This window comes from Mesoplodon densirostris, unplaced genomic scaffold (genome assembly GCF_025265405.1).
Source record: "Mesoplodon densirostris isolate mMesDen1 unplaced genomic scaffold, mMesDen1 primary haplotype scaffold_41, whole genome shotgun sequence".
NCBI lineage: Eukaryota > Metazoa > Chordata > Mammalia > Artiodactyla > Ziphiidae > Mesoplodon > Mesoplodon densirostris.
Genome location: NW_026778197.1, coordinates 5,482,917 through 5,627,095, shown reverse-complemented (window position 1 = coordinate 5,627,095; position 144,179 = coordinate 5,482,917).

The following is a 144,179-nucleotide window of genomic DNA, read 5'->3' as shown; positions in this document are numbered from 1 at the left end:
TCACAATGCTCGATGCCCTTCTCATCAGAATGCTCCATGCCCTTGTCATTACAATCCTCCATGACCCATGTATCACAGTGTACCGTGCCCTTGACATCACAAAGCGCCACGCCGACTCTCATCACAATATTCCATGAAACATTTCCCACCAATGCTCCATGTCCTTCTCATCACAATGCTGCATTACCTCTGTCATAACAATGCTCCATAACCCCTGCCATCACAATGATCCATGGCCTTGTCATCACAAGGTCCCATGACCCTTGTCATCACAATGATCCAAGACCCATGTAATCACAATGGTCCATGCACTTGTCATTACAAAGCTCCATGACGCATGTCATCAGAATGTTCCATGGGCTTCTCCTCAAAAAGCTCCATGCCCTTGTCATCACAATGTTGCAAGACACCCGTAATCACAATGCTCCATGCACATTTTCATCAGAATGCTCCATTAGACTTGTCATCACAAGTCTCCATGGTCATCTCATCACAATGCTTCAAGACCTTGTCATCACCATGCTCCATTCCCTTGTCATCACAAGGCTCCATTACCTCAGTCATCACAATACTCCATGAACATTTTAGCCCAATGCTCCATGACCTTCTCATCACAATGGTCAATGACCAATATCATCACAATGCTCCATGACCCTTCTCATCACAATGCTCCAAGAACACTGTAATCACAATGCTCTATGCCCCTTTTCATCTCAATGATCCATGAACCCTGTCATCACAATGCACTATGCCCATCATCATAATTCTTCATGCTATTCTCATCACAACGAAATCAAATTGTTCCATGACCTCTGCCATAACAATGCTCCAAACCCTTGTGATCACAATATTTCATAACACTTGTCATCACAATGCCCCAGGATGCTCGTCATCACAATTATCCATGGTCTTCTCATGACAATGCTCCATGACTTCGTCATCACAATGCTCAATACACTTGTCATCAACATGCTCCCTGACACTTGTTGTCTGTATGCTCCTTGAACCCTGTCATGACAAGGCTCCATGCCTTTTTCATCACAATGATCCATGCCTTTTTCATCACAATGCTCCAAGTCCCATCTAATCACAATGGTCCATGCCATTGTCATCACAAAGTGCAATGACGCACGCCATCAGAATGCTCCTTGGCCTTCTCCTCACAGTGCTCCATGCCCTTGTCTTCACAATGTTCCAAGACCCCTGTAATCACAATGCTCCATTCCCCTTTTAATCAGTATGCTCCATGAGACTTGTCATCACAAGGCTCCATGGTTTTGTCATCACAACGCTCCAGGACCTTGTCATCACAATGCTTCACGACCTTGTCATCAAAATTTTCAATGGCCCTTGTCATCATAATGCTCCAAACCCTAATCATCACAATGCTCCATTATATTTGTCATCACAATCCTCCATTACATTTGGTATCAAAAAGCTCCATGCCATTGTCATCGCCATGGACCATGACATATGTCATCACAATGCTCCCTGACACCTGTTTTCACAATACTCCATGACCTTATCATCACAATGCACCATGCCCACTCTCATCACAATAATCAATGAATCTTGTCAGACCAATGCTCCATGCCTCTGTCATCTCAATGCTCCATGCCCTTGTCATCACAATGCTCCATGACCCCTGTCATCACAATGCTCCGTTACTCCAGTCATCACAGTGCTTCATAACGTTTGTCATCACAGTGGTCCATGCCCGCGTCATCACAAGGCTCTGTGACCGTTGTAACCACAATGCTCCATGGACATTACATCACAGTTCTCTGAGAAAATTGTCATCACAATGCTCCATGTATTTGTCAGAACAATGCTCCATGACCATTGTTATCACAATGTTCCACGCGCATTTCATCACAATGTTCCAAACCTTGTCATTACAATGCTCCATAAACCTTGAAATCACGGTGGTTCATGCATTTCTCATCAAAATGCTCTCTCACCAGAGATATCACAATGTTCCATCACTAGTCATCACAATACACCCTCGTCCTTGTAATCACATTGTTCCATGACACTGTCATCACAATGATACATCCCCTTATCATCACAATGTTCCATGTCCCTTGCCATCGCAATGTTCCATAAGCCCTGTCATCCAAATGCTCCATGACCCTTTCCATCCCAAAGCTCCAAGACCCCTGACATCACAATGTTCTATAACCCCTGCGATCAAAATGTTCTATTACACTTTTTATCAAATTGCTGCATGACACGTTCATTAAATGCTCACTGCCCTTCTCATCAAAATGCTCCATGACTTGTCATCACAAAGCTCCAAGACCCTTGGCATCACAATGCTCCATGTCATTGTCATCACAATGCTCCATGAACCCTCTCATCACATTGCTCCATGCCCTTGTCATCACACAGCTCCATGACACTTGTCATCACAGTGCTCGATGCCCTTCTCATCACAATACTCCATGCCCTTGTCATTACATTCCTGCATGACCCATGTATCACAGTGTTCCGTGCCCTTGTCTTCAAAATGCTCCATGCCCACTCTCATCACAATAATCCATGAAACATTTCAGACCAAAGTTCCATACCCTTCTCATCACAATGCTCCATTACCCCTGTCATAAAAATGCACCATGACACCTGCCAGCACAATGATCCACGACATAGTCATCACAAGGTTCCATGATAATTCTCATCACAATGTTCAAGACCCCTGATATCACAATGCTCCATGCCCTTGTCATCACAAAGCTCCATGACGCATGTCAACAGAATGTTCCATGGCCTTCTCAGCACAATGCTCCAAGACCCTTGTAATCACAATGCTCCATGCCCCTTTTCATCTCAATGCTCCACGACCCTTTTCACCACAATGCTCCATGCGCTTGTCAGCACAATGCCCCATGACACATGTCATCACAATGCACCATGCGCTTGTCATCACAGTGCTCCACAACATTGTCATCACAATGCTCCATAAAATTTGTCATCACTATGCTCCATTCACTTCTCATCAAAATGCTCTCTCACCACTGATATCACAATGCTACATCACTATTTGTCACAATACTCCCTCACCCCTGTCATCACAATGTTCCATGACTCCTGTCATCACAATGCTACATGCACTTATCATCACAATGTTCGATGACCCCTTACATCACAATGTTCCATAACACCTGTCATCATAATGTTCCATGACACTTTTCATCAAATTGCTCCATGCCCTTGCCATCACAATGCTGCATTACCCCTGTCATAACAATGCTCCATAACCCCTGCCATCAAAATGTTCTATGGCCTTGTCATCACAAGGCTCCATGACCCTTCTCATCACAATGCTCCAAGAACACTGTAATCACAATGCTCTATGCCCCTTTTCATCTCAATGATCCATGAACCCTGTCATCACAATGCACCATGCCCATCATCATAATGATTCATGCTATTGTCATCACAAAGAAATAAAAATGCTCCATGACCTCTGTCATAAAAATGCTCCAAACCCTTGTGATCACAATATTCCATAACACTTGTCATCACAAAGCCCCATGACGCTCTTCATCACAATTATTCATGGTCTTCTCACCACAATGCTCCATGACCTTCGTCATCACAATGCTCAATACACTTGTCATCAAAATGCTCCCTGACACTTGTTGTCTGTATGCTCCTTGAACTCTGTCATGACAAGGCTCCATGCCTTTTTCATCACAATGATCCATGCACTTTTCATCACAGTGCTCCAAGACCAATGTTATCACAATGCTCCATGCCCTTGTCATCACAAAGCTCAATGACGCATGCCATCAGAATGCTCCTTGGTCTTCTCCTCACCATGCTCCTTGCCCTTGTCATCAAAATGTTCCAATACCCCTGTAATCACAATGCTCCATGCCCCTTTTCATCAGTATGCTCCATGAGACTTGTCATCAAAAGGCTCCATGGTTTTGTCATCACAATGCTCCAGGAACTTGTCCTCACAATGCTTCATGACCTTGTCATGAAAATTTTCAATGGCCCTTGTCATCATAATGCTCCAAGCCCTAATCATCACAATGCTCCATTATATTTGTCATCACAAACCTCCATTATCTTTGGCATCACAATGCTCCATGCCATTGTCATCGCAATGTGCCATGACATATATCATCAAAATGCTCCCTGACACCTGTCTTCACAATACTCCATGACCTTATCATCACAATGCTCCATGCCCTTGTCATCACAATGCACCATGCCCACTCTCATCACAATAATCTATGAAACTTGTCAGACCAATGCACCATGCCCCTGTCATCACAATGCACCATGCCCTTGTCATCACAGTGCTCCATGACCCCTGTCATCACAATGCTCTGTGCCTCCAGTCATCACAATGCTTCATAAAGATTGTCATCACAATGGTCCATGCCCGCGTCATCACAAGGCTCTGTGACCTTTGTATCCACAATGCTCCATGAATTTTTCATCACAATTCTCTGTGACCCTTGTCATCACAATGCTCCCTGTCTTTGTCTGAACAATGCTCCATGACCATTGTCATCACAGTGTGCCACGTGCATTTCATCACAACTGTCCACAACCTTGTCATTGCAATGCTCCATAATCCTTGTAATCACAATGGTCCATGCACTTCTCATCAAAATGCTCTCTCACCAGAGATATCACAATGTTCCATCACTAGTCATCACAATACTCCCTCACCCCTGGAATCACAGTGATCCATGACCCTGTCATCACAATGCTACATCCACTTGTCATCACAATGTTCCATGACCCCTTCCATCACAATGTTCCATAAGCCCTGTCTTCAAAATGCTCCATGACCCTTTCCATCCCAAAGATCCAAGTCAACTGCCATCACAATGTTCTATAACACCTGCCATCTAAATGTTCCATTACACTTTTTATCAAATTGCTGCAGGACCCGGTTATCAAAATGCTCCCTGCCCTTCTCATCAAAATGCTCCATGACTTGTCATCACAAAGCCCGAAGACCCTTGGCATCACAATGCTCCATGTCATTGTCATCACAATGCTCCATGTACCCTCTCATCACATTGCTCCATGCCCTTGTCATCACACAGCTCCATGACATTTGTCATCACAATGCTCAATAGACTTGTCATCACAATGCTCCCTGACCCTTGTCATCAGTATGCTCCTTGAACACTGTCATAACAAGTTTCCATGCATTTTTCATCACAATGATCCATGACCATTTCATCACAATGCTCCAAGACCCCTGTAATCACAATGCTCCATGCCCCTATTCATCAGAATGCTCCATGAGACTTGCCAACACAAGTCTCCATGGTCTTCTAATCACAATGTTCCAGGACCTTGACATCACCATGATCCATTCCCTTGTCATCACAATGCTCCATGACCCCTGTCATCACAATAATCCATGAACATTTTCAGCCCAATGCTCCACGACCTTCTCATCACAATGCTCCATTGCCAATATCATCACAATGCTCCATGACCACTGTCATCACAACACTGCATGACACCTGACCACACAATGATCCAGGACTCTGGTCATCACAATGCTCCATTCCCTTGTCGTCACATTGCTACATGACACCTGTCATCACAACTCTCCATGAACATTTTCAGCCCAGTGCTCCATGACCCTTGTCATCAAAGTGATCCATGCCCTTGTCATCCCAATGCTCCATGACCCCTGTATTCACAATGCTCCTTGACGCTTGTCATCACAGTGCTCCATGACACATGTCATCACAATGCTCCATGCCTTTGTCAGCAAAATGCTACATGACCTTTTCATTACAATGCTCTATGCACTTGTCATCACAATGCTCCATTTCCATTGTCATCACAATCCTCCATGAACTTTGGGATCACATTGCTTCATGTCCTGGTCATCACAATGCTCCATGCTCCTTGAAATCAAAATGATCCATGACCTCTGTCATCAAAATGCTCCAAACCCTTGTGATCACAATGTTCCATAACACTTGTCATCACAACGCTCCATGATGCATGTCATCACAATACTCCATGCACTTTTCATCAAAATGCTCCATGACCTTTGTCACCACAATTCTCAATACACTTGTCATCACAATGCTCCCTGACACTTGTCATCAGAATGCTCCTTGAACCCTGTCATGAAAAGGCTCCATGCCTTTTTCATCACAATGCCCCATGCCATTTTCATCACAATGCTCCATGCCATTGTCATCAAAATACTCCACAAGCTTGTCATCAGAATGCTCCATGACCCTTGTCATCACAATTCTCCATGCACTTGTCAGCACAATGCTCCCTGACCCTTGTCATCACAATGCTCCAAGCCATTGTCATCACAATGCTCCATTACCTTTGTCATCAGAATCCTCCCTGACACTTGGCGTCACAATGCTCCATGCCATCCTCATCACAATGGGCCATTACATATGTGATCACAATGCTCCCTGACACCTGTCTTCACAATACGGCATGACATGGTCATCACAATGCTCCATGCCCTTGTCATCACAGTGTGCCATTCCAACTCTCATCGCAATACTCCATGAAAGTTATTAGACCAATGTTCCATGCCCTTGTCATCACAACGCTCCATGTCCTTGTTATCACAATGCTCCATGACCCCTGTCATCACAATGCTCCGTGACTCCAGTCATCACAATTCCTCATGACCTTTGTCATCACAATGGTCCATGCCCTCGTCATCAACAGTCTCTGTGACCTTTTTAACCACAATGCTCCATGAACTTTTCATCACAATGCTCTTTGACCCTTGTTATCACAATGCTCTATGCCTTTCTCAGCACAATGCTCCATGACCCTTGTCATCACAATGCTCCATGCGCTTGTCAGCACAATGCTCCATGACACATGTCATCACAATGCACCATGCGCTTGTCATCACAGTGCTCCACAACATTGTCATCACAATGCTCCATAAAATTTGTCATCACAGTGCTCCATGCACTTCTCATCAAAATGCTCTCTCACCACTGATATCACAGTGCTACATCACTATTTGTCACAATACTCCCTCACCCCTGTCATCACAATGTTCCATGACTCCTGTCATCACAATGCTACATGCACTTATCATCACAATGTTCGATGATCCCTGAAATCACAATGTTCCATAACAAATGTCATCAAAATGTTCCATGACACTTTTCATCAAATTGCTCCATGACCCTGTCATCAGAATGCTCCCTGCCCTTCTCATCACAATGCACAACGCACTTGTCATCAAAATGCTCCATGACCTTTGTCATCACAAAGATCCATGACCCTTGGCATCACAATGCTCCATGTCATGGTCATCACAGTGCTCCAAGAACGCTCTCATCACATTGCTCCATGCCCTTGTCTTCACATAGCTCCATGACACATGTCATCAGAATGCTCAATGGTCTTCTCATCACAATGCTCCAAGCCCTTGCCATCACTATGCTCCATTACCACTCTAATAACAATGCTCCATGACACCTGCCATCACGATGTTCCATGGCCTTGTCATCACAATGCTCCATGACCCCTGTCATCACAATGCTCCGTGACTCCAGTCATCACAGTGCTTCATAACATTTGTCATCACAATGGTCCATGCCCGCGTCATCACAAGGCTCTGTGACCGTTGTAACCACAATGCTCCATGAACTTTTCATCACAATTCTCTGAGAAAATTGTCATCACAATGCTCCATGTATTTGTCAGAACAATGCTCCATGACCATTGTCATCACAATGTGCCACGCGCATTTCATCACAACGTTCCAAACCTTGTCATTGCAATGCTCCATAAACCTTGTAATCACAGTGGTCCATGCACTTCTCATCAAAATGCTCTCTCACCAGAGATATCACAATGTTCCATCACTAGTCATCACAATACACCCTCATCCTTGTAATCACATTGTTCCATGACACTGTCATCACAATGCTACATCCCCTTATCATCACAATGTTCCATGACACTTGCCATCACAATGTTCCATAAGCCCTGTCATCAAAATGCTCCATGACCCTTTCCATCCCAAAGCTCCAAGACCCCTGACATCACAAAGTTCTATAACCCCTTTCATCAAAATGTTCCATTACACTTTTTATCAAATTGCTGCATGACCCGGTCATCAAAATGCTCACTGCCCTTCTCATCAAAATGCTCCATGACTTGTCATCACAAAGCTCCAAGACCCTTGGCATCACAATGCTCCATGTCATTGTCATCACAATGCTCCATGAACCCTCTCATCACATTGCTCCATGCCCTTGTCATCACAAAGCTCCATGACACTTGTCTTCACAATGCTCGATGCCCTTCTCATCACAATGCTCCATGCCCTTGTCATTACATTCCTGCATGACCCATGTATCACAGTGTTCCGTGCCCTTGTCTTCAAAATGCTCCATGCCCACTCTCATCACAATAATCCATGAAACATTTCAGACCAATGTTCCATACCCTTCTCATCACAATGCTCCATTACCCCTGTCATAACAATGCACCAGGACACCTGCCATCACAATGATCCACGGCCTAGTCATCACAAGGTTCCATGATAATTCTCATCACAATGCTCATGACCCCTGATATCACAATGCTCCATGCCCTTGTCATCACAAAGCTCCATGACGCATGTCATCAGAATGTTCCATGGTCTTCTCATCACAATGCTCCATGCACTTGTCATCACAATGCTCCAAGACCCTTGTCATCACAATGCTCCATGCCCATTTTCATCTCAATGCTCCAGGAACCCTGTCATCACAGTGCACCATGCCCATCATCATAATGCTTCAGGCTATTGTCATCACAATGAAATCAATATTCTGCATGAACTCTGTCATCATAATGCTCCAAACCCTTGTGATCACAATGTTGCATAACACGTATCATCACAACACCCCATGACGCTCATCATCACAATTATCCATCGTCTTCTCATCACAATGCTCCATGATCTTTGTCATCACAATGCTCAATACACTTGTCATCACAATGCTCCCTGACCCTTGTCGTTAGTATGCTCCTTGAACCCTGTCATGACATGTTTCCATGCATTTTTCATCACAATGATCCATGACCATTTCATCACAATGCTCCAAGGTCCCTGTAATCACAATGCTCCATGCCCTTGTCATCACAAAACTCCATGACGCATGTCATCAGAATGCTCCATGGCCTTCTCATCACAATGCTCTATGCCCTAGTCATAACAATGCTCCAAGACCCCTGTAATCACAATGCTCCATGCCCCTTTTCATCAGAATGCTCCATGAGACTTGCCATCACATGTCTCCATGGTCTTCTCATCACAATGTTCCAGGACCTTGACATCACCATGATCCATTCCCTTGTCATCACAATGCTCCATGACCCCTGTCATCACAAAAATCCATGAACATTTTCAGCCCAATGCTCCACGACCTTCTCATCACAATGCTCCATTGCCAATATCATCACAATGCTCCATGACCACTGTCATCACAACACTCCATGACACCTGACAACACAAGGATCCAGGACTCTTGTCATCTCAATGCTCCATTCCCTTGTCTTCACAATGCTACATGACACCTGTCATCACAACTCTCCATGAATATTTTCAGCCCAGTGCTCCATGACCCTTGTCATCACAATGATCCATGCCCTTGTCATCCCAATGCTCCATGACCCCTGTATTCACAATGCTCCTTGACGCTTGTCATCACAGTGCTCCAAGACACATGTCATCACAATGCTCCATGCCTTTGTCAGCAAAATGCTACATGACCTTGTCATTACAATGCTCTATGCACTTGTCATCACAATACTCCATTTCCATTGTCATCACAATCCTCCATGAACTTTGGGATCACATTGCTTCATGCCCTTGTCATCACAATGCTCCATGCTCCTTGAAATCAAAATGATCCATCACCTCTGTCATCACAATGCTCCAAACCCCTGTGATCACAATGTTCTATAACACTTGTCATCACAACGCTCCATGATGCCTGTCATCACAATACTCCATGCACTTTTCATCACAATGCTCCATGACCTTTGTCACCACAATTCTCAATACACTTGTCATCACAATGCTCCCTGACACTTGTCATCAGAATGCTCCTTGAAACCTGTCACGAAAAGGCTCCATGCCTTTTTCATCACAATGCCCCATGCCATTTTCTTCACAATGCTCCATGCCATTGTCATCAAAATACTCCACAAGCTTGTCATCAGAATGCTCCATGACCCTTGTCATCACAATTCTCCATGCACTTGTCAGCACAATGCTCCCTGACCCTTGTCATCACAATGCTCCAAGCCATTGTCATCACAATGTTCCATTACCTTTGTCATCAGAATCCTCCCTGACACTTGGCATCACAATGCTCCATGCCATCCTCATCACAATGGGCCATTACATATGTGATTACAATGCTCCCTGACACCTGTCTTCACAATACGGCATGACCTGGTCATCACAATGCTCCATGCCCTTGTCATCACAATGTGCCATTCCAACTGTCATTGCAGTACGCCATGAAACTTATTAGACCAATGTTCCATGCCCTTGTCATCACAATGCTCCATGCCCCTTTTCATCAGAATGCTCCATGAGACTTGTCATCACAAGTCTCCATGGTCATCTCATCACAATGCTCCAAGACCTTGTCATCACCATGCTCCATTCCCTGGTCATCACAATGCTCCATGACCCTTGTCATCACAAGGCTCAATGACCCTTCTCATCACAATGCTCCAAACCCCTGTAATCACAATGCTCCATGCCCCTTTTCATCACAATGCTCCATGAACCCTGTCATCACAATGAACCATGCCCATCATCATAATGCTTCAGGCTATTGTCATCACAATGAAATCAAAATGCTCCATGACCTCTGTCATCACAATGCTCCAAACCCTGGTGATCACAATGTTGCATAACACTTATCATCACAAAACCCCATGACGCTAATCATCACTATTATCCATGGTCTTCTCATCACAAGGCTCCATGACCTTTGTCATCACAATTCTCAATACTCTTTTCATCACAATGCTCCCTGACACTTGTCGTCAGTATGCTCCATGAACTCTGTCATGACAAGGCTCCATGCCTTTTTCATCACAATGATCCATGCCCTTTTCATCACAGTGCTCCAAGACCACTGTAATCATAATGCTCCTTGCCCTTGTCATCACAAAGCTCCATGATGCATATCATCAGAATGTTCCATGCACTTCTCATCACAATGCTCCATGCCCTTGTCATCACAATGCTCCAAGACCCCTGTAATCACAATGCTCCATGCCCCTTTTCATCTCAATGCTCCATGAACACTGTCATAACAATGCACCATGCCCATCATCATAATGCTTCAGGCTATTGTCATCACAGTGAAATCAAAATGCTCCATGACATCTGTCATCACAATGCTCCAAACCCTGGTGATCACAATGTTGCAAAACACTTATCATCACAACACCCCATGACGCTCATCATCACAATTATCCATGGTCTTCTCATCACAATGCTCCATGACCTTTGTCATCACAATTCTCAATACACTTGTCATCACAATGCTCCCTGACACTTGTCGTCAGAATGCACCTTGAACCCTGTGACGAAAAGGCTCCATGCCTTTTTCATCACAAAGCCCCATGCTGTTTTCATCCCAAAGATCCTTGCCATTGTCATCAAAATACTACACAAGCTTGTCATCAGAATGCTCCATGACCCTTGTCATCACAATTCTCCATGCACTTGTCAGCACAAAGCTCCCTGACCCTTGTCATCACAATGCTCCAAGCCATTGTCATCACAATGCTCCATTACCATTGTCATCAGAATCCTCCATGACACTTGGCATCACAATGCTCCATGCCATTGTCATCACAATGCTCCATGTCTTTGTCAGCAAAATGCTAAATGACCTTGTCATTACAATCCTCTATGCGCTTGTCATCACAATACTCCATTTCCATTGTCATCACAATCCTCCATCAACCTTGGATCACATTCCTTCATGCCCTTGTCATCACAATGCTCCATGCTCCTTGAAATCAAAATGATCCATGACCTCTGTCATCACAATGCTCCAATCCCTTGTGATCACATTGTTCCATAACACTAGTCATCACAATGCTCCATGATGCCTGTCATCACAATACTCCATGCCCTTTTCATCACAATGCTCCATGACCTTTCTCATCACAATTCTCAATACACTTGTGATCACAATGCTCCCTGACACTTGTCATCAGAATGCTCCTTGAAACCCATCACGAAAAGGCTCCATGCTTTTTTCATCACAATGCCCCATGCCATTTTCATCACAATGTTCCATACCATTGTCATCAAAATACTCCACAAGCTTGTCATCAGAATGCTCCGGGACCCTTGTCATCACAATGCTCCATTACCTTTCTCATCAGAATCCTCCATGACACTTGGCATCACAGTGCTACATGCCATCCTCATCACAATGGGCCATTACATATGTGATTACAATGCTCCCTGACACCTGTCTTCACAATACGGCATGACCTGGTCATCACAATGCTCCATGCCCTTGTCATCACAGTGTGCCATTCCAACTCTCATCGCAATACTCCATGAAAGTTATTAGACCAATGTTCCATGCCCTTGCCATCACAATGCTCCATGCCCTTGTTATCACAATGCTCCATGACCCTGTCATCACAATGCTCCGTGACTCCAGTGATCACAATGCTTCATGACCTTTGTCATCCCAATGGTCCATGCCCTTGTCATCAACAGTCTCTGTGACCTTTTTAACCACAATGCTCCAAGAACTTTTCATCACAATGCTCTTTGATCCTTGTCATCACAATGCTCTATGCCTTACTCAGCACAGTGCTCCATGACGCTTGTCACCACAATGCTCCTTGCGCTTGTCAGCCCAATGCTCCATGACACATGTCATCACAATGCACCATGCGCTTGTCATCACAGTGCTCCACAACATTGTCATCACAATGCTCCATAAAATTTGTCATCACAGTGCTCCATGCACTTCTCATCAAAATGCTCTCTCACCACTGATATCACAATGCTACATCACTATTTGTCACAATACTCCCTCACCCCTGTCATCACAATGTTCCATGACTCCTGTCATCACAATGCTACATGCACTTATCATCACAATGTTCGATGACCCCTGACATCACAATGTTCCTTAACACCTGTCATCAAAATATTCCATGACACTTTTCATCAAATTGCTCCATGACCCTGTCATCAGAATGCTCCCTGCCCTACTCATCACAATGCACAACGCCCTTGCCATCAAAATGCTCCATGACCTTTGTCATCACAAAGATCCATGACACTTGGCATCACAATGCTCCATGTCATTGTCATCACAATGCTCCATGAACGCTCTCATCACATTGCTCCATGCCCTTGTCTTCACATAGCTCCATGACACATGTCATCAGAATGCTCCATGGCCTTCTCATCACAATGCTCCATGCGCTTGCCATCACAATGATCCATTACCCCTGTCATAACAATGCACCATACCATTGTCATAACAATGCACCATGACCCCTGCCATCACGATGTTCCATGGCCTTGTCATCACAAGGCTCTATGACCCTTCTTATCACAATGCTCCAGTAACACTGTAATCACAATGCTCTATGCCCCTTTTCCTCTCAATGATCCATGAACCCTGTCATCAAAATGCACCATGCCCATCATCATAATGCTTCATGCTATTGTTATAACAACGAAATCAAATTGTTCCATGACCTCTGTCATAACAATGCTTCAAACCCTTGTGATCACAATATTCCATAACACTTGTCATCACAATGCCCCATGAGGCTCGTCATCACAATTATCTATGGTCTTCTCATCACAATGCTCCATGACCTTCGTCATCCCAATGCTCAATACACATATCTTCAACATGCTCCCTGACACTTGTTGTCTGTAAGCTCTTTGAACCCTGTCATGACAAGGCTGCATGCCTTTTTCATCACAGTGATCCATGCCCTTTTCATCACAGTGCTCCAAGTCCCATGTAATCACAGTGGTCCATGACATTGTCATCACAAAGCTCAATGACGCATGCCATCAGAATGCTACTTCGTCTTCTCCTGACAATGCTCCATGCCCTTGTCTTCACAATGTTCCAAGACCCCAGTAATCACAATGCTCCATTCCCATTTTAATCAGTATGCTCCATGAGACTTGTCATCTCAAGGCTCCATGGTTTTGTCATCACAATGCTCCAGGACCTTGTCATCACAATGCTTCACGACATTGTCATCAAAATTTTCAATGGCCCTTGTCATCATAATGCTCCAAACCTTAATCATCACAATGCTCCATTATATTTGTCATCACAATCCTCCATTACATTTGGTATCACAAAGATCCATGCCATTGTCATCGCCATGGATCATGACATAAATCATCACAATGCTCCCTGAAACCTGTCTTCACAATACTCCATGACCTTATCATCACAATGCTCCATGCCCTTGTCATCACAATGCACCATGCCCACTCTCATCACAATAATCTATGAAACTTGTCAGACCAATGCTCCATGCCACTGTCATCACAATGCTCCATGCCCTTGTCATCACAATGCTCCATGACCCCTGTCATCACAATGCTCCGTGACTCCAGTCATCACAATGCTTCATAACGTTTGTCATCACAATGGTCCATGCCCGCGTCATCACAAGGCTCTGTGACCTTTGTAACCACAATGCTCCATGAACTTTTCATCACAATTCTCTCAGAAACTTGTCATCACAATGCTCCATGTCTTTGTCAGAACAATGTTCCATGACCATTGTCATCACAATGTGCCATGCACATTTCATCACAACCTTCCAAACCTTGTCATTGCAATGCTCCATAAACCTTGTAATCACAATGGTCCATGCACTTCTCATCAAAATGCTCTCTCACCAGAGATGTCACAATGTTCCATCACTAGTCATCACAATACACCCTCATCCTTGTAATCACGATGTTCCATGACCCTGTCATCACAATGCTACATCCCCTTATCATCACAATGTTCCATGACCCCTGCCAGCACAATGTTCCATATGCCCTGTCATCAAAATGCTCCATGACCCTTTCCATCCCAAAGCTCCAAGACCCCTGAAATCACGATGTTCTATAACCCCTGCCATCAAAATGTTCCATTACACTTTTTATCAAATTGCTGCATGACCCGGTCATCAAAATGCCCCCTGCCCTTCTCATCAAAATGCTGCAGGACTTGTCATCACAAAGCTCCAAGACCCTTGGCACCACAATGCTCCATGTCATTGTCATCACAATGCTCCATGAACCCTCTCATCACATTGCTCCATGCCCTCGTCATCACACAGCTCCATGACACTTGTCATCACAATGCTCGATGCTCTTCTCATCACAATGCTCCATGCCCTTGTCATTACAGTCCTGCATGACACATGTATCACAGTGTTCCGTGCCCTTGTCATCACAATGCTCCATGCCCACTCTCATCACAATAATCCATGAAACATTTCAGACCAAAGTTCCATACCCTTCTCATCACAATGCTCCATTACCCCTGTCATAACAATGCACCATGACACCTGCTATCACAATGATCCACGGCCTAGTCATCACAAGGTTCCATGATAATTCTCATCACAATGCTCAAGACCCCTGATATCACAATGCTCCATGCCCTTGTCATCACAAAGCTCCATGACGCATGTCATCAGAATGTTCCATGGCCTTCTCATCACAATGCTCCATGCCCTTGTCATCACAATGCTCCAACACCCTTGTCATCACAATGCTCCATGCCCCTTTTCATCTCAATGCTCCATGAACCCTGTCATCACAATGCACCATGCCCATCATCATAATGCTTCAGGCTATTGTCATCACAATGAAATCAATATTCTGCATGACCTCTGTCATCATAATGCTCCAAAACCTTGTGATCACAATGCTGCATAACACTTATCATCACAACACCCCATGACGCTCATCATCACAATTATCCATCGTCTTCTCATCACAATGCTCCATGATCTTTGTCATCATAATGCTCAATACACTTGCCATCACAATGCTCCCTGACCCTTGTCGTCAGTATGCTCCTTGAACCCTGTCATGACAAGTTTCCATGCATTTTTCATCACAATGATCCATGACCATTTCATCACAATGCTCCAAGGTCCCTGTAATCACAATGCTGCATGCCCTTTTCATCACAAAACTCCATGACGCATGTCATCAGAATGCTCCATGGCCTTCTCATCACAATGCTCTATGCCCTAGTCATAACAATGCTCCAAGACCCCTGTAATCACAATGCTCCATGCCCCTTTTCATCAGAATGCTCCATGAGACTTGCCATCACAAGTCTCCATGGTCTTCTCATCACAATGTTCCAGGACCTTGACATCACCATGATCCATTCCCTTGTCATCACAATGCTCCATGACCCCTGTCATCACAATAATCCATGAACATTTTCAACCCAATGCTCCACGACCTTCTCATCACAATGCTCCATTGCCAATATCATCACAATGCTCCATGACCACTGTCATCACAACAATCCATGACACCTGACCACACAATGATCCAGGACTCTTGTCATCACAATGCTCCATTAACTTGTCGTCACAATGCTACATGACACCTGTCATCACAACTCTCCATGAACATTTTCAGCCCAGTGCTCCATGACCCTTGTCATCACAATGATCAATGCCCTTGTCATCCCAATGCTCCATGACCCCTGTATTCACAATGCTCCTTGACGCTAGTCATCATATTGCTCCATGACACATGTCATCACAATGCTCCATGCCTTTGTCAGCAAAATGCTACATGACATTGTCATTACAATGCTCTATGCACTTGTCATCACAATACTCCATTTCCATTGTCATCACAATCCTCCATGAACTATGGGATCACATTGCTTCATGCCCTTTTGATCACAATGCTCCATTCTCCTTGAAATCCAAATGATCCATGACCTCTGTCATTACAATGCTCCAAACCATTGTGATCACAATGTTCCATAACACTTGTCATCACAACGCTCCATGATGCCTGTCATCACAATACTCCATGCCTTTTTCATCACAATGCTCCATGACCTTTGTCACCACAATTCTCAATACACTTGTCATCACAATGCTCCCTGACACTTGTCATCAGAATGCTCCTTGAACCCTGTCACGAAAAGGCTCCATGCCTTTTTCATCACAATGCCCCATGCCATTTTCATCACAATGCTCCATGCCATTGTCATCAAAATACTCCACAAGCTTGTCATCAGAATGCTCCATGACCCTTGTCATCATAATTCTCCATGCACTTGTCAGCACAATGCTCCCTGACCTTTGTCATCATAATGCTGCAAGCCATTGTCATCACAATGCTCCAATACCTTTGTCATCAGAATCCTCCCTGACACTTGGCATCACAATGCTCCATGCCATCCTCATCACAATGGGCCTTTACATATGTGATCACAATGCTCCCTGACACCTGTCTTCACAATACAGCATGACCTGGTCATCACAATGCTCCATGCCCTTGTCATCACAGTGTGCCATGCCAACTCTCATCGCAATACTCCATGAAAGTTATTAGACCAATGTTCCATGCACTTGTCATCACAATGCTCCATGCCCTTCTTATCACAATGCTCCATGACCCCTATCATCACAATGATCCGTGACTCCAGTCATCACAATGCTTCATGACCTTTGTCATCACAATGGTCCATGCCCTCATCATCAACAGTCTCTGTGACCTTTTTAACCACAATGCTCCATGAACTTTTCATCACAATGCTCTTTGACCCTTGTCATCACAATTCTCTATGCCTTTCTCAGCACAATGCTCCATGACCCTTGTCATCACAATGCTCCATGCGCTTGTCAGCACAATGCTCCATGACACATGTCATCACAATGCACCATGCGCTTGTCATCACAGTGCTCCACAACATTGTCATCACAATGCTCCATAAAATTTGTCATCACAGTGCTCCATGCACTTCTCATCAAAATGCTCTCTCACCACTGATATCACAATGCTACATCACTATTTGTCACAATACTCCCTCACCCCTGTCATCACAATGTTCCATGACTCCTGTCATCACAATGCTACATGCACTTATCATCACAATGTTCGATGACCCCTGACATCACAATGTTCCATAACACCTGTCATCAAAATATTCCATGACACTTTTCATCAAATTGCTCCATGACCCTGTCATCAGAATGCTCCCTGCCCTACTCATCACAATGCACAACGCCCTTGCCATCAAAATGCTCCATGACCTTTGTCATCACAAAGATCCATGACCCTTGGCATCACAATGCTCCATGTCATTGTCATCATAATGCTCCATGAACGCTCTCATCACATTGCTCCATGCCCTTGTCTTCACATAGCTCCATGACACATGTCATCAGAATGCTCCATGGCCTTCTCATCACAATGCTCCATGCGCTTGCCATCACAATGATCCATTACCCCTGTCATAACAATGCACCATACCATTGTCATAACAATGCACCATGACCCCTGCCATCACGATGTTCCATGGCCTTGTCATCACAAGGCTCTATGACCCTTCTTATCACAATGCTCCAGTAACACTGTAATCACAATGCTCTATGCCCCTTTTCCTCTCAATGATCCATGAACCCTGTCATCAAAATGCACCATGCCCATCATCATAATGCTTCATGCTATTGTTATAACAACGAAATCAAATTGTTCCATGACCTCTGTCATAACAATGCTTCAAACCCTTGTGATCACAATATTCCATAACACTTGTCATCACAATGCCCCATGAGGCTCGTCATCACAATTATCTATGGTCTTCTCATCACAATGCTCCATGACCTTCGTCATCCCAATGCTCAATACACATATCTTCAACATGCTCCCTGACACTTGTTGTCTGTAAGCTCTTTGAACCCTGTCATGACAAGGCTGCATGCCTTTTTCATCACAGTGATCCATGCCCTTTTCATCACAGTGCTCCAAGTCCCATGTAATCACAGTGGTCCATGCCATTGTCATCACAAAGCTCAATGACGCATGCCATCAGAATGCTACTTGGTCTTCTCCTCACAATGCTCCATGCCCTTGTCTTCACAATGTTCCAAGACCCCAGTAATCACAATGCTCCATTCCCCTTTTAATCAGTATGCTCCATGAGACTTGTCATCTCAAGGCTCCATGGTTTTGTCATCACAATGCTCCAGGACCTTGTCATCACAATGCTTCACGACATTGTCATCAAAATTTTCAATGGCCCTTGTCATCATAATGCTCCAAACCTTAATCATCACAATGCTCCATTATATTTGTCATCACAATCCTCCATTACATTTGGTATCACAAAGATCCATGCCATTGTCATCGCCATGGATCATGACATAAATCATCACAATGCTCCCTGAAACCTGTCTTCACAATACTCCATGACCTTATCATCACAATGCTCCATGCCCTTGTCATCACAATGCACCATGCCCACTCTCATCACAATAATCTATGAAACTTGTCAGACCAATGCTCCATGCCACTGTCATCACAATGCTCCATGCCCTTGTCATCACAATGCTCCATGACCCCTGTCATCACAATGCTCCGTGACTCCAGTCATCACAATGCTTCATAACGTTTGTCATCACAATGGTCCATGCCCGCGTCATCACAAGGCTCTGTGACCTTTGTAACCACAATGCTCCATGAACTTTTCATCACAATTCTCTCAGAAACTTGTCATCACAATGCTCCATGTCTTTGTCAGAACAATGTTCCATGACCATTGTCATCACAATGTGCCATGCACATTTCATCACAACCTTCCAAACCTTGTCATTGCAATGCTCCATAAACCTTGTAATCACAATGGTCCATGCACTTCTCATCAAAATGCTCTCTCACCAGAGATGTCACAATGTTCCATCACTAGTCATCACAATACACCCTCATCCTTGTAATCACGATGTTCCATGACCCTGTCATCACAATGCTACATCCCCTTATCATCACAATGTTCCATGACCCCTGCCAGCACAATGTTCCATATGCCCTGTCATCAAAATGCTCCATGACCCTTTCCATCCCAAAGCTCCAAGACCCCTGAAATCACGATGTTCTATAACCCCTGCCATCAAAATGTTCCATTACACTTTTTATCAAATTGCTGCATGACCCGGTCATCAAAATGCCCCCTGCCCTTCTCATCAAAATGCTGCAGGACTTGTCATCACAAAGCTCCAAGACCCTTGGCACCACAATGCTCCATGTCATTGTCATCACAATGCTCCATGAACCCTCTCATCACATTGCTCCATGCCCTTGTCATCACACAGCTCCATGACACTTGTCATCACAATGCTCGATGCTCTTCTCATCACAATGCTCCATGCCCTTGTCATTACAGTCCTGCATGACACATGTATCACAGTGTTCCGTGCCCTTGTCATCACAATGCTCCATGCCCACTCTCATCACAATAATCCATGAAACATTTCAGACCAAAGTTCCATACCCTTCTCATCACAATGCTCCATTACCCCTGTCATAACAATGCACCATGACACCTGCTATCACAATGATCCACGGCCTAGTCATCACAAGGTTCCATGATAATTCTCATCACAATGCTCAAGACCCCTGATATCACAATGCTCCATGCCCTTGTCATCACAAAGCTCCATGACGCATGTCATCAGAATGTTCCATGGCCTTCTCATCACAATGCTCCATGCCCTTGTCATCACAATGCTCCAACACCCTTGTCATCACAATGCTCCATGCCCCTTTTCATCTCAATGCTCCAGGAACCCTGTCATCACAATGCACCATGCCCATCATCATAATGCTTCAGGCTATTGTCATCACAATGAAATCAATATTCTGCATGACCTCTGTCATCATAATGCTCCAAACCCTTGTGATCACAATGCTGCATAACACTTATCATCACAACACCCCATGACGCTCATCATCACAATTATCCATCGTCTTCTCATCACAATGCTCCATGATCTTTGTCATCATAATGCTCAATACACTTGCCATCACAATGCTCCCTGACCCTTGTCGTCAGTATGCTCCTTGAACCCTGTCATGACAAGTTTCCATGCATTTTTCATCACAATGATCCATGACCATTTCATCACAATGCTCCAAGGTCCCTGTAATCACAATGCTGCATGCCCTTTTCATCACAAAACTCCATGACGCATGTCATCAGAATGCTCCATGGCCTTCTCATCACAATGCTCTATGCCCTAGTCATAACAATGCTCCAAGACCCCTGTAATCACAATGCTCCATGCCCCTTTTCATCAGAATGCTCCATGAGACTTGCCATCACAAGTCTCCATGGTCTTCTCATCACAATGTTCCAGGACCTTGACATCACCATGATCCATTCCCTTGTCATCACAATGCTCCATGACCCCTGTCATCACAATAATCCATGAACATTTTCAACCCAATGCTCCACGACCTTCTCATCACAATGCTCCATTGCCAATATCATCACAATGCTCCATGACCACTGTCATCACAACAATCCATGACACCTGACCACACAATGATCCAGGACTCTTGTCATCACAATGCTCCATTAACTTGTCGTCACAATGCTACATGACACCTGTCATCACAACTCTCCATGAACATTTTCAGCCCAGTGCTCCATGACCCTTGTCATCACAATGATCAATGCCCTTGTCATCCCAATGCTCCATGACCCCTGTATTCACAATGCTCCTTGACGCTAGTCATCATATTGCTCCATGACACATGTCATCACAATGCTCCATGCCTTTGTCAGCAAAATGCTACATGACATTGTCATTACAATGCTCTATGCACTTGTCATCACAATACTCCATTTCCATTGTCATCACAATCCTCCATGAACTATGGGATCACATTGCTTCATGCCCTTTTGATCACAATGCTCCATTCTCCTTGAAATCCAAATGATCCATGACCTCTGTCATTACAATGCTCCAAACCATTGTGATCACAATGTTCCATAACACTTGTCATCACAACGCTCCATGATGCCTGTCATCACAATACTCCATGCCTTTTTCATCACAATGCTCCATGACCTTTGTCACCACAATTCTCAATACACTTGTCATCACAATGCTCCCTGACACTTGTCATCAGAATGCTCCTTGAACCCTGTCACGAAAAGGCTCCATGCCTTTTTCATCACAATGCCCCATGCCATTTTCATCACAATGCTCCATGCCATTGTCATCAAAATACTCCACAAGCTTGTCATCAGAATGCTCCATGACCCTTGTCATCATAATTCTCCATGCACTTGTCAGCACAATGCTCCCTGACCTTTGTCATCATAATGCTGCAAGCCATTGTCATCACAATGCTCCAATACCTTTGTCATCAGAATCCTCCCTGACACTTGGCATCACAATGCTCCATGCCATCCTCATCACAATGGGCCTTTACATATGTGATCACAATGCTCCCTGACACCTGTCTTCACAATACAGCATGACCTGGTCATCACAATGCTCCATGCCCTTGTCATCACAGTGTGCCATGCCAACTCTCATCGCAATACTCCATGAAAGTTATTAGACCAATGTTCCATGCACTTGTCATCACAATGCTCCATGCCCTTCTAATCACAATGCTCCATGACACCTATCAACACAATGATCCGTGACTCCAGTCATCACAATGCTTCATGACCTTTGTCATCACAATGGTCCATGCCCTCGTCATCAACAGTCTCTGTGACCTTTTTAACCACAATGCTCCATGAACTTTTCATCACAATGCTCTTTGACCCTTGTCATCACAATTCTCTATGCCTTTCTCAGCACAATGCTCCATGACCCTTGTCATCACAATGCTCCATGCGCTTGTCAGCACAATGCTCCATGACACATGTCATCACAATGCACCATGCGCTTGTCATCACAGTGCTCCACAACATTGTCATCACAATGCTCCATAAAATTTGTCATCACAGTGCTCCATGCACTTCTCAACAAAATGCTCTCTCACCACTGATATCACAATGCTACATCACTATTTGTCACAATACTCCCTCACACCTGTCATCACAATGTTCCATGACTCCTGTCATCACAATGCTACATGCACTTATCATCACAATGTTCGATGATCCCTGAAATCACAATGTTCCATAACACCTGTCATCAAAATGTTCCATGACACTTTTCATCAAATTGCTCCATGACCCTGTCATCAGAATGCTCCCTGCCCTTCTCATCACAATGCACAAAGCCCTTGCCATCACAATGCTCCATGACCTTTGTCATCACAAAGATCCATGACCCTTGGCATCACAATGCTCCATGTCATTGTCATCACAATGCTCCTTGAACGCTCTCATCACATTGCTCCATGCCCTTGTCTTCACATAGCTCCATGACACGTGTCATCAGAATGCTCCATGGCCTTCTCATCACAATGCTCCAAGAACACTGTAATCACAATGCTCTATGCCCCTTTTCATCTCAATGATCCATGAACCCTGTCATAACTATGCACTATGCCCATCATCATTAATGCTTCATGCTATTGTCATAACAACGAAATCAAAATGTTCCATGACCTCTGTCATAACAATGCTCCAAACCCTTGTGATCACAATATTCCATAACACTTGTCAGCACAATGCCCCAGGATGCTCGTCATCACAATTATCCATGGTCTTCTCATCACAATGCTCCATGACCTTCGTCATCACAATGCTCAATACACTTGTCATCAACATGCTCCCTGACACTTGTTTTCTGTATGCTCCTTGAACCCTGTCATGACAAGGCTCCATGCCTTTTTCATCACAATAATCCATGCCCTTTTCATCACAATTATCAAAGTCCCATGTAATCACAATGGTCCATGCCATTGTCATCACAAAGCTCAATGACGCATGCCATCAGAATGCTCCTTGGTCTTCTCCTCACAATGCTCCCGGCCCTTGTCTTCACAATGTTCCAAGACCCCTGTAATCACAATGCTCCATTCCCCTTTTAATCAGTATGCTCCATGAGACTTGTCATCACAAGGCTCCATGGTTTTGTCATCACAATGCTCCAGGACCTTGTCATCACAATGCTTCACGACCTTGTCATCAAAATTTTCAATGGCCCTTGTCATCATAATGCTCCAAACCCTAATCATCACAATGCTCCATTATATTTGTCATCACAATCCTCCATTACATTTGGTATCACAAAGCTCCATGCCATTGTCATCGCCATGGACCATGACATAAGTCATCACAATGCTCCCTGACACCTGTCTTCACAATACTCCATGACCTTATCATCACAATGCTCCATGCCCTTGTCATCACAATGCACCATGCCCACTCTCATCACAATAATCTATGAAATTGTCAGACCAATGCTCCATGCCACTGTCATCACAATGCTCCATGCCCTTGTCATCACAATGCTCCATGACCCCTGTCATCACAATGCTCCGTGACTCCAGTCATCACAATGCTTCATAACGTTTGTCATCACAATGGTCCATGCCCGCATCATCACAAGGCTCTGTGACCTTTGTAACCACAATGCTCCGTGAACTTATCATCACAATTCTCTGAGAAACTTGTCATCACAATGCTCCATGTCTTTGTCAGAACAATGCTCCATGACCATTGTCATCACAATGTGCCATGCACATTTCATCACAACGTTCCGAACCTTGTCATTGCAATGCTCCATAAACCTTGTAATCACAATGGTCCATGCACTTCTCATCAAAATGCTCTCTCACCAGAGATGTCACAATGTTCCATCACTAGTCATCACAATACACCCTCATCCTTGTAATCACAATGTTCCATGACCCTGTCATCACAATACTACATCCCCTTATCATCACAATGTTCCATGACCCCTGCCAGCACAATGTTCCATAAGCCCTGTCATCAAAATGCTCCATGACCCTTTCCATCCCAAAGCTCCAAGACCCCTGACATCACAATGTTCTATAACCCCTGCCATCAAAATGTTCCATTACACTTTTTATCAAATTGCTGCATGACCCGGTCATCAAAATGCTCCCTGCCCTTCTCATCAAAATGCTGCATGACTTGTCATCACAAAGCTCCAAGACCCTTGGCACCACAATGCTCCATGTCATTGTCATCACAATGCTCCATGAACCCTCTCATCACATTGCTCCATGCCCTTGTCATCACAGAGCTCCATGACACTTGTCAACACAATGCTCGATGCCCTTCTCATCACAATGCTCCATGCCTTTGTCATTACAGTCCTGCATGACACATGTATCACAGTGTTCCGTGCCCTTGTCATCACAATGCTCCATGCCCACTCTCATCACAATAATCCATGAAACATTTCAGACCAAAGTTCCATACCCTTCTCATCACAATGCTCCATTACCCCTGTCATAACAATGCACCATGACACCTGCTATCACAATGATCCACGGCCTAGTCATTACAAGGTTCCATGATAATTCTAATCACAATGCTCATGACCCCTGATATCACAATGCTCCATGCCCTTGTCATCACAAAGCTCCATGACGCATGTCATCAGAATGTTCCATGGCCTTCTCATCACAATGCTCCATGCCCTTGTCATCACAATGCTCCAACACCCTTGTCATCACAATGCTCCATGCCCCTTTTCATCTCAATGCTCCATGAACCCTGTCATCACAATGCACCATGCCCATCATCATAATGCTTCAGGCTATTGTCATCACAATGAAATCAATATTCTGCATGACCTCTGTCATCATAATGCTCCAAACCCTTGTGATCACAATGCTGCATAACACGTATCATCACAACACCCCATGACGCTCATCATCACAATTATCCATCGTCTTCTCATCACAATGCTCCATGATCTTTGTCATCATAATGCTCAATACACTTGCCATCACAATGCTCCCTGACCCTTGTCGTCAGTATGCTCCTTGAACCCTGTCATGACAAGTTTCCATGCATTTTTCATCACAATGATCCATGACCATTTCATCACAATGCTCCAAGGTCCCTGTAATCACAATGCTGCATGCCCTTTTCATCACAAAACTCCATGACGCATGTCATCAGAATGCTCCATGGCCTTCTCATCACAATGCTCTATGCCCTAGTCATAACAATGCTCCAAGACCCCTGTAATCACAATGCTCCATGCCCCTTTTCATCAGAATGCTCCATGAGACTTGCCATCACAAGTCTCCATGGTCTTCTCATCACAATGTTCCAGGACCTTGACATCACCATGATCCATTCCCTTGTCATCACAATGCTCCATGACCCCTGTCATCACAATAATCCATGAACATTTTCAACCCAATGCTCCACGACCTTCTCATCACAATGCTCCATTGCCAATATCATCACAATGCTCCATGACCACTGTCATCACAACAATCCATGACACCTGACCACACAATGATCCAGGACTCTTGTCATCACAATGCTCCATTAACTTGTCGTCACAATGCTACATGACACCTGTCATCACAACTCTCCATGAACATTTTCAGCCCAGTGCTCCATGACCCTTGTCATCACAATGATCAATGCCCTTGTCATCCCAATGCTCCATGACCCCTGTATTCACAATGCTCCTTGACGCTTGTCATCACAGTGCTCCATGACACATGTCATCACAATGCTCCATGCCTTTGTCAGCAAAATGCTACATGACCTTGTCATTATAATGCTCTATGCACTTGTCATCACAATACTCCATTTCCATTGTCATCACAATCCTCCATGAACTTTGGGATCACATTGCTTCATGCCCTTGTCATCACAATGCTCCATTCTCCTTGAAATCCAAATGATCCATGACCTCTGTCATCACAATGCTCCAAACCCTTGTGATCACAATGTTCCATAACACTTGTCATCACAACGCTCCATGATGCCTGTCATCACAATACTCCATGCCCTTTTCGTCACAATGCTCCATGACCTTTGTCACCACAATTCTCAATACACTTGTCATCACAATGCTCCCTGACTATTGTCATCAGAATGCTCCTTGAACCCTGTCACGAAAAGGCTCCATGCCTTTTTCATCACAATGCCCCATGCCATTTTCATCACAATGCTCCATGCCATTGTCATCAAAATACTCCACAAGCTTGTCATCAGAATGCTCCATGACCCTTGTCATCACAATTCTTCACGCACTTGTCAGCACAATGCTCCCTGACCCTTGTCATCACAATGCTCCAAGCCATTGTCATCACAATGCTCCATTAACTTTGTCATCAGAATCCTCCCTGACACTTGGCATCACAATGCTCCATGCCATCCTCATCACAATGGGCCATTACATATGTGATCACAATGCTCCCTGACACCTGTCTTCACAATACGGCATGAGCTGGTCATCACAATGCTCCATGCCCTTGTCATCACAGTGTGCTATTCCAACTGTCATCGAAATACTCCATGAAAGTTATTAGTCCAATGTTCCATGCCCTTGTCATCACAATGCTCCATGCCCGCATCATCACAAGGCTCTGTGACCTTTGTAACCACAATGCTCCATGAACATTTCATCACAATTCTCTGAGAAACTTGTCATCACAATGCTCCATGTCTTTGTCAGAACAATGCTCCATGACCATTGTCATCACAATGTGCCATGCACATTTCATCACAACGTTCCGAACCTTGTCATTGCAATGCTCCATAAACCTTCTAATCACAATGGTCCATGCACTTCTCATCAAAATGCTCTCTCACCAGAGATGTCACAATGTTCCATCACTAGTCATCACAATACACCCTCATCCTTGTAATCACAATGTTCCATGACCCTGTCATCGCAATGCTACATCCCCTTATCATCACAATGTTCCATGACCGCTGCCAGCACAATGTTCCATAAGCCCTGTCATCAAAATGCTCCATGACCCTTTCCATCCCAAAGCTCCAAGACCCCTGACATCACAATGTTCTATAACCCCTGCCATCAAAATGTTCCATTACAATTTTTATCAAATTGCTGCATGACCCGGTCATCAAAATGCTCCCTGCCCTTCTCATCAAAATGCTGCATGACTTGTCATCACAAAGCTCCAAGACCCTTGGCACCACAATGCTCCATGTCATTGTCATCACAATGCTCCATGAACCCTCTCATCACATTGCTCCATGCCCTTGTCATCACAGAGCTCCATGACACTTGTCATCACAATGCTCGATGCCCTTCTCATCACAATGCTCCATGCCTTTGACATTACAGTCCTGCATGACACATGTATCACAGTGTTCCGTGCCCTTGTCATCACAATGCTCCATGCCCACTCTCATCACAATAATCCATGAAACATTTCAGACCAAAGTTCCATACCCTTCTCATCACAATGCTCCATTACCCCTGTCATAACAATGCACCATGACACCTGCTATCACAATGATCCATGGCCTAGTCATCACAAGGTTCCATGATAATTCTTATCACAATGCTCAAGACCCCTGATATCACAATGCTCCATGCCCTTGTCATCACAAAGCTCCATGACGCATGTCATCAGAATGTTCCATGGCCTTCTCATCACAATGCTCCATGCCCTTGTCATCACAATGCTCCAACACCCTTGTCATCACAATGCTCCATGCCCCTTTTCATCTCAATGCTCCATGAACCCTGTCATCACAATGCACCATGCCCATCATCATAATGCTTCAGGCTATTGTCATCACAATGAAATCAATATTCTGCATGACCTCTGTCATCATAATGCTCCAAACCCTTGTGATCACAATGCTGCATAACACGTATCATCACAACACCCCATGACGCTCATCATCACAATTATCCATGGTCTTCTCATCACAATGCTTCCTGATCTTTGTCATCATAATGCTCAATACACTTGTCATCACAATGCTCCCTGACCCTTGTCGTCAGTATGCTCCTTGAACCCTGTCATGACAAGTTTCCATGCATTTTTCATCACAATGATCCATGACCATTTCATCACAATGCTCCAAGGTCCCTGTAATCACAATGCTGCATGCCCTTTTCATCACAAAACTCCATGACGCATGTCATCAGAATGCTCCATGGCCTTCTCATCACAATGCTCTATGCCCTAGTCATAACAATGCTCCAAGACCCCTGTAATCACAATGCTCCATGCCCCTTTTCATCAGAATGCTCCATGAGACTTGCCATCACAAGTCTCCATGGTCTTCTCATCACAATGTTCCAGGACCTTGACATCACCATGATCCATTCCCATGTCATCACAATGCTCCATGACCCCTGTCATCACAATAATCCATGAACATTTTCAGCCCAATGCTCCACGACCTTCTCATCACAATGCTCCATTGCCAATATCATCACAATGCTCCATGACCACTGTTATCACAACAATCCATGACAGCTGACCACACAATGATCCAGGACTCTTGTCATCACAATGCTCCATTTACTTGTCATCACAATGCTCCTTTGCCAATATCATCACAATGCTCCATGACCACTGTCATCACAACAATCCATGACACCTGACCACACAATGATCCAGGACTCTTGTCATCACAATGCTCCATTAACTTGTCGTCACAATGCTACATGACACCTGTCATCACAACTCTCCATGAACATTTTCAGCCCAGTGCTCCATGACCCTTGTCATCACAATGATCAATGCCCTTGTCATCCCAATGCTCCATGACCCCTGTATTCACAATGCTCCTTGACGCTTGTCATCACATTGCTCCATGACACATGTCATCACAATGCTCCATGCCTTTGTCAGCAAAATGCTACATGACCTTGTCATTACAATGCTCTATGCACTTGTCATCACAATACTCCATTTCCATTGTCATCACAATCCTCCATGAACTTTGGGATCACATTGCTTCATGCCCTTGTCATCACAATGCTCCATGCCCCTTTTCTTCAGTATGCTCCATGAGAATTGTCATCAAAAGGCTCCATGGTTTTGTCATCACAATGATCCAGGACCTTGTCATCACAATGCTTCATGACCTTGTCATGAAAATTTTCAATGGCCCTTGTCATCATAATGCTCCAAGCCATAATCATCACAATGCTCCATTATATTTGTCATCACAATCCTCCATTACATTTGGCATCACAATGCTCCATGCCATTGTTATCGCAATGGACCATGACATATGTCATCACAATGCTCCCTGACACCTCTCTTCACAATACTCCATGACCTTATCATCACAATGCTCCATGCCCTTGTCATCACAATGCACCATGCCCACTCTCATCACAATAATCTATGAAACTTGTCAGACCAATGCACCATGCCCCTGTCATCACAATGCACCATGCCCTTGTCATCACAAAGCTCCATGCTCCTTGAAATCAAAATGATCCATGACCTCTGTCATCACAATGCTCCAAACCCTTGTGATCACAATGTTCCATAACACTTGTCATCACAACGCTCCATGATGCCTGTCATCACAATACTCCATGCCCTTTTCATCACAATGCTCCATAACCTTTGTCACCACAATTCTCAATACACTTGTCATCACAATGCTCCCTGACACTTGTCATCAGAATGCTCCTTGAAACCTGTCACGAAAAGGCTCCCTGCCTTTTTCATCACCATGCCCCATGCCATTTTCATCACAATGCTCCATGCCATTGTCATCAAAATACTCCACAAGCTTGTCATCAGAATGCTCCATGACCCTTGTCATCACAATTCTCCATGCACTTGTCAGCACAATGCTCCCTGACCCTTGTCATCACAATGCTCCAAGCCATTGTCATCACAATGTTCCATTACCTTTGTCATCAGAATCCTCCCTGACACTTGGCATCACAATGCTCCATGCCATCCTCATCACAATGGGCCATTACATATGTGATCACAATGCTCCCTGACACCTGTCTTCACAATACGGCATGACCTGGTCATCACAATGCTCCATGCCCTTGTCATCACAGTGTGCTATTCCAACTGTCATCGCAATACTCCATGAAAGTTATTAGTCCAATGTTCCATGCCCTTGTCATCACAATGCTCCATGCCCTTGTTATCACAATGCTCCATGACCCCTGTCATCACAGTGCTCCATGACTCCAGTCATCACAATGATTCATAACGTTTATTATCACAATGGTCCATGCCCGCGTCATCACAAGGCTCTGTGACCTTTGTAACCACAATGCTCCATAAACTTTTCATCACAATTCTCTGAGAAACTTGTCATCACAATGCTCCATGTCTTTGTCAGAACAATGCTCCATGACCATTGTCATCACAATGTGCCACGCACATTTCATCACAACGTTCCAAACCTTGTCATTGCAATGCTCCATAAACCTTGTAATCACAATGGTCCATGCACTTCTCATCAAAATGCTCTCTCACCAGAGATGTCACAATGTTCCATCACTAGTCATCACAATACACCCACATCCTTGTAATCACAATGTTCCATGACCCTGTCATCACAATGCTACATCCCCTTATCATCACAGTGTTCCATGACCCCTGCCAGCACAATGTTCCATAAGACATGTCATCAAAATGCTCCATGACCCTTTCCATCCCAAAGCTCCAAGACCCCTGACATCACAATGTTCTATAACACCTGCCATCAAAATGTTCCATTACACTTTTTATCAAATTGCTGCATGACGCGGTCATCAAAATGCTCCCTGCCCTTCTCATCAAAATGCTCCATGACTTGTCATCACAAAGCTCCAAGACCCTTGGCATCACAATGCTCCATGTCATTGGCATCACAATGCTCCATATCATTGTCATCACAATGCTCCATGAACCCTCTCATCACATTGCTCCATGCCCTTGTCATCACACAGCTCCATGACACTTGTCATCACAATGCTCGATGCCCTTCTCATCACAATGCTCCATGCCCTTGTCATTACAGTCCTGCATGACACATGTATCACAGTGTTCCGTGCCCTTGTCATCACAATGCTCCATGCCCACTCTCATCACAATAATCCATGAAACATTTCAGACCAAAGTTCCATACCCTTCTCATCACAATGCTCCATTACCCCTGTCATAACAATGCACCATGACACCTGCTATCACAATGATCCACGGCCTAGTCATTACAAGGTTCCATGATAATTCTCATCACAATGCTCAAGAACCTGATATCACAATGTTCCATGCCCTTGTCATCACAAAGCTCCATGACGCATGTCATCATAATGTTCCATGGCCTTCTCATCACAATGCTCCATGCCCTTGTCATCACAATGCTCCAAGACCCTTGTCATCACAATGCTCCATGCCCCTTTTCATCTCAATGCTCCATGAACCCTGTCATCACAATGCACCATGCCCATCATCATAATGCTTCAGGCTATTGTCATCACAATGAAATCAATATTCTGCATGACCTCTGTCATCATAATGCTCCAAACCCTTGTGATCACAATGCTGCATAACACGTATCATCACAACACCCTATGACGCTCATCATCACAAATATCCATGGTCTTCTCATCACAATGCTCCATGATCTTTGTCATCACAATGCTCAATAAACTTTGCATCACAATGCTCCCTGACCCTTGTCATCTGTATGCTCCTTGAACCCTGTCATGACAAGTTTCCATGCATTTTTCATCACAATGATCCATGACCATTTCATCACAATGCTCCAAGGTCCCTGTAATCCCAATGCTCCAAGACCCCTGTAATCACAATGCTCCATGCCCCTTTTCATCAGAATGCTCCATGAGACTTGCCATCACAAGTCTCCATGGTCTTCTCATCACAATGTTCCAGGTCTTGACATCACCATGATACATTCCCTTGTCATCACAATGCTCCATGACCACTGTCATCACAATAATCCATGAACATTTTCAGCCCAATGCTCCACGACCTTCTCATCACAATGCTCCATGGCCAATATCATCACAATGCTCCATGACCACTGTCATCACAACACTCCATGACACCTGACAACACAATGATCCGGGACTCTTTTCATCACAGTGCTCCATTCCCTATTCATCACAATGCTCCATGACTCCTGTCATCACAACACTCCATGAACATTTTCAGCCCACTGCTCCATGACACTTGTCATCACAAAGATCCATGCCCTTGTCATCCCAATGTTCCATGACCCCTGTATTCACAATGGACGGTAAGGATTGTCATCACTGTGGCCATGACACATGTCATCACAATGCTGCATGCCTTTGTCATCAAAATGCTACATGACCTTGTCATGACAATGCTCTATGCGCTTGTCATCACAATACTCCACTTCCATTGTCATCACAATCCTCCATGAACTTTGGGATCACATTGCTTCATGCCCTTGTCATCATAATTCTCCATGCTCCTTGAAATCAAAATGATCCATGACCTCTGTCATCACAATGCTCCAAACACTTGTGATTACAATGTACCATAACACTTGTCATCACAACACTCCATGATGCCTGTCATCACAATACTCCATGCCCTTTTCATTACAAAGCTCCATGACCTTTCTCATCACAATTCTCAATACACTTGTCATCACAATGCTCCCTGACACTTGTCATCACAATGCTCCTTGAAACCTGTCACGAAAAGGCTACATGCTTTTTTCATCACAATGCCCCATGCCGTTTTCATCACAATGCTCCATGCCATTGTCATCAAAATACTTCATAAGCTTGTCATCAGAATGCTCCATGACCCTTGTCATCACAATTCTTCATGCACTTGTCAGCACAATGCTCCATTACATTTCTCATCAGAATCCTCCATGACACTTGGCATCACAATGCTCCAAGCCATCGTCATCATAATGGGCCATTATATATGTAATCACAATGCTCCCTGACACCTGTCTTCACAATACTGCATGACCTTGTCTTCGGGATGCTCCATGCCCTTGAAATGACAATGTGCCATTCCAACTGTCATCGCAATAATCCATGAAATTTATTAGACCAATGTTCCATGCCCTTGTCATCACAATGCTCCATGCCTTTGTTATCACAATGCTCCATGACCTCTGTCATCACAATGCTCTGTGACTCCAGTCATCACAATGCTTCATGACCTTTGTCATCACAATGATTCATGCCCTCGTCATCAACAGTATCTGTGACCTTTTTAACCACAATGCTCCATGAACTTTTCATCACAATGCTCTTTGACCCTTGTCATCACAATGCTCTATGCCTTTCTCAGCACAATGCTCCGTGACCCTTGTCATCACAATGCTCCATGCGCTTGTCAGCAAAATGCTCCATGAAACATGTCATCACAATGCACCATGCGCTTGTCATCAGAGTGCTCCACAATCTTCTCATCACAATGCTCCATAAATTTGTCATCACAATGCTCCATGCACTTCTCATCACAATGCCCTCTCACCACTGATATCACAATGCTATATCACTATTTGTCACAATACACCCTCACCCTTGTCGTCACAATGTTCCATGACTCCTGTCATCACAATGCTACATGCAATTATCATCACAAAGTTCGATGACCCCTGACATCACAATGTTCCATAACACCTGTCGTCAATATGTTCCATGATACTTTTCATCAAATTGCTCCATGACCCTGTCATCAGAATGCTCCCTGCCCTTCTCATCACAATGCACAACGCCCTTGCCATCAAAATGCTCCATGACCATTGTCATCACAAAGATCCATGACACTTGGCATCACAATGCTCCATGTCATTGTCATCACAATGCTCCATGAACGCTCTCATCACATTGCTCCATGCCGTTGTCATCAAAAAGCTCAATGACACATGTCATCAAAATGCTCCATGGCCTTCTCATCACAATGTTCCATGCCCTTGCCATCACAATGCTCCATTACCCCTGTCATAACAATGCTCCATGACCCCTGTCATCACGAATTTCCATGGCCTTGTCATCAAAGTCTCCATGACCCTTCTCATCACAATGCTCCAAGAACACTGTAATCACAATGCTCTATGCCCCTTTTCATCTCAATGATCCATGAACCCTGTCATCACAATGCACCATGCCCATCATCATAATGCTTCATGCTATTGTCATCACAATGAAATCAAAATGCTCCATGACCTCTGTCATAACAATGCTCCAAACCCTTGTGAACACAATATACCATAAAACTTGTCATCACAATGCCCCATGTGGCTCGTCATCACAATTATCAATGGACTTCTCATCACAATGCTCGTTGACCTTTGTCATCACAATGCTCAATACACTTGTCATCAAAATGCTCCCTGACACTTGTCGTCAGTATGCTCCTTGAACCCTGTCATGACAAGGATCCATGCCTTTTTCATCACAATGATCCATGACCTTTTCATCACAATTCTCAATATACATGTTATCACAATGCTCCCTGACACTTGTCATCAGAATGCTCCTTGAACCCTGTCACGAAAAGGCTCCATGCCTTTTTCATCACAATGCCCCATGCCGTTTTCATCACAATGCTCCATGCCACTGTCATCACAATACTCCACAAGCTCGTCATCAGAATGCTCCATGACCATTGTCATCACAATTCTCCATGCACTTGTCAGCACAATGCTCCCTGAACCTTGTCATCACAATTCTCCAAGCCATTGTCATCACAATGCTCCATTACTTTTGTCATCAGAATCCTCCATGACACTTGGCAACACAATGCTCCATTCCCTAGTCATCACAATGCTCCATGACACCTGTCATCACAACACTCCATTTATATTTTCAGCCCAGTGCTTCATGACACTTTTCATCACAATGATCCATGCCCTCGTCATCCCAATGCTCCTTGAACCCTGTATTCACAATGCTCCGTGACGCTTGTCAACACACTGCTCCATGACACATGTCATTACAATGCTCCATGCATTTGTCAGCAAAATGCTACATGACCTTGTCATTAAAATCCTCTATGCGCATGTCATCACAATATTCCATTTCATTGTCATCACAATCCTCCATGAAACTTGGGATCACTTTTCTTCATGCCATTGTCATCACAATGCTCCATGCTCCATGAAATCAAAATGATCCATGACATCTGTCATCACAATGCTCCAAAACCTTGTAATCACAATGTTCCATAACACTTGTCATCACAACGCTCCATGATGCCTGTCATCACAATAATCCATGCCCTTTTCATCACAGTGCTCCATGACCTTTGTCACCACAATTCTCAATACACTTGTCATCACAATGCTCCCTGACATTTGTCATCAGAATGCTCCTTGAACCCTGTCACGAAAAGGCTCCATGCCTTTTTCATCACAAAACCCCATTCCGTTTTCATCACAATGCTCCATGCCATTGTCATCAATGTACTCCACAAGCTTGTCATCAGAATGCTCAATGACCCTTGTCATCACAATTCTCCTTGCACTTGTCAGCACAATGCTCCCTGACCGTTGTCATCACAGTTCTCCAAGCCATTGTCATCACAATGCTCCATTACCTTTGTCATCAGAATCCTCCATGACACTTGGAAACACAATGCTCCATGCCATCCTCATCACAATGGGCCATTACATATGTCATCACAATGCTCCCTGACACCTGTCTTCACAATACTGCATGACCTGGTCATCACAATGTTCCATGCCCTTGTCATCACAATGCGCCATTCCAACTGTCATCGCAATACTCCATGAAACTTATTAGACCAATGTTCCATGCCCTTGTCATCACAATGCTCCATGCCCTTGTTATCACAATTCTCCATGACCCCTGTCATCACAGTGAACCGTGACTCCAGTCATCACAATTCTTCATGACCTTTGTCATCACAGTGGTTCATGCCCTCGTCATCAACAGGCTCTGTGACCTTTCTAACCACAATGCTCCATGAACTTTTCATCACAATGCTCTTTGACTCTTGTCATCACAATGCTCTATGCCTTTCTCAGCACAATGCTCCATGACCCTTGTCATCACAATGCTCCTTGCGCTTGTCAGCACAATGCTCCATGACACATGTCATCACAATGCACCATGCGTTTGTCATCACATTGCTCCACAACTTTGTCACCACAATGCTCCATAATATTTGTCATCACAATGCTCCATGCACTTCTCATGAAAATGCTCTCTCACCACTGATATCACAATGCTACATCACTATTTGTCACTATACTCCCTCACCATTGTCATCACAATGTTTCATGACTCCTGTCATCACAATGCTACATGCAATTATCATCACAATGTTCGATGACCCCTGAAATCACAATGATCCATAACACCTGTCATCAAAATGTTCAATGCCACTTTTCATCAAATTGCTCCATGACCCTGTCATCAGAATGCTCCCTGCCCTTCTCATCACAATGCACAACGCCCTTGCCATCAAAATGCTCCATGACATTTGTCATCACAATGATCCATGACCCTTGGCATCACAATGCTCCATGTCATTGTCATCACAATGCTCCATGAACGATCTCATCACATTGCTCCATGCCCTTGTCTTCACATAACTCCAGGACACATGTCATCAGAATGTTCCACGGCGTTCTCATCACAATGCTCTATGCCCTTGCCATCACAATGATCCATTACCCCAGTCATAACAATGCTCCATGACCCCTGCCATCACGATGTTCCATGGCCTTTTCATCACAAGGCTCCATGACCCTTCTCATCACCATGCTCCAATAACACTGTAATCACAATGTTCTATGCCCCTTTTCATCTCAATGATCCATGAACCCTGTCATCAAAATGCACCATGCCCATCATCATAATGCTTCATGCTATTGTTATAACAACGAAATCAAATTGTTCCATGACCTCTGTCATAACAATGCTTCAAACCCTTGTGATCACAATATTCCATAACACTTGTCATCACAATGCCCCATGAGGCTCGTCATCACAATTATCTATGGTCTTCTCATCACAATGCTCCATGACCTTCGTCATCCCAATGCTCAATACACATATCTTCAACATGCTCCCTGACACTTGTTGTCTGTAAGCTCTTTGAACCCTGTCATGACAAGGCTGCATGCCTTTTTCATCACAGTGATCCATGCCCTTTTCATCACAGTGCTCCAAGTCCCATGTAATCACAGTGGTCCATGCCATTGTCATCACAAAGCTCAATGACGCATGCCATCAGAATGCTACTTCGTCTTCTCCTGACAATGCTCCATGCCCTTGTCTTCACAATGTTCCAAGACCCCAGTAATCACAATGCTCCATTCCCATTTTAATCAGTATGCTCCATGAGACTTGTCATCTCAAGGCTCCATGGTTTTGTCATCACAATGCTCCAGGACCTTGTCATCACAATGCTTCACGACATTGTCATCAAAATTTTCAATGGCCCTTGTCATCATAATGCTCCAAACCTTAATCATCACAATGCTCCATTATATTTGTCATCACAATCCTCCATTACATTTGGTATCACAAAGATCCATGCCATTGTCATCGCCATGGATCATGACATAAATCATCACAATGCTCCCTGAAACCTGTCTTCACAATACTCCATGACCTTATCATCACAATGCTCCATGCCCTTGTCATCACAATGCACCATGCCCACTCTCATCACAATAATCTATGAAACTTGTCAGACCAATGCTCCATGCCACTGTCATCACAATGCTCCATGCCCTTGTCATCACAATGCTCCATGACCCCTGTCATCACAATGCTCCGTGACTCCAGTCATCACAATGCTTCATAACGTTTGTCATCACAATGGTCCATGCCCGCGTCATCACAAGGCTCTGTGACCTTTGTAACCACAATGCTCCATGAACTTTTCATCACAATTCTCTCAGAAACTTGTCATCACAATGCTCCATGTCTTTGTCAGAACAATGTTCCATGACCATTGTCATCACAATGTGCCATGCACATTTCATCACAACCTTCCAAACCTTGTCATTGCAATGCTCCATAAACCTTGTAATCACAATGGTCCATGCACTTCTCATCAAAATGCTCTCTCACCAGAGATGTCACAATGTTCCATCACTAGTCATCACAATACACCCTCATCCTTGTAATCACGATGTTCCATGACCCTGTCATCACAATGCTACATCCCCTTATCATCACAATGTTCCATGACCCCTGCCAGCACAATGTTCCATATGCCCTGTCATCAAAATGCTCCATGACCCTTTCCATCCCAAAGCTCCAAGACCCCTGAAATCACGATGTTCTATAACCCCTGCCATCAAAATGTTCCATTACACTTTTTATCAAATTGCTGCATGACCCGGTCATCAAAATGCCCCCTGCCCTTCTCATCAAAATGCTGCAGGACTTGTCATCACAAAGCTCCAAGACCCTTGGCACCACAATGCTCCATGTCATTGTCATCACAATGCTCCATGAACCCTCTCATCACATTGCTCCATGCCCTTGTCATCACACAGCTCCATGACACTTGTCATCACAATGCTCGATGCTCTTCTCATCACAATGCTCCATGCCCTTGTCATTACAGTCCTGCATGACCCATGTATCACAGTGTTCCGTGCCCTTGTCATCACAATGCTCCATGCCCACTCTCATCACAATAATCCATGAAACATTTCAGACCAAAGTTCCATACCCTTCTCATCACAATGCTCCATTACCCCTGTCATAACAATGCACCATGACACCTGCTATCACAATGATCCACGGCCTAGTCATCACAAGGTTCCATGATAATTCTCATCACAATGCTCAAGACCCCTGATATCACAATGCTCCATGCCCTTGTCATCACAAAGCTCCATGACGCATGTCATCAGAATGTTCCATGGCCTTCTCATCACAATGCTCCATGCCCTTGTCATCACAATGCTCCAACACCCTTGTCATCACAATGCTCCATGCCCCTTTTCATCTCAATGCTCCAGGAACCCTGTCATCACAATGCACCATGCCCATCATCATAATGCTTCAGGCTATTGTCATCACAATGAAATCAATATTCTGCATGACCTCTGTCATCATAATGCTCCAAAACCTTGTGATCACAATGCTGCATAACACTTATCATCACAACACCCCATGACGCTCATCATCACAATTATCCATCGTCTTCTCATCACAATGCTCCATGATCTTTGTCATCATAATGCTCAATACACTTGCCATCACAATGCTCCCTGACCCTTGTCGTCAGTATGCTCCTTGAACCCTGTCATGACAAGTTTCCATGCATTTTTCATCACAATGATCCATGACCATTTCATCACAATGCTCCAAGGTCCCTGTAATCACAATGCTGCATGCCCTTTTCATCACAAAACTCCATGACGCATGTCATCAGAATGCTCCATGGCCTTCTCATCACAATGCTCTATGCCCTAGTCATAACAATGCTCCAAGACCCCTGTAATCACAATGCTCCATGCCCCTTTTCATCAGAATGCTCCATGAGACTTGCCATCACAAGTCTCCATGGTCTTCTCATCACAATGTTCCAGGACCTTGACATCACCATGATCCATTCCCTTGTCATCACAATGCTCCATGACCCCTGTCATCACAATAATCCATGAACATTTTCAACCCAATGCTCCACGACCTTCTCATCACAATGCTCCATTGCCAATATCATCACAATGCTCCATGACCACTGTCATCACAACAATCCATGACACCTGACCACACAATGATCCAGGACTCTTGTCATCACAATGCTCCATTAACTTGTCGTCACAATGCTACATGACACCTGTCATCACAACTCTCCATGAACATTTTCAGCCCAGTGCTCCATGACCCTTGTCATCACAATGATCAATGCCCTTGTCATCCCAATGCTCCATGACCCCTGTATTCACAATGCTCCTTGACGCTAGTCATCATATTGCTCCATGACACATGTCATCACAATGCTCCATGCCTTTGTCAGCAAAATGCTACATGACATTGTCATTACAATGCTCTATGCACTTGTCATCACAATACTCCATTTCCATTGTCATCACAATCCTCCATGAACTATGGGATCACATTGCTTCATGCCCTTTTGATCACAATGCTCCATTCTCCTTGAAATCCAAATGATCCATGACCTCTGTCATTACAATGCTCCAAACCATTGTGATCACAATGTTCCATAACACTTGTCATCACAACGCTCCATGATGCCTGTCATCACAATACTCCATGCCTTTTTCATCACAATGCTCCATGACCTTTGTCACCACAATTCTCAATACACTTGTCATCACAATGCTCCCTGACACTTGTCATCAGAATGCTCCTTGAACCCTGTCACGAAAAGGCTCCATGCCTTTTACATCACAATGCCCCATGCCATTTTCATCACAATGCTCCATGCCATTGTCATCAAAATACTCCACAAGCTTGTCATCAGAATGCTCCATGACCCTTGTCATCATAATTCTCCATGCACTTGTCAGCACAATGCTCCCTGACCTTTGTCATCATAATGCTGCAAGCCATTGTCATCACAATGCTCCAATACCTTTGTCATCAGAATCCTCCCTGACACTTGGCATCACAATGCTCCATGCCATCCTCATCACAATGGGCCTTTACATATGTGATCACAATGCTCCCTGACACCTGTCTTCACAATACAGCATGACCTGGTCATCACAATGCTCCATGCCCTTGTCATCACAGTGTGCCATGCCAACTCTCATCGCAATACTCCATGAAAGTTATTAGACCAATGTTCCATGCACTTGTCATCACAATGCTCCATGCCCTTCTTATCACAATGCTCCATGACCCCTATCATCACAATGATCCGTGACTCCAGTCATCACAATGCTTCATGACCTTTGTCATCACAATGGTCCATGCCCTCATCATCAACAGTCTCTGTGACCTTTTTAACCACAATGCTCCATGAACTTTTCATCACAATGCTCTTTGACCCTTGTCATCACAATTCTCTATGCCTTTCTCAGCACAATGCTCCATGACCCTTGTCATCACAATGCTCCATGCGCTTGTCAGCACAATGCTCCATGACACATGTCATCACAATGCACCATGCGCTTGTCATCACAGTGCTCCACAACATTGTCATCACAATGCTCCATAAAATTTGTCATCACAGTGCTCCATGCACTTCTCATCAAAATGCTCTCTCACCACTGATATCACAATGCTACATCACTATTTGTCACAATACTCCCTCACCCCTGTCATCACAATGTTCCATGACTCCTGTCATCACAATGCTACATGCACTTATCATCACAATGTTCGATGACCCCTGACATCACAATGTTCCATAACACCTGTCATCAAAATATTCCATGACACTTTTCATCAAATTGCTCCATGACCCTGTCATCAGAATGCTCCCTGCCCTACTCATCACAATGCACAACGCCCTTGCCATCAAAATGCTCCATGACCTTTGTCATCACAAAGATCCATGACCCTTGGCATCACAATGCTCCATGTCATTGTCATCATAATGCTCCATGAACGCTCTCATCACATTGCTCCATGCCCTTGTCTTCACATAGCTCCATGACACATGTCATCAGAATGCTCCATGGCCTTCTCATCACAATGCTCCATGCGCTTGCCATCACAATGATCCATTACCCCTGTCATAACAATGCACCATACCATTGTCATAACAATGCACCATGACCCCTGCCATCACGATGTTCCATGGCCTTGTCATCACAAGGCTCTATGACCCTTCTTATCACAATGCTCCAGTAACACTGTAATCACAATGCTCTATGCCCCTTTTCCTCTCAATGATCCATGAACCCTGTCATCAAAATGCACCATGCCCATCATCATAATGCTTCATGCTATTGTTATAACAACGAAATCAAATTGTTCCATGACCTCTGTCATAACAATGCTTCAAACCCTTGTGATCACAATATTCCATAACACTTGTCATCACAATGCCCCATGAGGCTCGTCATCACAATTATCTATGGTCTTCTCATCACAATGCTCCATGACCTTCGTCATCCCAATGCTCAATACACATATCTTCAACATGCTCCCTGACACTTGTTGTCTGTAAGCTCTTTGAACCCTGTCATGACAAGGCTGCATGCCTTTTTCATCACAGTGATCCATGCCCTTTTCATCACAGTGCTCCAAGTCCCATGTAATCACAGTGGTCCATGCCATTGTCATCACAAAGCTCAATGACGCATGCCATCAGAATGCTACTTGGTCTTCTCCTCACAATGCTCCATGCCCTTGTCTTCACAATGTTCCAAGACCCCAGTAATCACAATGCTCCATTCCCCTTTTAATCAGTATGCTCCATGAGACTTGTCATCTCAAGGCTCCATGGTTTTGTCATCACAATGCTCCAGGACCTTGTCATCACAATGCTTCACGACATTGTCATCAAAATTTTCAATGGCCCTTGTCATCATAATGCTCCAAACCTTAATCATCACAATGCTCCATTATATTTGTCATCACAATCCTCCATTACATTTGGTATCACAAAGATCCATGCCATTGTCATCGCCATGGATCATGACATAAATCATCACAATGCTCCCTGAAACCTGTCTTCACAATACTCCATGACCTTATCATCACAATGCTCCATGCCCTTGTCATCACAATGCACCATGCCCACTCTCATCACAATAATCTATGAAACTTGTCAGACCAATGCTCCATGCCACTGTCATCACAATGCTCCATGCCCTTGTCATCACAATGCTCCATGACCCCTGTCATCACAATGCTCCGTGACTCCAGTCATCACAATGCTTCATAACGTTTGTCATCACAATGGTCCATGCCCGCGTCATCACAAGGCTCTGTGACCTTTGTAACCACAATGCTCCATGAACTTTTCATCACAATTCTCTCAGAAACTTGTCATCACAATGCTCCATGTCTTTGTCAGAACAATGTTCCATGACCATTGTCATCACAATGTGCCATGCACATTTCATCACAACCTTCCAAACCTTGTCATTGCAATGCTCCATAAACCTTGTAATCACAATGGTCCATGCACTTCTCATCAAAATGCTCTCTCACCAGAGATGTCACAATGTTCCATCACTAGTCATCACAATACACCCTCATCCTTGTAATCACGATGTTCCATGACCCTGTCATCACAATGCTACATCCCCTTATCATCACAATGTTCCATGACCCCTGCCAGCACAATGTTCCATATGCCCTGTCATCAAAATGCTCCATGACCCTTTCCATCCCAAAGCTCCAAGACCCCTGAAATCACGATGTTCTATAACCCCTGCCATCAAAATGTTCCATTACACTTTTTATCAAATTGCTGCATGACCCGGTCATCAAAATGCCCCCTGCCCTTCTCATCAAAATGCTGCAGGACTTGTCATCACAAAGCTCCAAGACCCTTGGCACCACAATGCTCCATGTCATTGTCATCACAATGCTCCATGAACCCTCTCATCACATTGCTCCATGCCCTTGTCATCACACAGCTCCATGACACTTGTCATCACAATGCTCGATGCTCTTCTCATCACAATGCTCCATGCCCTTGTCATTACAGTCCTGCATGACACATGTATCACAGTGTTCCGTGCCCTTGTCATCACAATGCTCCATGCCCACTCTCATCACAATAATCCATGAAACATTTCAGACCAAAGTTCCATACCCTTCTCATCACAATGCTCCATTACCCCTGTCATAACAATGCACCATGACACCTGCTATCACAATGATCCACGGCCTAGTCATCACAAGGTTCCATGATAATTCTCATCACAATGCTCAAGACCCCTGATATCACAATGCTCCATGCCCTTGTCATCACAAAGCTCCATGACGCATGTCATCAGAATGTTCCATGGCCTTCTCATCACAATGCTCCATGCCCTTGTCATCACAATGCTCCAACACCCTTGTCATCACAATGCTCCATGCCCCTTTTCATCTCAATGCTCCAGGAACCCTGTCATCACAATGCACCATGCCCATCATCATAATGCTTCAGGCTATTGTCATCACAATGAAATCAATATTCTGCATGACCTCTGTCATCATAATGCTCCAAAACCTTGTGATCACAATGCTGCATAACACTTATCATCACAACACCCCATGACGCTCATCATCACAATTATCCATCGTCTTCTCATCACAATGCTCCATGATCTTTGTCATCATAATGCTCAATACACTTGCCATCACAATGCTCCCTGACCCTTGTCGTCAGTATGCTCCTTGAACCCTGTCATGACAAGTTTCCATGCATTTTTCATCACAATGATCCATGACCATTTCATCACAATGCTCCAAGGTCCCTGTAATCACAATGCTGCATGCCCTTTTCATCACAAAACTCCATGACGCATGTCATCAGAATGCTCCATGGCCTTCTCATCACAATGCTCTATGCCCTAGTCATAACAATGCTCCAAGACCCCTGTAATCACAATGCTCCATGCCCCTTTTCATCAGAATGCTCCATGAGACTTGCCATCACAAGTCTCCATGGTCTTCTCATCACAATGTTCCAGGACCTTGACATCACCATGATCCATTCCCTTGTCATCACAATGCTCCATGACCCCTGTCATCACAATAATCCATGAACATTTTCAACCCAATGCTCCACGACCTTCTCATCACAATGCTCCATTGCCAATATCATCACAATGCTCCATGACCACTGTCATCACAACAATCCATGACACCTGACCACACAATGATCCAGGACTCTTGTCATCACAATGCTCCATTAACTTGTCGTCACAATGCTACATGACACCTGTCATCACAACTCTCCATGAACATTTTCAGCCCAGTGCTCCATGACCCTTGTCATCACAATGATCAATGCCCTTGTCATCCCAATGCTCCATGACCCCTGTATTCACAATGCTCCTTGACGCTAGTCATCATATTGCTCCATGACACATGTCATCACAATGCTCCATGCCTTTGTCAGCAAAATGCTACATGACATTGTCATTACAATGCTCTATGCACTTGTCATCACAATACTCCATTTCCATTGTCATCACAATCCTCCATGAACTATGGGATCACATTGCTTCATGCCCTTTTGATCACAATGCTCCATTCTCCTTGAAATCCAAATGATCCATGACCTCTGTCATTACAATGCTCCAAACCATTGTGATCACAATGTTCCATAACACTTGTCATCACAACGCTCCATGATGCCTGTCATCACAATACTCCATGCCTTTTTCATCACAATGCTCCATGACCTTTGTCACCACAATTCTCAATACACTTGTCATCACAATGCTCCCTGACACTTGTCATCAGAATGCTCCTTGAACCCTGTCACGAAAAGGCTCCATGCCTTTTTCATCACAATGCCCCATGCCATTTTCATCACAATGCTCCATGCCATTGTCATCAAAATACTCCACAAGCTTGTCATCAGAATGCTCCATGACCCTTGTCATCATAATTCTCCATGCACTTGTCAGCACAATGCTCCCTGACCTTTGTCATCATAATGCTGCAAGCCATTGTCATCACAATGCTCCAATACCTTTGTCATCAGAATCCTCCCTGACACTTGGCATCACAATGCTCCATGCCATCCTCATCACAATGGGCCTTTACATATGTGATCACAATGCTCCCTGACACCTGTCTTCACAATACAGCATGACCTGGTCATCACAATGCTCCATGCCCTTGTCATCACAGTGTGCCATGCCAACTCTCATCGCAATACTCCATGAAAGTTATTAGACCAATGTTCCATGCACTTGTCATCACAATGCTCCATGCCCTTCTAATCACAATGCTCCATGACCCCTATCAACACAATGATCCGTGACTCCAGTCATCACAATGCTTCATGACCTTTGTCATCACAATGGTCCATGCCCTCGTCATCAACAGTCTCTGTGACCTTTTTAACCACAATGCTCCATGAACTTTTCATCACAATGCTCTTTGACCCTTGTCATCACAATTCTCTATGCCTTTCTCAGCACAATGCTCCATGACCCTTGTCATCACAATGCTCCATGCGCTTGTCAGCACAATGCTCCATGACACATGTCATCACAATGCACCATGCGCTTGTCATCACAGTGCTCCACAACATTGTCATCACAATGCTCCATAAAATTTGTCATCACAGTGCTCCATGCACTTCTCATCAAAATGCTCTCTCACCACTGATATCACAATGCTACATCACTATTTGTCACAATACTCCCTCACACCTGTCATCACAATGTTCCATGACTCCTGTCATCACAATGCTACATGCACTTATCATCACAATGTTCGATGATCCCTGAAATCACAATGTTCCATAACACCTGTCATCAAAATGTTCCATGACACTTTTCATCAAATTGCTCCATGACCCTGTCATCAGAATGCTCCCTGCCCTTCTCATCACAATGCACAAAGCCCTTGCCATCACAATGCTCCATGACCTTTGTCATCACAAAGATCCATGACCCTTGGCATCACAATGCTCCATGTCATTGTCATCACAATGCTCCTTGAACGCTCTCATCACATTGCTCCATGCCCTTGTCTTCACATAGCTCCATGACACGTGTCATCAGAATGCTCCATGGCCTTCTCATCACAATGCTCCAAGAACACTGTAATCACAATGCTCTATGCCCCTTTTCATCTCAATGATCCATGAACCCTGTCATAACTATGCACTATGCCCATCATCATTAATGCTTCATGCTATTGTCATAACAACGAAATCAAAATGTTCCATGACCTCTGTCATAACAATGCTCCAAACCCTTGTGATCACAATATTCCATAACACTTGTCAGCACAATGCCCCAGGATGCTCGTCATCACAATTATCCATGGTCTTCTCATCACAATGCTCCATGACCTTCGTCATCACAATGCTCAATACACTTGTCATCAACATGCTCCCTGACACTTGTTTTCTGTATGCTCCTTGAACCCTGTCATGACAAGGCTCCATGCCTTTTTCATCACAATAATCCATGCCCTTTTCATCACAATTATCAAAGTCCCATGTAATCACAATGGTCCATGCCATTGTCATCACAAAGCTCAATGACGCATGCCATCAGAATGCTCCTTGGTCTTCTCCTCACAATGCTCCCTGCCCTTGTCTTCACAATGTTCCAAGACCCCTGTAATCACAATGCTCCATTCCCCTTTTAATCAGTATGCTCCATGAGACTTGTCATCACAAGGCTCCATGGTTTTGTCATCACAATGCTCCAGGACCTTGTCATCACAATGCTTCACGACCTTGTCATCAAAATTTTCAATGGCCCTTGTCATCATAATGCTCCAAACCCTAATCATCACAATGCTCCATTATATTTGTCATCACAATCCTCCATTACATTTGGTATCACAAAGCTCCATGCCATTGTCATCGCCATGGACCATGACATAAGTCATCACAATGCTCCCTGACACCTGTCTTCACAATACTCCATGACCTTATCATCACAATGCTCCATGCCCTTGTCATCACAATGCACCATGCCCACTCTCATCACAATAATCTATGAAATTGTCAGACCAATGCTCCATGCCACTGTCATCACAATGCTCCATGCCCTTGTCATCACAATGCTCCATGACCCCTGTCATCACAATGCTCCGTGACTCCAGTCATCACAATGCTTCATAACGTTTGTCATCACAATGGTCCATGCCCGCATCATCACAAGGCTCTGTGACCTTTGTAACCACAATGCTCCGTGAACTTATCATCACAATTCTCTGAGAAACTTGTCATCACAATGCTCCATGTCTTTGTCAGAACAATGCTCCATGACCATTGTCATCACAATGTGCCATGCACATTTCATCACAACGTTCCGAACCTTGTCATTGCAATGCTCCATAAACCTTGTAATCACAATGGTCCATGCACTTCTCATCAAAATGCTCTCTCACCAGAGATGTCACAATGTTCCATCACTAGTCATCACAATACACCCTCATCCTTGTAATCACAATGTTCCATGACCCTGTCATCACAATACTACATCCCCTTATCATCACAATGTTCCATGACCCCTGCCAGCACAATGTTCCATAAGCCCTGTCATCAAAATGCTCCATGACCCTTTCCATCCCAAAGCTCCAAGACCCCTGACATCACAATGTTCTATAACCCCTGCCATCAAAATGTTCCATTACACTTTTTATCAAATTGCTGCATGACCCGGTCATCAAAATGCTCCCTGCCCTTCTCATCAAAATGCTGCATGACTTGTCATCACAAAGCTCCAAGACCCTTGGCACCACAATGCTCCATGTCATTGTCATCACAATGCTCCATGAACCCTCTCATCACATTGCTCCATGCCCTTGTCATCACAGAGCTCCATGACACTTGTCAACACAATGCTCGATGCCCTTCTCATCACAATGCTCCATGCCTTTGTCATTACAGTACTGCATGACACATGTATCACAGTGTTCCGTGCCCTTGTCATCACAATGCTCCATGCCCACTCTCATCACAATAATCCATGAAACATTTCAGACCAAAGTTCCATACCCTTCTCATCACAATGCTCCATTACCCCTGTCATAACAATGCACCATGACACCTGCTATCACAATGATCCACGGCCTAGTCATTACAAGGTTCCATGATAATTCTAATCACAATGCTCATGACCCCTGATATCACAATGCTCCATGCCCTTGTCATCACAAAGCTCCATGACGCATGTCATCAGAATGTTCCATGGCCTTCTCATCACAATGCTCCATGCCCTTGTCATCACAATGCTCCAACACCCTTGTCATCACAATGCTCCATGCCCCTTTTCATCTCAATGCTCCATGAACCCTGTCATCACAATGCACCATGCCCATCATCATAATGCTTCAGGCTATTGTCATCACAATGAAATCAATATTCTGCATGACCTCTGTCATCATAATGCTCCAAACCCTTGTGATCACAATGCTGCATAACACGTATCATCACAACACCCCATGACGCTCATCATCACAATTATCCATCGTCTTCTCATCACAATGCTCCATGATCTTTGTCATCATAATGCTCAATACACTTGCCATCACAATGCTCCCTGACCCTTGTCGTCAGTATGCTCCTTGAACCCTGTCATGACAAGTTTCCATGCATTTTTCATCACAATGATCCATGACCATTTCATCACAATGCTCCAAGGTCCCTGTAATCACAATGCTGCATGCCCTTTTCATCACAAAACTCCATGACGCATGTCATCAGAATGCTCCATGGCCTTCTCATCACAATGCTCTATGCCCTAGTCATAACAATGCTCCAAGACCCCTGTAATCACAATGCTCCATGCCCCTTTTCATCAGAATGCTCCATGAGACTTGCCATCACAAGTCTCCATGGTCTTCTCATCACAATGTTCCAGGACCTTGACATCACCATGATCCATTCCCTTGTCATCACAATGCTCCATGACCCCTGTCATCACAATAATCCATGAACATTTTCAACCCAATGCTCCACGACCTTCTCATCACAATGCTCCATTGCCAATATCATCACAATGCTCCATGACCACTGTCATCACAACAATCCATGACACCTGACCACACAATGATCCAGGACTCTTGTCATCACAATGCTCCATTAACTTGTCGTCACAATGCTACATGACACCTGTCATCACAACTCTCCATGAACATTTTCAGCCCAGTGCTCCATGACCCTTGTCATCACAATGATCAATGCCCTTGTCATCCCAATGCTCCATGACCCCTGTATTCACAATGCTCCTTGACGCTTGTCATCACAGTGCTCCATGACACATGTCATCACAATGCTCCATGCCTTTGTCAGCAAAATGCTACATGACCTTGTCATTATAATGCTCTATGCACTTGTCATCACAATACTCCATTTCCATTGTCATCACAATCCTCCATGAACTTTGGGATCACATTGCTTCATGCCCTTGTCATCACAATGCTCCATTCTCCTTGAAATCCAAATGATCCATGACCTCTGTCATCACAATGCTCCAAACCCTTGTGATCACAATGTTCCATAACACTTGTCATCACAACGCTCCATGATGCCTGTCATCACAATACTCCATGCCCTTTTCGTCACAATGCTCCATGACCTTTGTCACCACAATTCTCAATACACTTGTCATCACAATGCTCCCTGACTATTGTCATCAGAATGCTCCTTGAACCCTGTCACGAAAAGGCTCCATGCCTTTTTCATCACAATGCCCCATGCCATTTTCATCACAATGCTCCATGCCATTGTCATCAAAATACTCCACAAGCTTGTCATCAGAATGCTCCATGACCCTTGTCATCACAATTCTCCACGCACTTGTCAGCACAATGCTCCCTGACCCTTGTCATCACAATGCTCCAAGCCATTGTCATCACAATGCTCCATTAACTTTGTCATCAGAATCCTCCCTGACACTTGGCATCACAATGCTCCATGCCATCCTCATCACAATGGGCCATTACATATGTGATCACAATGCTCCCTGACACCTGTCTTCACAATACGGCATGAGCTGGTCATCACAATGCTCCATGCCCTTGTCATCACAGTGTGCTATTCCAACTGTCATCGAAATACTCCATGAAAGTTATTAGTCCAATGTTCCATGCCCTTGTCATCACAATGCTCCATGCCCGCATCATCACAAGGCTCTGTGACCTTTGTAACCACAATGCTCCATGAACTTTTCATCACAATTCTCTGAGAAACTTGTCATCACAATGCTCCATGTCTTTGTCAGAACAATGCTCCATGACCATTGTCATCACAATGTGCCATGCACATTTCATCACAACGTTCCGAACCTTGTCATTGCAATGCTCCATAAACCTTCTAATCACAATGGTCCATGCACTTCTCATCAAAATGCTCTCTCACCAGAGATGTCACAATGTTCCATCACTAGTCATCACAATACACCCTCATCCTTGTAATCACAATGTTCCATGACCCTGTCATCGCAATGCTACATCCCCTTATCATCACAATGTTCCATGACCCCTGCCAGCACAATGTTCCATAAGCCCTGTCATCAAAATGCTCCATGACCCTTTCCATCCCAAAGCTCCAAGACCCCTGACATCACAATGTTCTATAACCCCTGCCATCAAAATGTTCCATTACAATTTTTATCAAATTGCTGCATGACCCGGTCATCAAAATGCTCCCTGCCCTTCTCATCAAAATGCTGCATGACTTGTCATCACAAAGCTCCAAGACCCTTGGCACCACAATGCTCCATGTCATTGTCATCACAATGCTCCATGAACCCTCTCATCACATTGCTCCATGCCCTTGTCATCACAGAGCTCCATGACACTTGTCATCACAATGCTCGATGCCCTTCTCATCACAATGCTCCATGCCTTTGACATTACAGTCCTGCATGACACATGTATCACAGTGTTCCGTGCCCTTGTCATCACAATGCTCCATGCCCACTCTCATCACAATAATCCATGAAACATTTCAGACCAAAGTTCCATACCCTTCTCATCACAATGCTCCATTACCCCTGTCATAACAATGCACCATGACACCTGCTATCACAATGATCCATGGCCTAGTCATCACAAGGTTCCATGATAATTCTTATCACAATGCTCAAGACCCCTGATATCACAATGCTCCATGCCCTTGTCATCACAAAGCTCCATGACGCATGTCATCAGAATGTTCCATGGCCTTCTCATCACAATGCTCCATGCCCTTGTCATCACAATGCTCCAACACCCTTGTCATCACAATGCTCCATGCCCCTTTTCATCTCAATGCTCCATGAACCCTGTCATCACAATGCACCATGCCCATCATCATAATGCTTCAGGCTATTGTCATCACAATGAAATCAATATTCTGCATGACCTCTGTCATCATAATGCTCCAAACCCTTGTGATCACAATGCTGCATAACACGTATCATCACAACACCCCATGACGCTCATCATCACAATTATCCATGGTCTTCTCATCACAATGCTTCCTGATCTTTGTCATCATAATGCTCAATACACTTGTCATCACAATGCTCCCTGACCCTTGTCGTCAGTATGCTCCTTGAACCCTGTCATGACAAGTTTCCATGCATTTTTCATCACAATGATCCATGACCATTTCATCACAATGCTCCAAGGTCCCTGTAATCACAATGCTGCATGCCCTTTTCATCACAAAACTCCATGACGCATGTCATCAGAATGCTCCATGGCCTTCTCATCACAATGCTCTATGCCCTAGTCATAACAATGCTCCAAGACCCCTGTAATCACAATGCTCCATGCCCCTTTTCATCAGAATGCTCCATGAGACTTGCCATCACAAGTCTCCATGGTCTTCTCATCACAATGTTCCAGGACCTTGACATCACCATGATCCATTCCCATGTCATCACAATGCTCCATGACCCCTGTCATCACAATAATCCATGAACATTTTCAGCCCAATGCTCCACGACCTTCTCATCACAATGCTCCATTGCCAATATCATCACAATGCTCCATGACCACTGTTATCACAACAATCCATGACAGCTGACCACACAATGATCCAGGACTCTTGTCATCACAATGCTCCATTTACTTGTCATCACAATGCTCCTTTGCCAATATCATCACAATGCTCCATGACCACTGTCATCACAACAATCCATGACACCTGACCACACAATGATCCAGGACTCTTGTCATCACAATGCTCCATTAACTTGTCGTCACAATGCTACATGACACCTGTCATCACAACTCTCCATGAACATTTTCAGCCCAGTGCTCCATGACCCTTGTCATCACAATGATCAATGCCCTTGTCATCCCAATGCTCCATGACCCCTGTATTCACAATGCTCCTTGACGCTTGTCATCACATTGCTCCATGACACATGTCATCACAATGCTCCATGCCTTTGTCAGCAAAATGCTACATGACCTTGTCATTACAATGCTCTATGCACTTGTCATCACAATACTCCATTTCCATTGTCATCACAATCCTCCATGAACTTTGGGATCACATTGCTTCATGCCCTTGTCATCACAATGCTCCATGCCCCTTTTCTTCAGTATGCTCCATGAGAATTGTCATCAAAAGGCTCCATGGTTTTGTCATCACAATGATCCAGGACCTTGTCATCACAATGCTTCATGACCTTGTCATGAAAATTTTCAATGGCCCTTGTCATCATAATGCTCCAAGCCATAATCATCACAATGCTCCATTATATTTGTCATCACAATCCTCCATTACATTTGGCATCACAATGCTCCATGCCATTGTTATCGCAATGGACCATGACATATGTCATCACAATGCTCCCTGACACCTCTCTTCACAATACTCCATGACCTTATCATCACAATGCTCCATGCCCTTGTCATCACAATGCACCATGCCCACTCTCATCACAATAATCTATGAAATTTGTCAGACCAATGCACCATGCCCCTGTCATCACAATGCACCATGCCCTTGTCATCACAAAGCTCCATGCTCCTTGAAATCAAAATGATCCATGACCTCTGTCATCACAATGCTCCAAACCCTTGTGATCACAATGTTCCATAACACTTGTCATCACAACGCTCCATGATGCCTGTCATCACAATACTCCATGCCCTTTTCATCACAATGCTCCATAACCTTTGTCACCACAATTCTCAATACACTTGTCATCACAATGCTCCCTGACACTTGTCATCAGAATGCTCCTTGAAACCTGTCACGAAAAGGCTCCCTGCCTTTTTCATCACCATGCCCCATGCCATTTTCATCACAATGCTCCATGCCATTGTCATCAAAATACTCCACAAGCTTGTCATCAGAATGCTCCATGACCCTTGTCATCACAATTCTCCATGCACTTGTCAGCACAATGCTCCCTGACCCTTGTCATCACAATGCTCCAAGCCATTGTCATCACAATGTTCCATTACCTTTGTCATCAGAATCCTCCCTGACACTTGGCATCACAATGCTCCATGCCATCCTCATCACAATGGGCCATTACATATGTGATCACAATGCTCCCTGACACCTGTCTTCACAATACGGCATGACCTGGTCATCACAATGCTCCATGCCCTTGTCATCACAGTGTGCTATTCCAACTGTCATCGCAATACTCCATGAAAGTTATTAGTCCAATGTTCCATGCCCTTGTCATCACAATGCTCCATGCCCTTGTTATCACAATGCTCCATGACCCCTGTCATCACAGTGCTCCATGACTCCAGTCATCACAATGATTCATAACGTTTATTATCACAATGGTCCATGCCCGCGTCATCACAAGGCTCTGTGACCTTTGTAACCACAATGCTCCATAAACTTTTCATCACAATTCTCTGAGAAACTTGTCATCACAATGCTCCATGTCTTTGTCAGAACAATGCTCCATGACCATTGTCATCACAATGTGCCACGCACATTTCATCACAACGTTCCAAACCTTGTCATTGCAATGCTCCATAAACCTTGTAATCACAATGGTCCATGCACTTCTCATCAAAATGCTCTCTCACCAGAGATGTCACAATGTTCCATCACTAGTCATCACAATACACCCACATCCTTGTAATCACAATGTTCCATGACCCTGTCATCACAATGCTACATCCCCTTATCATCACAGTGTTCCATGACCCCTGCCAGCACAATGTTCCATAAGACATGTCATCAAAATGCTCCATGACCCTTTCCATCCCAAAGCTCCAAGACCCCTGACATCACAATGTTCTATAACACCTGCCATCAAAATGTTCCATTACACTTTTTATCAAATTGCTGCATGACGCGGTCATCAAAATGCTCCCTGCCCTTCTCATCAAAATGCTCCATGACTTGTCATCACAAAGCTCCAAGACCCTTGGCATCACAATGCTCCATGTCATTGGCATCACAATGCTCCATATCATTGTCATCACAATGCTCCATGAACCCTCTCATCACATTGCTCCATGCCCTTGTCATCACACAGCTCCATGACACTTGTCATCACAATGCTCGATGCCCTTCTCATCACAATGCTCCATGCCCTTGTCATTACAGTCCTGCATGACACATGTATCACAGTGTTCCGTGCCCTTGTCATCACAATGCTCCATGCCCACTCTCATCACAATAATCCATGAAACATTTCAGACCAAAGTTCCATACCCTTCTCATCACAATGCTCCATTACCCCTGTCATAACAATGCACCATGACACCTGCTATCACAATGATCCACGGCCTAGTCATTACAAGGTTCCATGATAATTCTCATCACAATGCTCAAGAACCTGATATCACAATGTTCCATGCCCTTGTCATCACAAAGCTCCATGACGCATGTCATCATAATGTTCCATGGCCTTCTCATCACAATGCTCCATGCCCTTGTCATCACAATGCTCCAAGACCCTTGTCATCACAATGCTCCATGCCCCTTTTCATCTCAATGCTCCATGAACCCTGTCATCACAATGCACCATGCCCATCATCATAATGCTTCAGGCTATTGTCATCACAATGAAATCAATATTCTGCATGACCTCTGTCATCATAATGCTCCAAACCCTTGTGATCACAATGCTGCATAACACGTATCATCACAACACCCTATGACGCTCATCATCACAAATATCCATGGTCTTCTCATCACAATGCTCCATGATCTTTGTCATCACAATGCTCAATAAACTTTGCATCACAATGCTCCCTGACCCTTGTCATCTGTATGCTCCTTGAACCCTGTCATGACAAGTTTCCATGCATTTTTCATCACAATGATCCATGACCATTTCATCACAATGCTCCAAGGTCCCTGTAATCCCAATGCTCCAAGACCCCTGTAATCACAATGCTCCATGCCCCTTTTCATCAGAATGCTCCATGAGACTTGCCATCACAAGTCTCCATGGTCTTCTCATCACAATGTTCCAGGTCTTGACATCACCATGATACATTCCCTTGTCATCACAATGCTCCATGACCACTGTCATCACAATAATCCATGAACATTTTCAGCCCAATGCTCCACGACCTTCTCATCACAATGCTCCATGGCCAATATCATCACAATGCTCCATGACCACTGTCATCACAACACTCCATGACACCTGACAACACAATGATCCGGGACTCTTTTCATCACAGTGCTCCATTCCCTATTCATCACAATGCTCCATGACTCCTGTCATCACAACACTCCATGAACATTTTCAGCCCACTGCTCCATGACACTTGTCATCACAAAGATCCATGCCCTTGTCATCCCAATGTTCCATGACCCCTGTATTCACAATGGACGGTAAGGATTGTCATCACTGTGGCCATGACACATGTCATCACAATGCTGCATGCCTTTGTCATCAAAATGCTACATGACCTTGTCATGACAATGCTCTATGCGCTTGTCATCACAATACTCCACTTCCATTGTCATCACAATCCTCCATGAACTTTGGGATCACATTGCTTCATGCCCTTGTCATCATAATTCTCCATGCTCCTTGAAATCAAAATGATCCATGACCTCTGTCATCACAATGCTCCAAACACTTGTGATTACAATGTACCATAACACTTGTCATCACAACACTCCATGATGCCTGTCATCACAATACTCCATGCCCTTTTCATTACAAAGCTCCATGACCTTTCTCATCACAATTCTCAATACACTTGTCATCACAATGCTCCCTGACACTTGTCATCACAATGCTCCTTGAAACCTGTCACGAAAAGGCTACATGCTTTTTTCATCACAATGCCCCATGCCGTTTTCATCACAATGCTCCATGCCATTGTCATCAAAATACTTCATAAGCTTGTCATCAGAATGCTCCATGACCCTTGTCATCACAATTCTTCATGCACTTGTCAGCACAATGCTCCATTACATTTCTCATCAGAATCCTCCATGACACTTGGCATCACAATGCTCCAAGCCATCGTCATCATAATGGGCCATTATATATGTAATCACAATGCTCCCTGACACCTGTCTTCACAATACTGCATGACCTTGTCTTCGGGATGCTCCATGCCCTTGAAATGACAATGTGCCATTCCAACTGTCATCGCAATAATCCATGAAATTTATTAGACCAATGTTCCATGCCCTTGTCATCACAATGCTCCATGCCTTTGTTATCACAATGCTCCATGACCTCTGTCATCACAATGCTCTGTGACTCCAGTCATCACAATGCTTCATGACCTTTGTCATCACAATGATTCATGCCCTCGTCATCAACAGTATCTGTGACCTTTTTAACCACAATGCTCCATGAACTTTTCATCACAATGCTCTTTGACCCTTGTCATCACAATGCTCTATGCCTTTCTCAGCACAATGCTCCGTGACCCTTGTCATCACAATGCTCCATGCGCTTGTCAGCAAAATGCTCCATGAAACATGTCATCACAATGCACCATGCGCTTGTCATCAGAGTGCTCCACAATCTTGTCATCACAATGCTCCATAAATTTGTCATCACAATGCTCCATGCACTTCTCATCACAATGCCCTCTCACCACTGATATCACAATGCTATATCACTATTTGTCACAATACACCCTCACCCTTGTCGTCACAATGTTCCATGACTCCTGTCATCACAATGCTACATGCAATTATCATCACAAAGTTCGATGACCCCTGACATCACAATGTTCCATAACACCTGTCGTCAATATGTTCCATGATACTTTTCATCAAATTGCTCCATGACCCTGTCATCAGAATGCTCCCTGCCCTTCTCATCACAATGCACAACGCCCTTGCCATCAAAATGCTCCATGACCATTGTCATCACAAAGATCCATGACACTTGGCATCACAATGCTCCATGTCATTGTCATCACAATGCTCCATGAACGCTCTCATCACATTGCTCCATGCCGTTGTCATCAAAAAGCTCAATGACACATGTCATCAAAATGCTCCATGGCCTTCTCATCACAATGTTCCATGCCCTTGCCATCACAATGCTCCATTACCCCTGTCATAACAATGCTCCATGACCCCTGTCATCACGAATTTCCATGGCCTTGTCATCAAAGTCTCCATGACCCTTCTCATCACAATGCTCCAAGAACACTGTAATCACAATGCTCTATGCCCCTTTTCATCTCAATGATCCATGAACCCTGTCATCACAATGCACCATGCCCATCATCATAATGCTTCATGCTATTGTCATCACAATGAAATCAAAATGCTCCATGACCTCTGTCATAACAATGCTCCAAACCCTTGTGAACACAATATTCCATAAAACTTGTCATCACAATGCCCCATGTGGCTCGTCATCACAATTATCAATGGACTTCTCATCACAATGCTCGTTGACCTTTGTCATCACAATGCTCAATACACTTGTCATCAAAATGCTCCCTGACACTTGTCGTCAGTATGCTCCTTGAACCCTGTCATGACAAGGATCCATGCCTTTTTCATCACAATGATCCATGACCTTTTCATCACAATTCTCAATATACATGTTATCACAATGCTCCCTGACACTTGTCATCAGAATGCTCCTTGAACCCTGTCACGAAAAGGCTCCATGCCTTTTTCATCACAATGCCCCATGCCGTTTTCATCACAATGCTCCATGCCACTGTCATCACAATACTCCACAAGCTCGTCATCAGAATGCTCCATGACCATTGTCATCACAATTCTCCATGCACTTGTCAGCACAATGCTCCCTGAACCTTGTCATCACAATTCTCCAAGCCATTGTCATCACAATGCTCCATTACTTTTGTCATCAGAATCCTCCATGACACTTGGCAACACAATGCTCCATTCCCTAGTCATCACAATGCTCCATGACACCTGTCATCACAACACTCCATTTATATTTTCAGCCCAGTGCTTCATGACACTTTTCATCACAATGATCCATGCCCTCGTCATCCCAATGCTCCTTGAACCCTGTATTCACAATGCTCCGTGACGCTTGTCAACACACTGCTCCATGACACATGTCATTACAATGCTCCATGCATTTGTCAGCAAAATGCTACATGACCTTGTCATTAAAATCCTCTATGCGCATGTCATCACAATATTCCATTTCATTGTCATCACAATCCTCCATGAAACTTGGGATCACTTTTCTTCATGCCATTGTCATCACAATGCTCCATGCTCCATGAAATCAAAATGATCCATGACATCTGTCATCACAATGCTCCAAAACCTTGTAATCACAATGTTCCATAACACTTGTCATCACAACGCTCCATGATGCCTGTCATCACAATAATCCATGCCCTTTTCATCACAGTGCTCCATGACCTTTGTCACCACAATTCTCAATACACTTGTCATCACAATGCTCCCTGACATTTGTCATCAGAATGCTCCTTGAACCCTGTCACGAAAAGGCTCCATGCCTTTTTCATCACAAAACCCCATTCCGTTTTCATCACAATGCTCCATGCCATTGTCATCAATGTACTCCACAAGCTTGTCATCAGAATGCTCAATGACCCTTGTCATCACAATTCTCCTTGCACTTGTCAGCACAATGCTCCCTGACCGTTGTCATCACAGTTCTCCAAGCCATTGTCATCACAATGCTCCATTACCTTTGTCATCAGAATCCTCCATGACACTTGGAAACACAATGCTCCATGCCATCCTCATCACAATGGGCCATTACATATGTCATCACAATGCTCCCTGACACCTGTCTTCACAATACTGCATGACCTGGTCATCACAATGTTCCATGCCCTTGTCATCACAATGCGCCATTCCAACTGTCATCGCAATACTCCATGAAACTTATTAGACCAATGTTCCATGCCCTTGTCATCACAATGCTCCATGCCCTTGTTATCACAATTCTCCATGACCCCTGTCATCACAGTGAACCGTGACTCCAGTCATCACAATTCTTCATGACCTTTGTCATCACAGTGGTTCATGCCCTCGTCATCAACAGGCTCTGTGACCTTTCTAACCACAATGCTCCATGAACTTTTCATCACAATGCTCTTTGACTCTTGTCATCACAATGCTCTATGCCTTTCTCAGCACAATGCTCCATGACCCTTGTCATCACAATGCTCCTTGCGCTTGTCAGCACAATGCTCCATGACACATGTCATCACAATGCACCATGCGTTTGTCATCACATTGCTCCACAACTTTGTCACCACAATGCTCCATAATATTTGTCATCACAATGCTCCATGCACTTCTCATGAAAATGCTCTCTCACCACTGATATCACAATGCTACATCACTATTTGTCACTATACTCCCTCACCATTGTCATCACAATGTTTCATGACTCCTGTCATCACAATGCTACATGCAATTATCATCACAATGTTCGATGACCCCTGAAATCACAATGATCCATAACACCTGTCATCAAAATGTTCAATGCCACTTTTCATCAAATTGCTCCATGACCCTGTCATCAGAATGCTCCCTGCCCTTCTCATCACAATGCACAACGCCCTTGCCATCAAAATGCTCCATGACATTTGTCATCACAATGATCCATGACCCTTGGCATCACAATGCTCCATGTCATTGTCATCACAATGCTCCATGAACGATCTCATCACATTGCTCCATGCCCTTGTCTTCACATAACTCCAGGACACATGTCATCAGAATGTTCCACGGCGTTCTCATCACAATGCTCTATGCCCTTGCCATCACAATGATCCATTACCCCAGTCATAACAATGCTCCATGACCCCTGCCATCACGATGTTCCATGGCCTTTTCATCACAAGGCTCCATGACCCTTCTCATCACCATGCTCCAATAACACTGTAATCACAATGTTCTATGCCCCTTTTCATCTCAATGATCCATGAACCCTGTCATCACAATGCACCATGCCCATCATCATAATGCTTCATGCTATTGTCATAACAATGAAATCAAAATGTTCCATGACCTCTGTCATAACAGTGCTCCAAAACCTTGTGATCACAATGTTCCATAACACTTGTCATCACAACGCTCCATGATGCCGGTCATCACAATAATCCATGCCCTTTTCATCACAGTGCTCCATGACCTTTGTCACCACAATTCTCAATACACTTGTCATCACAATATTCCATTTCCATTGTCATCACAATCCTCCATGAACTTTGGGATCACATTGCTTCAGGCCCTTGTCATCAAAATGCTCCATGCTCCTTGAAATCAAATTGATCCATCACCTCTGTCATCACAATGCTCCAAACACTTGTGATCAATATGTTCAATAACACTTGTCCTCACAACGCTCCATGATGCCTGTCATCACAACACTCCATGCCATTTTCATCACAATGCTCCATGAACTTTGTCATCACAATTCTCCATACACTTGTCATCAAAATGCTCCCTGACACTTGTCGTCAGAATGCTCCTTGAACTGCGTCACGAAAAGGCTCCATGCCATTTTCATCACAAATCCACATGCCGTTTTCATCCCAGTTCTCCATGCCATTGTCATCAAAATACTACACAAGCTTGTCATCAGAATGCTCCATGACGCTTGTCATCACAATTCTCCGTGCACTTGTCAGCAAAATGCTCCCTGACCCTTATCATCACAATGTTCCAAGCCATTGTCATCACAATGCTCCATTACCTTTGTCCTCAGAATCCTCCATGACACTTGGCATCGAAATGCTCCATGCCATTGTCATCACAATGGGCCATTACATATGTCATCACAATGCTCCCTGACACCTCTCTTCACAATACTGCATAACCTGGTCATCACAATGCTCCATGTCCTTGTCATCACAATGTGCCATTCCAACTCTCATCACAATAATCCATGAAACTTATTGGACCAATGCTCCTTGCCCTTGTTATCACAATGTTCCAAGACCCCTGTAATCAGAATGCTCCATGCCCCTTTTCATCAGAATGCTCCATATGACATGTCATCAGAAGGCTCCATGGATTTCTCATCACAATGCTCCATGACCTTTGTCATCACAATGCTCCAAGACCCATGTAATCACAATGCTACATGCCCCTGTCATCGCAATGGACCATGACATTTGGCATCACAATACTCCATGCCATTGTCTTTGAAATTGACCATGACATATGTCATCACAATGCCCCCTTACACCTGTTTTCACAATACTCCATGCCCTTGTCATCACAATGCTCCATGCCCTTGTCATCACAATGCACCATGTCCAATGTCATCACAATAATCTATTAAACTTGTCAGACCAATGCTCCATGCCCCTGTCATCACAATGTTCCATGCCCTTGTCATCACAATGCTCCATGACCCTTGTCATCACAATGCTCCGTGACTCCAGTCATCACAATGCTTCATAACGTTTGTCATCACAACGGTCCATGCCTGCGTCATCGCAAGGCTCTGTGACCTTTGTAACCACAATGCTCCATGAACTTTTCATCACAATTCACCGTGGCCCTTGTCATCACAATGCTCCATGCCTTTTTCAGAACAATGCTCCATGACCCTTGTCATCACAATGTGCCATGTGCTTTTCATCACAGTGATCCACAACCTTGTCATCGCTATGCTCCATAAACCTTGTAATCACAATTCTCCATGCACTTCTCATCCAAATGCTCTCTCACATGAGATATCACAATGTTCCATCACTTGTCATCACAATCCTCCCTCACCCCTGTTATCACAAAGTTCCATGACCCCTGTCATCACAATGCTACATCCCCTTATCAGCACAATTTTCCATGATCCTGACATCACAATGTTCCATAACCCCTGTCATCAAAATGCTCCATGACCATTTTCATCCCAAAGCTCTATGACCCCTGGCATCACAATGTTCTATAACCCCTGTCATCAAAATATTACATTACACTTTTCATCAAATTGCTGCATGACCCTGTCATCAAAATGCTCCCTGCCCTTCTCATCACAATGCACCACACAATTGTCATCAAAATGCTCCATGACCATGGTCATCACTAAGCTCCATGACCCTTGGCATCACAATGATCCATGCCATGGACATCACAATGTTCCATGAACCCTCTCATCACATTGCTCCATGCACTTGTCATCACAAAGCTCCATGACACTTGTCATCACAATGCTCGATGCCCTTCTCATCACAATGCTCCATGTCCTTGTCATTACATTCCTCCATCACCCATGTATCACAGTGTACCGTGCCCTTGTCATCACAATGCCCCATGCCCACTGTCATCACAATAATCCATGAAACATTTCAGACCAATGCTCAATGCACTTCTCATCACAATGCTCCATTAGACTGTCAACAATGCTCCATGACCCCTGCCATCACAATGTTCCACGGCCTTGTGATCACAAGACTAAATGACCATTGTCATCACAATGCTCCAAGACCCATGTAATCACAATGCTCCATGCCCTTGTCATCACAGAGCTCCATGACGCATGTCATCAGAATGTTCCATGGCCTTCTCCTCACAATGCTCCATGCCCTTGTCATCACAATGCTCCAAGACACTCGTAATCACAATGCTCCATGCCCCTTTTCATCAGAAGGCTCCATGATATTTGTCATCACAAGTCTCCATGGTCAACTCATCACAATGCTCCAAGACCTTGTCATCACCATGCTCCATTCCCTTGTCATCACAGTGCTCCATGACACCTGTCATCACAATACTCCATGAACATTTTCAGCCCAATGCTCCATGACCTTCTCATCACAATGCTCCATGACCAATATCATCACAATGCTCCATGACAACTGTCATCACAACACTCCATGACACCTGACAACACAATGATCCGGGACTCTTGTCATGACAATGCTCCAAGACCCCTGTAATCACAATGCTCCATGACCCCTGTCATCACAATACTCCATGAACATTTTCAGCCCAATGTTCCATGACCCTGGTCATCACAATGATCCATGCCCTTGTCATCCCAATGTTCCATGACCCCTGTATTCAAAGTGATCCGTGACGCTCGTCATCACAGTACTCCATGACACCTGTCATCACAATGCTCCATGCCTTTGTCAGCAAAATGCTACATGACCTTGTCATTACAATGCTCTATGCGATTGTCATCACAATACTCGATTACCATTGTCATCTCAATCCTCCATGAACCTTGGGATCACATTGCTTCATGCCCTTGTCATCACAATGCTACATGCTCCTTGAAATCAAAATGATCCATGACCTCTGTCATCACAATGCTCCAAACCCTTGTGATCACAATGTTCCATAACATTTGTCCTCACAACGCTCCATGATGCCTGTCATCACAATACTCCATACACTTTTCATCACAATTCTCCATGACTTTGTCATCACAATTCTCAATACACTTTTCATCACAGTGCTCCCTGACACTTGTCGTCAGTATGCTCCATGAACCCTGTCATGACAAGGCTCCATGCCTTTTTCATCACAATGTTCCATGCCCTTTTCATCACAATGCTCCAAGACCCGTGTAATCACAATGCTCCATGCCCTTGCCATCCAAAGCTCCATGACGCATGTCATCAGAATGTTCCCTGGACTTCTCATCACAATGCTCCCTGCTCTTGTCATCACAAAGCACTAAGACCCCTGTAATCACAATGCTCCATGCCCATTTTCATCTCAATGCTCCTATGAACCCTGTCAGCACAATGAACAATGCCCATCATCATAATGCTTCAGGCAATTGTCATCACAATCAAATCAAAATGCTCCATGACCTCTGTCATCACAATGCTCAAAATCCTGGTGATCACAATGTTGCATAACTCTTATCATCACAACACCCCATGACGCTCATCATCACAATGATCCATGGTCGTCTCATCACAAGGCTCCATGACCTTTGTCATCAAAATTCTCAATAAACTTGTCATCACAATGCTCGCTGACACTTGTCGTCAGAATGCTCCTTGAACCCTGTCACAAAAAGGCTCCATGTCTTTTTCATCACAAAGCCACATGCCGTTTTCATCCCAATGCTGCATGCCATTGTCATCAAAATACACCACAGGCTTGTCATCAGAATGCTCCATGACCCTTGTCATCACAATTCTCCATGCACTTGTCAGCACAATGCTCCCTGACCCTTGTCATCACAATGCTCCAAGCCATTGTCATCACAATGCTCCATTACCATTGTCATCAGAATCCTCCATGACACTTGGCATCACAATGCTCCATGCCATTGTCATCACAATGCTCCATGTCTTTGTCAGCAAAATGCTAAATGACATTGTCATTACAATCCTCTATGCGCTTGTTATCACAATACTCCATTTCAATTGTCATCACAATCCTCCATCAACCTTGGGATCACATTGCTTCATGCCCTTGTCATCACAATGCTCCATGCTCCTTGAAATCAAAATGATCCATGACCTCTGTCATCACAATGCTCCAAACCCTTGTGATCACATTGTTCCATAACACTTGTCATCACAACGCTCCATGATGCCTGTCATCACAATACTCCATGCCCTTTTCATCACAATGCTCCATGACCTTTGTCATCACAATTCTCAATACACTTGTGATCACAATGCTCCCTGACACTTGTCATCAGAATGTTCCTTGAAACCCATCACGAAAAGGCTCCATGCTTTATTCATCACAATGCCCCATGCCATTTTCATCACAATGTTCCATACCATTGTCATCAAAATACTCCACAAGCTTGTCATCAGAATGCTCCCGGACCCTTGTCATCACAATGCTCCATTACCTTTCTCATCAGAATCCTCCATGACACTTGGCATCACAGTGCTACATGCCATTGTCATCACAATGGGCCATTACATATGTCAACACAATGCTCCCTGACACTTATCTTCACAATACTGCATGACCTGGTCATCACAATGCTCCATGCCCTTGTCATCACTGTAGGCCATTCCAACTGTCATCGCAACAAACCATGAAAGTTATTAGACCAATGTTCCATGCCCTTGTCATCACAATTCTCCATGCCCTTGTTATCACAATGCTCCATGACCCCTGTCATCACAATGCTCCGTTACTCCAGTCATCACAATGCTTCATCAACTTTGTCATCACAATGGTCCATGCCCTCACCATCAACAGTCTCTGTGACCTTTTTAACCCCAATGCTCCATGAACTTTTCATCACAATGCTCTTTGACCCTTGTCATGACAATGCTCTATGCCTTTCTCAGCACAATGCTCCATGACCCTGGTCATCACAATGCTCCATGCCCCTTTTCATCTCAATGCTCCCTGAACCCTGTCATCACAGTGCACGATGCCCATCATCATAATACTTCAGTCTATTGTCATCACAATGAAATTAATATTCTCCATGACCTCTGACATCATAATGCTACAAACCCTTGTGATCACAATGTTCCATAAAACTTATCATCACAGCACCCCATGACGCTCAGCATCACAATTATTCATGGTCTTATCATCACAATGCTCCATGATCTTTGTCATCACGATGCTCAATACACTTTTCATCACAATGCTCCCTGACACTTGTCGTCAGTATGCTCCATGAACCCTGTCATGACAAGGCTCCATGCCTTTATCATCACAATGATCCATGCCTTTTCATCGGAATGCTCCAAGACCCCTGCAATCACAATGCTCCATGCACTTCTCATCCAAATGCTCTCTCACATTAGATATCACAATGTTCCATCACTAGTCATCACATTCCTCCCTCAACCCTGTTATCACAATGTTCCATGACCCCTGTTATCACAATGCTACATCCCCTTATCAGCACAATGTTCCATGACCCCTGACATCACAATGTTCCATAACCCCTGTCATCAAAATGCTCCATGACCCTTTTCATCCCAAAGCTCCATGACCCCTGGAATCACAGTGTTCTATAACCCCTGTCATCAAAATGTTCCATTACACTTTTCATCAAATTGCTGCGTGACCCTGTCATCAAAATGCTCCCTGCCCTACTCATAACAATGCACCACACGCTGGTCATCAAAATGCTCCATGACATTTGTCATCACAAAGCTCCATGACCCTTGGCATCACAATGCTCCATGTCATTGTCATCACAATGCTCCATGAAACCTCTCTTCACATTGCTCCATGCCCTTGTCATCACAAATCTCCATGACACTTGTCATCACAATGCTCGATGCCCTTCTCATCATAATGCTCCATGTCCTTGTCATTACAATCCTCCATGACCCATGTATCACAGTGTACCGTGCCCTTGTCATCACAATGCTCCATGCCCACTCTCATCACAATAATCCATGAAACATTTCAGACCAATGCTCAATGCCCTTCTCATCACAATGCTCCATTACCTCTATCAACAATGCTCCATGACCCCTGCCATCACAATGTTCCACGGCCTTGTGATCACAAGGTTCCATGACCATTGTCATCACAATGCTCCAAGACCCATGTAATCACAATGCTCCATGCCCTTGTCATCACAAAGCTCCATGACACATGTCATCTGAATGTTCCATGGCCATCTCCTCACAATGCTCCATGCCCTTGTCATCACAATGCTCCAAGACACTCGTAATCACAATGCTCCATGCCCCTTTTCATCAGAAGGCTCCATGATATTTTTCATCACAAGTCTCCATGGTCAACTCATCACAATGCTCCAAGACCTTGTCATCACCATGCTCCATTCCCTTGTCATCACAATGCTCCCTGACACTTGTCGTCAGTATGCTCCATGAACTCTGTCATGACAAGGCTCCATGCCTTTTTCATCACAATGATCCATGCCCTTTTCATCACAGTGCTCCAAGACCACTGTAATCATAATGCTCCTTGCCCTTGTCATCACAAAGCTCCATGATGCATATCATCAGAATGTTCCATGCACTTCTCATCACAATGCTCCATGCCCTTGTCATCACAATGCTCCAAGACCCCTGTAATCACAATGCTCCATGCCCCTTTTCATCTCAATGCTCCATGAACACTGTCATAACAATGCACCATGCCCATCATCATAATGCTTCAGGCTATTGTCATCACAGTGAAATCAAAATGCTCCATGACCTTTGTCATCACAAAGCTCCATGACCCTTGGCATCACAATGCTCCATGTCATTGTCATCACAATGCTCCATGAAACCTCTCTTCACATTGCTCCATGCCCTTGTCATCACAAATCTCCATGACACTTGTCATCACAATGCTCGATGCCCTTCTCATCATAATGCTCCATGTCCTTGTCATTACAATCCTCCATCACCCATGTATCACAGTGTACCGTGCCCTTGTCATCACAATGCTCCATGCCCACTCTCATCACAATAATCCATGAAACATTTCAGACCAATGCTCAATGCCCTTCTCATCTCAATGCTCCATTACCTCTATCAACAATGCTCCATGACCCCTGCCATCACAATGTTCCATGGCCTTGTGATCACAAGGCTCCATGACCATTGTCATCACAATGCTCCAAGAGCCATGTAATCGCAATGCTCCATGCCCTTGTCATCACAAAGCTCCATGACACATGTCATCAGAATGTTCCATGGCCTTCTCCTCACAATGCTCCATGCCCTTGTCATCACAATGCTCCATACCCTCGTAATCACAATGCTCCATGCCCCTTTTCATCAGAATGCTCCATGAGACTTTTCATCACAAGTCTCCATGGTCATCTCATCACAATGCTCCAAGACATTGTCATCACCATGCTCCATTCCCTGGTCATCACAATGCTCCATGACCCCTGTCATCACAAGGCTCCATGACCCTTCTCATCACAATGCTCCAAACTCCTGTAATCACAATGCTCCATGCCCCTTTTCATCACAATGCTCCATGAACCCTGTCATCACAATGAACCATGCCCATCATCATAATGCTTCAGGCTATTGTCATCACAATGAAATCAAAATGCTCCATGACCTCTGTCATCACAATGCTCCAAACCCTGGTGATCACAATGTTGCATAACACTTATCATCACAAAACCCCATGACGCTAATCATCACTATTATCCATGGTCTTCTCATCACAAGGCTCCATGACCTTTGTCATCACAATTCTCAATACTCTTTTCATCACAATGCTCCCTGACACTTGTCGTCAGTATGCTCCATGAACTCTGTCATGACAAGGCTCCATGCCTTTTTCATCACAATGATCCATGCCCTTTTCATCACAGTGCTCCAAGACCACTGTAATCATAATGCTCCTTGCCCTTGTCATCACAAAGCTCCATGATGCATATCATCAGAATGTTCCATGCACTTCTCATCACAATGCTCCATGCCCTTGTCATCACAATGCTCCAAGACCCCTGTAATCACAATGCTCCATGCCCCTTTTCATCTCAATGCTCCATGAACACTGTCATAACAATGCACCATGCCCATCATCATAATGCTTCAGGCTATTGTCATCACAGTGAAATCAAAATGCTCCATGACCTCTGTCATCACAATGCTCCAAACCCTGGTGATCACAGTGTTGCAAAACACTTATCATCACAACACCCCATGACGCTCATCATCACAATTATCCATGGTCTTCTCATCACAATGCTCCATGACCTTTGTCATCACAATTTTCAATACACTTGTCATCACAATGCTCCCTGACACTTGTCGTCAGAATGCACCTTGAACCCTGTGACGAAAAGGTTCCATGCCTTTTTCATCACAAAGCCCCATGCTGTTTTCATCCCAAAGCTCCATGCCATTGTCATCAAAATACTACACAAGCTTGTCATCAGAATGCTCCATGACCCTTGTCATCACAATTCTCCATGCACTTGTCAGCACAATGCTCCCTGACCCTTGTCATCACAATGATCCAAGCCATTGTCATCACAATGCTCCATTACCTTTGTCATTAGAATCCTCCATGACACTTGGAATCACAATGCTCCAAGCCATTGTCATCACAATGGGCCATTACATATGTAATCACAATGCTCCCTGACACCTCTCTTTACAATACTGCATGATCTCTTCATCACAATGCTCCATGCTCTTGTCTTCATAATGCGCCATTCCAACTGTCATCACAATAATCCATGAAACTTATTAGACGAATGCTCCATGCCCTTGTAATCACATTGCTCCATGCTCTTGTTATCACAATGTTTAAGACCCCTGTAATCAGAATGCCCCATGCCCCTTTTCATCAGTATGCTCCATGAGACTTGTCATCGCAAGGCTCCATGGTTTTCTCATCACAATGCTCCAGCACCTTGTCATCACAATGGTTCACGACATTGTCATGAAAATTCTCAATGGCCCTTGTCTTCATAATGCTCCAAGCCCTAGTCATCACAGTGCTCCATTATATTTGTCATCACAATCCTCCCTTGCATTTGGCATCACTATGCTCCATGCTATTGTCATCGCAATGGACCATGACATATTTCATCACAGTGCCCCCTGACACCTGTCTTCACAATACTCCATGCCCTTGTCATCACAATGCTCCATGCCCTGGTCATCACAATGCACCATGTCCACTGTCATCACAATAATCTATGAAATTTGTAAGACCAATGCTCCATGCCCCTGTCATAACAATGCTCCATGACCTTGTCATCACAATGCTCCATGAACCCTGTCATCACAATACTCCATGTACATTTTCAGCCCAGTGCTCCATGACCCTTGTCATCACAATGATCCATGCACTTGTCATCCCAATGTTCCATGACGCCTGTAATCACAGTGCTCCATGTCATCTGTCATCACAGTGCTCCATGCCTTTGTCAGCAAAATGCTACATGACCTTGTCATTACAATGCTCTATGCGATTGTCATCACAATACTCCATTACCATTGTCATCACAGTCCTCCAGGAACCTTGGGATCACATTGCTTCAGGCCCTTGTCATCAAAATGCTCCATGCTCCTTGAAATCAAATTGATCCATGACCTCTGTCATCACAATGCTCCAAACCCTTGTGATCAAAATGTTCAATAACACTTGTCCTCACAACGCTCCATGATGCCTGTCATCACAATACTCCATGCCTTTTCATCACAATGCTCCATGAACTTTGTCATCACAATTCTCCATACACTTGTCATCAAAATGCTCCCTGACACTTGTCGTCAGAATGCTCCTTGAACTGTGTCACGAAAAGGCTCCATGCCATTTTCATCACAAATCCACATGCCGTTTTCATCCTAGTGCTCCATTCCATTGTCATCAAAATACTCCACAATCTTGTCATCAGAATGCTCCATGACGCTTGTCATCACAATTCTCCGTGCACTTGTCAGCAAAATGCTCCCTGACCCTTATCATCACAATGCTCCAAGCCATTGTCATCACAATGCTCCATTACCTTTGTCATCAGAATCCACCATGACACTTGGCATCACAATGCTCCATGCCATTATCATCACAATGGGCCATTACATATGTCATCACAATGCTCCCTGACACCTCTCTTCACAATACTGCATAACCTGGTCATCACAATACTCTATGCCCTTGTCATCACAATGTGCCATTCCAACTCTCATCACAATAATCCGTGAAAATTATTAGATCAATGCTCCTTGCCCTTGTTATCACAATGTTCCAAAACCCCTGTAATCAGAATGCTCCATGCCCCTTTTCATCAGAATGCTCCATATGACATGTCATCAGAAGGCTCCATGGATTTCTCATCACAATGCTCCATGACCTTTGTCATCACAATGCTCCAAGACCCATGTACTCACAATGCTTCATGCCCCTGTCATCGCAATCGACCATGACATTTGGCATCACAATGCTCCATGCCATTGTCTTTGAAATTGACCATGACATATGTCATCACAATGCCCCCTTACACCTGTTTTCACAATACTCCATGCCCTTGTCATCACAATGCTCCATGCCCTTGTCATCACAATGCACCATGTCCAATGTCATCACAATAATCTATTAAACTTGTCAGACCAATGCTCCATTCCCCTGTCATCACAATGTTCCATGCCCTTGTCATCACAATGCTTCATGACCCTTGTCACCACAATGCTCCGTGACTCCAGTCATCACAATGCTTCATAACGTTTGTCATCACAACGGTCCATGCCTGCGTCATCGCAAGGCTCTGTGACCTTTGTAACCACAATGCTCCATGAACATTTCATCACAATTCTCCGTGACCCTTGTCATCACAATGCTCCATGCCTTTTTCAGAACAGTGCTCCATGACCCTTGTCATCACAATGTGCCATGTGCTTTTCATCACAATAATCCACAACCTTGTCATCGCTATGCTCCATAAACCTTGTAATCACAATGCTCCATGCACTTCTCATCCAAATGCTCTCTCACATGAGATATCACAATGTTCCATCACTAGTCATCACAATCCTCCCTCACCCCTGTTATCACAATGTTCCATGACCCCTGTCATCACAATGCTACATCCCCTTATCAGCACAATTTTCCATAAACCCTGACGTCACAATGTTCCATAACCCCTGTCATCACAATGCTCCATGACCATTTTCATCCCAAAGCTCTATGACCCCTGGCATCACAATGTTCTATAACCCCTGTCATCAAAATATTACATTACACTTTTCATCAAATTGCTGCATGACCCTGTCATCAAAATGCTCCCTGCCCTTCTCATCACAATGCACCACACACTTGTCATCAAAATGCTCCATGACCATGGTCATCACTAAGCTCCATGAACCTTGGCATCACAATGCTCCATGCCATGGACATCACAATGCTCCATGAACCCTCTCATCACATTGCTCCATGCACTTGTCATCACAAAGCAACATGACACTTGTCATCACAAAGCAACATGACACTTGTCATCACAATGCTCGATGCCCTTCTCATCACAATGCTCCATGTCCTTGTCATTACAATCCTCCATCACCCATGTATCACAGTGTACCGTGCCCTTGTCATCACAATGCGCCATGCCCACTGTCATCACAATAATCCATGAAACATTTCAGACCAATGCTCATTGCACTTCTCATCACAATGCTCCATTACCACTGTCAACAATGCTCCATGACCCCTGCCATCACAATGTTCCACGGCCTTGTGATCACAAGACTCCATGACCATTGTCATCACAATGCTCCAAGACCCATGTAATCACAATGCTCCATGCCCTTGTCATCACAGAGCTCCATGACGCATGTCATCAGAATTTTCCATGGCCTTCACCTCACAATGCTCCATGCACTTGTCATCACAATGCTCCAAGACACTCGTAATCACAATGCTCCATGCCCCTTTTCATCAGAAGGCTCCATGATATTTGTCATCTCAAGTCTCCATGGTCAACTCATCACAATGCTCCAAGACCTTGTCATCACCATGCTCCATTCCCTTGTCATCACAATGCTCCATGACTCCTGTCATCACAATACTCCATGAATATTTTCAGCCCAATGCTCCATGACCTTTTCATCACAATGCTCCATGACCAATATCATCACAATGCTCCATGACCACTGTCATCACAACACTCCATGACACCTGACAACACAATGATCCGGGACTCTTGTCATCACAATGCTCCAAGACCCCTGTAATCACAATGCTCCATGACCCCTGTCATCAAAATATTCCATGAATATTTTCAGCCCAATGCTCCATGACCCTTGTCATCACAATGATCCATGCCCTTGTCATCCCAATGTTCCATGACGCCTGTATTCACAGTGCTCCGTGACGCTTGTCATCACAGTGCTCCATGACACCTGTCATCACAATGCTCCATGCCTTTGTCAGCAAAATGCTACATGACATTGTCATTACAATGCTCTATGAGATTGTCATCACAATACTCGATTACCATTGTCATCACAATCCTCCATGAACCTTGGGATCACATTGCTTCATGCCCTTGTCATCACAATGCTACATGCTCCTTGAAATCAAAATGATCCATGACCTCTGTCATCACAATGCTCCAAACCCTTGTGATCACAATGTTCCATAACACTTGTCCTCACAACGCTCCATGATGCCTGTCATCACAATAATCCATACACTTTTCATCACAATTCTCCATGACCTTTGTCATCACAATTCTCAATACACTTTTCATCACAGTGCTCCCTGACACTTGTCGTCAGTATGTTCCATGAACCCTGTCATGACAAGGCTCCATGCCTTTTTCATCACAATGTTCCATGCCCTTTTCATCTCAATGCTCCAAGACCCCTGTAATCACAATGCTCCATGCCCTTGCCATCCAAAGCTCCATGACACATGTCATCAGAATGTTCCATGGACTTCTCATCACAATGCTCCCTGCTCTTGTCATCACAAAGCACTAAGACCCCTGTAATCACAATGCTCCATGCCCCTTTTCATCTCAATGCTCCTATGAACCCTGTCAGCACAATGAACAATGCCCATCATCATAATGCTTCAGGCAATTGTCATCACAATCAAATCAAAATGCTCCATGACCTCTGTCATCACAATGCTCAAAATCCTGGTGATCACAATGTTTCATAACTCTTATCATCACAACACCCCATGACGCTCATCATCACAATGATCCATGGTCGTCTCATCACAAGGCTCCATGACCTTTGTCATCAAAATTCTCAATAAACTTGTCATCACAATGCTCGCTGACACTTGTCGTCAGAATGCTCCTTGAACCCTGTCACAAAAAGGCTCCGTGTCTTTTTCATCACAGAGCCACATGCCGTTTTCATCCCAATGCTGCATGCCATTGTCATCAAAATACACCACAGGCTTGTCATCAGAATGCTCCATGACCCTTGTCATCACAATTCTCCATGCACTTGTCAGCACAATGCTCCCTGACCCTTGTCATCACAATGCTCCAAGCCATTGTCATCACAATGCTCCATTACCATTGTCATCAGAATCCTCCATGACACTTGGCATCACAATGCTCCATGCCATTGTCATCACAATGCTCCATGTCTTTGTCAGCAAAATGCTAAATGACCTTGTCATTACAATCCTCTATGCGCTTGTCATCACAATACTCCATTTCCATTGTCATCACAATCCTCCATCAAACTTGGGATCACATTGCTTCATGCCCTTGTCATCACAATGCTCCATGCTCCTTGAAATCAAAATGATCCATGACCTCTGTCATCACAATGCTCCAAGACCCTTGTAACCACAATGCTCCATGCCCCTTTTCATCTCAATGCTCCCTGAACCCTGTCATCACAGTGCACGATGCCCATCATCATAATACTTTAGTCTATTGTCATCACAATGAAATTAATATTCTCCATGACCTCTGACATCATAATGCTACAAAGCCTTGTGATCACAATGTTCCATAAAACTTATCATCACAGCACCCCATTACGCTCATCATCACAGTTATCCATGGTCTTATCATCACAATGCTCCATGATCTTTGTCATCACGATGCTCAATACACTTTTCATCACAATGCTCCCTGACACTTGTCGTCAGTATGCTCCATGAACCCTGTCATGACAAGGCTCCATGCCTTTATCATCACAATGATCCATGCCTTTTCATCGCAATGCTCCAAGACCACTGCAATCACAATGCTCCATGCACTTGTCATCCAAATGCTCTCTCACATGAGATATCACAATGTTCCATCACTAGTCATCACATTCCTCCCTCAACCCTGTTATCACAATGTTCCATGACCCCTGTTATCACAATGCTACATCCCCTTATCAGCACAATGTTCCATGACCCCTGACATCACAATGTTCCATAACCACTGTCATCAAAATGCTCCATGACCCTTTTCATCCCAAAGCTCCATGACCCCTGGAATCACAGTGTTCTATAACCCCTGTCATCAAAATGTTCCATTGCACTTTTCATCAAATTGCTGCATGACCCTGTCATCAAAATGCTCCCTGCCCTACTCATAACAATGCACCACACGCTGGTTATCAAAATGCTCCATGACATTTGTCATCACAAAGATCCATGACCCTTGGCATCACAATGCTCCATGTCATTGTCATCACAATGCTCCATGAAACCTCTCTTCACATTGCTCCATGCCCTTGTCATCACAAATCTCCATGACACTTGTCATCACAATGCTTGATGCCCTTCTCATCATAATGCTCCATGTCCTTGTCATTACAATCCTCCATGACCCATGTATCACAGTGTACCGTGCCCTGGTCATCACAATGCGCCATGCCCACTCTCATCACAATAATCCATGAAATATTTCAGACCAATGCTCAATGCCCTTCTCATCACAATGCTCCATTACCTCTATCACCAATGCTCCATGACCCCTGCGATCACAATGTTCCACGGTCTTGTGATCACAAGCCTCCATGACCATTGTCATAACAATGCTCCAAGACCCATGTAATCACAATGCTCCATGCCCTTGTCATCACAAAGCTCCATGACACATGTCATCAGAATGTTCCATGGCCATCTCCTCACAATGCTCCTTGCCCTTGTCATCACATTGCTTCAAGACACTCGTAATCACAATGCTCCATGCCCCTTTTCATCAGAAGGCTCCATGATATTTGTCATCACAAGTCTCCATGGTCAACTCATCACAATGCTCCAAGACCTTGTCATCAGCATGCACCATTCCCTTGTCATCACAATGCTCCCTGAAACTTGTCGTCAGTATGCTCCATGAACTCTGTCATGACAAGGCTCCATGCCTTTTTCATCACAATGATCCATGCCCTTTTCATCACAGTTCTCCAAGACCACTGTAATCATAATGCTCCTTGCCCTTGTCATCACAAAGCTCCATGATGCATATCATCAGAATGTTCCATGCACTTCTCATCACAATGCTCCATGCCCTTGTCATCACAATGCTCCAAGACCCCTGTAATCACAATGCTCCATGCCACTTTTCATCTCAATTCTCCATGAACACTGTCATAACAATGCACCATGCCCATCATCATAATGCTTCAGGCTATTGTCATCACAGTGAAATCAATATGCTCCATGATCTTTGTCATCACAAAGCTCCATGACCCTTGGCATCACAATGCTCCATGTCATTGTCATCACAATGCTCCATGAAACCTCTCTTCACATTGCTCCATGCCCTTGTCATCACAAATCTCCATGACACTTGTCATCACAATGCTCGATGCCCTTCTCATCATAATGCTCCATGTCCTTTTCATTACAATCCTCCATGACCCATGTATCACAGTGTACCGTGCCCTTGTCATCACAATGCTCCATGCCCACTCTCATCACAATAATCCATGAAACATTTCAGACCAATGCTCAATGCCCTTCTCATCACAATGCTCCATTACCTCTATCAACAATGCTCCATGACCCCTGCCATCACAATGTTCCACGGCCTTGTGATCACAAGGCTCCATGAACATTGTCATCACAATGCTGCAAGACCCATGTAATCACAATGCTCCATGCCCTTGTCATCACAAAGCTCCACGACACATGTCATCAGATTGTTCCATGGCCTTCTCCTCACAATGCTCCATGCCCTTGTCATCACAATGCTCCATAGCCTCGTAATCACAATGCTCCATGTCGCTTTTCATCAGAATGCTCCATGAGACTTGTCATCACAAGTCTCCATGGTCATCTCATCACAATGCTCCAAGACCTTGTCATCACCATGCTCCATTCCCTGGTCATCACAATGCTCCATACCCTCGTAATCACAATGCTCCATGCCCCTTTTCATCAGAATGCTCCATGAGACTTGTCATCACAAGTCTCCATGGTCATCTCATCACAATGCTCCAAGACCTTGTCATCACCATGCTCCATTCCCTGGTCATCACAATGCTCCATGACCCCTGTCATCACAAGGCTCCATGACCCTTCTCATCACAATGCTCCAAACCCCTGTAATCACAATGCTCCATGCCCCTTTTCATCACAATGCTCCATGAACCCTGTCATCACAATGAACCATGCCCATCATCATAATGCTTCAGGCTATTGTCATCACAATGAAATCAAAATGCTCCATGACCTCTGTCATCACAATGCTCCAAACCCTGGTGATCACAATGTTGCATAACACTTATCATCACAAAACCCCATGACGCTAATCATCACTATTATCCATGGTTTTCTCATCACAAGGCTCCATGACCTTTGTCATCACAATTCTCAATACTCTTTTCATCACAATGCTCCCTGACACTTGTCATCAGTATGCTCCATGAACTCTGTCATGACAAGGCTCCATGCCTTTTTCATTACAATGATCCATGCCCTTTTCATCACAGTGCTCCAAGACCACTGTAATCATAATGCTCCTTGCCCTTGTCATCACAAAGCTCCATGATGCATATCATCAGAATGTTCCATGCACTTCTCATCACAAAGCTCCAGGCCCTTGTCATCACAATGCTCCAAGACACCTGTAATCACAATGCTCCATGCCCCTTTTCATCTCAGTGCTCCATGAACACTGTCATAACAATGCACCATGCCCATCATCATAATGCTTCAGGCTATTGTCATCACAGTGAAATCAAAATGCTCCATGACCTCTGTCATCACAATGCTCCAAACCCTGGTGATCACAATGTTGCAAAACACTTATCATCACAACACCCCATGACGCTCATCATCACAATTATCCATTGTCTTCTCATCACAATGCTCCATAACCTTTGTCATCACAATTCTCAATACACTTGTCATCACAATGCTCCCTGACACTTGTCGTCAGAATGCACCTTGAACCCTGTGACGAAAAGGCTCCATGCCTTTTTCATCACAAAGCCCCATGCTGTTTTCATCCCAAAGCTCGATGCCATTGTCATCAAAATACTACACAAGCTTGTCATCAGAATGCTCCATGACCCTTGTCATCACAATTCTCCATGCACTTGTCAGCACAATGCTCCCTGACCCTTGTCATCACAATGATCCAAGCCATTGTCATCAAAATGCTCCATTACCTTTGTCATTAGAATCCTCCATGACACTTGGAATCACAATGCTCCAAGCCATTGTCATCACAATGGGCCATTACATATGTAATCACAATGCTCCCTGACACCTCTCTTCACAATACTGCATGATCTCTTCATCACAATGCTCCATGCTCTTGTCTTCATAATGCGCCATTCCAACTGTCATCACAATAATCCATGAAACTTATTAGACGAATGCTCCATGCCCTTGTAATCACATTGCTCCATGCTCTTGTTATCACTATGTTCCAAGACCCCTGTAATCAGAATGCCCCATGCCCCTTTTCATCAGTATGCTCCATGAGACTTGTCATCGCAAGGCTCCATGATTTTCTCATCACAATGCTCCAGGACCTTGTCATCACAATGGTTCACGACATTCTCATGAAAATTCTCAATGGCCCTTGTCTTCATAATGCTCCAAGCCCTAGTCATCACAGTGCTCCACTATATTTGTCATCACAATCCTCCCTTGCATTTGGCATCACTATGCTCCATGCTATTGTCATCGCAATGGACCATGACATATTTCATCACAATGCCCCCTGACACCTGTCTTCACAATACTCCATGCCCTTGTCATCACAATGTTCCATGCCCTTGTCTTCACAATGCACCATGTCCACTGTCATCACAATAATCTATGAAACTTGTCAGACCAATGCTCCATGCCCCTGTCATAACAATGTTCCATGACCTTGTCATCACAATGCTCAATGTCCCTTGTCATCACAATATTCCATGAATATTTTCAGCCCAGTGCTCCATGACCCTTGTCATCACAATGATCCATGCACTTGTCATCCCAATGTTCCATGACGATTGTAATCACAGTGCTCCATGACATCTGTCATCACAATGCTCCATGCCTTTGTCAGCAAAATGCTACATGACCTTGTCATTACAATGCTCTATGTGCATGTCATCACAATACTCCATTACCATTGTCATCACAATCCTCCAGGAACCTTGGGATCACATTGCTTCAGGCCCTTGTCATCAAAATGCTCCATGCTCCTTGAAATCTAAATGATCCATGACCTCTGTCATCACAATGCTCCAAACACTTGTGATCAAAATGTTCAATAACTCTTGTCCTCACAACGCTCCATGATGCATATCATCACAATACTCTATGCCCTTTTCATCACAATGCTCCATGAACTTTGTCATCACAATTCTCCATACACTTGTCATCAAAATGCTCCCTGACACTTGTCGTCAGAATGCTCCTTGAACTGTGTCACGAAAAGGCTCCATGCCATTTTCATCACAAATCCACATGCCGTTTTCATCCCAGTGCTCCATGCCATTGTCATCAAAATACTCCACAAGCTTGTCATCAGAATGCTCCATGACGCTTGTCATCACAATTCTCCGTGCACTTGTCAGCAAAATGCTCCCTGACCCTTATCATCACAATGCTCCAAGCCATTGTCATCACAATGCTCCATTACCTTTGTCATCAGAATCCTCCATGACACTTGGCATCACAATGCTCCATGCCATTGTCATCACAATGGGCCATTACATATGTCATCACAATGCTCCCTGACACCTCTCTTCACAGTACTGCATAACCTGGTCATCACAATGCTCCATGCCCTTGTCATCACAATGTGCCATTCCAACTCTCATTGCAATACTCCATGAAAGTTATTAGACCAATGTTCCATGCCCTTGTCATCACAATGCTCCATCCCCTTGTTATCACAATGCTGCATGACCCTGTCATCACAATGCTCAAAGACCCATGTAATCACAATGCTTCATGCCCCTGTCATTGCAATGGACCATGACATTTGGCATCACAATGCTCCATGCCATTGTCTTTGAAATTGACCATGACATATGTCATCACAATGCCCACTTTCACCTGTTTTAACAATACTCCATGCCCTTGTCATCACAATGCCCCATGCCCTTGTCATCACAATGCACCATGTCCAATGTCATCACAATAATCTATTAAACTTTCAGACCAATGCTCCATGCCCCTGTCATCACAATGTTCCATGCCCTTGTCATCACAATGCTCCATGACCCTTGTCATCACAATGCTCCGTGACTCCAGTCATCACAATGCTTCATAACGTTTGTCATCACAAGGGTCCATGCCTGCGTCATCGCAAGGCTCTGTGACCTTTGTGACCACAATGCTCCATGAACTTTTCATCACAATTCTCCGTGACCCTTGTCATCACAATGCTCCATGCCTTTTTCAGAACAATGCTCCATGACCTTTGTCATCACAATGTGCCATGTGCTTTTCACCACAATGATCCTCAACCTTGTCATCGCTATGCTCCATAAACCTTGTAATCACAATGCTCCATGCACTTCTCATCCAAATGCTCTCTCACATGAGATATCACAATGTTCCATCACTAGTCATCACAATCCTCCCTCACCCCTGTTATCACAATGTTCCATGACCCCTGTCATCACAATGCTACATCCCCTTATCAGCACAATTTTCCATGACCCCTGACATCACAATGTTCCATAACCCCTGTCATCAAAATGCTCCATGACCATTTTCATCCCAAAGCTCTATGACCCCTGGCATCACAATGTTCTATAACCCCTGTCATCAAAATATTACATTACACTTTTCATCAAATTGCTGCATGACCCTGTCATCAAAATGCTCCCTGCCCTTCTCATCACAATGCACCACACACTTGTCATCAAAATGCTCCATGACCATGGTCATCACTAAGCTCCATGAACTTTGGCATCACAATGCTCCATGCCATGGACATCACAATGCTCCATGAACCCTCTCATCACATTGCTCCATGCACTTGTCATCACAAAGCAACATGACACTTGTCATCACAATGCTCGATGCCCTTCTCATCACAATGCTCCATGTCCTTGTCATTACAATCCTCCATCACCCATGTATCACATTGTACCGTGCCCTTGTCATCACAATGCGCCATGCCCACTCTCATCACAATAATCCATGAAACATTTCAGACCAATGCTCAATGCACTTCTCATCACAATGCTCCATTACCACTGTCAACAATGCTCCATGACCCCTGCCATTACAATGTTCCACGGCCTTGTGATCACAAGACTAAATGACCATTGTCATCACAATGCTCCAAAACCCATGTAATCACAATGCTCCATGCCCTTGTCATCACAGAGCTCCATGACGCATGTCATCAGAATGTTCCATGGCCTTCTCCTCACAATGCTCCATGCCCTTGTCATCACAATGCTCCAAGACACTCGTAATCACAATGCTCCATGCCCCTTTTCATCAGAAGGCTCCATGATATTTGTCATCACAAGTCTCCATGGTCAACTCATAACAATGCTCCAAGACCTTGTCATCACCATGCTCCATTCCCTTGTCATCACAATGCTCCATGACTCCTGTCATCACAATACTCCATGAACATTTTCAGCCCAATGCTCCATGACCTTCTCATCACAATGCTCCATGACCAATATCATCACAATGCTCCATGACCACTGTCATCACAACACTCCATGACACCTGACAACACAATGATCCGGGACTCTTGTCATCACAATGCTCCAAGACCCCTGTAATCACAATGCTCCATGACCCCTGTCATCATAATACTCCATGAACATTTTCAGCCCAATGCTCCATGACCCTTGTCATCACAATGATCCATGCCCTTGTCATCCCAATGTTCCATGACCCCTGTATTCACAGTGCTCCGTGACGCTTGTCATCACAGTGCTCCATGACACCTGTCATCACAATGCTCCATGCCTTTGTCAGCAAAATGCTACATGGCCTTGTCATTACAATGCTCTATGCGCTTGTCATCACAATACTCAATTACCATTGTCATCACAATCCTCCATGAACCTTGGGATCACATTGCTTCATGCCCTTGTCATCACAATGCTACATACTCCTTGAAATCAAAATGATCCATGACCTCTGTCATCACAATGCTCCAAAGCCTTGTGATCACAATGTTCCATAACAATTGTCCTCACAACGCTCCAAGATGCCTGTCATCACAATACTCCATACACTTTTCATCACAATTCTCCATGACCTTTGTCATCACAATTCTCAATACACTTTTCATCACAGTGCTCCCTGACAATTGTCGTCAGTATGCTCCATGAACCCTATCATGACACGGCTCCATGCCTTTTTCATCACAATGATCCATGCCCTTTTCATCAAAATGCTCCAAGATCCCTGTAATCACAATGCTCCATGCCCTTGCCATCCAAAGCTCCATGACGCATGTCATCAGAATGTTCCATGGACTTCTCATCACAATGCTCCCTGCTCTTGTCATCACAAAGCACTAAGACCCCTGTAATCAAAATGCTCCATGCCCCTTTTCATCTCAATGCTCCTAGGAACCCTGTCAGCACAATGAACAATGCCCATCATCATAATGCTTCAGGCAATTGTCATCACAATCAAATCAAAATGCTCCATGACCTCTGTCATCACAATGCTCAAAATCCTGGTGATCACAATGTTGCATAACTCTTATCATCACAACACCCCATGATGCTCATCATCACAATGATCCATGGTCGTCTCATCACAAGGCTCCATGACCTTTGTCATCAAAATTCTCAATAAACTTGTCATCACAATGCTCGCTGACACTTGTCCTCAGAATGCTCCTTGAACCCTGTCACAAAAAGGCTCCATGTCTTTTTCAACACAAAGCCACATGCCGTTTTCATCCCAATGCCGCATGCCATTGTCATCAAAATACACCACAGGCTTGTCATCAGAATGCTCCATGACACTTGTCATCACAATTCTCCATGCACTTGTCAGCACAATGCTCCCTGACCCTTGTCATCACAATGCTCCAAGCCATTGTCATCACAATGCTCCATTACCATTGTCATCAGAATCCTCCATGACACTTGGCATCACAATGCTCCATGCCATTGTCATCACAATGCTCCATGTCTTTGTCAGCAAAATGCTAAATGACCTTGTCATTACAATCCTCTATGCGCTTGTCATCACAATACTCCATTTCCATTGTCATCACAATCCTCCATCAACCTTGGAATCACATTGCTTCATGCCCTTGTCATCACAATGCTCCATGCTCCTTGAAATCAAAATTATCCATGACCTCTGTCATCACAATGCTCCAAACCCTTGTGATCACATTGTTCCATAACACTTGTCATCACAACACTCCATGATGCCTGTCATCACAATACTCCATGCCCTTTTCATCACAATGCTCCATGACCTTTGTCATCACAATTCTCAATACACTTGTGATCACAATGCTCCCTGACACTTGTCATCAGAATGCTCCTTGAAACCCATCACGAAAAGGCTCCATGCTTTTTTCATCACAATGCCCCATGCCATTTTCATCACAATGTTCCATACCATTGTCATCAAAATACTCCACAAGCTTGTCATCAGAATGCTCCCGGACCCTTGTCATCACAATGCTCCATTACCTTTCTCATCAGAATCCTCCATGACACTTGGCATCACAGTGCTACATGCCATTGTCATCACAATGGGCCATTACATATGTCAACACAATGCTCCCTGACACTTATCTTCACAATACTGCATGACCTGGTCATCACAATGCTCCATGCCCTTGTCATCACAGTAGGCCATTCCAACTGTCATCGCAAGAAACCATGAAAGTTATTAGACCAATGTTCCATGCCCTTGTCATCACAATTCTCCATGCCCTTGTTATCACAATGCTCCATGACCCCTGTCATCACAATGCTCCGTTACTCCAGTCATCACAATGCTTCATGAACTTTGTCATCACAATGGTCCATGCCCTCACCATCAACAGTCTCTGTGACATTTTTAACCCCTATGCTCCATGAACTTTTCATCACAATGCTCTTTGACCCTTGTCATCACAATGCTCTATGCCTTTCTCAGCACAATGCTCCATGACCCTGGTCATCACAATGCTCCATGCCCCTTTTCATCTCAATGCTCCCTGAACCCTGTCATCACAGTGCACGATGCCCATCATCATAATACTTCAGTCTATTGTCATCACAATGAAATTAATATTCTCCATGACCTCTGACATCATAATGCTACAAACCCTTGTGATCACAATGTTCCATAAAACTTATCATCACAGCACCCCATGACGCTCAGCATCACAATTATCCATGGTCTTATCATCACAATGCTCCATGATCTTTGTCATCACGATGCTCAATACACTTTTCATCACAATGCTCCCTGACACTTGTCGTCAGTATGCTCCATGAACCCTGTCATGACAAGGCTCCATGCCTTTATCATCACAATGATCCATGCCTTTTCATCGCAATGTTCCAAGACCACTGCAATCACAATGCTCCATGCACTTCTCATCCAAATGCTCTCTCACATGAGATATCACAATGTTCCATCACTAGTCATCACATTCCTCCCTCAACCCTGTTATCACAATGTTCCATGACCCCTGTTATCACAATGCTACATCCCCTTAGTAGCACAATGTTCCATGACCCCTGACATCACAATGTTCCATAACCACTGTCATCAAAATGCTCCATGACCCTTTTCATCCCAAAGCTCCATGACCCCTGGAATCACAGTGTTCTATAACCACTGTCATCAAAATGTTCCATTGCACTTTTCATCAAATTGCTGCATGACCCTGCCATCAAAATGCTCCCTGCCCTACTCATAACAATGCACCACACGCTGGTCATCAAAATGCTCCATGACCTTTGTCATCACAAAGCTCCATGACCCTTGGCATCACAATGCTCCATGTCATTGTCATCACAATGCTCCATGAAAACTCTCTTCACATTGCTCCATGCCCTTGTCATCACAAATCTCCATGACACTTGTCATCACAATGCTCGATGCCCTTCTCATCATAATGCTCCATGTCCTTGTCATTACAATCCTCCATGACCCATGTATCACAGTGTACCGTGCCCTTGTCATCACCATGCTCCATTCCCTTGTCATCACAATGCTCCATGACCCCTGTCATCACAAGGCTCCATGACCCTTCTCATCACAATGCTCCAAACTCCTGTAATCACAATGCTCCATGCCCCTTTTCATCACAATGCTCCATGAACCCTGTCATCACAATGAACCATGCCCATCATCATAATGCTTCAGGCTATTGTCATAACAATGAAATCAAAATGCTCCATGACCTCTGTCATCACAATGCTCCAAACCCTGGTGATCACAAGGTTGCATAACACTTATCATCACAAAACCCCATGACGCTAATCATCACTATTATCCATGGTCTTCTCATCACAAGGCTCCATGACCTTTGTCATCACAATTCTCAATACTCTTTTCATCACAATGCTCCCTGACACTTGTCGTCAGTATGCTCCATGAACTCTGTCATGACACGGCTCCATGCCTTTTTCATCACAATGATCCATGCCCTTTTCATCACAGTGCTCCAAGACCACTGTAATCATAATGCTCCTTGCCCTTGTCATCACAAAGCTCCATGATGCATATCATCAGAATGTTCCATGCACTTCTCATCACAATGCTCCATGCCTTTTTCAGAACAATGCTCCATGACCCTTGTCATCACAATGTGCCATGTGCTCTTCATCACAATGATCCACATCCTTGTCATCGCTATGCTCCATAAACCTTGTAATCACAATTCTCCATGCACTTCTCATCCAAATACTCTCTCACATGAGATATCACAATGTTCCATCACTTATCATCACAATCCTCCCTCACCCCTGTTATCACAATGTTCCATGACCCCTGTCATCACAATGCTACATCCCCTTATCAGCACAATTTTCCATGACCCCTGACATCACAATGTTCCATAACCCCTGTCATCAAAATGCTCCATGACCATTTTCATCCCAAAGCTCTATGACCCCTGGCATCACAATGTTCTATAACCCCTGTCATCAAAATATTACATTACACTTTTCATCAAATTGCTGCATGACCCTGTCATCAAAATGCTCCCTGCCCTTCTCATCACAATGCACCACACACTTGTCATCAAAATGCTCCATGACCATGGTCATCACTAAGCTCCATGACCCTTGGCATCACAATGCTCCATGCCATGGACATCAAAATGCTCCATGAACCCACTCATCACATTGCTCCATGCACTTGTCATCACAAAGCTCCATGACACTTGTCATCACAATGCTCGATGCCCTTCTCATCACAATGCTCCATGTCCTTGTCATTATATTCCTCCATCACCCATGTATCACAGTGTACCGTGCCCTTGTCATCACAATGCGCCATGACCACTGTCATCACAATAATCCATGAAACATTTCAGACCAATGCTCAATGCACTTCTCATCACAATGCTCCATTAGACTGTCAACAATGCTCCATGACCCCTGCCATCACAATGTTCCACGGCCTTGTGATCACAAGACTAAATGACCATTGTCATCACAATGCTCCAAGACCCATGTAATCACAATGCTCCGTGCCCTTGTCATCACAGAGCTCCATGACACATGTCATCAGAATGTTCCATGGCCTTCTCCTCACAATGCTCCATGCCCTTATCATCACAATGCTTCAAGACACTCGTAATCACAATGCTCCATGCCCCTTTTCATCAGAAGGCTCCATGATATTTGTCATCACAAGTCTCCATGGTCAACTCATCACAATGCTCCAAGACCTTGTCATCACCATGCTCCATTCCCTTGTCATCACAATGCTCCATGACTCCTGTCATCACAATACTCCATGAACATTTTCAGCCCAATGCTCCATGACCTTCTCATCACAATGCTCCATGACCAATATCATCACAATGCTCCATGACCACTGTCATCACAACACTCCATGACACCTGACAACACAATGATCCTGGACTCTTGTCATCACAATGCTCCAAGACCCCTGTAATCACAATGCTCCATGACCCCTGTCATCAAAATACTCCATGAACATTTTCAGCCCAATGCTCCATGACCCTTGTCATCACAATGATCCATGCCCTTGTCATCCCAATGTTCCATGACCCCTGTATTCACAGTGATCCATGACGCTCGTCATCACAGTGCTCCATGACACCTGTCATCACAATGCTCCATGCCTTTGTCAGCAAAATGCTACATGACCTTGTCATTACAATGCTCTATGCGATTGTCATCACAATACTCGATTACCATTGTCATCTCAATCCTCCATGAACCTTGGGATCACATTGCTTAATGCCCTTGTCATCACAATGCTACATGCTCCTTGAAATCAAAATGATCCATGACCTCTGTCATCACAATGCTCCAAACTCTTGTGATCACAATGTTCCATAACATTTGTCCTCACAACGCTCCATGATGCCTGTCATCACAATACTCCATACACTTTTCATCACAATTCTCTATGACTTTGTCATCACAATTCTCAATACACTTTTCATCACAGTGCTCCCTGACACTTGTCGTCAGTATGCTCCATGAACCCTGTCATGACAAGGCTCCATGCCTTTTTCATCACAATGTTCCATGCCCTTTTCATCACAATGCTCAAAGACCCCTGTAATCACAATGCTCCATGCCCTTGCCATCCAAATCTCCATGACGCATGTCATCAGAATGTTCCATGGACTTCTCATCACAATGCTCCCTGCTCTTGTCATCACAAAGCACTAAGACCCCTGTAATCACAATGCTCCATGCCCCTTTTCATCTCAATGCTCCTATGAACCCTGTCAGCACAATGAACAATGCCCATCATCATAATGCTTCAGGCAATTGTCATCACAATCAAATCAAAATGCTCCATGACCTCTGTCATCACAATGCTCAAAATCCTGGTGATCACAATGTTGCATAACTCTTATCATCACAACACCCCATGACGCTCATCATCACAATGATCCATGGTCGTCTCATCACAAGGCTCCATGACCTTTGTCATCAAAATTCTCAATAAAATTGTCATCACAATGCTCGCTGACACTTGTCGTCAGAATGCTCCTTGAACCCTGTCACAAAAAGGCTCCATGTCTTTTTCAACACAAAGCCACATGCGGTTTTCATCCCAATGCTGCATGCCATTGTCATCAAAATACACCACAGGCTTGTCATCAGAATGCTCCATGACCCTTGTCATCACAATGCTCCAAGCCATTGTCATCACAATGCTCCATTACCATTGTCATCAGAATCCTCCATGACACTTGGCATCACAATGCTCCATGCCATTGTCATCACAATGCTCCATGTCTTTGTCAGCAAAATGCTAAATGACCTTGTCATTACAATCCTCTATGCGCTTGTCATCACAATACTCCATTTCCATTGTCATCACAATCCTCCATCAACCTTGGGATCACATTGCTTCATGCCCTTGTCATCACAATGCTCCATGCTCCTTGAAATCAAAATTATCCATGACCTCTGTCCTCACAATGCTCCAAACCCTTGTGATCACATTGTTCCATAACACTTGTCATCACAACACTCCATGATGCCTGTCATCACAATACTCCATGCCCTTTTCATCACAATGCTCCATGACCTTTGTCATCACAATTCTCAATACACTGGTGATCACAATGCTCCCTGACACTTGTCATCAGAATGCTCCTTGAAACCCATCACGAAAAGGCTCCATGCTTTTTTCATCACAATGCCCCATGCCATTTTCATCACAATGTTCCATACCATTGTCATCAAAATACTCCACAAGCTTGTCATCAGAATGCTCCCGGACCCTTGTCATCACAATGCTCCATTACCTTTCTCATCAGAATCCTCCATGACACTTGGCATCACAATGCTCCATGCCATTGTCATCACAATGCTCCATGTCTTTGTCAGCAAAATGCTAAATGACCTTGTCATTACAATCCTCTATGTGCTTGTCATCACAATACTCCATTTCCATTGTCATCACAATCCTCCATCAACCTTGGGATCACATTGCTTCATGCCCTTGTCATCACAATGCTCCATGCTCCTTGAAATCAAAATGATCCATGACCTCTGTCATCACAATGCTCCAAACCCTTGTGATCACATTGTTCCATAACACTTGTCATCACAACGCTCAATGATGCCTGTCATCACAATACTCCATGCCCTTTTCATCACAATGCTCCATGACCTTTGTCATCACAATTCTCAATACACTTGTGATCACAATGCTCCCTGACACTTGTCATCAGAATGCTCCTTGAAACCCGTCACGAAAAGGCTCCATGCCTTTTTCTTCACAATGCCCCATGCCATTTTCATCACAATGTTCCATACCATTGTCATCAAAATACTCCACAAGCTTGTCATCAGAATGATCCCGGACCCTTGTCATCACAATGCTCCATTACCTTTCTCATCAGAATCCTCCATGACACTTGGCATCACAGTGCTACATGCCATTGTCATCACAATGGGCCATTACATATGTCATCACAATGCTCCCTGACACTTATCTTCACAATACTGCATGACCTGGTCATCACAATGCTTCATGCCCTTGTCATCACAATAGGCCATTCCAACTGTCATCGCAACAAACCATGAAAGTGATTAGACCAATGTTCCATGCCCTTGTCATCACAATGCTCCATGCCCTTGTTATCACAATGCTCCATGACCCCTGTCATCACAATGCTCCGTTACTCCATTCATCACAATGCTTCATGACTTTGTCATCACAGTGGTCCATGCCCTCACCATCAACAGTCTCTGTGACATTTTTAACACCAACGCTCCATGAACTTTTCATCACAATGCTCCGTGACCCTTGTCAACACAATGCTACATGCCTTTGTCAGAACAATGCTCCATGACACTTGTCATCACAATGTGCCATGCGCTTTTCATCACAATGATCCACAACCTTGTCATCGCTATGCTCCATAAAACTTGTAATCACAATGCTCCATGCACTTCTCATCCAAATGCTCTCTCACATGATATATCACAATGTTCCATCACTAGTCATCAAAATCCTCCCTCACCCCTGTTATCACAATGTTCCATAACCCTTGTCATCACCATGCTACATCCCCTTATCAGCACAATGTTCCATGACCCCTGACATCACAATGTTCTATAACCCCTGTCATCAAAATGCTCCATGACCCATTTCATCACAAAGCTCCATGACCGCTGGCATCACAATGTTCTATAAGGCCTGTCATCAAAATGTTCCATTACACTTTTCATCAAATTGCTGCATGAACATGTCATCAAAATGCTCCCTGCCCTTCTCATCACAATGCACCACACCCTTGTCACCAAAAAGCTCCATGACCATTGCCCTCACTAAGCTCCATGACCCTTGGCATCACAATGCTCCATGTCATTGTCATCACAATGCTCCATGAACCTTCTCATCACATTGCTCCATGCCCTTGTCATCACAAAGCTCCATGACTCTTGTCATCACAATGCTCGATGCCCTTTTCATCACAATGCTCCATGCCCTTGTCATTACAATCCTCCATCACCCATGTATCACAGTGTACCGTGCCCTTGTCATCACAATGCTCCATGCCCACTCTCATCACAATAATCCATGAAACATTTCAGACTAATGCTCAATGCCCTTCTCATCCCAATGCTCCATTACCTCTGTCATAACAATGCTCCATGACACCTGCCATGACAATGCTCCATGCCCTTGTCATCACAATGCTCCAAGACCCTCGTAATCACAAGTTTCCATGCCCCTTTTCATCAGAATGCTCCATTATTCCTGTCATCACAATTCTCCATGGTCATCTCATCAGAATGCTCCAGGACCTTGTCATCTCCATTCTCCATTCCCTTGTCATCACAATTCTTCATGACCCCTGTCATCACAATACTCCATGAAAATTTTCAGCCCAATGCTCCATTACCTTCTCATCACAATGCTCCATGACCAATATCATCACAATGCTCCATGACCACTGTCATCACAACACTCCATGACACCTGACAACACAATGATCAGGGACTCCTGTCATCACAATGCTCCAAGAACCCTGTAATCACAATTCTCCATGACCCCTGTCATCACAATACTCCATGAATATTTTCAGCCGAATGCTCCATGACCCTTGTCATCAAATTGATCCATGCCCTTGTCATCCCAATGTTCCATAACCACTGTATTCACAATGCTCCTTGACGCTTGTCATCACAGTGCTCCATGACACCTGTCATTACAATGCTCCATGAATTTGTCAGCATAATGCTACATGACCTTTTCATTACAATGCTCTATGCACTTGTCATCACAATACTCCATTACCATTGTCATCACTATCCGCCATGAACATTGGGATCACATTGCTTCATGCCCTTGTCATCACAATGCTCCATGCTCCTTGAAATCAACATGATCCATAACCTCTGTCATCACAATGCTCCAAACCCTTGTGATCACAATGTTCCATAACACTTGTCCTCACAATGCTCCATGATGCCTGTCATCACAATACTCCATGCCCTTTTCATCACAATGCTCCATGACCTTTGTCATCACAATTATCAATACACTTGTCATCACAATGCTCCCTGACTCTTGTCGTCAGAATGCTCCTTGAACCGTGTCATGAAAAGGCTCCATGCCTTTTTCATCACAAAGCCCCATGCCATTTTCATCCCAATGCTCCATGCCATTGTCATCAAAATACTCCACAAGCTTGTCATCAGAATGCTCCGTGACCCTTGTCATCACAATTCTCCATGCACTTGTCAGCACAATGCACCCTGACCCTTGTCATCACAATGCTCCAAGCCATTGTCATCACAATGCTCCATTACCTTTGTCATTAGAATCCTCCATGACACTTGGCATCACAATGCTCCATGCCACTGTCATCACAATGGGCCATTACATATGTCATCACAATGCTCCCTGACACATCTCTTCACCATACTTCATGCCCTTGTCTTAACAATGCGCCATTCCAACTGTCATCACAATAATCCATGAAACATATTAGACCAATGCTCCATGCCCTTGTCATCACAATGCTCCATTACCTTGTTATCACAATGTTCCAAGACCCCTGTAATCAGAATGCTCCATGCCCCTTTTCATCAGTATGCTCCATGAGACTTTTCATCACATGGCTCCATGGTTTTCTCATCATAATGCTCCAGGACCTTGTCATCAGAATGCTTCACAACATTGTCATGAAAATTCTCAATGGCACTTGTCATCATAATGCTCCAAGCCCTAGTCATCACAATGCTCCATGATATTGGTCATCACAATCATCCCTTACATTTGGCATCACAATGCTCCATGCCATTGTCATCGCAATGGACCATGATATATGTCATCACAATACCCTGACACCTCTCTTCACAATACTCCATGCACTTATCATCACAAAGCTCCATGCCCTTGTCATCAAAATGCACCATGTCCACTGTCATCACAATAATCTATGAAAATTGTCATACCAAAGCTCCATGACCCTGTCATCACAATTCTCCATGCCCTTGTCATCACAATGCTCCATGTCCCCTCTCATCACAATGCTCGGTGACTCCAGTCATCACAATGCTTCATAAAGTTTGTCATCACAGCGGTCCATGCCCACGTCATCACAAGGCTCTGTGACCTTTGTTACCACAATGCTCCATGAACTTTTCATCACAATGCTCCATGACCCTTGTCCTCACAATGCTCCATGCCTTTGTCAGAACAATTCTCCATGACCCTTGTCATCACAATGTACCATGCGCTTTTCATCACAATGATCCACAACCTTGTCATCACTATGCTCCATAAACCTTGTAATCACAATGCTCCATGCACTTTTCCTCCAAATGCTCTCTCACATGAGATATCACAATGTTCCATCACTAGTCATCACAATCCTCCCTCACCCGAGTTATCACAATGTACCATGACCCCTGTCATCACAATGCTACATCTCCTTATCAACACAATATTCCATGACACCTGACATCACAATGTTCCATAACCACTGTCATCAAAATGCTCCATGACCCTTTTCATCCCAAAGCTCCATGATCCCTGGCCACACAATGTTCAATAACCCCTGTCATCAAAATATTCCATTACACTTTTCATCAAATTGCTGCATGACCCTGTCATCAAAATGCTGCCTGCCTTTCTCATCACAATGCACCACACCCTTGTCATCAAAATGCTCCATGACCTTTGTCATCCCAAAGCTCCATGACACTTGGCATCACAATGCTCCATGTCTTTGTCATCACAATGCTCCATGAACCCAGTCATCACATTGCTCCTTGCCCTTGTCATCACAAAGCTCAATGACACTTGTCATCACAATGCTCGATGCCTTTCTCATCACAATGCTCCATGCCCTTGTCATTACAATCCTCCATGACCCATGTATCACAGTGTTCCGTGCCCTTGTCATCACAATGGTCCATGCCCCATCTCATCACTATAATCCATGAAACATTTCAGACCAATGCTCAATGCCCTTCTCATCACAATGCTCCATTTCCTCTGTCATAACAATGCTCCATGACCCCTGCCATCACAATGTTCCACGGCCTTGTCATCACAAGGCTCCAGGACCCTTGTCATCAAAATAGCCCAAGACCCCTGTAATCACAATGCTCAATGCCCTAGTCATAACAAAGCTCGATGACGCATGTCATCAGAAAGTTCCATGGCCTTCTCCTCAAAATGCTCCATGCCCTTGTCATCACAATGCTCGAAGACCCCAGTAATCACAATGCTCCATGCCCCTTTTCATCAGAATGCTCCATGAGATTTGTCATCACAAGTCTCCTTGGTCATCTCATAACAATGCTCCAGGACCTTGTCATCACCATGCTCCATTCCCTTGTCATCACAATGCTCCATGACCCCTGTCATCACAATACTCCATGAAAATTTTCAGCCCAATGCTCCATGACATTCTCATCACAATGCTCCATGACCAATATCATCACAATGCTCCAAGACCACTGTCATCACAACACTCCATCACACCAGACAACACAATGATCCGGGACTCTTGTCATCACAATGCTCCAAGACCGCTGTAATCACAATGCTCCATGACCCCTGTCATCACAACTCTTCATGAACATTTTCAGCCCAATGCTCCATGACCCTTGTCATCACAATTATCTATGCCCTTCTCATCCCAATGCTCCATGACCCCTGTATTCACAATGCTCCATGACGCTTGTCATCACAGTGCTCCATGACACCTGTCATCACAATGCTCCATGCCTTTGTCAGCAAAATGCTACATGACCTTGTCATTACAATGCTCTATGTGCTTATCATCACAATACTCCATTACCATTGTCATCACAATCCTCAATGAATCTCGGGGTCACATTGCTTCATGCCCTTGTCATCACAATGCTCCATGCTCCTTGAAATGAAAATGATCCATGACCTCTGTCATCACAATGCTCCAAACCCTTGTGATCACAATGTTCCATAACACTTGTCATCACTATGATCCATGATGTCTGTCATCACAATACTCCATGCCCTTTTCATCACAGTGCTCCATGAAATTTGTCATCACAATTCTCAATACACTTGTCATCACAATGCTCCCTGACACTTGTCAACATAATGCTCCTTGAACCCTGTCACGAAAAGGCTCCATGCCTTTTTCTTCACATTGCCCCATGCCGTTTTCCTCCTAATGCTCCATGCCATTGTCATAAAAATACTCCACAAGCTTGTCATCAGAATGCTCCATGACACTTGTCATCACAATTCTCCATGCACTTGTCAGCACAATGCTCCCTGACCCTTGTCATCACAATGTTCCAAGCCATTGTCACCAAAATGCTCCATTACCTTTGTCATCAGAATCCTCCTTGACACTTGGCATCACAATGCTCCATGCCATTTTCATCACAATGGGCCATTACATATGTCATCACAATGCTCCCTGACACCTCTCTTGACAATACTGCATGACCTGGTCATCACAATCCTCCATGCCCTTGTCATCACAATGTGCCATTCCAACTGTCATCACAATAATCCATGAAACTTATTAGACCAATGCTCCATGCCCTTGTCGTCACATTTCTCCATGCCCTTGTTATCACCATGTTCCAAGACCCCTGTAATGAGAATCCTCCATGCCCCTTTTCATCAGGGTGCTCCATGAGACTTGTCATCACAAGTCTCCATGGTTTTCTCATCACAATGCTCCAGGACCTTGTCATCACAATGCTTCACGACATTGTCATGAAAATTTCAATGGCCCTTGTCATCATAATGCTCCATGCCCTATTCATCACAATGCTCCATTATATTTGTCTTCACAATCCTCCCTTACATTTGGCATCACAATGCTCCATGCTATTGTCATCGCAATGGACCATGACATATGTCATCACAATGCCCTGACACCTCTCTTCACAATACTCCATGTCCTTGTCATCACAATGTTCCATGCCCTTGTCATCACAATGAACCATGTCCACTGTCATCACAATAATCTATGAAATTGTCAGACCAAAGCTCCATGACCCTGTCATCACAATGCTCCATGCCTTTGTCATCACAATGCTCCATGTCCCCTGTCATTAGAATGCTCCGTGACTCCAGTCATCACAATGATTCATAAAGTTTGTCATCACAACGGTCCATGCCCACGTCATCACAAGGCTCTGTGACGTTTGTAACCACAATGCTCCATAAACTTTTCCTCACAATCCTCAGTGACCCTTGTCCTCACAATACTCCATGTCTTTGTAAGAACAATGCTCCATGACCCTTGTCATCACAATGTGCCATGCGCTTTTCATCACAATGATCCACAACTTTGTCATCACTATGCTCCATCAACCTTGTAATCACAATGCTCCATTCACTTCTCATCCAAATGCTCTCTCACATGAGATATCACAATGTTCCATCACTAGTCATCACAATCCTCCCTCACCCCTGTTATCACAATGTTCCATGACCCCTGACATCACAATATTCCATAACCCTGTCATCAAAATGTTCCATTACACTTTTCTTCAAATTGCTGCATGACCCGGTCATCAAAATGCTCCCTGCCCTTCTCATCACAATGTACCACACACTTGTCATCAAAATGCTCCATGACCATTGTCATCACTAAGATCCATGACCCTTGGCATTACAATGCTCCATTTCATTGTCATCACAATGCTCCATGAACCCTCTCATCACATTGCTCCATGCCCTTGTCATCACAAAGCTCCATGACACTTGTCATCACAATGCTCGATGCCCTTCTCATCAGAATGCTCCATGCCCTTGTCATTACAATCCTCCATGACCCATGTATCACAGTGTACCGTGCCCTTGACATCACAAAGCGCCACGCCGACTCTCATCACAATATTCCATGAAACATTTCCGACCAATGCTCCATGTCCTTCTCATCACAATGCTGCATTACCTCTGTCATAACAATGCTCCATAACCCCTGCCATCACAATGATCCATGGCCTTGTCATCACAAGGCCCCATGACCCTTGTCATCACAATGATCCAAGACCCATGTAATCACAATGGTCCATGCACTTGTCATTACAAAGCTCCATGACGCATGTCATCAGAATGTTCCATGGGCTTCTCCTCAAAAAGCTCCATGCCCTTGTCATCACAATGTTGCAAGACACCCGTAATCACAATGCTCCATGCACATTTTCATCAGAATGCTCCATTAGACTTGTCATCACAAGTCTCCATGGTCATCTCATCACAATGCTTCAAGACCTTGTCATCACCATGCTCCATTCCCTTGTCATCACAAGGCTCCATTACCTCAGTCATCACAATACTCCATGAACATTTTCAGCCCAATGCTCCATGACCTTCTCATCACAATGGTTAATGACCAATATCATCACAATGCTCCATGACCCTTCTCATCACAATGCTCCAAGAACACTGTAATCACAATGCTCTATGCCCCTTTTCATCTCAATGATCCATGAACCCTGTCATCACAATGCACTATGCCCATCATCATAATTCTTCATGCTATTCTCATCACAACGAAATCAAATTGTTCCATGACCTCTGCCATAACAATGCTCCAAACCCTTGTGATCACAATATTTCATAACACTTGTCATCACAATGCCCCAGGATGCTCGTCATCACAATTATCCATGGTCTTCTCATGACAATGCTCCATGACTTCGTCATCACAATGCTCAATACACTTGTCATCAACATGCTCCCTGACACTTGTTGTCTGTATGCTCCTTGAACCCTGTCATGACAAGGCTCCATGCCTTTTTCATCACAATGATCCATGCATTTTTCATCACAATGCTCCAAGTCCCATGTAATCACAATGGTCCATGCCATTGTCATCACAAAGTGCAATGACGCACGCCATCAGAATGCTCCTTGGCCTTCTCCTCACAGTGCTCCATGCCCTTGTCTTCACAATGTTCCAAGACCCCTGTAATCACAATGCTCCATTCCCCTTTTAATCAGTATGCTCCATGAGACTTGTCATCACAAGGCTCCATGGTTTTGTCATCACAACGCTCCAGGACCTTGTCATCACAATGCTTCACGACCTTGTCATCAAAATTTTCAATGGCCCTTGTCATCATAATGCTCCAAACCCTAATCATCACAATGCTCCATTATATTTGTCATCACAATCCTCCATTACATTTGGTATCAAAAAGCTCCATGCCATTGTCATCGCCATGGACCATGACATATGTCATCACAATGCTCCCTGACACCTGTTTTCACAATACTCCATGACCTTATCATCACAATGCACCATGCCCACTCTCATCACAATAATCAATGAATCTTGTCAGACCAATGCTCCATGCCTCTGTCATCACAATGCTCCATGCCCTTGTCATCACAATGCTCCATGACCCCTGTCATAACAATGCTCCGTTACTCCAGTCATCACAGTGCTTCATAACGTTTGTCATCACAGTGGTCCATGCCCGCGTCATCACAAGGCTCTGTGACCGTTGTAACCACAATGCTCCATGGACATTTCATCACAATTCACTGAGAAAATTGTCATCACAATGTTCCATGTATTTGTCAGAACAATGCTCCATGACCATTGTTATCACAATGTTCCACGCGCATTTCATCACAATGTTCCAAACCTTGTCATTACAATGCTCCATAAACCTTGAAATCACGGTGGTTCATGCATTTCTCATCAAAATGCTCTCTCACCAGAGATATCACAATGTTCCATCACTAGTTATCACAATACACCCTCGTCCTTGTAATCACATTGTTCCATGACACTGTCATCACAATGATACATCCCCTTATCATCACAATGTTCCATGTCCCTTGCCATCGCAATGTTCCATAAGCCCTGTCATCCAAATGCTCCATGACCCTTTCCATCCCAAAGCTCCAAGACCCCTGACATCACAATGTTCTATAACCCCTGCGATCAAAATGTTCTATTACACTTTTTATCAAATTGCTGCATGACACGTTCATTAAATGCTCACTGCCCTTCTCATCAAAATGCTCCATGACTTGTCATCACAAAGCTCCAAGACCCTTGGCATCACAATGCTCCATGTCATTGTCATCACAATGCTCCATGAACCCTCTCATCACATTGCTCCATGCCCTTGTCATCACACAGCTCCATGACACTTGTCATCACAGTGCTCGATGCCCTTCTCATCACAATGCTCCATGCCCTTGTCATTACATTCCTGCATGACCCATGTATCACAGTGTTCCGTGCCCTTGTCTTCAAAATGCTCCATGCCCACTCTCATCACAATAATCCATGAAACATTTCAGACCAAAGTTCCATACCCTTCTCATCACAATGCTCCATTACCCCTGTCATAAAAATGCACCATGACACCTGCCAGCACAATGATCCACGACATAGTCATCACAAGGTTCCATGATAATTCTCATCACAATGTTCAAGACCCCTGATATCACAATGCTCCATGCCCTTGTCATCACAAAGCTCCATGACGCATGTCAACAGATTGTTCCATGGCCTTCTCATCACAATGCTCCATGCCCTTGTCATCACAATGCTCCAAGACCCTTGTAATCACAATGCTCCATGCCCCTTTTCATCTCAATGCTCCACGACCCTTTTCACCACAATGCTCCATGCGCTTGTCAGCACAATGCCCCATGACACATGTCATCACAATGCACCATGCGCTTGTCATCACAGTGCTCCACAACATTGTCATCACAATGCTCCATAAAATTTGTCATCACTATGCTCCATTCACTTCTCATCAAAATGCTCTCTCACCACTGATATCACAATGCTACATCACTATTTGTCACAATACTCCCTCACCCCTGTCATCACAATGTTCCATGACTCCTGTCATCACAATGCTACATGCACTTATCATCACAATGTTCGATGACCCCTTACATCACAATGTTCCATAACACCTGTCATCATAATGTTCCATGACACTTTTCATCAAATTGCTCCATGCCCTTGCCATCACAATGCTGCATTACCCCTGTCATAACAATGCTCCATAACCCCTGCCATCAAAATGTTCTATGGCCTTGTCATCACAAGGCTCCATGACCCTTCTCATCACAATGCTCCAAGAACACTGTAATCACAATGCTCTATGCCCCTTTTCATCTCAATGATCCATGAACCCTGTCATCACAATGCACCATGCCCATCATCATAATGATTCATGCTATTGTCATCACAAAGAAATAAAAATGCTCCATGACCTCTGTCATAAAAATGCTCCAAACCCTTGTGATCACAATATTCCATAACACTTGTCATCACAAAGCCCCATGACGCTCTTCATCACAATTATCCATGGTCTTCTCACCACAATGCTCCATGACCTTCGTCATCACAATGCTCAATACACTTGTCATCAAAATGCTCCCTGACACTTGTTGTCTGTATGCTCCTTGAACTCTGTCATGACAAGGCTCCATGCCTTTTTCATCACAATGATCCATGCACTTTTCATCACAGTGCTCCAAGACCAATGTTATCACAATGCTCCATGCCCTTTTCATCACAAAGCTCAATGACGCATGCCATCAGAATGCTCCTTGGTCTTCTCCTCACCATGCTCCTTGCCCTTGTCATCAAAATGTTCCAATACCCCTGTAATCACAATGCTCCATGCCCCTTTTCATCAGTATGCTCCATGAGACTTGTCATCAAAAGGCTCCATGGTTTTGTCATCACAATGCTCCAGGACCTTGTCCTCACAATGCTTCATGACTTGTCATGAAAATTTTCAATGGCCCTTGTCATCATAATGCTCCAAGCCCTAATCATCACAATGCTCCATTATATTTGTCATCACAAACCTCCATTATCTTTGGCATCACAATGCTCCATGCCATTGTCATCGCAATGTGCCATGACATATATCATCAAAATGCTCCCTGACACCTGTCTTCACAATACTCCATGACCTTATCATCACAATGCTCCATGCCCTTGTCATCACAATGCACCATGCCCACTCTCATCACAATAATCTATGAAACTTGTCAGACCAATGCACCATGCCCCTGTCATCACAATGCACCATGCCCTTGTCATCACAGTGCTCCATGACCCCTGTCATCACAATGCTCTGTGCCTCCAGTCATCACAATGCTTCATAAAGATTGTCATCACAATGGTCCATGCCCGCGTCATCACAAGGCTCTGTGACCTTTGTATCCACAATGCTCCATGAATTTTTCATCACAATTCTCTGTGACCCTTGTCATCACAATGCTCCCTGTCTTTGTCTGAACAATGCTCCATGACCATTGTCATCACAGTGTGCCACGTGCATTTCATCACAACTGTCCACAACTTTGTCATTGCAATGCTCCATAATCCTTGTAATCACAATGGTCCATGCACTTCTCATCAAAATGCTCTCTCACCAGAGATATCACAATGTTCCATCACTAGTCATCACAATACTCCCTCACCCCTGGAATCACAGTGATCCATGACCCTGTCATCACAATGCTACATCCACTTGTCATCACAATGTTCCATGACCCCTTCCATCACAATGTTCCATAAGCCCTGTCTTCAAAATGCTCCATGACCCTTTCCATCCCAAAGCTCCAAGTCAACTGCCATCACAATGTTCTATAACACCTGCCATCTAAATGTTCCATTACACTTTTTATCAAATTGCTGCAGGACCCGGTTATCAAAATGCTCCCTGCCCTTCTCATCAAAATGCTCCATGACTTGTCATCACAAAGCCCGAAGACCCTTGGCATCACAATGCTCCATGTCATTGTCATCACAATGCTCCATGTACCCTCTCATCACATTGCTCCATGCCCTTGTCATCACACAGCTCCATGACATTTGTCATCACAATGCTCAATAGACTTGTCATCACAATGCTCCCTGACCCTTGTCATCAGTATGCTCCTTGAACACTGTCATAACAAGTTTCCATGCATTTTTCATCACAATGATCCATGACCATTTCATCACAATGCTCCAAGACCCCTGTAATCACAATGCTCCATGCCCCTATTCATCAGAATGCTCCATGAGACTTGCCAACACAAGTCTCCATGGTCTTCTAATCACAATGTTCCAGGACCTTGACATCACCATGATCCATTCCCTTGTCATCACAATGCTCCATGACCCCTGTCATCACAATAATCCATGAACATTTTCAGCCCAATGCTCCACGACCTTCTCATCACAATGCTCCATTGCCAATATCATCACAATGCTCCATGACCACTGTCATCACAACACTGCATGACACCTGACCACACAATGATCCAGGACTCTGGTCATCACAATGCTCCATTCCCTTGTCGTCTCATTGCTACATGACACCTGTCATCACAACTCTCCATGAACATTTTCAGCCCAGTGCTCCATGAACCTTGTCATCAAAGTGATCCATGCCCTTGTCATCCCAATGCTCCATGACCCCTGTATTCACAATGCTCCTTGACGCTTGTCATCACAGTGCTCCATGACACATGTCATCACAATGCTCCATGCCTTTGTCAGCAAAATGCTACATGACCTTTTCATTACAATGCTCTATGCACTTGTCATCACAATGCTCCATTTCCATTGTCATCACAATCCTCCATGAACTTTCGGATCACATTGCTTCATGTCCTGGTCATCACAATGCTCCATGCTCCTTGAAATCAAAATGATCCATGACCTCTGTCATCAAAATGCTCCAAACCCTTGTGATCACAATGTTCCATAACACTTGTCATCACAACGCTCCATGATGCATGTCATCACAATACTCCATGCACTTTTCATCAAAATGCTCCATGACCTTTGTCACCACAATTCTCAATACACTTGTCATCACAATGCTCCCTGACACTTGTCATCAGAATGCTCCTTGAAATCTGTCATGAAAAGGCTCCATGCCTTTTTCATCACAATGCCCCATGCCATTTTCATCACAATGCTCCATGCCATTGTCATCAAAATACTCCACAAGCTTGTCATCAGAATGCTCCATGACCCTTGTCATCACAATTCTCCATGCACTTGTCAGCACAATGCTCCCTGACCCTTGTCATCACAATGCTCCAAGCCATTGTCATCACAATGCTCCATTACCTTTGTCATCAGAATCCTCCCTGACACATGGCGTCACAATGCTCCATGCCATCCTCATCACAATGGGCCATTACATATGTGATCACAATGCTCCCTGACACCTGTCTTCACAATACGGCATGACATGGTCATCACAATGCTCCATGCCCTTGTCATCACAGTGTGCCATTCCAACTCTCATCGCAATACTCCATGAAAGTTATTAGACCAATGTTCCATGCCCTTGTCATCACAACGCTCCATGTCCTTGTTATCACAATGCTCCATGACCCCTGTCATCACAATGCTCCGTGACTCCAGTCATCACAATTCCTCATGACCTTTGTCATCACAATGGTCCATGCCCTCGTCATCAACAGTCTCTGTGACCTTTTTAACCACAATGCTCCATGAAATTTTCATCACAATGCTCTTTGACCCTTGTCATCACAATGCTCTATGCCTTTCTCAGCACAATGCTCCATGACCCTTGTCATCACAATGCTCCATGCGCTTGTCAGCACAATGCTCCATGACACATGTCATCACAATGCACCATGCGCTTGTCATCACAGTGCTCCACAACATTGTCATCACAATGCTCCATAAAATTTGTCATCACAGTGCTCCATGCACTTCTCATCAAAACGCTCTCTCACCACTGATATCACAGTGCTACATCACTATTTGTCACAATACTCCCTCACCCCTGTCATCACAATGTTCCATGACTCCTGTCATCACAATGCTACATGCACTTATCATCACAATGTTCGATGATCCCTGAAATCACAATGTTCCATAACAAATGTCATCAAAATGTTCCATGACACTTTTCATCAAATTGCTCCATGACCCTGTCATCAGAATGCTCCCTGCCCTTCTCATCACAATGCACAACGCACTTGTCATCAAAATGCTCCATGACCTTTGTCATCACAAAGATCCATGACCCTTGGCATCACAATGCTCCATGTCATGGTCATCACAGTGCTCCAAGAACGCTCTCATCACATTGCTCCATGCCCTTGTCTTCACATAGCTCCATGACACATGTCATCAGAATGCTCCATGGTCTTCTCATCACAATGCTCCAAGCCCTTGCCATCACTATGCTCCATTACCACTCTAATAACAATGCTCCATGACACCTGCCATCACGATGTTCCATTGCCTTGTCATCACAATGCTCCATGACCCCTGTCATCACAATGCTCCGTGACTCCAGTCATCACAGTGCTTCATAACATTTGTCATCACAATGGTCCATGCCCGCGTCATCACAAGGCTCTGTGACCGTTGTAACCACAATGCTCCATGAACTTTTCATCACAATTCTCTGAGAAAATTGTCATCACAATGCTCCATGTATTTGTCAGAACAATGCTCCATGACCATTGTCATCACAATGTGCCACGCGCATTTCATCACAACGTTCCAAACCTTGTCATTGCAATGCTCCATAAACCTTGTAATCACAGTGGTCCATGCACTTCTCATCAAAATGCTCTCTCACCAGAGATATCACAATGTTCCATCACTAGTCATCACAATACACCCTCATCCTTGTAATCACATTGTTCCATGACACTGTCATCACAATGCTACATCCCCTTATCATCACAATGTTCCATGACACTTGCCATCACAATGTTCCATAAGCCCTGTCATCAAAATGCTCCATGACCCTTTCCATCCCAAAGCTCCAAGACCCCTGACATCACAAAGTTCTATAACCCCTGTCATCAAAATGTTCCATTACACTTTTTATCAAATTGCTGCATGACCCGGTCATCAAAATGCTCACTGCCCTTCTCATCAAAATGCTCCATGACTTGTCATCACAAAGCTCCAAGACCCTTGGCATCACAATGCTCCATGTCATTGTCATCACAATGCTCCATGAACCCTCTCATCACATTGCTCCATGCCCTTGTCATCACAAAGCTCCATGACACTTGTCTTCACAATGCTCGATGCCCTTCTCATCACAATGCTCCATGCCCTTGTCATTACATTCCTGCATGACCCATGTATCACAGTGTTCCGTGCCCTTGTCTTCAAAATGCTCCATGCCCACTCTCATCACAATAATCCATGAAACATTTCAGACCAATGTTCCATACCCTTCTCATCACAATGCTCCATTACCCCTGTCATAACAATGCACCATGACACCTGCCATCACAATGATCCACGGCCTAGTCATCACAAGGTTCCATGATAATTCTCATCACAATGCTCATGACCCCTGATATCACAATGCTCCATGCCCTTGTCATCACAAAGCTCCATGACGCATGTCATCAGAATGTTCCATGGTCTTCTCATCACAATGCTCCATGCACTTGTCATCACAATGCTCCAAGACCCTTGTCATCACAATGCTCCATGCCCATTTTCATCTCAATGCTCCAGGAACCCTGTCATCACAGTGCACCATGCCCATCATCATAATGCTTCAGGCTATTGTCATCACAATGAAATCAATATTCTGCATGAACTCTGTCATCATAATGCTCCAAACCCTTGTGATCACAATGTTGCATAACACGTATCATCACAACACCCCATGACGCTCATCATCACAATTATCCATCGTCTTCTCATCACAATGCTCCATGATCTTTGTCATCACAATGCTCAATACACTTGTCATCACAATGCTCCCTGACCCTTGTCGTTAGTATGCTCCTTGAACCCTGTCATGACATGTTTCCATGCATTTTTCATCACAATGATCCATGACCATTTCATCACAATGCTCCAAGGTCCCTGTAATCACAATGCTCCATGCCCTTGTCATCACAAAACTCCATGACGCATGTCATCAGAATGCTCCATGGCCTTCTCATCACAATGCTCTATGCCCTAGTCATAACAATGCTCCAAGACCCCTGTAATCACAATGCTCCATGCCCCTTTTCATCAGAATGCTCCATGAGACTTGCCATCACATGTCTCCATGGTCTTCTCATCACAATGTTCCAGGACCTTGACATCACCATGATCCATTCCCTTGTCATCACAATGCTCCATGACCCCTGTCATCACAAAAATCCATGAACATTTTCAGCCCAATGCTCCACGACCTTCTCATCACAATGCTCCATTGCCAATATCATCACAATGCTCCATGACCACTGTCATCACAACACTCCATGACACCTGACAACACAAGGATCCAGGACTCTTGTCATCTCAATGCTCCATTCCCTTGTCTTCACAATGCTACATGACACCTGTCATCACAACTCTCCATGAATATTTTCAGCCCAGTGCTCCATGACCCTTGTCATCACAATGATCCATGCCCTTGTCATCCCAATGCTCCATGACCCCTGTATTCACAATGCTCCTTGACGCTTGTCATCACAGTGCTCCAAGACACATGTCATCACAATGCTCCATGCCTTTGTCAGCAAAATGCTACATGACCTTGTCATTACAATGCTCTATGCACTTGTCATCACAATACTCCATTTCCATTGTCATCACAATCCTCCATGAACTTTGGGATCACATTGCTTCATGCCCTTGTCATCACAATGCTCCATGCTCCTTGAAATCAAAATGATCCATCACCTCTGTCATCACAATGCTCCAAACCCCTGTGATCACAATGTTCTATAACACTTGTCATCACAACGCTCCATGATGCCTGTCATCACAATACTCCATGCACTTTTCATCACAATGCTCCATGACCTTTGTCACCACAATTCTCAATACACTTGTCATCACAATGCTCCCTGACACTTGTCATCAGAATGCTCCTTGAACCCTGTCACGAAAAGGCTCCATGCCTTTTTCATCACAATGCCCCATGCCATTTTCTTCACAATGCTCCATGCCATTGTCATCAAAATACTCCACAAGCTTGTCATCAGAATGCTCCATGACCCTTGTCATCACAATTCTCCATGCACTTGTCAGCACAATGCTCCCTGACCCTTGTCATCACAATGCTCCAAGCCATTGTCATCACAATGCTCCATTACCTTTGTCATCAGAATCCTCCCTGACACTTGGCATCACAATGCTCCATGCCATCCTCATCACAATGGGCCATTACATATGTGATTACAATGCTCCCTGACACCTGTCTTCACAATACGGCATGACCTGGTCATCACAATGCTCCATGCCCTTGTCATCACAATGTGCCATTCCAACTGTCATTGCAGTACGCCATGAAACTTATTAGACCAATGTTCCATGCCCTTGTCATCACAATGCTCCATGCCCCTTTTCATCAGAATGCTCCATGAGACTTGTCATCACAAGTCTCCATGGTCATCTCATCACAATGCTCCAAGACCTTGTCATCACCATGCTCCATTCCCTGGTCATCACAATGCTCCATGACCCCTGTCATCACAAGGCTCAATGACCCTTCTCATCACAATGCTCCAAACCCCTGTAATCACAATGCTCCATGCCCCTTTTCATCACAATGCTCCATGACCCCTGTCATCACAATGAACCATGCCCATCATCATAATGCTTCAGGCTATTGTCATCACAATGAAATCAAAATGCTCCATGACCTCTGTCATCACAATTCTCCAAACCCTGGTGATCACAATGTTGCATAACACTTATCATCACAAAGCCCCATGACGCTAATCATCACTATTATCCATGGCCTTCTCATCACAAGGCTCCATGACCTTTGTCATCACAATTCTCAATACTCTTTTCATCACAATGCTCCCTGACACTTGTCGTCAGTATGCTCCATGAACTCTGTCATGACAAGGCTCCATGCCTTTTTCATCACAATGATCCATGCCCTTTTCATCACAGTGCTCCAAGACCACTGTAATCATAATGCTCCTTGCCCTTGTCATCACAAAGCTCCATGATGCATATCATCAGAATGTTCCATGCACTTCTCATCACAATGCTCCATGCCCTTGTCATCACAATGCTCCAAGACCCCTGTAATCACAATGCTCCATGCCCCTTTTCATCTCAATGCTCCATGAACACTGTCATAACAATGCACCATGCCCATCATCATAATGCTTCAGGCTATTGTCATCACAGTGAAATCAAAATGCTCCATGACCTCTGTCATCACAATGCTCCAAACCCTGGTGATCACAGTGTTGCAAAACACTTATCATCACAACACCCCATGACGCTCATCATCACAATTATCCATGGTCTTCTCATCACAATGCTCCATGACCTTTGTCATCACAATTCTCAATACACTTGTCATCACAATGCTCCCTGACACTTGTCGTCAGAATGCACCTTGAACCCTGTGACGAAAAGGCTCCATGCCTTTTTCATCACAAAGCCCCATGCTGTTTTCATCCCAAAGATCCTTGCCATTGTCATCAAAATACTACACAAGCTTGTCATCAGAATGCTCCATGACCCTTGTCATCACAATTCTCCATGCACTTGTCAGCACAATGCTCCCTGAACCTTGTCATCACAATGCTCCAAGCCATTGTCATCACAATGCTCCATTACCATTGTCATCAGAATCCTCCATGACACTTGGCATCACAATGCTCCATGCCATTGTCATCACAATGCTCCATGTCTTCGTCAGCAAAATGCTAAATGACCTTGTCATTACAATCCTCTATGCGCTTGTCATCACAATACTCCATTTCCATTGTCATCACAATCCTCCATCAACCTTGGATCACATTGCTTCATGCCCTTGTCATCACAATGCTCCATGCTCCTAGAAATCAAAATGATCCATGACCTCTGTCATCACAATGCTCCAATCCCTTGTGATCACATTGTTCCATAACACTAGTCATCACAATGCTCCATGATGCCTGTCATCACAATACTCCATGCCCTTTTCATCACAATGCTCCATGACCTTTCTCATCACAATTCTCAATACACTTGTGATCACAATGCTCCCTGACACTTGTCATCAGAATGCTCCTTGAAACCCATCACGAAAAGGCTCCATGCTTTTTTCATCACAATGCCCCATGCCATTTTCATCACAATGTTCCATACCATTGTCATCAAAATACTCCACAAGCTTGTCATCAGAATGCTCCGGGACCCTTGTCATCACAATGCTCCATTACCTTTCTCATCAGAATCCTCCATGACACTTGGCATCACAGTGCTACATGCCATCCTCATCACAATGGGCCATTACATATGTGATTACAATGCTCCCTGACACCTGTCTTCACAATACGGCATGACCTGGTCATCACAATGCTCCATGCCCTTGTCATCACAGTGTGCCATTCCAACTCTCATCGCAATACTCCATGAAAGTTATTAGACCAATGTTCCATGCCCTTGCCATCACAATGCTCCATGCCCTTGTTATCACAATGCTCCATGACCCTGTCATCACAATGCTCCGTGACTCCAGTGATCACAATGCTTCATGACCTTTGTCATCCCAATGGTCCATGCCCTTGTCATCAACAGTCTCTGTGACCTTTTTAACCAAAATGCTCCAAGAACTTTTCATCACAATGCTCTTTGATCCTTGTCATCACAATGCTCTATGCCTTACTCAGCACAGTGCTCCATGACGCTTGTCACCACAATGCTCCTTGCGCTTGTCAGCCCAATGCTCCATGACACATGTCATCACAATGCACCATGCGCTTGTCATCACAGTGCTCCACAACATTGTCATCACAATGCTCCATAAAATTTGTCATCACAGTGCTCCATGCACTTCTCATCAAAATGCTCTCTCACCACTGATATCACAATGCTACATCACTATTTGTCACAATACTCCCTCACCCCTGTCATCACAATGTTCCATGACTCCTGTCATCACAATGCTACATGCACTTATCATCACAATGTTCGATGACCCCTGACATCACAATGTTCCTTAACACCTGTCATCAAAATATTCCATGACACTTTTCATCAAATTGCTCCATGACCCTGTCATCAGAATGCTCCCTGCCCTACTCATCACAATGCACAACGCCCTTGCCATCAAAATGCTCCATGACCTTTGTCATCACAAAGATCCATGACACTTGGCATCACAATGCTCCATGTCATTGTCATCACAATGCTCCATGAACGCTCTCATCACATTGCTCCATGCCCTTGTCTTCACATAGCTCCATGACACATGTCATCAGAATGCTCCATGGCCTTCTCATCACAATGCTCCATGCGCTTGCCATCACAATGATCCATTACCCCTGTCATAACAATGCACCATACCATTGTCATAACAATGCACCATGACCCCTGCCATCACGATGTTCCATGGCCTTGTCATCACAAGGCTCTATGACCCTTCTTATCACAATGCTCCAGTAACACTGTAATCACAATGCTCTATGCCCCTTTTCCTCTCAATGATCCATGAACCCTGTCATCAAAATGCACCATGCCCATCATCATAATGCTTCATGCTATTGTTATAACAACGAAATCAAATTGTTCCATGACCTCTGTCATAACAATGCTTCAAACCCTTGTGATCACAATATTCCATAACACTTGTCATCACAATGCCCCATGAGGCTCGTCATCACAATTATCTATGGTCTTCTCATCACAATGCTCCATGACCTTCGTCATCCCAATGCTCAATACACATATCTTCAACATGCTCCCTGACACTTGTTGTCTGTAAGCTCTTTGAACCCTGTCATGACAAGGCTGCATGCCTTTTTCATCACAGTGATCCATGCCCTTTTCATCACAGTGCTCCAAGTCCCATGTAATCACAGTGGTCCATGCCATTGTCATCACAAAGCTCAATGACGCATGCCATCAGAATGCTACTTGGTCTTCTCCTCACAATGCTCCATGCCCTTGTCTTCACAATGTTCCAAGACCCCAGTAATCACAATGCTCCATTCCCCTTTTAATCAGTATGCTCCATGAGACTTGTCATCTCAAGGCTCCATGGTTTTGTCATCACAATGCTCCAGGACCTTGTCATCACAATGCTTCACGACATTGTCATCAAAATTTTCAATGGCCCTTGTCATCATAATGCTCCAAACCTTAATCATCACAATGCTCCATTATATTTGTCATCACAATCCTCCATTACATTTGGTATCACAAAGATCCATGCCATTGTCATCGCCATGGATCATGACATAAATCATCACAATGCTCCCTGAAACCTGTCTTCACAATACTCCATGACCTTATCATCACAATGCTCCATGCCCTTGTCATCACAATGCACCATGCCCACTCTCATCACAATAATCTATGAAACTTGTCAGACCAATGCTCCATGCCACTGTCATCACAATGCTCCATGCCCTTGTCATCACAATGCTCCATGACCCCTGTCATCACAATGCTCCGTGACTCCAGTCATCACAATGCTTCATAACGTTTGTCATCACAATGGTCCATGCCCGCGTCATCACAAGGCTCTGTGACCTTTGTAACCACAATGCTCCATGAACTTTTCATCACAATTCTCTCAGAAACTTGTCATCACAATGCTCCATGTCTTTGTCAGAACAATGTTCCATGACCATTGTCATCACAATGTGCCATGCACATTTCATCACAACCTTCCAAACCTTGTCATTGCAATGCTCCATAAACCTTGTAATCACAATGGTCCATGCACTTCTCATCAAAATGCTCTCTCACCAGAGATGTCACAATGTTCCATCACTAGTCATCACAATACACCCTCATCCTTGTAATCACGATGTTCCATGACCCTGTCATCACAATGCTACATCCCCTTATCATCACAATGTTCCATGACCCCTGCCAGCACAATGTTCCATATGCCCTGTCATCAAAATGCTCCATGACCCTTTCCATCCCAAAGCTCCAAGACCCCTGAAATCACGATGTTCTATAACCCCTGCCATCAAAATGTTCCATTACACTTTTTATCAAATTGCTGCATGACCCGGTCATCAAAATGCCCCCTGCCCTTCTCATCAAAATGCTGCAGGACTTGTCATCACAAAGCTCCAAGACCCTTGGCACCACAATGCTCCATGTCATTTTCATCACAATGCTCCATGAACCCTCTCATCACATTGCTCCATGCCCTTGTCATCACACAGCTCCATGACACTTGTCATCACAATGCTCGATGCTCTTCTCATCACAATGCTCCATGCCCTTGTCATTACAGTCCTGCATGACACATGTATCACAGTGTTCCGTGCCCTTGTCATCACAATGCTCCATGCCCACTCTCATCACAATAATCCATGAAACATTTCAGACCAAAGTTCCATACCCTTCTCATCACAATGCTCCATTACCCCTGTCATAACAATGCACCATGACACCTGCTATCACAATGATCCACGGCCTAGTCATCACAAGGTTCCATGATAATTCTCATCACAATGCTCAAGACCCCTGATATCACAATGCTCCATGCCCTTGTCATCACAAAGCTCCATGACGCATGTCATCAGAATGTTCCATGGCCTTCTCATCACAATGCTCCATGCCCTTGTCATCACAATGCTCCAACACCCTTGTCATCACAATGCTCCATGCCCCTTTTCATCTCAATGCTCCATGAACCCTGTCATCACAATGCACCATGCCCATCATCATAATGCTTCAGGCTATTGTCATCACAATGAAATCAATATTCTGCATGACCTCTGTCATCATAATGCTCCAAAACCTTGTGATCACAATGCTGCATAACACTTATCATCACAACACCCCATGACGCTCATCATCACAATTATCCATCGTCTTCTCATCACAATGCTCCATGATCTTTGTCATCATAATGCTCAATACACTTGCCATCACAATGCTCCCTGACCCTTGTCGTCAGTATGCTCCTTGAACCATGTCATGACAAGTTTCCATGCATTTTTCATCACAATGATCCATGACCATTTCATCACAATGCTCCAAGGTCCCTGTAATCACAATGCTGCATGCCCTTTTCATCACAAAACTCCATGACGCATGTCATCAGAATGCTCCATGGCCTACTCATCACAATGCTCTATGCCCTAGTCATAACAATGCTCCAAGACCCCTGTAATCACAATGCTCCATGCCCCTTTTCATCAGAATGCTCCATGAGACTTGCCATCACAAGTCTCCATGGTCTTCTCATCACAATGTTCCAGGACCTTGACATCACCATGATCCATTCCCTTGTCATCACAATGCTCCATGACCCCTGTCATCACAATAATCCATGAACATTTTCAACCCAATGCTCCACGACCTTCTCATCACAATGCTCCATTGCCAATATCATCACAATGCTCCATGACCACTGTCATCACAACAATCCATGACACCTGACCACACAATGATCCAGGACTCTTGTCATCACAATGCTCCATTAACTTGTCATCACAATGCTACATGACACCTGTCATCACAACTCTCCATGAACATTTTCAGCCCAGTGCTCCATGACCCTTGTCATCACAATGATCAATGCCCTTGTCATCCCAATGCTCCATGACCCCTGTATTCACAATGCTCCTTGACGCTAGTCATCATATTGCTCCATGACACATGTCATCACAATGCTCCATGCCTTTGTCAGCAAAATGCTACATGACATTGTCATTACAATGCTCTATGCACTTGTCATCACAATACTCCATTTCCATTGTCATCACAATCCTCCATGAACTATGGGATCACATTGCTTCATGCCCTTTTGATCACAATGCTCCATTCTCCTTGAAATCCAAATGATCCATGACCTCTGTCATTACAATGCTCCAAACCATTGTGATCACAATGTTCCATAACACTTGTCATCACAACGCTCCATGATGCCTGTCATCACAATACTCCATGCCTTTTTCATCACAATGCTCCATGACCTTTGTCACCACAATTCTCAATACACTTGTCATCACAATGCTCCCTGACACTTGTCATCAGAATGCTCCTTGAACCCTGTCACGAAAAGGCTCCATGCCTTTTTCATCACAATGCCCCATGCCATTTTCATCACAATGCTCCATGCCATTGTCATCAAAATACTCCACAAGCTTGTCATCAGAATGCTCCATGACCCTTGTCATCATAATTCTCCATGCACTTGTCAGCACAATGCTCCCTGACCTTTGTCATCATAATGCTGCAAGCCATTGTCATCACAATGCTCCAATACCTTTGTCATCAGAATCCTCCCTGACACTTGGCATCACAATGCTCCATGCCATCCTCATCACAATGGGCCTTTACATATGTGATCACAATGCTCCCTGACACCTGTCTTCACAATACAGCATGACCTGGTCATCACAATGCTCCATGCCCTTGTCATCACAGTGTGCCATGCCAACTCTCATCGCAATATTCCATGAAAGTTATTAGACCAATGTTCCATGCACTTGTCATCACAATGCTCCATGCCCTTCTTATCACAATGCTCCATGACCCCTATCATCACAATGATCCGTGACTCCAGTCATCACAATGCTTCATGACCTTTGTCATCACAATGGTCCATGCCCTCGTCATCAACAGTCTCTGTGACCTTTTTAACCACAATGCTCCATGAACTTTTCATCACAATGCTCTTTGACCCTTGTCATCAGAATTCTCTATGCCTTTCTCAGCACAATGCTCCATGACCCTTGTCATCACAATGCTCCATGCGCTTGTCAGCACAATGCTCCATGACACATGTCATCACAATGCACCATGCGCTTGTCATCACAGTGCTCCACAACATTGTCATCACAATGCTCCATAAAATTTGTCATCACAGTGCTCCATGCACTTCTCATCAAAATGCTCTCTCACCACTGATATCACAATGCTACATCACTATTTGTCACAATACTCCCTCACCCCTGTCATCACAATGTTCCATGACTCCTGTCATCACAATGCTACATGCACTTATCATCACAATGTTCGATGACCCCTGACATCACAATGTTCCATAACACCTGTCATCAAAATATTCCATGACACTTTTCATCAAATTGCTCCATGACACTGTCATCAGAATGCTCCCTGCCCTACTCATCACAATGCACAACGCCCTTGCCATCAAAATGCTCCATGACCTTTGTCATCACAAAGATCCATGACCCTTGGCATCACAATGCTCCATGTCATTGTCATCACAATGCTCCATGAACGCTCTCATCACATTGCTCCATGCCCTTGTCTTCACATAGCTCCATGACACATGTCATCAGAATGCTCCATGGCCTTCTCATCACAATGCTCCATGCGCTTGCCATCACAATGATCCATTACCCCTGTCATAACAATGCACCATACCATTGTCATAACAATGCACCATGACCCCTGCCATCACGATGTTCCATGGCCTTGTCATCACAAGGCTCTATGACCCTTCTTATCACAATGCTCCAGTAACACTGTAATCACAATGCTCTATGCCCCTTTTCCTCTCAATGATCCATGAACCCTGTCATCAAAATGCACCATGCCCATCATCATAATGCTTCATGCTATTGTTATAACAACGAAATCAAATTGTTCCATGACCTCTGTCATAACAATGCTTCAAACCCTTGTGATCACAATATTCCATAACACTTGTCATCACAATGCCCCATGAGGCTCGTCATCACAATTATCTATGGTCTTCTCATCACAATGCTCCATGACCTTCGTCATCCCAATGCTCAATACACATATCTTCAACATGCTCCCTGACACTTGTTGTCTGTAAGCTCTTTGAACCCTGTCATGACAAGGCTGCATGCCTTTTTCATCACAGTGATCCATGCCCTTTTCATCACAGTGCTCCAAGTCCCATGTAATCACAGTGGTCCATGCCATTGTCATCACAAAGCTCAATGACGCATGCCATCAGAATGCTACTTGGTCTTCTCCTCACAATGCTCCATGCCCTTGTCTTCACAATGTTCCAAGACCCCAGTAATCACAATGCTCCATTCCCCTTTTAATCAGTATGCTCCATGAGACTTGTCATCTCAAGGCTCCATGGTTTTGTCATCACAATGCTCCAGGACCTTGTCATCACAATGCTTCACGACATTGTCATCAAAATTTTCAATGGCCCTTGTCATCATAATGCTCCAAACCTTAATCATCACAATGCTCCATTATATTTGTCATCACAATCCTCCATTACATTTGGTATCACAAAGATCCATGCCATTGTCATCGCCATGGATCATGACATAAATCATCACAATGCTCCCTGAAACCTGTCTTCACAATACTCCATGACCTTATCATCACAATGCTCCATGCCCTTGTCATCACAATGCACCATGCCCACTCTCATCACAATAATCTATGAAACTTGTCAGACCAATGCTCCATGCCACTGTCATCACAATGCTCCATGCCCTTGTCATCACAATGCTCCATGACCCCTGTCATCACAATGCTCCGTGACTCCAGTCATCACAATGCTTCATAACGTTTGTCATCACAATGGTCCATGCCCGCGTCATCACAAGGCTCTGTGACCTTTGTAACCACAATGCTCCATGAACTTTTCATCACAATTCTCTCAGAAACTTGTCATCACAATGCTCCATGTCTTTGTCAGAACAATGTTCCATGACCATTGTCATCACAATGTGCCATGCACATTTCATCACAACCTTCCAAACCTTGTCATTGCAATGCTCCATAAACCTTGTAATCACAATGGTCCATGCACTTCTCATCAAAATGCTCTCTCACCAGAGATGTCACAATGTTCCATCACTAGTCATCACAATACACCCTCATCCTTGTAATCACGATGTTCCATGACCCTGTCATCACAATGCTACATCCCCTTATCATCACAATGTTCCATGACCCCTGCCAGCACAATGTTCCATATGCCCTGTCATCAAAATGCTCCATGACCCTTTCCATCCCAAAGCTCCAAGACCCCTGAAATCACGATGTTCTATAACCCCTGCCATCAAAATGTTCCATTACACTTTTTATCAAATTGCTGCATGACCCGGTCATCAAAATGCCCCCTGCCCTTCTCATCAAAATGCTGCAGGACTTGTCATCACAAAGCTCCAAGACCCTTGGCACCACAATGCTCCATGTCATTTTCATCACAATGCTCCATGAACCCTCTCATCACATTGCTCCATGCCCTTGTCATCACACAGCTCCATGACACTTGTCATCACAATGCTCGATGCTCTTCTCATCACAATGCTCCATGCCCTTGTCATTACAGTCCTGCATGACACATGTATCACAGTGTTCCGTGCCCTTGTCATCACAATGCTCCATGCCCACTCTCATCACAATAATCCATGAAACATTTCAGACCAAAGTTCCATACCCTTCTCATCACAATGCTCCATTACCCCTGTCATAACAATGCACCATGACACCTGCTATCACAATGATCCACGGCCTAGTCATCACAAGGTTCCATGATAATTCTCATCACAATGCTCAAGACCCCTGATATCACAATGCTCCATGCCCTTGTCATCACAAAGCTCCATGACGCATGTCATCAGAATGTTCCATGGCCTTCTCATCACAATGCTCCATGCCCTTGTCATCACAATGCTCCAACACCCTTGTCATCACAATGCTCCATGCCCCTTTTCATCTCAATGCTCCATGAACCCTGTCATCACAATGCACCATGCCCATCATCATAATGCTTCAGGCTATTGTCATCACAATGAAATCAATATTCTGCATGACCTCTGTCATCATAATGCTCCAAAACCTTGTGATCACAATGCTGCATAACACTTATCATCACAACACCCCATGACGCTCATCATCACAATTATCCATCGTCTTCTCATCACAATGCTCCATGATCTTTGTCATCATAATGCTCAATACACTTGCCATCACAATGCTCCCTGACCCTTGTCGTCAGTATGCTCCTTGAACCATGTCATGACAAGTTTCCATGCATTTTTCATCACAATGATCCATGACCATTTCATCACAATGCTCCAAGGTCCCTGTAATCACAATGCTGCATGCCCTTTTCATCACAAAACTCCATGACGCATGTCATCAGAATGCTCCATGGCCTTCTCATCACAATGCTCTATGCCCTAGTCATAACAATGCTCCAAGACCCCTGTAATCACAATGCTCCATGCCCCTTTTCATCAGAATGCTCCATGAGACTTGCCATCACAAGTCTCCATGGTCTTCTCATCACAATGTTCCAGGACCTTGACATCACCATGATCCATTCCCTTGTCATCACAATGCTCCATGACCCCTGTCATCACAATAATCCATGAACATTTTCAACCCAATGCTCCACGACCTTCTCATCACAATGCTCCATTGCCAATATCATCACAATGCTCCATGACCACTGTCATCACAACAATCCATGACACCTGACCACACAATGATCCAGGACTCTTGTCATCACAATGCTCCATTAACTTGTCATCACAATGCTACATGACACCTGTCATCACAACTCTCCATGAACATTTTCAGCCCAGTGCTCCATGACCCTTGTCATCACAATGATCAATGCCCTTGTCATCCCAATGCTCCATGACCCCTGTATTCACAATGCTCCTTGACGCTAGTCATCATATTGCTCCATGACACATGTCATCACAATGCTCCATGCCTTTGTCAGCAAAATGCTACATGACATTGTCATTACAATGCTCTATGCACTTGTCATCACAATACTCCATTTCCATTGTCATCACAATCCTCCATGAACTATGGGATCACATTGCTTCATGCCCTTTTGATCACAATGCTCCATTCTCCTTGAAATCCAAATGATCCATGACCTCTGTCATTACAATGCTCCAAACCATTGTGATCACAATGTTCCATAACACTTGTCATCACAACGCTCCATGATGCCTGTCATCACAATACTCCATGCCTTTTTCATCACAATGCTCCATGACCTTTGTCACCACAATTCTCAATACACTTGTCATCACAATGCTCCCTGACACTTGTCATCAGAATGCTCCTTGAACCCTGTCACGAAAAGGCTCCATGCCTTTTTCATCACAATGCCCCATGCCATTTTCATCACAATGCTCCATGCCATTGTCATCAAAATACTCCACAAGCTTGTCATCAGAATGCTCCATGACCCTTGTCATCATAATTCTCCATGCACTTGTCAGCACAATGCTCCCTGACCTTTGTCATCATAATGCTGCAAGCCATTGTCATCACAATGCTCCAATACCTTTGTCATCAGAATCCTCCCTGACACTTGGCATCACAATGCTCCATGCCATCCTCATCACAATGGGCCTTTACATATGTGATCACAATGCTCCCTGACACCTGTCTTCACAATACAGCATGACCTGGTCATCACAATGCTCCATGCCCTTGTCATCACAGTGTGCCATGCCAACTCTCATCGCAATATTCCATGAAAGTTATTAGACCAATGTCCATGCACTTGTCATCACAATGCTCCATGCCCTTCTTATCACAATGCTCCATGACCCCTATCATCACAATGATCCGTGACTCCAGTCATCACAATGCTTCATGACCTTTGTCATCACAATGGTCCATGCCCTCGTCATCAACAGTCTCTGTGACCTTTTTAACCACAATGCTCCATGAACTTTTCATCACAATGCTCTTTGACCCTTGTCATCACAATTCTCTATGCCTTTCTCAGCACAATGCTCCATGACCCTTGTCATCACAATGCTCCATGCGCTTGTCAGCACAATGCTCCATGACACATGTCATCACAATGCACCATGCGCTTGTCATCACAGTGCTCCACAACATTGTCATCACAATGCTCCATAAAATTTGTCATCACAGTGCTCCATGCACTTCTCATCAAAATGCTCTCTCACCACTGATATCACAATGCTACATCACTATTTGTCACAATACTCCCTCACCCCTGTCATCACAATGTTCCATGACTCCTGTCATCACAATGCTACATGCACTTATCATCACAATGTTCGATGACCCCTGACATCACAATGTTCCATAACACCTGTCATCAAAATATTCCATGACACTTTTCATCAAATTGCTCCATGACACTGTCATCAGAATGCTCCCTGCCCTACTCATCACAATGCACAACGCCCTTGCCATCAAAATGCTCCATGACCTTTGTCATCACAAAGATCCATGACCCTTGGCATCACAATGCTCCATGTCATTGTCATCACAATGCTCCATGAACGCTCTCATCACATTGCTCCATGCCCTTGTCTTCACATAGCTCCATGACACATGTCATCAGAATGCTCCATGGCCTTCTCATCACAATGCTCCATGCGCTTGCCATCACAATGATCCATTACCCCTGTCATAACAATGCACCATACCATTGTCATAACAATGCACCATGACCCCTGCCATCACGATGTTCCATGGCCTTGTCATCACAAGGCTCTATGACCCTTCTTATCACAATGCTCCAGTAACACTGTAATCACAATGCTCTATGCCCCTTTTCCTCTCAATGATCCATGAACCCTGTCATCAAAATGCACCATGCCCATCATCATAATGCTTCATGCTATTGTTATAACAACGAAATCAAATTGTTCCATGACCTCTGTCATAACAATGCTTCAAACCCTTGTGATCACAATATTCCATAACACTTGTCATCACAATGCCCCATGAGGCTCGTCATCACAATTATCTATGGTCTTCTCATCACAATGCTCCATGACCTTCGTCATCCCAATGCTCAATACACATATCTTCAACATGCTCCCTGACACTTGTTGTCTGTAAGCTCTTTGAACCCTGTCATGACAAGGATGCATGCCTTTTTCATCACAGTGATCCATGCCCTTTTCATCACAGTGCTCCAAGTCCCATGTAATCACAGTGGTCCATGCCATTGTCATCACAAAGCTCAATGACGCATGCCATCAGAATGCTACTTGGTCTTCTCCTCACAATGCTCCATGCCCTTGTCTTCACAATGTTCCAAGACCCCAGTAATCACAATGCTCCATTCCCCTTTTAATCAGTATGCTCCATGAGACTTGTCATCTCAAGGCTCCATGGTTTTGTCATCACAATGCTCCAGGACCTTGTCATCACAATGCTTCACGACATTGTCATCAAAATTTTCAATGGCCCTTGTCATCATAATGCTCCAAACCTTAATCATCACAATGCTCCATTATATTTGTCATCACAATCCTCCATTACATTTGGTATCACAAAGATCCATGCCATTGTCATCGCCATGGATCATGACATAAATCATCACAATGCTCCCTGAAACCTGTCTTCACAATACTCCATGACCTTATCATCACAATGCTCCATGCCCTTGTCATCACAATGCACCATGCCCACTCTCATCACAATAATCTATGAAACTTGTCAGACCAATGCTCCATGCCACTGTCATCACAATGCTCCATGCCCTTGTCATCACAATGCTCCATGACCCCTGTCATCACAATGCTCCGTGACTCCAGTCATCACAATGCTTCATAACGTTTGTCATCACAATGGTCCATGCCCGCGTCATCACAAGGCTCTGTGACCTTTGTAACCACAATGCTCCATGAACTTTTCATCACAATTCTCTCAGAAACTTGTCATCACAATGCTCCATGTCTTTGTCAGAACAATGTTCCATGACCATTGTCATCACAATGTGCCATGCACATTTCATCACAACCTTCCAAACCTTGTCATTGCAATGCTCCATAAACCTTGTAATCACAATGGTCCATGCACTTCTCATCAAAATGCTCTCTCACCAGAGATGTCACAATGTTCCATCACTAGTCATCACAATACACCCTCATCCTTGTAATCACGATGTTCCATGACCCTGTCATCACAATGCTACATCCCCTTATCATCACAATGTTCCATGACCCCTGCCAGCACAATGTTCCATATGCCCTGTCATCAAAATGCTCCATGACCCTTTCCATCCCAAAGCTCCAAGACCCCTGAAATCACGATGTTCTATAACCCATGCCATCAAAATGTTCCATTACACTTTTTATCAAATTGCTGCATGACCCGGTCATCAAAATGCCCCCTGCCCTTCTCATCAAAATGCTGCAGGACTTGTCATCACAAAGCTCCAAGACCCTTGGCACCACAATGCTCCATGTCATTGTCATCACAATGCTCCATGAACCCTCTCATCACATTGCTCCATGCCCTTGTCATCACACAGCTCCATGACACTTGTCATCACAATGCTCGATGCTCTTCTCATCACAATGCTCCATGCCCTTGTCATTACAGTCCTGCATGACACATGTATCACAGTGTTCCGTGCCCTTGTCATCACAATGCTCCATGCCCACTCTCATCACAATAATCCATGAAACATTTCAGACCAAAGTTCCATACCCTTCTCATCACAATGCTCCATTACCCCTGTCATAACAATGCACCATGACACCTGCTATCACAATGATCCACGGCCTAGTCATCACAAGGTTCCATGATAATTCTCATCACAATGCTCAAGACCCCTGATATCACAATGCTCCATGCCCTTGTCATCACAAAGCTCCATGACGCATGTCATCAGAATGTTCCATGGCCTTCTCATCACAATGCTCCATGCCCTTGTCATCACAATGCTCCAACACCCTTGTCATCACAATGCTCCATGCCCCTTTTCATCTCAATGCTCCATGAACCCTGTCATCACAATGCACCATGCCCATCATCATAATGCTTCAGGCTATTGTCATCACAATGAAATCAATATTCTGCATGACCTCTGTCATCATAATGCTCCAAAACCTTGTGATCACAATGCTGCATAACACTTATCATCACAACACCCCATGACGCTCATCATCACAATTATCCATGGTCTTCTCATCACAATGCTCCATGATCTTTGTCATCATAATGCTCAATACACTTGCCATCACAATGCTCCCTGACCCTTGTCGTCAGTATGCTCCTTGAACCCTGTCATGACAAGTTTCCATGCATTTTTCATCACAATGATCCATGACCATTTCATCACAATGCTCCAAGGTCCCTGTAATCACAATGCTGCATGCCCTTTTCATCACAAAACTCCATGACGCATGTCATCAGAATGCTCCATGGCCTTCTCATCACAATGCTCTATGCCCTAGTCATAACAATGCTCCAAGACCCCTGTAATCACAATGCTCCATGCCCCTTTTCATCAGAATGCTCCATGAGACTTGCCATCACAAGTCTCCATGGTCTTCTCATCACAATGTTCCAGGACCTTGACATCACCATGATCCATTCCCTTGTCATCACAATGCTCCATGACCCCTGTCATCACAATAATCCATGAACATTTTCAACCCAATGCTCCACGACCTTCTCATCACAATGCTCCATTGCCAATATCATCACAATGCTCCATGACCACTGTCATCACAACAATCCATGACACCTGACCACACAATGATCCAGGACTCTTGTCATCACAATGCTCCATTAACTTGTCGTCACAATGCTACATGACACCTGTCATCACAACTCTCCATGAACATTTTCAGCCCAGTGCTCCATGACCCTTGTCATCACAATGATCAATGCCCTTGTCATCCCAATGCTCCATGACCCCTGTATTCACAATGCTCCTTGACGCTAGTCATCATATTGCTCCATGACACATGTCATCACAATGCTCCATGCCTTTGTCAGCAAAATGCTACATGACATTGTCATTACAATGCTCTATGCACTTGTCATCACAATACTCCATTTCCATTGTCATCACAATCCTCCATGAACTATGGGATCACATTGCTTCATGCCCTTTTGATCACAATGCTCCATTCTCCTTGAAATCCAAATGATCCATGACCTCTGTCATTACAATGCTCCAAACCATTGTGATCACAATGTTCCATAACACTTGTCATCACAACGCTCCATGATGCCTGTCATCACAATACTCCATGCCTTTTTCATCACAATGCTCCATGACCTTTGTCACCACAATTCTCAATACACTTGTCATCACAATGCTCCCTGACACTTGTCATCAGAATGCTCCTTGAACCCTGTCACGAAAAGGCTCCATGCCTTTTTCATCACAATGCCCCATGCCATTTTCATCACAATGCTCCATGCCATTGTCATCAAAATACTCCACAAGCTTGTCATCAGAATGCTCCATGACCCTTGTCATCATAATTCTCCATGCACTTGTCAGCACAATGCTCCCTGACCTTTGTCATCATAATGCTGCAAGCCATTGTCATCACAATGCTCCAATACCTTTGTCATCAGAATCCTCCCTGACACTTGGCATCACAATGCTCCATGCCATCCTCATCACAATGGGCCTTTACATATGTGATCACAATGCTCCCTGACACCTGTCTTCACAATACAGCATGACCTGGTCATCACAATGCTCCATGCCCTTGTCATCACAGTGTGCCATTCCAACTCTCATCGCAATACTCCATGAAAGTTATTAGACCAATGTTCCATGCACTTGTCATCACAATGCTCCATGCCCTTCTTATCACAATGCTCCATGACCCCTATCAACACAATGATCCGTGACTCCAGTCATCACAATGCTTCATGACCTTTGTCATCACAATGGTCCATGCCCTCGTCATCAACAGTCTCTGTGACCTTTTTAACCACAATGCTCCATGAACTTTTCATCACAATGCTCTTTGACCCTTGTCATCACAATTCTCTATGCCTTTCTCAGCACAATGCTCCATGACCCTTGTCATCACAATGCTCCATGCGCTTGTCAGCACAATGCTCCATGACACATGTCATCACAATGCACCATGCGCTTGTCATCACAGTGCTCCACAACATTGTCATCACAATGCTCCATAAAATTTGTCATCACAATGCTCCATGCACTTCTCATCAAAATGCTCTCTCACCACTGATATCACAATGCTACATCACTATTTGTCACAATACTCCCTCACACCTGTCATCACAATGTTCCATGACTCCTGTCATCACAATGCTACATGCACTTATCATCACAATGTTCGATGATCCCTGAAATCACAATGTTCCATAACACCTGTCATCAAAATGTTCCATGACACTTTTCATCAAATTGCTCCATGACCCTGTCATCAGAATGCTCCCTGCCCTTCTCATCACAATGCACAAAGCCCTTGCCATCACAATGCTCCATGACCTTTGTCATCACAAAGATCCATGACCCTTGGCATCACAATGCTCCATGTCATTGTCATCACAATGCTCCTTGAACGCTCTCATCACATTGCTCCATGCCCTTGTCTTCACATAGCTCCATGACACGTGTCATCAGAATGCTCCATGGCCTTCTCATCACAATGCTCCAAGAAAACTGTAATCACAATGCTCTATGCCCCTTTTCATCTCAATGATCCATGAACCCTGTCATAACTATGCACTATGCCCATCATCATTAATGCTTCATGCTATTGTCATAACAACGAAATCAAAATGTTCCATGACCTCTGTCATAACAATGCTCCAAACCCTTGTGATCACAATATTCCATAACACTTGTCAGCACAATGCCCCAGGATGCTCGTCATCACAATTATCCATGGTCTTCTCATCACAATGCTCCATGACCTTCGTCATCACAATGCTCAATACACTTGTCATCAACATGCTCCCTGACACTTGTTTTCTGTATGCTCCTTGAACCCTGTCATGACAAGGCTCCATGCCTTTTTCATCACAATAATCCATGCCCTTTTCATCACAATTATCAAAGTCCCATGTAATCACAATGGTCCATGCCATTGTCATCACAAAGCTCAATGACGCATACCATCAGAATGCTCCTTGGTCTTCTCCTCACAATGCTCCCTGCCCTTGTCTTCACAATGTTCCAAGACCCCTGTAATCACAATGCTCCATTCCCCTTTTAATCAGTATGCTCCATGAGACTTGTCATCACAAGGATCCATGGTTTTGTCATCACAATGCTCCAGGACCTTGTCATCACAATGCTTCACGACCTTGTCATCAAAATTTTCAATGGCCCTTGTCATCATAATGCTCCAAACCCTAATCATCACAATGCTCCATTATATTTGTCATCACAATCCTCCATTACATTTGGTATCACAAAGCTCCATGCCATTGTCATCGCCATGGACCATGACATAAGTCATCACAATGCTCCCTGACACCTGTCTTCACAATACTCCATGACCTTATCATCACAATGCTCCATGCCCTTGTCATCACAATGCACCATGCCCACTCTCATCACAATAATCTATGAAATTGTCAGACCAATGCTCCATGCCACTGTCATCACAATGCTCCATGCCCTTGTCATCACAATGCTCCATGACCCCTGTCATCACAATGCTCCGTGACTCCAGTCATCACAATGCTTCATAACGTTTGTCATCACAATGGTCCATGCCCGCATCATCACAAGGCTCTGTGACCTTTGTAACCACAATGCTCCGTGAACTTATCATCACAATTCTCTGAGAAACTTTTCATCACAATGCTCCATGTCTTTGTCAGAACAATGCTCCATGACCATTGTCATCACAATGTGCCATGCACATTTCATCACAACGTTCCGAACCTTGTCATTGCAATGCTCCATAAACCTTGTAATCACAATGGTCCATGCACTTCTCATCAAAATGCTCTCTCACCAGAGATGTCACAATGTTTCATCACTAGTCATCACAACACACCCTCATCCTTGTAATCACAATGTTCCATGACCCTGTCATCACAATACTACATCCCCTTATCATCACAATGTTCCATGACCCCTGCCAGCACAATGTTCCATAAGCCCTGTCATCAAAATGCTCCATGACCCTTTCCATCCCAAAGCTCCAAGACCCCTGACATCACAATGTTCTATAACCCCTGCCATCAAAATGTTCCATTACACTTTTTATCAAATTGCTGCATGACCCGGTCATCAAAATGCTCCCTGCCCTTCTCATCAAAATGCTGCATGACTTGTCATCACAAAGCTCCAAGACCCTTGGCACCACAATGCTCCATGTCATTGTCATCACAATGCTCCATGAACCCTCTCATCACATTGCTCCATGCCCTTGTCATCACAGAGCTCCATGACACTTGTCATCACAATGCTCGATGCCCTTCTCATCACAATGCTCCATGCCTTTGTCATTACAGTCCTGCATGACACATGTATCACAGTGTTCCGTGCCCTTGTCATCACAATGCTCCATGCCCACTCTCATCACAATAATCCATGAAACATTTCAGACCAAAGTTCCATACCCTTCTCATCACAATGCTCCATTACCCCTGTCATAACAATGCACCATGACACCTGCTATCACAATGATCCACGGCCTAATCATTACAAGGTTCCATGATAATTCTAATCACAATGCTCATGACCCCTGATATCACAATGCTCCATGCCCTTGTCATCACAAAGCTCCATGACGCATGTCATCAGAATGTTCCATGGCCTTCTCATCACAATGCTCCATGCACTTGTCATCACAATGCTCCAACACCCTTGTCATCACAATGCTCCATGCCCCTTTTCATCTCAATGCTCCATGAACCCTGTCATCACAATGCACCATGCCCATCATCATAATGCTTCAGGCTATTGTCATCACAATGAAATCAATATTCTGCATGACCTCTGTCATCATAATGCTCCAAACCCTTGTGATCACAATGCTGCATAACACGTATCATCACAACACCCCATGACGCTCATCATCACAATTATCCATCGTCTTCTCATCACAATGCTCCATGATCTTTGTCATCATAATGCTCAATACACTTGCCATCACAATGCTCCCTGACCCTTGTCGTCAGTATGCTCCTTGAACCCTGTCATGACAAGTTTCCATGCATTTTTCATCACAATGATCCATGACCATTTCATCACAATGCTCCAAGGTCCCTGTAATCACAATGCTGCATGCCCTTTTCATCACAAAACTCCATGACGCATGTCATCAGAATGCTCCATGGCCTTCTCATCACAATGCTCTATGCCCTAGTCATAACAATGCTCCAAGACCCCTGTAATCACAATGCTCCATGCCCCTTTTCATCAGAATGCTCCATGAGACTTGCCATCACAAGTCTCCATGGTCTTCTCATCACAATGTTCCAGGACCTTGACATCACCATGATCCATTCCCTTGTCATCACAATGCTCCATGACCCCTGTCATCACAATAATCCATGAACATTTTCAACCCAATGCTCCACGACCTTCTCATCACAATGCTCCATTGCCAATATCATCACAATGCTCCATGACCACTGTCATCACAACAATCCATGACACCTGACCACACAATGATCCAGGACTCTTGTCATCACAATGCTCCATTAACTTGTCGTCACAATGCTACATGACACCTGTCATCACAACTCTCCATGAACATTTTCAGCCCAGTGCTCCATGACCCTTGTCATCACAATGATCAATGCCCTTGTCATCCCAATGCTCCATGACCCCTGTATTCACAATGCTCCTTGACGCTTGTCATCACAGTGCTCCATGACACATGTCATCACAATGCTCCATGCCTTTGTCAGCAAAATGCTACATGACCTTGTCATTATAATGCTCTATGCACTTGTCATCACAATACTCCATTTCCATTGTCATCACAATCCTCCATGAACTTTGGGATCACATTGCTTCATGCCCTTGTCATCACAATGCTCCATTCTCCTTGAAATCCAAATGATCCATGACCTCTGTCATCACAATGCTCCAAACCCTTGTGATCACAATGTTCCATAACACTTGTCATCACAACGCTCCATGATGCCTGTCATCACAATACTCCATGCCCTTTTCGTCACAATGCTCCATGACCTTTGTCACCACAATTCTCAATACACTTGTCATCACAATGCTCCCTGACTATTGTCATCAGAATGCTCCTTGAACCCTGTCACGAAAAGGCTCCATGCCTTTTTCATCACAATGCCCCATGCCATTTTCATCACAATGCTCCATGCCATTGTCATCAAAATACTCCACAAGCTTGTCATCAGAATGCTCCATGACCCTTGTCATCACAATTCTCCACGCACTTGTCAGCACAATGCTCCCTGACCCTTGTCATCACAATGCTCCAAGCCATTGTCATCACAATGCTCCATTAACTTTGTCATCAGAATCCTCCCTGACACTTGGCATCACAATGCTCCATGCCATCCTCATCACAATGGGCCATTACATATGTGATCACAATGCTCCCTGACACCTGTCTTCACAATACGGCATAAGCTGGTCATCACAATGCTCCATGCCCTTGTCATCACAGTGTGCTATTCCAACTGTCATCGAAATACTCCATGAAAGTTATTAGTCCAATGTTCCATGCCCTTGTCATCACAATGCTCCATGCCCGCATCATCACAAGGCTCTGTGACCTTTGTAACCACAATGCTCCATGAACTTTTCATCACAATTCTCTGAGAAACTTGTCATCACAATGCTCCATGTCTTTGTCAGAACAATGCTCCATGACCATTGTCATCACAATGTGCCATGCACATTTCATCACAACGTTCCGAACCTTGTCATTGCAATGCTCCATAAACCTTCTAATCACAATGGTCCATGCACTTCTCATCAAAATGCTCTCTCACCAGAGATGTCACAATGTTCCATCACTAGTCATCACAATACACCCTCATCCTTGTAATCACAATGTTCCATGACCCTGTCATCGCAATGCTACATCCCCTTATCATCACAATGTTCCATGACCCCTGCCAGCACAATGTTCCATAAGCCCTGTCATCAAAATGCTCCATGACCCTTTCCATCCCAAAGCTCCAAGACCCCTGACATCACAATGTTCTATAACCCCTGCCATCAAAATGTTCCATTACAATTTTTATCAAATTGCTGCATGACCCGGTCATCAAAATGCTCCCTGCCCTTCTCATCAAAATGCTGCATGACTTGTCATCACAAAGCTCCAAGACCCTTGGCACCACAATGCTCCATGTCATTGTCATCACAATGCTCCATAAACCCTCTCATCACATTGCTCCATGCCCTTGTCATCACAGAGCTCCATGACACTTGTCATCACAATGCTCGATGCCCTTCTCATCACAATGCTCCATGCCTTTGACATTACAGTCCTGCATGACACATGTATCACAGTGTTCCGTGCCCTTGTCATCACAATGCTCCATGCCCACTCTCATCACAATAATCCATGAAACATTTCAGACCAAAGTTCCATACCCTTCTCATCACAATGCTCCATTACCCCTGTCATAACAATGCACCATGACACCTGCTATCACAATGATCCATGGCCTAGTCATCACAAGGTTCCATGATAATTCTTATCACAATGCTCAAGACCCCTGATATCACAATGCTCCATGCCCTTGTCATCACAAAGCTCCATGACGCATGTCATCAGAATGTTCCATGGCCTTCTCATCACAATGCTCCATGCCCTTGTCATCACAATGCTCCAACACCCTTGTCATCACAATGCTCCAGGCCCCTTTTCATCTCAATGCTCCATGAACCCTGTCATCACAATGCACCATGCCCATCATCATAATGCTTCAGGCTATTGTCATCACAATGAAATCAATATTCTGCATGACCTCTGTCATCATAATGCTCCAAACCCTTGTGATCACAATGCTGCATAACACGTATCATCACAACACCCCATGACGCTCATCATCACAATTATCCATGGTCTTCTCATCACAATGCTCCATGATCTTTGTCATCATAATGCTCAATACACTTGTCATCACAATGCTCCCTGACCCTTGTCGTCAGTATGCTCCTTGAACCCTGTCATGACAAGTTTCCATGCATTTTTCATCACAATGATCCATGACCATTTCATCACAATGCTCCAAGGTCCCTGTAATCACAATGCTGCATGCCCTTTTCATCACAAAACTCCATGACGCATGTCATCAGAATGCTCCATGGCCTTCTCATCACAATGCTCTATGCCCTAGTCATAACAATGCTCCAAGACCCCTGTAATCACAATGCTCCATGCCCCTTTTCATCAGAATGCTCCATGAGACTTGCCATCACAAGTCTCCATGGTCTTCTCATCACAATGTTCCAGGACCTTGACATCACCATGATCCATTCCCATGTCATCACAATGCTCCATGACCCCTGTCATCACAATAATCCATGAACATTTTCAGCCCAATGCTCCACGACCTTCTCATCACAATGCTCCATTGCCAATATCATCACAATGCTCCATGACCACTGTTATCACAACAATCCATGACAGCTGACCACACAATGATCCAGGACTCTTGTCATCACAATGCTCCATTTACTTGTCATCACAATGCTCCTTTGCCAATATCATCACAATGCTCCATGACCACTGTCATCACAACAATCCATGACACCTGACCACACAATGATCCAGGACTCTTGTCATCACAATGCTCCATTAACTTGTCGTCACAATGCTACATGACACCTGTCATCACAACTCTCCATGAACATTTTCAGCCCAGTGCTCCATGACCCTTGTCATCACAATGATCAATGCCCTTGTCATCCCAATGCTCCATGACCCCTGTATTCACAATGCTCCTTGACGCTTGTCATCACATTGCTCCATGACACATGTCATCACAATGCTCCATGCCTTTGTCAGCAAAATGCTACATGACCTTGTCATTACAATGCTCTATGCACTTGTCATCACAATACTCCATTTCCATTGTCATCACAATCCTCCATGAACATTGGGATCACATTGCTTCATGCCCTTGTCATCACAATGCTCCATGCCCCTTTTCTTCAGTATGCTCCATGAGAATTGTCATCAAAAGGCTCCATAGTTTTGTCATCACAATGATCGAGGACCTTGTCATCACAATGCTTCATGACCTTGTCATGAAAATTTTCAATGGCCCTTGTCATCATAATGCTCCAAGCCATAATCATCACAATGCTCCATTATATTTGTCATCACAATCCTCCATTACATTTGGCATCACAATGCTCCATGCCATTGTTATCGCAATGGACCATGACATATGTCATCACAATGCTCCCTGACACCTCTCTTCACAATACTCCATGACCTTATCATCACAATGCTCCATGCCCTTGTCATCACAATGCACCATGCCCACTCTCATCACAATAATCTATGAAACTTGTCAGACCAATGCACCATGCCCCTGTCATCACAATGCACCATGCCCTTGTCATCACAAAGCTCCATGCTCCTTGAAATCAAAATGATCCATGACCTCTGTCATCACAATGCTCCAAACCATTGTGATCACAATGTTCCATAACACTTGTCATCACAACGCTCCATGATGCCTGTCATCACAATACTCCATGCCCTTTTCATCACAATGCTCCATAACCTTTGTCACCACAATTCTCAATACACTTGTCATCACAATGCTCCCTGACACTTGTCATCAGAATGCTCCTTGAAACCTGTCACGAAAAGGCTCCCTGCCTTTTTCATCACCATGCCCCATGCCATTTTCATCACAATGCTCCATGCCATTGTCATCAAAATACTCCACAAGCTTGTCATCAGAATGCTCCATGACCCTTGTCATCACAATTCTCCATGCACTTGTCAGCACAATGCTCCCTGACCCTTGTCATCACAATGCTCCAAGCCATTGTCATCACAATGTTCCATTACCTTTGTCATCAGAATCCTCCCTGACACTTGGCATCACAATGCTCCATGCCATCCTCATCACAATGGGCCATTACATATGTGATCACAATGCTCCCTGACACCTGTCTTCACAATACGGCATGACCTGGTCATCACAATGCTCCATGCCCTTGTCATCACAGTGTGCTATTCCAACTGTCATCGCAATACTCCATGAAAGTTATTAGTCCAATGTTCCATGCCCTTGTCATCACAATGCTCCATGCCCTTGTTATCACAATGCTCCATGACCCCTGTCATCACAGTGCTCCATGACTCCAGTCATCACAATGATTCATAACGTTTGTTATCACAATGGTCCATGCCCGCGTCATCAGAAGGCTCTGTGACCTTTGTAACCACAATGCTCCATAAACTTTTCATCACAATTCTCTGAGAAACTTGTCATCACAATGCACCATGTCTTTGTCAGAACAATGCTCCATGACCATTGTCATCACAATGTGCCACGCACATTTCATCACAACGTTCCAAACCTTGTCATTGCAATGCTCCATAAACCTTGTAATCACAATGGTCCATGCACTTCTCATCAAAATGCTCTCTCACCAGAGATGTCACAATGTTCCATCACTAGTCATCACAATACACCCACATCCTTGTAATCACAATGTTCCATGACCCTGTCATCACAATGCTACATCCCCTTATCATCACAGTGTTCCATGACCCCTGCCAGCACAATGTTCCATAAGACATGTCATCAAAATGCTCCATGACCCTTTCCATCCCAAAGCTCCAAGACCCCTGACATCACAATGTTCTATAACACCTGCCATCAAAATGTTCCATTACACTTTTTATCAAATTGCTGCATGACGCGGTCATCAAAATGCTCCCTGCCCTTCTCATCAAAATGCTCCATGACTTGTCATCACAAAGCTCCAAGACCCTTGGCATCACAATGCTCCATGTCATTGGCATCACAATGCTCCATATCATTGTCATCACAATGCTCCATGAACCCTCTCATCACATTGCTCCATGCCCTTGTCATCACACAGCTCCATGACACTTGTCATCACAATGCTCGATGCCCTTCTCATCACAATGCTCCATGCCCTTGTCATTACAGTCCTGCATGACACATGTATCACAGTGTTCCGTGCCCTTGTCATCACAATGCTCCATGCCCACTCTCATCACAATAATCCATGAAACATTTCAGACCAAAGTTCCATACCCTTCTCATCACAATGCTCCATTACCCCTGTCATAACAATGCACCATGGCACCTGCTATCACAATGATCCACGGCATAGTCATCACAAGGTTCCATGATAATTCTCATCACAATGCTCAAGAACCTGATATCACAATGTTCCATGCCCTTGTCATCACAAAGCTCCATGACGCATGTCATCAGAATGTTCCATGGCCTTCTCATCACAATGCTCCATGCCCTTGTCATCACAATGCTCCAAGACCCTTGTCATCACAATGCTCCATGCCCCTTTTCATCTCAATGCTCCATGAACCCTGTCATCACAATGCACCATGCCCATCATCATAATGCTTCAGGCTATTGTCATCAAAATGAAATCAATATTCTGCATGACCTCTGTCATCATAATGCTCCAAACCCTTGTGATCACAATGCTGCATAACACGTATCATCACAACACCCTATGACGCTCATCATCACAAATATCCATGGTCTTCTCATCACAATGCTCCATGATCTTTGTCATCACAATGCTCAATAAACTTTGCATCACAATGCTCCCTGACCCTTGTCATCTGTATGCTCCTTGAACCCTGTCATGACAAGTTTCCATGCATTTTTCATCACAATGATCCATGACCATTTCATCACAATGCTCCAAGGTCCCTGTAATCCCAATGCTCCAAGACCCCTGTAATCACAATGCTCCATGCCCCTTTTCATCAGAATGCTCCATGAGACTTGCCATCACAAGTCTCCATGGTCTTCTCATCACAATGTTCCAGGTCTTGACATCACCATGATCCATTCCCTTGTCATCACAATGCTCCATGACCCCTGTCATCACAATAATCCATGAACATTTTCAGCCCAATGCTCCACGACCTTCTCATCACAATGCTCCATGGCCAATATCATCACAATGCTCCATGACCACTGTCATCACAACACTCCATGACACCTGACAACACAATGATCCGGGACTCTTGTCATCACAGTGCTCCATTCCCTATTCATCACAATGCTCCATGACTCCTGTCATCACAACACTCCATGAACATTTTCAGCCCACTGCTCCATGACACTTGTCATCACAAAGATCCATGCCCTTGTCATCCCAATGTTCCATGACCCCTGTATTCACAATGGACGGTAACGATTGTCATCACTGTGGCCATGACACATGTCATCACAATGCTGCATGCCTTTGTCATCAAAATGCTACATGACCTTGTCATGACAATGCTCTATGCGCTTGTCATCACAATACTCCACTTCCATTGTCATCACAATCCTCCATGAACCTTGGGATCACATTGCTTCATGCCCGTGTCATCATAATTCTCCATGCTCCTTGAAATCAAAATGATCCATGACCTCTGTCATCACAATGCTCCAAACACTTGTGATTACAATGTACCATAACACTTGTCATCACAACACTCCATGATGCCTGTCATCACAATACTCCATGCCCTTTTCATTACAAAGCTCCATGACCTTTCTCATCACAATTCTCAATACACTTGTCATCACAATGCTCCCTGACACTTGTCATCACAATGCTCCTTGAAACCTGTCACGAAAAGGCTACATGCTTTTTTCATCACAATGCCCCATGCCGTTTTCATCACAATGCTCCATGCCATTGTCATCAAAATACTTCATAAGCTTGTCATCAGAATGCTCCATGACCCTTGTCATCACAATTCTTCATGCACTTGTCAGCACAATGCTCCATTACATTTCTCATCAGAATCCTCCATGACACTTGGCATCACAATGCTCCAAGCCATCGTCATCATAATGGGCCATTATATATGTAATCACAATGCTCCCTGACACCTGTCTTCACAATAATGCATGACCTTGTCTTCGGGATGCTCCATGCCCTTGAAATGACAATGTGCCATTCCAACTGTCATCGCAATAATCCATGAAATTTATTAGACCAATGTTCCATGCCCTTGTCATCACAATGCTCCATGCCTTTGTTATCACAATGCTCCATGACCTCTGTCATCACAATGCTCTGTGACTCCAGTCATCACAATGCTTCATGACCTTTGTCATCACAATGATTCATGCCCTCGTCATCAACAGTATCTGTGACCTTTTTAACCACAATGCTCCATGAACTTTTCATCACAATGCTCTTTGACCCTTGTCATCACAATGCTCTATGCCTTTCTCAGCACAATGCTCCGTGACCCTTGTCATCACAATGCTCCATGCGCTTGTCAGCAAAATGCTCCATGAAACATGTCATCACAATGCACCATGCGCTTGTCATCAGAGTGCTCCACAATCTTGTCATCACAATGCTCCATAAATTTGTCATCACAATGCTCCATGCACTTCTCATCACAATGCCCTCTCACCACTGATATCACAATGCTATATCACTATTTGTCACAATACACCCTCACCCTTGTCGTCACAATGTTCCATGACTCCTGTCATCACAATGCTACATGCAATTATCATCACAAAGTTCGATGACCCCTGACATCACAATGTTCCATAACACCTGTCGTCAATATGTTCCATGATACTTTTCATCAAATTGCTCCATGACCCTGTCATCAGAATGCTCCCTGCCCTTCTCATCACAATGCACAACGCCCTTGCCATCAAAATGCTCCATGACCATTGTCATCACAAAGATCCATGACACTTGGCATCACAATGCTCCATGTCATTGTCATCACAATGCTCCATGAACGCTCTCATCACATTGCTCCATGCCGTTGTCATCAAAAAGCTCAATGACACATGTCATCAAAATGCTCCATGGCCTTCTCATCACAATGTTCCATGCCCTTGCCATCACAATGCTCCATTACCCCTGTCATAACAATGCTCCATGACCCCTGTCATCACGAATTTCCATGGCCTTGTCATCAAAGTCTCCATGACCCTTCTCATCACAATGCTCCAAGAACACTGTAATCACAATGCTCTATGCCCCTTTTCATCTCAATGATCCATGAACCCTGTCATCACAATGCACCATGCCCATCATCATAATGCTTCATGCTATTGTCATCACAATGAAATCAAAATGCTCCATGACCTCTGTCATAACAATGCTCCAAACCCTTGTGAACACAATATTCCATAAAACTTGTCATCACAATGCCCCATGTGGCTCGTCATCACAATTATCAATGGACTTCTCATCACAATGCTCGTTGACCTTTGTCATCACAATGCTCAATACACTTGTCATCAAAATGCTCCCTGACACTTGTCGTCAGTATGCTCCTTGAACCCTGTCATGACAAGGATCCATGCCTTTTTCATCACAATGATCCATGACCTTTTCATCACAATTCTCAATATACATGTTATCACAATGCTCCCTGACACTTGTCATCAGAATGCTCCTTGAACCCTGTCACGAAAAGGCTCCATGCCTTTTTCATCACAATGCCCCATGCCGTTTTCATCACAATGCTCCATGCCACTGTCATCACAATACTCCACAAGCTCGTCATCAGAATGCTCCATGACCATAGTCATCACAATTCTCCATGCACTTGTCAGCACAATGCTCCCTGAACCTTGTCATCACAATTCTCCAAGCCATTGTCATCACAATGCTCCATTACTTTTGTCATCAGAATCCTCCATGACACTTGGCAACACAATGCTCCATTCCCTAGTCATCACAATGCTCCATGACACCTGTCATCACAACACTCCATTTATATTTTCAGCCCAGTGCTTCATGACACTTTTCATCACAATGATCCATGCCCTCGTCATCCCAATGCTCCTTGAACCCTGTATTCACAATGCTCCGTGACGCTTGTCAACACACTGCTCCATGACACATGTCATTACAATGCTCCATGCATTTGTCAGCAAAATGCTACATGACCTTGTCATTAAAATCCTCTATGCGCTTGTCATCACAATATTCCATTTCATTGTCATCACAATCCTCCATGAAACTTGGGATCACTTTTCTTCATGCCATTGTCATCACAATGCTCCATGCTCCATGAAATCAAAATGATCCATGACATCTGTCATCACAATGCTCCAAAACCTTGTAATCACAATGTTCCATAACACTTGTCATCACAACGCTCCATGATGCCTGTCATCACAATAATCCATGCCCTTTTCATCACAGTGCTCCATGACCTTTGTCACCACAATTCTCAATACACTTGTCATCACAATGCTCCCTGACATTTGTCATCAGAATGCTCCTTGAACCCTGTCACGAAAAGGCTCCATGCCTTTTTCATCACAAAACCCCATTCCGTTTTCATCACAATGCTCCATGCCATTGTCATCAATGTACTCCACAAGCTTGTCATCAGAATGCTCCATGACCCTTGTCATCACAATTCTCCTTGCACTTGTCAGCACAATGCTCCCTGACCGTTGTCATCACAGTTCTCCAAGCCATTGTCATCACAATGCTCCATTACCTTTGTCATCAGAATCCTCCATGACACTTGGAAACACAATGCTCCATGCCATCCTCATCACAATGGGCCATTACATATGTCATCACAATGCTCCCTGACACCTGTCTTCACAATACTGCATGACCTGGTCATCACAATGTTCCATGCCCTTGTCATCACAATGCGCCATTCCAACTGTCATCGCAATACTCCATGAAACTTATTAGACCAATGTTCCATGCCCTTGTCATCACAATGCTCCATGCCCTTGTTATCACAATTCTCCATGACCCCTGTCATCACAGTGCACCGTGACTCCAGTCATCACAATTCTTCATGACCTTTGTCATCACAATGGTTCATGCCCTCGTCATCAACAGGCTCTGTGACCTTTTTAACCACAATGCTCCATGAACTTTTCATCACAATGCTCTTTGACTCTTGTCATCACAATGCTCTATGCCTTTCTCAGCACAATGCTCCATGACCCTTGTCATCACAATGCTCCTTGCGCTTGTCAGCACAATGCTCCATGACACATGTCATCACAATGCACCATGCGTTTGTCATCACATTGCTCCACAACTTTGTCACCACAATGCTCCATAATATTTGTCATCACAATGCTCCATGCACTTCTCATGAAAATGCTCTCTCACCACTGATATCACAATGCTACATCACTATTTGTCACTATACTCCCTCACGATTGTCATCACAATGTTTCATGACTCCTGTCATCACAATGCTACATGCAATTATCATCACAATGTTCGATGACCCCTGAAATCACAATGATCCATAACACCTGTCATCAAAATGTTCAATGCCACTTTTCATCAAATTGCTCCATGACCCTGTCATCAGAATGCTCCCTGCCCTTCTCATCACAATGCACAACGCCCTTGCCATCAAAATGCTCCATGACATTTGTCATCACAATGATCCATGACCCTTGGCATCACAATGCTCCATGTCATTGTCATCACAATGCTCCATGAACGATCTCATCACATTGCTCCATGCCCTTGTCTTCACATAACTCCAGGACACATGTCATCAGAATGTTCCACGGCGTTCTCATCACAATGCTCTATGCCCTTGCCATCACAATGATCCATTACCCCAGTCATAACAATGCTCCATGACCCCTGCCATCACGATGTTCCATGGCCTTTTAATCACAAGGCTCCATGACCCTTCTCATCACCATGCTCCAATAACACTGTAATCACAATGTTCTATGCCCCTTTTCATCTCAATGATCCATGAACCCTGTCATCACAATGCACCATGCCCATCATCATAATGCTTCATGCTATTGTCATAACAATGAAATCAAAATGTTCCATGACCTCTGTCATAACAGTGCTCCAAAACCTTGTGATCACAATGTTCCATAACACTTGTCATCACAACGCTCCATGATGCCGGTCATCACAATAATCCATGCCCTTTTCATCACAGTGCTCCATGACCTTTGTCACCACAATTCTCAATACACTTGTCATCACAATGCTCCCAGACATTTGTAATCAGAATGCTCCTTGAACCCTGTCACGAAAAGGCTCCATGCCTTTTTCATCACAAAGCCCCATTCCGTTTTCATCACAATGCTCCATGCCATTGTCATCAAAGTACTCCACAAGCTTGTCATCAGAATGCTCCATGACCCTTGTCATCACAATTCACCTTGCACTTGTCAGCACAATGCTCCCTGACCCTTGTCATCACAATTCTCCAAGCCATTGTCATCACAATGCTCCATTACCTTTGTCATCAGAATCCTCCATGACACTTGGCAACACAATGCTCCATGCCATCCTCATCACAATGGGCCATTACATATGTCATCACAATGCTCCCTGACACCTGTCTTCACAATACTGCATGACCTGGTCATCACAATGCTCCATGCCCTTGTCATCACAATGTGCCATTCCAACTGTCATTGCAGTACGCCATGAAACTTATTAGACCAATGTTCCATGCCCTTGTCATCACAATGCTCCATGCCCTTGTTATCACAATGCTCCATGACCCCTGTCATCACAGTGCACCGTGACTCCAGTCATCACAATTCTTCATGACCTTTGTCATCACAATGGTTCATGCCCTCGTCATCAACAGTCTCTGTGACCTTTTTAACCACAATGCTCCATGAAATATTCATCACAATGCTCTTTGACTCTTGTCATCACAATGCTCTATGCCTTTCTCAGCACAATGCTCCATGACCATTGTCATCACAATGCTCCATGCGCTTGTCAGAACAATGCTCCATGACACATGTCATCACAATGCACCATGCGCTTGTCATCACATTACTCCACAACTTTGTCACCACAATGCTCCATAAAATTTGTCATCACAATGCTCCATGCACTTCTCATCAAAATGCTCTCTCACCACTGATATCACAATGCTACATCACTATTTGTCACAATACTCCCTCACCCATGTCATCACAATGTTCCATGACTCCTGTCATCACAATGCTACATGCACTTATCATCACAATGTTCGATGACCCCTGAAATCACAATGATCCATAACACCTGTCATCACAATGTTCAATGCCACTTTTCATCATATTGCTCCATGACCCTGTCATCAGAATGTTCCCTGCCCTTCTCATCACAATGCACAACGCCCTTGCCATCAAAATGCTCCATGACCTTTGTCATCACAAAGATCCATGACCCTTGGCATCACAATGCTCCATGTCATTGTCATCACAATTCTCCATGAACGATCTCATCACATTGCTCCATGCCCTTGTCTTCACATAACTCCAGGACACATGTCATCAGAATGTTCCACGGCGTTCTCATCACAATGCTCTATGCCCCTGCCATCACAATGCTCCATTACCCCTGTCATAACAATGCTCCATGACTCCTGCCATCACGATGTTCCATGGCCTTTTCATCACAAGGCTCCATGACCCTTCTCATCACCATGCTCCAATAACACTGTAATCACAATGTTCTATGCCCCTTTTCATCTCAATGATCCATGAATCCTGTCATCACAATGCACCATGCCCATCATCATAATGCTTCATGCTATTGTCATAACAATGAAATCAAAATGTTCCATGACCTCTGTCATAACAATGCTCCAAAACCTTGTGATCACAATATTCCATAACACTTGTCAACACAATGCCCCTTGACGGTCGTCATCACAATTATCCATGGTCTTCTCATCACAATGCTACCTGACCTTCGTCATCACAATGCTCAATACACTTGTCATCAACATGCTCCCTGACACTTGTTGTCTGTATGCTCCTTGAACCCTGTCATGACCAGGCTCCATGCCTTTTTCATCATAATGATCCATGCCCTTTTCATCACAATGCTCCACGTCCCATGTAATCACAATGGTCCATGCCATTGTCATCACAAAGCTCAATGACGCATGTCATAAGAATGCTCCTTGGTCTTCTCCTCACAATGCTCCATGCCCTTGTCTTCAAAATGTTTCAAGACACCTGTAATCAAAATGCTCCTTTCCCCTTTTAATCAGTATGCTCCATGAGACTTGTCATCACAGGGCTCCATGGTTTTGTCATCACAATGCTCCAGGACCTTGTCATCACAATGCTTCACGACGTTGTCATCAAAATTTTCAATGGCCCTTGTCATCATAATGTTTCAAGCCCTAATCATCACAATGCTCCATTATATTTGTCATCACAATCCACCATTACATTTGGTATCACAAAGCTCCATGCCATTGTCATCGCCATGGACCATGACATATATCTCACAATGCTCCCTGACAATTGTCTTCACAATACTCCATGACCTTATCATCACAATGCTGCATGCCCTTGTCATCACAATTCACCATGCCCACTCTCATCACAATAATCTATGAAACTTGTCAGACCAATGCTCCATGACACTGTCATCACAATGCTCCATGCCCCTGTCATCACAATGCTCCATGACTCCAGTCATCACAATGCTTCATAACGTTTGTCATCACAATGGTCCATGCCCGCGTCATCACAAGGCTCTGTGACCTTTGTAACCATAATGCTCCATGAACTTTTCATCACAATTCTCTGAGAAACTTGTCATCACAATGCTCCATGTATTTGTCAGAACAATGCTTCATGACCATTGTCATCACAATGTGCCACGCGCATGTCATCACAATGTTCCAAACCTTGTCATTGCAATGCTCCATAAACCTTGTAATCACAATGCTCCATGCACTTCTCATCAAAATGCTCTCTCACCAGAGATATCACAATATTCAATCACGAGTCATCACAATAAACCCTCATCCTTGTAATCACATTGTTCCATGACCCTGTCATCACCATGCTACATCCCCCTTATCATCGCAATGTTCCATGACCCCTGCCATCACAATGTTCCATAAGACCTGTCATCAAAATGCTCCATGACCCTTTCCATCCCAAAGCTCCAAGACCCCTGACATCACGATGTTCTATAACCACTGCCATCAAAATGTTCCATTACACATTTTATCATATGCAATGCTCCATAAAATTTGTCATCACAATGCTCCATGCATTTCTCATCAAAATGCTCTCTCACCACTGATATCACAATGCTACATCACTATTTGTCACAATACTCCCTCACCCCTGTCATCACAATGTTTCATGTCTCCTGTCATCACAATG